Below are 144179 nucleotides of genomic sequence, written 5' to 3' on the forward strand. Positions count from 1 at the left end.
GCCCAGGAAAAAATCTTGAAGCTCTGACCACCTTTACATACCGTATCGTAAACTCCAGGTACATTATCTTCATCCTTGCTAGGATAATTCCCCCTCACTGTCTCCTGCCCTAGACCTTCTTATCTTAACCCCTATCTTGTCAGGATTAAATATGATCCTTTCCTGAAATTATGGCTTGTCTATCCTCCCAGTGTCCTTCCCTTCCCAACCTTCCCATATGTCTTTGTTTCCCCCATAAGATTGTAGGATATTCTGTTTGCAAACCCTAGTTAGCTAAAACCCTATATAAATTCCCTGCACCAAATGCTTTAGACAAGAGTCCCATTCAGGCAGCTAGCGTAAACACTCCACATTAAAATTTAAAAACCAATCTCTGTCTGCCTCAGTTTCTCTGGTATTACACTACACAGCACTTTAAGCTTGATATACATTATCTCATTGGACTAAATATGTAAAAAATGTCTTAAAAACATTATGAAAGTTTTATGAACATGCAATAGATAACTAGCTACATTTTGGGATGTTTTGGAAATTAGATTGCTGACTCAAAGACAGATTGTTTTATTTACTAAGGTCCATAGTTATCTTTCTATAGACTATTTATTTATAGAATATTCAATGTTCTCTTTCATTTATGCAATTTGCTTTTCCTGTTTCCCTACCCCTTCCCCAAAACCTTAATGGGAAAGGACTACCATCCTAATATTCTACATATATACCCTCAAAATGAATTTGGTTGAATAACTTCTATTAGACTAATTCTTAACTAAAAAGGAGTTATATTTTGGCATTGCAGACTTTTTCATACACATTCCATATAAATATGTAAAGATGGTGTTAGAGCTCATTTAAGCCTTGATACCATAATTAGGTGAGCACTTGTTTCAATAATCAATCACTTAAAGGCCTTGGACTAAGTGCTAAAAAGTCTTTGAGCTAGAATAATTTTCTACAAGAAATGAGTTTTGATCAGGTCCTTGGCCAAACTACAGGAATGTTCTCTAAATTATCAAGTGAGTTGAGAAAGGAGTGATTTCAAGAAATTAGAGGAAAAGTGCCTTGTGAGGAAGGATCCTCCCTGAGAGGACAAGGCGAGGTTTCAGGTTTTGCCATTTATAGCATCTCTTTCCTACTCCCTCCTCTCCTCCTTGGTTGGAGGTGGAGAATGTGAAGGTCCAGGGGATTTGGATTTCCCATCTTCCCATCAAGCATTCATCAGCCCAAGATATCAGTGATTTACAATAATGTTGGAGTCAGGAACCAAGGACAGTCCAAACTTAAAAAAAAAAACCATAAGGAGCCCAGGAAGGAAACTACACCAGGACTAAAGGAATTTTCCTGAGCACCCTACTAAGAGAAAAAAAAGGACTTCCAACCAAGAATTGGGAATTACCACTTTGTCACAAGTATTTTCTAAGCTGGAGTCCACTTTGCCCTGGACTCTGTGTGAACTTGCAGGATAGTCCAGTATTAGATGTTTGAGGTTAGGGAGAGGGATGTTTTTAACAAGTTTAATAATACTTAGTAAATATTTCTCTTAAAATAATTACTTAGGGGTTAGTGACCAAATTGCTCTACAACTGATAATTTTGGAAGGGAAGTATACTAGTGGGAATCAAAACAGAAGAATTTGAGAATTATCCCCTAAACCCTTAGGGATATTCTATAATCCTGAGAGGGAGATGTAATTAAGCTCTGATCCAATGGAACTTATATAAGCTAACCATATACATTCATACCACACAAATGCAGGTTGGCTTCTGAGTAATGTGCTAATCTTTGGAAATAACAATATACAGACCGCACCAACTTTTTTTATGTAGGCTATTACCTATCTATACACACATACATATATATATACACAAAAGTATATATACAAAAGCATACATATATATATACACAAAAGTATATAGAAATATGTATATATACATCTTTAACCATATATGTGTATATGTACATTTTCTATTTATAAAACTAATATATGTACGCATTATATAACTGGTGTAATTTGTGTGTGTGCATTGTGTATTTATGTACAGTTTGTTCTTCATTTTTGAAGAGGACCAGTGACATGAAGGCCTGACGTTTTAACTTTCACGTGAATTGAATTTAAGTGAAGCAGATCGTACAAAGTCATCAGCTTCACTGTCTCTTCCGGAGTCATCAAAATCGAGGGGCAAGACAAGTCTAGACAAATGGCTTTGGCCTGGGATGCACTGGACGACCCTGGTAAACTCAGTGTCTAACCAAGCTCTAAGCTCTCCACAGCTCTGCTTCAGCTACTTTCATGAGGTTGGAACAAATTGTTCCCATCTGCCCATTCTACTGAGAGAAATCTTACATGTTTGGGGTAGACACCCCTAAACTCACTAGTTATTATCAATCTGCTTTATCCATCTGCCCAAATGGTTTATTATGTCCTCTGTGAATTCTATAGCTTCTTGGAGCCTCAGGTAAAAGTTAAGTGCCAGGAAGACACCAAATGTGGATAAGCCGCGTTAAAAGGGTTTGGCAAAACCTTACACAAGAGGCAGTAATTCTCCCAAATTCCCCATACTTCACACACACACACACACACACACACACAGTAACTATTACACTTGCCTTTTAATTCCTAGCAAAATTAGAAGTCAATTAGAGGCTAAAGGCTGTAATAATGATTGTTTTGTTTGGATTTTAGATATATATTAAATCATTCATTTGATTGGATTTTCTGTAAATCTGTTTCTTTGTAGGTTGTTTTTCAACAGTGACACAACAAGGCTCAGAAAACAGAAGACTGCCCTATTTCCATGGATTATAGACACTAATTAAAAAAAAAAAAATCAGACTGATTTAGCAAAACAAGATTATTTAATCTTTTTTCCCCTGTCCAGACACTGTTGCTCTTAGTTCATTTACAATTTTATCTCCTTATGCCATGTGATATGTAATCAGAGCCTAGAGCCTCAACAGGAAGTCCATAGTGTTTTTTTCAAACAAACTTGAACAAATGTTTAATAACATTATCTAACAGCATGTTAAATTGTTTTGATGTCATCTTTGTGGAACTCAGCTCCAGTTCCACATTTTTAAATGCCACATGAGTTTTCACAAATCATATAATGTCTAATATATTGGACTCCATTTTAAAAATTGCATTATATTTGGGATAAATCAAGTTACACCAAATTGTGTTATTTAGAATAAAATAGTGTCTTGCAACAGGGCTTTGATAACAAAATAATCCAAAAAGTCACAAATTATACATAATTTAAATCTGCTTTTGAAACAATCTCCACTAACTTCACTACTTAGGATTATATATGGCTTTGAAATGTCCTTGTCATTTTCACATTTTATCATTGAGTGAGCCTAATACTCTACTATCTTCTCTTGATATCACATGTATAGTAACAGACCATACCATTTAGTCCTCAAATTTTCTAAAATATATTTGGAAAGTTCTGGACTATGAGCTTCATGAAATTAAAGATCATTTTTTATTAAACTTCTGAATTTTCCACAGTACCTAGCATAGTGCCAGTGATGTAGGAGGCTGTAATAAATGTTATAATAGCACAGAGATCTCACTGATGAGCTATAATAATGATAGCTACAGCCCTCTTCCATACCCTTTTCCTAATACTACTAGGGGTCTGCTTTCTTGAATTCTATTTACATTATATGGACATCAATAGAAATGCAGGCTTTCTATCAGCTAACCCTCATTCTTGCTTAATGAGAAATCCATCTTTTTTTGCCCTATTCACACATTTCTTATATGACATATTTTATTGAAGTGATTCTCAAAATGTGGTCTAGATAAACCTAGGGGTCTCGGAAATCCTTTCAGAGGTTGACTAATTCAAAATTAGTTTTTATTTCTAATATGACAAATATCTAAAAATATAGCCCACATAAAAACTCTTTGGACAGATCCTCAATAATTTTTAATAATATAAAGATACTAAGAATAAAAGCTTGAAATTCATGGCTTTATAGTTATCAGTCACTCAGACAAAAATTTAGTAAACATTCACTGTGTGTATCAGGAATCACACTAACCTCCAGGGATTTGGCATTATGTACAAATAAAATATATATAAGGTATAATGGTTATCAATTTAGAGGGAAGATGCTAGCATGAAGGGGAATTGGGAAAGGCTTCTTGTAGAAGGTAGAATTTTAGCTAGGATTTGAAGGAAGCTAGGGAAGCTATGAGAATGAAAAAAATACATGCATGAGAGATGGCAACTAAGAATGAGAATTAGGAGCTGGAATGTAGTGTATGAAGGACAGTCAGGAAGCTAGTGTCATTACATCAAAGGATATGTGGAGGGGAGGAAGGTATAAGCAGACTGAAAAAGTAGAAGAGGCCATATTAAGTATTTTAATAGTTTGGGTATGAAACAATGAAGGTTTGTATGTCAAAGAAGAGAATGGGGAGTTCATGGGAAAATCAACAGGATTTGGCAGCAGATTGGATATGGAGGTGAGAAAGAGAATGAGAGCTGCAAACCTGGGTGACCAGGAGGATGATGGTGCACACAATGACAATAGGGAAGATAACGAGATGAGAATATGGGAGGAAAGAAATGCAGATTCATTTGGAAGGGTTGGGGAAAAGATGTTGAGGTCAGTTTGGGATGTGTTATCAACAGAATATCCAGTTTGAGATGTCCAGGAGCCACCTGATTATATGTAATTACTTTTTTTTTTTTTTTTTGGAATAGGAATAGTTTGCTCCCACCCATTCTGTGCCTTTTGAGTATCAACTGCAATTCTTCAAAGATTGTGCTGTTCCATAACTCACAACCATACCTTATCATCAGATTATTGGTGTTTAAAAAGAAGGACTTTTGCTTCAGAGAAGCTTGCGGTCATTAAAAAAAAAAAAAAAAAAAAAGCTTAGAAATTTTCTCAAAGGCAATCCAGACCAATCTCTCTGTTAAATTTTGAGTTGAGTTCATTTCTAATCCAATAATTATTATTAAGCACCTTCTATGGGCCAGGCACAGTACTTAACACTGAGGATACAATAATAAAAAGAAAGACAGATTCTGCTCTCAAGAAGCTAACAATCTAATGGATGGTAGCCTTTGAACAATACAAGCTATTAGAATGTAAGTTCCTTGAGAACAGGGCCTATCTTTCCGAATATATATGAGTGTGTGAATATACATATACATATATGTATATACATATACACCCAGTACATACATGTGCGTATCTGTATATGTACATGTGTCTGCTCACATATACACATTTATATACATATCTGCATGAAACACTGAAAAGCACTATGCATCATAATCTGAATAATGGGTTTTCTTAATCTACTTATTTTTCCTGTGTGGGTAGTTAAGTCAAACTCTTGCCTCAGTCAAGAGACTCTTGGATGCTTACTCACTCCTCACTGAATAAAGATCTCACTTTCACAACAACAAAAGCTGAATTGTTTATAGACCAACTAAAAATTGTAATTTTTTTTTATCACAGGAGCAATCAATGCTATTTGATTTATTTATAGTAGTGGAAAGGAAAAGAGAGGAAGAGGAAAAATATTTATCAAGTGACTATTATGTGCCAAGCAACATGCCTAAATGCTTTACAAACATTATCTCACTTAATCTTTATAGTAATTCTATGAAGGAGGTACTTTTTTTATTCCCATTTTAGAGATGAGGACATTAAGGCAGGCAGAATTTAAGAGACTTGCCCAGTATCCAATAGTAGGGAACTGAGGTCTGACCTGAGATCTTTCTCACTCTAGTCCAGTGCTCCATCCATTGCCCCATAATATCTGGAAGTCACCTTAAATATCCTCCAAGTGCAACCAATTGGTTACAGACTTGCCAAAAAGAGCAGCTAATATGGAATTCATTTACTAATGTCAAAGATAAGCTACCAAGTAGCAATAAGAAATATATTAAAGGAGAAAAAATGGACTTTCCAGAAGGACATTTGACTCCAAGTGCTGACTATATTGCTCACTAGGGATGTGACATTGGATAAATCAGAGGACTTCAGTTCAAATCCCACTGCTGATTTGTATTTTTTGTGCCATTGCTTTAGCTTCCCAAATCTCAGTATATGGAATCAGATGGTCTCTGAAGTCTCTTGCAACTCAAAAGCTCTATATTATATATGTATATATACACACACACACACACACATATATATATATACACACACACACACACACACACACACACACACACACACGTATATATATATACACACAGAGAGAGAGAGAGATGGATAGATAGATATAAAATTCCCTGGTCCTGTTTCCTTGTGTGAAAATTGAAGAATCATTTCAGATGATCTCTAAGCTTCCTTTCAAGTCTTTAAAACAACAACAACAATTATATTCTAAGAAGCAGGTATTTTAATGCATAAATATAAAGAATTGGATGTTTTGTTTCAGAAATTGAGATTTCCAGTAAATTATCTGGAATAATACTTAGGGTAATTTTTATCTCCTTTCACTTCAGGAATACACTAATGAGCATTTGGGAATTCATTTCTTAGAATATAGATGCATTTTCAACTTTCAAATAAGAGCGCAAAGTATTTTGCTTATTGGAACATGAGATAATGGTAGATGGAACAAATTTAGAATATAATATTCAATCTTTAAGCCAGTCTGAAAAAAAAGTTTAACAGTTTTATTTTGGAAATGTTTATAGGTATAATCTAAAGACCAAAATGGGATAATGAAGTCCTACTCATAAATGTTTATGGAAAGAATCACTTCAGATTCTGGTGACAAAAGTAGCTACATTCCAGCAATATTGTTTCATAACAACAACAACAAACCCTTTAAAATCAAAAAAGAACCATAAAATATTAGGGAATTAATTATTATGATAATATAACATGGATTATTTGAAATAGGAAAAAAAGAGTCAGAATTCAAATAAAGGGAGAAAATTATGATTTGGAATATTAAAATAATTTAAAAGCTGAAAGTATATCCAAAGAGTCATAGAAGACATTCTACTATTATCCATAAACCATTCAGCTATGCTTTTTCTGATTTAAAAGCATTTCTATGTCAGCATCTCTTCTAGATTACTACAAAATGAACTGGAAATCTGCAAGTGGGCCAGGAAAGCTAACAGAGCCAATGTCAATGACATTTCCAAAATAGATCATTTTTGTGGTTAGTTTCAGAAAAGGATTCTCTTTTGAAGTTTCTTATTCTGGCCAGTGGTGCCTATTTCAGGCTCTAAAGAGGAAATTTTGAATGCCTTCATTGCATTCAATTAAATTAAAAACATCTATTGGGTAACTACTATGTCTCTGACCTACAGCTACTTATGCCATAAATAGAATGCTTATACAAAGCAACAGCTGTGAATAAATTACCTATCTCAAAAACTTACTTTATTTTGAGGCATGCATATTAAAATGTAGATAAGTAACTCAGATTTACAAGACTGATGTCAAGTGGGCATATGAAGTATTCTAGCAATACCAAATCATAAGAACCTAAGACAGTTTTGAATTATAATACTAGATGAAAAAGAGTGGTTTAATAAAAAATGTAAAGTTAATCATTTTATCCACATCTGCTTCTTTTTACTTCTCTCTTTGAATGAATTTTAGGCCACTACAAAGCTAGTCCTACCGCTGAATAATATTGGCTGTTTGATCTTAAACAAATCTCCTGACTTTTCAGTTTTTCTAGGCAACTCGAGGACTTGCAGAGATAATACTGACTTGCTTTGGTGTTGGGATTTTTTGCCTCCAGGAGATCCCTTTAATAAATGAAGTCACAGGTCCAGTCTCTATCCCTATCTTGCAAAGCAGATACTTATATTACCATATAAATATAGTGGAGATAAGAAAAAGATAGTGGAGATCATTGGCTCTTGAAATAGCTCAACATACAAATCCACCAAATAACACTTGATTAGTACATAGCTATAGACTAGGAATGCTTAATCTTTTTGGTGTCATGGACCCCTATGGAAATCTGATGGAGCCTATGAACCATTTCTCAAAATGTTTCTGAATGCATAAAATAAAGTACATGGGATTACAAAGAAAACCAATTATACTGAAATGAAGTTGTTAAAATATTTTTTAAAATGTCACAGACCCAAAGTTAGAATCCCTACTTTAGATACACTTTATTTAAAAAAATTAGGTTCCATGTGTGAATTATTTATGGAACAATCTTAGTTATGGTTTTAAATAATGTTGTACATGGTCTTAGAGAAAAAGTTGCAAAACAAAAGATATTTCCAGCTGCCATAAATGGTGATGTTGGTGCACACAGCTGTCTTCACATAGGATAATAAAAAAGTTGAAGCTGTTCTTATAACAACATGCCTAGATTTTCAGAGAAAAACATTCCAACTATCCAAAAAGCTTCTTGCCAATGGAAAAAAAAAAAAAGACGATTATGAGAAAAAGTAGTTACTTAGAAATAAAATAAATATGAGTTGCAAATGACTCCAATAGTCTCATATTTAGGCTTTCAAACATAGACATTTTAAAAGTACTTTATTTAAAGTATATTTCTTAATTTAATGGCTTTTAATGGAATATAATTATGGCAAAATAATTTTTGATATTTTAAATATAAATTCAATCATTTCAATTATTTCCCTTTGTGACCCCATTTAGGGTTTCCTTGACAAAGACACTAGGTTGTCATTTTCTTTTCCAGCTCATTTTTTTTAAATAGATGAGGAAACTGAGGCAAACAGGGTTAAGTGACCTGACTAGTATCACACAGCTAGTAAGTAGCTGAGGCCAGATTTGAATTCAGGAAGATGAGCTTTCCTTACTTAAATCTACTTTGTCACCTAGCTGCCCTATTAAATAATTGAGAATACCAATTAAGGATTAATGCTGACACTAGAGTTTCTATTAGGAAATCACCTTCCCTATGAGAAGAGTGGGAAATAGTACTGGATTTGGGAACTCAAGTTTGAGTCCAGACTCTTCACCATTACTCATGAGATTTTGAACAAATCACTTCCCTAATTTTAGTTTCCTCATCTCTTAAAATGGAGATTGAAATGGATGGTTTCAGGATCTTCTGCAGTTGTAAACTCTGTAAATCTATACTCCCTTTCTTAAAAGTGGCCACTATGCCACCCTAAAACTTAAGAAAATAGAATTTAAAAGAATTTATTTTGAGGTGAAGTCAAATAATAGGGTTAAATGTGTTCAGAAAGATTAAAAATGAACATTATTAACAAGAATATAAACTGGTTGTTGAATTTATTTTGTAGAATAACTCTTCTTGGATCAATTAACGTTAAGCACAATGACTCCATTTCCATTTATAAGCAAAAGTCCATCTTTTCAATACTAATATGTTAAATTATATCAGTTTTGCCATATAATAGCATGATATAGAATGAGTCTCTGCAGAATTAAAAATGAATACCATAGAGGCAGTAATAGAGAGACACATTGTGGATGTGAATTGGCTGTTAACATATAAACAAAGAGAAACATCGAAGGAAATGGATAAAAGATATAGTAAGGAATTATAGAGCAGGAAGAGTAAATGGGCTGATCATGTGGCAAAAGATGACAACTGGACAAAGTAATTCACTGGCATTTTTCTGTCAGGAGAAATCGAGAAAGACCTTCAATATGGTGGGTAGACTACCTATAGTGACACAGGATGACAACAAATGAGACTTCCACAAGACAGGTAGGTATGGATGGGTTGAGATCTGTATCATCAGAAAGAACTTCAAATTACAATCATGGAAATGAGTGAATCTAAACACTTTATTTGTCTAACATCTTAAATCAAGTTCAGTTCAATTCAGGAAAACAAATAACGCTTCTTTAAATAGTCTCATACTACAGCAAACAGAATGAGAATACTTGGGTTTTCATGTAAAAATCAGGAGTCAATCAAATTCTATTTAAATTCCTTTATTTGGCAGCAAATGTATCTCTAGTGATTATGTGGTAACCCCTAGCCCACTCTAGGGAGAGGAAAGGAAATCTACACATAAAACATATATGCCCGAGGGAGAGTTCTTAAAAAGTATTCTTTACACTTAGTTGGAGATGGGAGTCGTTTACTTTGGGCCTCCAGATGAGGTCCAGATTAGGGAGTTACCACAATTCCCCAAGTTGGGTGGTGGGGAAGAGGCAGGTTAACAGCTGCAAAGCTAGCTTCTCAGCTTTTCTTTTTGTGTAAGAAAAATTTCCTTTTCTGGCCTGTGTTAGAAACGCTCCTTCCTTTTGTGGAACTTCTAGGATGACACCTGGTGTAACAAAGTATGATTTTCTGTCTGCTATGCTTCGGGATCTTCAAGTGCAGTAATTGATTGAGAGACACAAAAGTATGGTACTAAAATGTTTCCTGGTAACAAGTATGTATGTGTGGAAAGCATATAGTCATTGTGGCCCAGATGGACAATTATCTATGAAGCAACTGAAGAAAAAAAAAGTGGAAATGTTTTTAGAGGTAAAAACAAAGATCAAGGCAATCGGATATTGTGATATATAATTCCAGGTACCAGGGAGGTGTAGGCTGGGGCAGTTCTGAACTGCAGTGGACTACCTAGATCATATGTTCACACCTAGCTGAAAGGTAAGGAGATACTAGATCACTTAGAGAGGGGAAAAATAAGGCCAGGTTGTTAATGAAGTAGGTCAAAACTCCTATGCTGAATAGAGGGTTCAGGCTTATACAACATGTGGAGATTCAGCATTCTAAAAGAAAAAAAAAAAATCAAAGAATAATTAACTTTCAGGATTCATGCCAATTATCTACAAAGTGTCAGAATGACATTGAGTTGTTCTTTCAAGTGAGGAATCAAAGGCCTCTCTGAGGTGTTGACAATTCTTTGGATTTTTTTTTTCCAGGACTCTATATATGAAATTCTAATTCAGATCCTATAAGGAAAGGAGAACTTCTATACATGAAGATCCCTCTTATCAATAAAGCAATGAATAAATATGCACATGTATGTATATATTTGATAGCAAGTAATATTCATTCACTTACACTCCTCAAAATAAGGAAGATTAGCACTTAAAATGACAACGTTCTAAAAAGTAAAACTATAATCTTATGTATATAAGGGATATTAAACTACCACAAGCAGACATTATATAAAACATCGAAGAATTCAAAATTTTGTTAGACTGATACTATTCTATATTTTACTTTTTATTGTGTGACATGTAGAAAAAGCCTAGTCTAAAAACTATTTTCATAAAGCAAAAAAGAAAATCACCAACTTTAATCACCAAAGGCCCATCCCCCAAGAACAACAACAAACACCTTAGCTCATTTTATTTATTTTAAAAATATATAAAATGCTATAAAAGTTCCATCTTGTAAAAAATGGAATGAATTTCATCATGAGATTCATTACTACATATAATAACTAATTTATAATACTTTCAGCCTGGTGTACATTTTGTTGTACCCCATTTTTGTTGCATATGGCCTAAATCACTCCCAGAAAGTTATTTGGAAATGAAGACAACTATATATTCATCTATACAAGCCAGACAGAATCCTAAGGAAGAGAAGGTAAAAAAAGAAGAGAAGGTACTTGAAAAATGCTCAATAGTCTGTTCTTGCTGTTTTCTCACAGGATACAGGCAACAGAATTTAAGAAAACTTTAGAGTGGAAAAACATTTTCACTCTCATTGAAGATTCAGTGGCAGCCAGTCAGCATACTGTGTATTTTATTGCAAATGTAAATTATGAGAAAATAAACCTCATATCAAAAAATTATGGATATTTATGTGGTTTTTAAATAAAGTGCATGTATATTCATGGGGGAGACAACTTAGATGCTAAAAGGAAAAAAAAAAATCCACATGTGGGGTTGGATAATTTAAGGTCATTTTTCAGTCTTTTAATCAATAGCCAGCTTCATGCTTCCATTCATTAAAATATTTCTTCATCGTATTCCTGAATTTCCAGGAACCAACATTTACTGTAGATATGATTTTTTGTGGCTTTAGCCACTGGACAAAGCGTTTCATTTCCAGATAACTGCTGTGTTCACTGTAAGGAATTCCTGCAATACAAAAAAAGATAATGGTCCTTGCTTTACTAAAGTCACAATAACCACAAATAAATTTTGCATGAAAGAAACTTTTTAAAATATCAAAATCTTTTGCCAACCATAATGATTTATATTTCCTATTATAAGTAAAGAAGATAAATTTACTAACAAACTAGAACTAATGTATATCTTTGCTAGATAAGTATACATGATATTCACTTTTATTTGCATTTTCTTAACTGGGTCCTTTTTTCCTCATTCTAAGATACTCATTGGATAGCTTTTTCTTCAGAGCTCTATTTCTGGTCTATAGATTCTAAGTTTTTGAGACAAACTATGGAAGACAAGAAGGATAAAGGGCTTGAAAATTTTGATTTTTGCCAAGTTAAAAGAAGAGGAAAAAAGAAAAGAATAAAAAGTTGCTCTTTACTATCACTAGCAGGCCAATGATTGTGTAGAGGAGTGTAGAGGAATCACTTTGGAAAACTGGAGTCTAAAATTAGAAATTAAGTTCTTAGAAGCCAACAGGACCCTTCTCAAATGAGCCCACTGATATACAAAAGAAACTTTTGCTTAAGCTTACTTTTTACTGAAGAATTACTTTGGAGGTAAAAACAAAAACAAAAACTGGGAAATTAAGACTAAAAATAACCCTAATGACAAAGGTCTGTTATTGACACTTTCCTGCTTTTCATATCCCTCCCTACCCCATCTCCTCCATCCTCCATCCCCCAACACATTCTACCCAACTTCTGGACTGTATGATTGCCCATTAAGAGTTTTTACATTTCCCTTAAAGTGTATTATCAGTGGCAAAAATCAAGATTGAAGTATTATTTCTAATATTTAATTCTATAATAGATAAGAGATTCTTTCACATCATCAAGTAATTTTATAAAATTATAGTTTATGTAGTATACTCATTGAACAGAAAAAACCCTGAAATACTAGCAAATAATGTATTACTTTTTCATAAATCTTGTTTTCTACCTCTGGTAAATTGTAAAATCAGCATGGATATGAAAAGTGGAAGTTTAAACATATACCATATATTGAAATATTTCCTTTGGTTTGGGGAACAATATCTGCTAAAGAGGCAAACTTCTCAGAATGTGTCCACCCTGTAGGTCGGAAAGCCAAAATGTTTTCATATTTCCCACCACATTTGTTCAAATGGTTCTGCAAACCCTGTCAAATAAAAACAACATAATGATCCAATGGTATAGGTTGATGATGAAATATGAAAGTATTATAAAAATTAAAAAGTTATACTACATTAAAACAAAAAATCAATAGGAAATTTTCATTTTTTCACATGTTAAATGTCAAGTAGCAACAATTAAGTAACACTTCTAACAACGTATCAAAATATTCTTTGCTATTTAGCTGAATCTAAACATTAAGTCTGAGAATAGACTTGAAAAGATGGAAAGATATTACAAATAAACTCAGAAGACATAGTTAGAATTAGAAAAATCCTTATTGTTCATCTAGTTCAACACCTAAGGACCAGATAAAGACAATAACAATCAATCTATTTACCAAGTGTCATGCCTCTGTAGTAGGAATAAAAAGAAACTTGCTTTCAAAGAGCCCATATTCTAACTGGAGGAGACAACATAACATTGAAGAGTTCCACTGAAGGAAAATCTAGTAGTTTTTAGGGGACATGAGCATGACTAACATCAAGGCCTGAGTGTTGAAGTAGAACAATTTTAGGAAAGGAGAGTCTGATGGGATCTGGATAGGACTAAAGGGGTAAGAAACATAATGCACATTAGGCAAATGTAACAAAATTACATAATGAAAAAAACCGAGTAAGAACAAATCACAAAAGAAAAGACAAAAGAATTATCAGAATTTCATACACATAATAATGATAAACATACGTTTAAAAGAGATCAAGCACACTCAAAAATATATATCCAAATTAATAGAAAATAAAATGAGATCTTAACTCAGTTTCAAAAAATAAAAATGAACGAAGCAAAAAACAAAAATCTCCCACATATGAAGTAGTATTTATTCTAAGTTTTAAAGGAAGCCAAGGATTTCAAGAGGCAAAAGAGAGGGAGAAAATGGAAAAAAAGCCAGAAAAAAAAAGAAAGAAAAATGGGAAATGAAGAGAGAAAGCAATAAGAAGAGAAGTCTATCTGGAACAAAGTGCATATCGAAGGAAGTCGTAGAAAATTGGAAAGAGGTCAGGTTATAAAGGAAATGCTAGGTATTTTACATTTGGTTTTGGAAGTTATAAGGAGCCACTAAAAGTTTTGGGAGAGAATGGAAGGGGACAGTCTGGCATTTTGGTTTATGACTCTGCAAGCTACATATTTTCTCTCTCTAGAGGTCTTCAAAGAAAGACTAAATTACTGCTTTTATCACATGTGTAGTAGGAGAGACTCTTTTCTAGTTATAGGTTGGACCCGGTGGCCACTAAAGCCCCTTTTGATTCTAAAATCCTGTGATTCTGATTCCATAGTATCTTAGTTTATGGATATATGAATGCCAGTGTACACACATACACACATACACACACACACCCCAGAATATCTTTTTATACTTATATGTGCATTTTCAGCTTTTATTTCAGCATTGTTTTATAGCACTTCTTATTATAAGTCATCAAATTCCAGAGTCCATAGACCAAAGCCCAACTATCACCTCAGCCACTTAACCAGTCCCTTACTGCTTGCTGCTACTAAAAAATTCACCAGAAAATTCACTCAGAGGTCACGTGTGTCTCTATTACCCCTTAGGTAATTCTCATTTTTAATTGTTTAGAGTATGAAGTATTACAATAATACACCAACACTAGAATACTGGCACTAAAAAGATGGGTCTCCATTTCAGGGAGGCAGTTTGGGGTTGTGGAGAAGTTTTATAATTTCTCCAAGATAATCCAGACTGCTCTCTCTCTTGCTTAATTCTGGGCTCACCTTAGGTCATCTGGTCACAGTGTCTGTCCAAGATACACACAAACACAATTTCTAAAGGTTTTCTATCTACCTGCATGACCTATTCTGTATGACAGGTATTTTTCATCCATTTGTTTGTTTTTTCCTAAATGGATGGTTAGGGGAAACTCATGAATGATTAAAGGTCTCATTCATGAAGCTTAATGATGTTCTGGGGCTTAAAAGCAGAATGTCTAGAAACATTGGAAAACTTCATAAATTAAAAGAAGCCATACTATATATGGAAAATGATTAGGTTTCCACTCCAACAGGGCAAGAATACTGTGTTTAGCATTTATCTTTTTGCTTTATGCCTTGTATCAATAATCAGATGATTGAAAAAGTTTATCTTCCTTATTAAATCTTTCAAGGAATCCTACATACTTTTGATGTATTTAAGACAGACACTTTGTTGAAAAATAATTTCTATGCTAGTATTTTGTCCTAACTAATCAAATGTTCTTGGAGAATAGTCAACAAATGATACATATAGTATGATTTTGCATCATCTCATTTTTTAGTCTACTGTAAAATGGTAAAGAAAGGGATCAGGGCAGTTAAATGGTGCAGTGGATATCATGATGAGCTTGGAGTCAGGAAGACATCTTCCTGAATTGAAATCTAGTCTCAGATACTTTCCTTGGTGACTCTGGGTGAGTCACTTAACCCTGTTTGCCTCAGCTTCTCCATCTATAAAATGAGTTGAAGAAGGAAATGGCCAACCACTCTAGTATCTTTGCCAAGAAAACTTCAAATAGAATCAAAAGAAATCAAACATGACTGAAAAATGATGACAAAAAGATGTGGTCTATTATGTCTACCTGTTCCCTGCTACCATTCCCTCATTAAACTCTTGATGCATGTACAGATCTAGGCTCATAACATTTTATATAGAGGAGGAAGCTGACAAATAGGTTGCTGATACTCTCTTAGGTTGCTATTTTATCTATTATAGTCTCTGTTATTAAAAGGTTTGGCACATGTCAATAGGCATATTTCTCAGTTTCCAAAGACTTGTGTAAAAATACAAGTTAATATTTTACCACATTCATTTAGTACTAGGCTTGTAGTCAAGAGGTATGGTAAACTACAGAATATATATTTGAATTTCAAGAGGTTTGACCTAGATAACATGCACAGAAGGTATTTGCACTGTTTAAAAGATATGCTTACCCTCTGAATACAAGCTTGCCTTTTTAAAATACCACCATTTTTAATGCAATGGAACAAACTGGATAAAATGTAGTAATTATCATGAAAAGGTATAAAATACCTTTTCATTATTATTTTGTAGAGTCATCATAAAATTACTAAATTGGAAGTAATATAAGAAGTCACTAAATCCAATCCATACTTGAAGAAGACATTCTCCCTTACATCCTACATGCCTGATGAGTGGCCACGCAGTCTTTTCCTTGAAAAAAGTAAATGAGAGGGAATCCATTATTTCACTCTGGATAGATTGATCTATTAAATTAAGTAGTTTCCTCTTAAATCAAGCCTAAAATTGCCTTTTTAAAGCTACCAACTTATGCTTATAATTCTGCCCTGTAGGGGAAGCAGAACAGCTCAAATCTACCCTCTACATGAAAGCCCTTTAAATACTGGGAAACAGTTATCATATCATCTCCAATTTTTACATCTTCAGGCCAAACATCATCAATGGCAGAAAGCGTCATCCAAATCTAATGAACTTGTCAGAACTGATATATAACAACAAAAACTAATCATGTGGTGCCATGAAGAATGCATAGGTAAATGCAAGAGGCTACACATAAAACTATTTGTAGACAATGCCCAGTAAATACTGGTGAATATGGAAAATATGAAGAAAAGATTTAAATTTAACTGCAGATTAAGTAACATAATAACAATACTAAATAGGTCAAAGAATAAATCAGATTCAATAAATAAAGTAAAGCAATACTTTTTTAAAAATTAGATCTCAAGTCTAATACAATGACTAACTTTGATCCCAGAAATTTTATAAATGACATGTATCACCTTTTTCTCAGAAAGACAGTGAACTACAAATACAGAAGCAGCTATGTATTTGTCAGGCATGATCAATGTGTCAATATGCTTCACATAACTATTTCTTTGTTACAAGTAAAAGTTCTACTATGTGAAGGATATCATTAGAAAGTAACAGTAATTTTTTTTTAAAAGTTCTCTAAAAGAGAACTTAAAAATAAGATGACAAGAGAGCCTGGAGTTAATATTCTTGTGTCTTTATTAGCCTATCATGGAAGCCAACTTGGAATGGGACTTTTAAGAAGTATCAATTTCAAGATATGACCCACAGAATAAAATACTTCTCAAAACCAATGGGCCTTCCTAAAATTAGAATAAGTAGAAAAAGGGTTATGTCTTTTTGAAGGCAACTTTGATTAATGAGCCCCAGATTTCAAAAATATGTTTATAAATTTGGTTTAAACATTATTTGTTAATGCATTGAAATTTTTATTTGTTTAGATTAATGAAAATCAGCTATAAAAGTATTACCATCTATAGTAACAGAAAAGTTGAATAACTAGGTCAAAAAGCCTCGTTTTCCTCTTACAAAGACACACCAAAAATACTTACTCCCTTTTCATGATAAAATGACAGTGCTATAAATATAGTAGCATATATCATGATAAGTATTAGTTATGGTACTTACTATAACCACAATAAAAATCGCTTTCTAAAATTCCTTTTGAAAACCTATTACTTTGGCTTAGGATAATTAGAAAGTCAAAATCAATTTTATCTTGTTTTGATTAGGTCTTTAAAATATATATATATGAATTTCATTTATTCTTGTTTTGATTAGGTCTTTAAAAATATATATGAATTTCATTTGATCTTAAATATCAAAACACTAGATATGAATAAAGTTTGGCAAGTGAAAAGCTCTCAAGATACATTAGTACATAACAAGTATATATTTGAAGAATTACCTTAAAATTAATTTGCATCATGGGAAGAAGGTGTACTAATGCACTACTCCAGTCTGTAGTAATGAGAGAATTAACTTCTTGAAGCTCTAAGCACTGTAGTGTTTTGTACTTTTCCTGGGACATGCTTACTTTGGAACCTAAAACATCAGCAATTGCTACAAGAAAAAGGGAAGATGAGAAATAATGAAATTTTATTATTTGATTAAAATAATTAACTTGAAATTAAAACAATTTTTAAAAACTCAGCAATGCATAATTTTTGTAATATCATCTCAGGGGAAAAAACTAAAGAAATTTGTTAGATAAATTATATGAAGTAAATTGTTGGAAAGGCAAAAAAGACTTTGTTAAAGGGTTGAAATGTGATTAGGAATGCAGATAACACAAAACCTAAGAGGTTAATTGAATAAGAAGTTCTTCTTTAATATTAATGACAAATAGTTATTCAAACTTTTCCTAAAGATCTTCAATGAGGGGGAAATTTTTATCATCTTGAAGGCATCCTGTTTTATTTCTAAATAACTTTAATTCTTAAGGAAGTTTTTCCTTACCTCAAATCTGTCTCTTCATAATTCCTGCTAGATGACCTTTTAAAATTCGAGGTCATTCAGGCTAATTATTTCACCCCTCAATTTTGTTAACTAAAAATTATGCCTTGGGCATTTTAGAAGGACTAACAGATAAAAGAATTCATTTTATAAAATACTAAAAGTAATATAATAATTATCAAAAGATTGTACCGACTGCAAAAATGATTGAAGAAGCAAAAAAAGTTGTAACTTCATTAACTAAAATACTTACTTTTAATTATCTAGCACGGAGGAAAAGAGTTAAATAACAATCATCTTAAGAAATACGAAGACATTTCATATCTTTCAGGAAAATTAAATGCTAATGGAGTATGAGTGTTTTCAAAGAAGCTAAATATTTAATAATATTAAGAATGCCAAAACATGCATCTTTAAATATGTCCACTATGCTAAATATTTTAAAGTTCAAATATAGTTCATATAAATTTCATCTTTAGCTAAAAAAGTTTAAAATGCAAGTATTTTGGGTAGGGGATATTTAAAAGAGAAAAGTACTACACAAAAAGAATCAGACCCTTATATAATAAGGCAAATAGATGTAGATACATGCTACCACATACCTAGGAATATTTTTTCTTTTCCAATAGAATAAGTACCACAGACAACAAGAGTGCGTGGGGATAGGGTTACTGTCTCAAAGGCAATGTTGATAGCGAACTGGATAACTTCTTGCTGGGAAGGAAAAGTATATTCTGGGCTGCAATATCTGAAATATAGAAATGGGATACATATATTAATAGAATAACCGTGTCATTAAGCAGTATGCTGTTTTAGCAAATGAACACCCAAAATTACATATAAGCAGTTATATAGTATACTAACATCACTGCAGTTTTCTTAATTATCTGCTGCTTTTCCATTTGTACTTAGCTATAGAAATTTAGTTCAATTCAGACATTATAAAGCACTATATAAAAGGTACTGGTATAAATGCTAGGTAATTTCTGGCCAAATTCTAAACTTTTAATACTTTTTTCTTCATAAATTTCTTGCTGATATGCTATTAACCATTCAGAAATTCTTTGAGGAATATTTTTATTTAGCAAATTGTTATATAGATTTCAATTTTTAAAAATCAGTCATAAAAGAAAATGCTATTTATTTTTCATTTTTTAAATTACTTTTGGATTAAAAACTCAAACTATTTTGGATATAGTTCAAGAATCAATGAACTTTAATAAATAAAAAAAGTAAATGAATTATAGAATGACTTTGATGCCTTATTATGTCATGGAGCTTACTAACATTTATGCCAGTACAATACCAGGTATGGTAGCTCTACTAAATAAAAAAGGTATACGTATGAACCTGACTCCTGACCTCCTAAGCCTAAGTTCCTTAAGGACATGTTTTCATTCACTTCTGCTCTCAGGCAATTCTCCTCTTCTTGTATCCTTGTATCCCACCACTTGTTTTTTTTTTTTTTTTTTTTTTTTGCTAGAGGCCTCTGGTCTGCCATATTACTTCAAACTGGCTCCTCACCAGTACGATGAATGTTCCCTTCCCCCAGTTTCCAACACCTTTTTATGTGTTATCTTTCAGCTTTAGAATGTAAGCTCTTTACAGGCAAGAACTATCTTGCTTGCTCATATTTGTAACTTCAGTGCTCAGCACAGATCCTCTCACAAAGTAAGTGTTTAACAAATGCTCTATTTCCAGCACTTAGCACCGTGTCTTACCCATAGCACATCAAGATAAAAACTTGTTAGATTAGGCTAGATTTTAATCAAGTCATGAAAACATCTAGACAACATCCCATTAGTCCAGATAAATATAATATTATGTTTATATAGTTTATGGAGTACATGGGTGGCTAGGTGGCCTGGAGCCAGAAAAACTCATCTTCTTAAGTTCAAGTTTGGCCTCAGACACTAACTGTGTGACTCTGGACAAATCACTTAATCCTGTTTGCCTCAGTTTCCTCATCTGTAAAATGAGCTGGAGAAACAGCAAACCATTCCAGTATCTTTGCCAAGAAAACCCCAAATGGATTCACAAAGAGTCAAACACAACTGAAAACATATGAAAAAACAATGGACAATAAACCATTTACTATGCATTCAAACTAATGATATACTTGGGGATTTTATTTTACCAAGTACTCAAACATCTGAATTTCAATAGTTTCACATACTCTTTAAAAAAAAATAGTGTTTTATTTTTCCAAATATATGCAAAGATAGTTTGCAATATTCACCTTTGCAAAACCTGGTGTTCAAAGTTTTTCTCCCTTTCTTCTCTCCTACCTTATAATGATAGTCAGCAATCTGATATAGGTTAAACGAGTTTCACATATTCTTATAGTTTCCCAAAACAAATGTTTTTGGAATGTTTGGTTATGTTTAGTTACGAAAAAAATACATTTTACAACCAATGGAGCACTCTTCAATGAAGGAGCAAAGTATTCCCACAGAATTATATTATCACTGGAGAAAAAGAGCAATACACATATAAAACTCTCTTACGTTGTGTCTAAGTAAAGTGTATGGACTTTCTGGCTGGCAAGAAGAGAATAGCGTTCCATGGAAGGATCTGCTCTGAAGTCTCCAGTGTGCAATGTAACAGTCCCATTTGGAAGATAAAAAAGGATCATAACAGCACCTGGACAACTAAATATCAAGACATTATAAATATGTACCCATTTCAGTAACAATGAATTAACACTTCATTAACCTATCAGGATGCAAAATTATGGTGCAGAGTAAAAAATTCTAACTCTAAGTACACTTAAAGATTATCAGCAGAAGATTTTAAAATATTCAAAATTCTGGGAAGCAAGGAACTTGTGGGTAAAGTAAATCACAAAGGAGGAAAGTCATTATTTTTGGTCAAAAGTAGACTCCTCTTAAAGATCCTAACAAAAAAAAATGATTGTAGTAGAGGTAGCAGGAAAGTGAAATGAACTCTTGGCTTACAATCAGAGAATTTGTATTCAAATGCCAGCTCTGCTACTTGCATCTATGTGTTCCTGAATAAGACACATAGCACCTCCCGGTCTAAATTTCTTTATCTTTAAAATGAAAATACTGGATCAGATGTCTTTAAAGATCCCTGCCAGCTCTAAATTTATGTTGCTAGAAACAGAGTTAGAAGATTTAGCCAAGTCATTTTACTTCATGGAGGATTATTTTCATTTTCTGAAAAATGTAAAATTTACATGCATTACACACATGTACTTACACTTGGAGGGTTACTAACATGATTAAATGTAAAAAAGTATGCAAAATGGTATATATTGTAAAACTCAAAAACATTTATTAACTGCCAACCATGTGCAAGATAATGTGTAAAGGGCTGGGGATATAAGGAAAGCAACCTTCCAAATTGGTGAATGCTAAAAACTAGTCAATTACTCTTTTCTTAACATTTGAAAAATAAGCTTATTTTGAAGTAACTTGCATACTTACTGATTAGCATCAAGCAAGACAACTTTGATACCATTTACTGTACACACAGTGTCCATTGGCAGAGGATGAAGGTATTGTTCTTGCACACAAAGCTTGCTCTTCACCAAATTGCTAGTTATCTGTAAAATAGGAAGAATTTGTTATAGCTATAAGAAAAAATATTAATGTTATTCCTCAAAGTTGTATCCAAATTCTTTAGAAGATATAAGAAGTAAATGCTCAAAAGTACTGAATTGCTAATTAAGAGGTTCAGAGCCCAGCACCAATTATTATACTAATAGCCTGTACTACAACTAGTGATTGCTTTAAAGAGTTCAGAGGTCAAAAAGTAGGAAGTTTTTAGCCATTTCTTTTCAGAAATGTGTAAAAGTTCAATTATCTCTTCATTCAAGTTGTTATAGACATTTTACAAATTCTTTCATGTTACTCTTAGGTAATAGTTTTTCATCTTCTTACCTTACTACAATAAACTGGAAATGTAAACTTTTTTGACAAGCCAGCATAATGGTCCGAATGAAAATGTGTGAGGAAATAGGCCGTACAGCCCTCTATTGCTCCATACTGAAAGGCATCAACAGTAAAGGTAGTTCCTAAAAGTAAAAAAAAAAAACAAATTGCAAGTAGAAAATATCTTACTCTCAGTTCTTCAGCCTATTTCTAATCAGTTGTCCTGATTCACCAAAAGCCCCAAGTACTGTAGAAATACAAGGAATGATGACATTCTTGGGCAAAATACACACAACTATAAAAAACACACAACTATAAACATTGTTCCCTATGTAAACAAAAAGGAAACATACAATAAAAGATTGAAAAGTCTGGACATTTCCTTCCCAACAGATATTAAAGCAATGTCTTTCATCTAAGACTATCTTATTTTTAAAGACAAGATCACTGTCTCCACAGGTTTTTCAAAAAATTTAAAAACCTATATAGTTGTGTTAATCAAAGTGCTTTTGTACAATGATGATGATCTTGTATTTCTTTTAAAAAAATTACATTACTTAGAATGCAAAGTATGCTGTAAAGCTTTCTTTGTAAATAACTGCATAAAATAAGGCAAAGTGTTAAGATTCTAGTGAATTTTAAATATAATAATTATATTAATATTTATACTTATGAAAATCTTTTGCTTCTAGGATAATTGGCAAAAGAATATTAAGTTCTTATATCTAATGAGCATTGACACTCTGAAAATTGACACTCAGGCAAACATCCTCACAAAATGTGCTTACTGCTTCAATATTAATGGGTAGTATTAAAATTTAGGGCTGCTTCTACCATTAACTTTGTTCTAAAATAAAATGGCGCTATGATGTACACAAATCATACACATATACACACTCAAGGATAAAATATAAACATAGAATAGCATAGTGACAAAAATCTAATGCTAGGAAAAACCTTAGTAGCTATATAGTACAATGTTGTCACTTTAGGATAAATAATCTGAGCTCCAGAGAGAGTGACTTATATAAGATCACACAGTAACTTAGAGCTATGTTAGGAATTAAGGATCTCTTCACTGTCAAAGCTTTTTCCATTGTATCATGCTGCCTTCATTAGACATTATTTTTTGATGGGGGTGGGTAGCTGATGCTTATTATGATTGGCTTTATATTTCATTTGGATCATGAAATTATTTACTTCAATTATGTAATTCATCTGACATTTTCCTATTAAATAACCTATAATTTCTTCCCCTTTATATGAAAAAGCAGAGAAACCTAACCATACTCTGATTTAAGAAACTATGCAATATTATGTATAACATGTAGCAAAAAGATGGGAAATGTCAGGAGATATAAAGCACATAACATTATACATTTCGGAAAAAATAGGCAAAGAACCTAATGAAGCTCAAGAAAGGTGCTTATGACTTACTTTAAATGTCTTACAATGTCAATTTACCTGGTATTTTCTTGTAGAAGGGACATTTCTTTTCCTTCAGTCCTCCTTCAGAATAACCTTTATCTTGAAACCTTTTTCTCCACCTCTGTGATCCACCTTTACCTATTTTATTTGTCAATTGTTCACGTTTATTCATGAGCTCATCAGTTTCTCTTAATTGTGTATTTTCTTCTATTATAGCTGACTTTCTAAATCTTTTTCTTCTTTGTGACCCTTCCCAAGATGATTTCACAGAGGTTTCAGTTCTATTTAAGTTGTGTATGTCAAGTTCCAAATCATCCAAAGAGCCTTCTCTTTTTCTCTTGCTCTGCCCTGACTGTTTTTCATTAGGACTTGCCTTTTTTGTTCTTTTCAAAGAATTTTTCTCTGGTGTTTTCTCTTCCTTTGCTTTTGGTGGTAGCCCAAAAAACACACCTATATCCATTTGTTTTAATACTTTAGTAGATGGTCTTGTGTTTGAGTTGGGAGTACATGGCAGTAATATCTCTGTAGACATATGTGCAGTTGTTTTATTATGAAAAGCTTCCATATCTAAAACTGAAGCCTTATTACCTAGGTTACTATCCAATGCTTCCCTGCAGAAATTTATGTGATTATTCGTTTTACCATGAAAGGATGAATTTGATTCTTTTATCATTTCACTTTGAGTTGACTCAGGAGAAGTGTTTTCTTCCTTGCTTTCCAAGGACTTTGACATTTCACTGTTAAATTGTTGAGAAGCCCAACTGCAAACATCTGATTCTTCAGGAGACATATTCTCTCTACTTGATTGGGATGACAACAGTCTTGGCTCATCAGAGGCCTCTTTATTGACTTGATATTTAGTAGAATTCAGCTCCCCAACTAAAGAAGTTGAAAAGCATTCGAAATGATTAGTACATGCTGTCTCAGAAGCCTTGGTCCTCTCATTTTGGGAAACAGATTTAGAAAAATCATTTAAAGAGTGGTCTATATTCAATTCTTCATCATATCTATTCTGGTTTATGTAACTTTTCATTTTCCTGAAGTCAGGCTTATAGTCTTCCTGTAAGGTTCGACAGAGTTTTCTAAACAGGATACAGCTGTCATCCTCCTCTTCAATGCTGCAATTTTCAGAGTTTTCAGCAATAAATAGTTCCTTTTGTGAATTCTCTAGTTGCTCCTCTATATTATAAGTTTCTTCATCACTTTGGAGAGGAGAATAGGATATTTCACAGTCGCTGAGATCAGCTTCTGGCAATGGAAGGTTCAAATATTCTGAGCTGTTCTGTCTCTCTAATTCTTCATCAGGAAGAGGCAAACCAGAGCTCTCAAGTTTGTCATTATCAACAAATTCTGTGAACTGCATAGTCTGTTGGGATTTTGAGATGTTTGTGGAAAATGAAATCTTTTTATTAGTTTCATTTGGAGATTGAAGTTTTCTTGGACTCAATGTTATCAACAAGGGATCATTTGAAACATTTTTTGCATTCTCTGTTTGTTTCTGACACTGAGTCCATCTTTCCTCAAGGCTACAGAGAAAGCCTGATTTAGTATCATTGGAACTAAGAAACTTGCTGCTTGACATAGAAGTTGGAGAGCTAAAATAATCATTCCCTGCTCTACTTTGAGCAAGCAGAAAATGAGCATAGCGTGTGTAATGAGAAGGAATTGTAGAAGTACAGAGTAGACCATCAGGACACTCTAAAAAAATTTTTTTGAGAGAGAAAAAAAATTAGGATTGTTAGAGTAACATTTCATTATATTTGCATGTTAAAGCCAGTAAGAAAAATTTCAGTATCAAGAGCTAATAATAAACTGGCATATTGAAACAAGTGATAGATTTAGTCAGAAAATCTGGATTCAAATACAGATGTTCTGCTACTTACTATGCACGTGACCTTGGGCATGTCATTTTCTCCTCTTGGTCTCAGTCTCAATTGTAAAATGAAGAGGGCTCAACTAGACAATCTTTAAGTTTCCTTATAACTCTAAATCTTACAAATCTACTTTCAGATGTAATTAATATTGTAAAATATTAAAAGACTCCAACTATCTTTCTCATTATACATTTGACTTTATACATTTGGCAATCCAAACAAATTGGCTCCCTCTATTCCTCAAAGACAGCACATCATTTCTCATCTCTGCATCTTCTCATTGGCCATCTTCCACTCCCTCCTCACCTCTGTTCAAGAGTGCTTTTTACTCAATCCACAAGTATTTATTAAGCATCTATATGCCAGACATTGTGCTGGGAGGTGGTGTGTGTGGTGGTGATGGTGGTGGTGGTGGTAGTGAAGGGCGAGGGGTTGCAAATACAAAATACATACACTTTTTTTTTAAGCACAAATATAAAGTTAATACACACATGGTAGTTAAATACAAGATAATATGGGAAGTTACTAATATTGGTAAAGAGATGGAGAAAGCCCTCTTGCAGAAACTGGCACATGAGCTATTTTTTAAAAGGAAAAAGAAGGACTCAAGTTGGGGGAAATAAGGAGATAATGTATTTTAGGAATGCAGGACACTGATACTGGTGTGAAGAAATCAAGTATCATGAGTGAGAAAAGAAAAAAGGCCAATTTGGCAGGATCCCAGAGAGTGGGAAGTCATGTTCAATAATGGTGAAAAAAAATGCATTGGGGGCAAGTTGTAAAGGGCTTTAAAAGTTAAACAGGTGAGTTTACATTTTATCTTGAAGAAATAGAAACTGAAATTAACGGAAGGTCACAAAAATTAAATCTGTGCTTAAGTAAAATGATTTTGGCAACAGCATGTAGGATGGGCTTGAGGCAGGGAGACTAGTTAGAAGTGGTTGCAATAATATATATGACAGATGATGAGGTCCTAAATGGATTTTCAGTTGTGCTTCCTTTAAGATGAAACTTCCACCATCTTCTGCTTGAAGCCTTTCTGGGTTCCTCTCTCCCTTCCAATAGGAATATCAGTGCACTCTCTCTCAAACTTCTCTACGTATGTATACATGAAAAACTTTATACATATCTGTACGTATTCATTTTATAATTGTGTGTCTATAAGTATTGTTTCCCTCATTAAATTGGGGGGAGAGGTGTTGGGACTGTCCTATTCTTTGAACTTTTATCATTGGTGTGCTAATAAATGTTAAACAATTCTCAAAAAAATCCCCCCTCCCCAAAAAAGACACACAAATGTAATTTGCAGTATTAACATTTTCTTCATCACTTAAGTCCAGAAAATCCACAAAACAATCAGTCAATCCCTGATTTTTAGCTGTTCCTAATTTCTAATGTATCAATGTTCACAATGATAATTTACTAACAATTCCCAAGAGCTAGTTCCAGTACGATCTCTTGTATTCCTGTTATCTATCACAGTCCCTGGCACATAGTAGGGCCTTAAAAATACGCCTTGATTGCATCCAATTTCCATAGTCAAAACAACAGGAATCCTTCCATTTGTGCTATTCAACTCTAATTAGAAAAGATAGACTCCAGAATTCTAAACAAAAAAAAGATAGTAAAATCAAGCTTTGACAATATGTGATTTTAAAATATAGTTAACAATTCATTCTTCTTATAAAAGAGAACATCGGGAAATTTAATGATTTTCTTCTCCTAGAAATTCTAGCTATAAAGATTCTTCAAAAATATAATATTTCACTTTATATTCCTTCAAGAAGCAGCAGCATGGAATAAAGAATAGAGGACGAGAATATAGTCAGAAGATCTAGTTTCAAGTCCTTCCTGAAATAAATAATAGCTAAATCACAGACAAAAAAAGTCACTAGTCTCCTGTGTCCAAAGCAATTCTATAAAACAGTAAATTACATTGAGTTTCCAATTTGTATTTGTGGAAGGAATTTTCACATTTGAGAATTCTCCAGATTGCTGCAATCACAAGTCCTGGCCAAAAAAAAAAAAAAATCCTCCAAGGAGAACAACAAACAGATGCTAGCTAAATTCTCATTAATTTCACTATTGAGCTGTTGAACAGGAAGCAAAGAAGAAAGTGAACAAGTATAACTGTCTTCTAGAATTGCAGAATATAAAATCAAGTTTAAGAAATTGCCAGTTTTCAATTTAGAGACCAAAAGCTCCAAGAATACAGCCTAACAGCCCTAGTATTTTAATTAGTTTAAACAAAGTTTAAGACAACAGTAATTTTACTGGGATATTGCATTACTACATAACATCCAGCTATGTTCAGAAATTATCCTGTATAAATCTCTGTCTACATATAGAACTAAATTAGAAATGAGGAATAAGTTTGGAATAAAATTTAACTGTTAACATTTAGGTCTTCACATTCTAGATATAATAATAGGTTTATGAAATACATGTCAAAACTACATGTAAACTATTCTGGCGTATCCCAAAATTATTATAATCAGGTTCAGATTAAGATTACCATAGGAAACTTCTCAAAGGTTGCAAGAGAAGGCATTACTCATCATAGATCAGAAAAATAAAAATAAAAACCTTCAGTCTGAATTCCACTTTAATACTAGTCTTCAATTTTATTAAGTCACTTGAATACTAAAAGTACCCAAATATAAAGGTAATTTCATCTAAGTGGCAGCCCTATTATGGGGACTCCTAAGATAGATAGATAGATAGATAGATATAAAAAATCTCTTAAACACACACACACACATTGAGGAAATCAGAGCCAAGTAACTTGCCCCGGATCACACAATTAATGTCAAGTTTCTGGGGCCAAATTTGAATCTGGTTCCTCTTCTCTCTATCCACCTAGCTGCCCCTAAGACTTCCTTATATTAAGACTTTTCTATATCATGATAAATTCAAACTTCTTAGAAATGAAGCAATTGGTAAGTTAAAAAATCAAAGGTTTCAGAAGTTTTTGTTAATTTTTTATCCTGCTTCTTTGAGAGGAAAAAAAAAAAAGACATGTAAACAGCTGATTCAGATGTTTACTATAAACAATTAGATTACGGTCCAGCAATAATGACAATTGGCAATAACAAGATCTTGTAAGATTCTAAAGTGTCTTCTGAATCAAAGAATGATTATTTAATCATGGAACTCATGTTGTATCTAAATTATTAAATTCACAAGCAGGTCTGCTGATTACATGTTACAGGCCTTTAAGTAAATTAATTAACCTCTAAGGTTTTATCAGGAAGATCATATGAAATATGATGTATGTAAAATAAATTGCAAAAATTTTAGTGCTATGTAAACACTATCTGTTACCTTACATCTTATTTAGGTTCAGATTTTTTTGGTCTATGTACCCCTTGGGTAGAATGGTAAAATCCACTGACCAGAATATTTTTAAATGCATAAAATAAAATACATTGGATTACAAATGAAAACAATGCTATTGAAATTACTTTACCAATTATTTAAACTGTTCATAGACTAGAGTCTGTTAAAAAAATTATTATTATTAAAAATTCACCTAAATTTAAACAAGCCTCAGAGGTCATTCCTTATATTTTATAGATAAGGAAACAAGTTACTTGCCCAAGTTCACATAAGTATGAGAGTTAAAATTTGACAGTGAAATTGCTAATGTTTTGTTGCCTCTGCAGCTGAAACCTTATTAGAATTTTCCTTCTACATATTTTATCATGGTGCATACACCATACACATTTACTGATTTCAAAGCCAAAATACACTTTCTTTAAATATTTTTATGAAATCATATGGTAGATGTAAGCAATTAAAAAAAAAAAAAAACCTTTAAAAGCTTCCTTACAAAATTATTCCTGTTTATACCTTTCTTCACAGGAGAAAAAAAATCACTTTATTCACCTTTCTTAAATCTTTTAAACTGTATCTTTAACAAGCCTCAAGGAAAAAAAAAATTCCTGAGTCTCATCTTCCTTCTTCACTATAATCCATTTGTAGTATCTTTCATATCTATCCTGGAATCCCAAAACCTCATTTAATTTTCGTTCAATTGATGTATATTTAGCACATCTCATCATTTTGGTCATTTACAAATCATTTTCCTTCACTGTAAAAGCTTACCTCTTTTTGAGGATTGTGGAGCATCCAAACATTCAGAAACATGCCACCGAGGTGTCTGACCCAGCAGTAAGGAAAAAGGCATTTGGCAGCTAGGACAGTATCCACTGTAAACTGGATGCTGTTTTGTTGGGGTTAATTTTTTATTTGTCTTTCCAACTTTTGCTTTTTTAGTTACTTTACCCAGGGACTGCTGAATATTATTGGCACTATTTAGATTAGGTTCAGACACAAGTGTCTGAGAATCTCTTTCTCCTAAATACAATTCATTATTCTTAGGTTTTTCCTTAATTTTCACAGCCCTTTTGATTTTACTTTCACATCCTTTTAATTTGCAGTTACCATCAGTTGCTTTTTGAACAGAATTAGAAACATCTGAATTCCCCAATTTTGGTTTTCTTATGGATTTATATTCCCAGATATCTTCTTCCAATAAGTTTTCTTCTGACATGATAAAGCAGCAGTATCATCAAAACAAGACCAAACTTGGATGAAATGGGAGTTCAAATTTTGATACAAAATTACTATATTTTCAATTTTTGTCTTTTTTTTTTTTAAAAAAAGGACAAAAATTAAATTCAAAAGCTTCAAGTTTTAAAAATGATTACAGTGTGTTAAATTTGCTGAGCTTCAGGCTTCAAAGAAAAACTGCAGTAGTTTTCTGCTTCAAAAAAAACAAAACAAAAGAAAAAACTGCAGGAATATTTATGCTACAATAAAATTTTAAAGGTTTCGCATATATAATGACTAATTATTTGTGGTGGCTGGTTCATTCTGATAGTTAACCAGGGTTGTTGTAAATGTAATAAATTAGAACTATTTCCAAATTCAAGCACTTAATAATATTTCAGAATTCCTAGGCATTAAATTATGCCAAAATTCAATATTTCAACATACAAATAGTGTTGTAAAAGGGATGTCAACTCTGTCCCAAGTGAATATAGGTCTGAATTACTCAACACAAAACTTAGGTTATTTTTCTTTTCCTAGTTAACTGGTGCAAGAGCTGTTCCAAAAAGGAAACGACCATATCTTCGTGTTAGGATGTGAGTAAAGAAGAGGATTCCTTGTAGCAGCACGAAATCGCATTACTATCATTCAAAGCAGCAGGCACCAAATGGATACGGCTTCCGGGAACAATCCAGCATCTTCCACTGTACAAAGACAAGGACAGGGGTCTGAAGGGTGAGGTTCCGGGGTACAGGGACCATGTCCCTAACTCTTGGTAAATGAGTGTCCTGGGGAGCTGACAGCAAGGGGGGCTTCGGGTACCTTCCTCTGGCATGGCTTGGGTTCTGACTGGAAAAGAGAACCAGGGGCCCCCTGTGTGCCCAGGGCTCAGGGCCTGGCACCATCCCCGAAGGGAGGTGAGAGAAGCGCCCCCCGATAGTGAACCAGCGCTCAGCCTTTTATCCGTCCAAGAACCCGGCCCTTTGGGATTGGTGCCTGGCAGAAACCCCAGTGGCATCCACACCTGTGCCTTCAGCACCCGCCCCCGACCCCGCAGAGATGCAGCTGCATCCTCTCCCCCACCAGCCTTCCCCCCTTCTCTGCCCTCCCGCGGGCTCCTCACTAACCTTTCGTTCGCTCCAGTACTTTCCACACCGCGGGGAGGAAAAGACAATTCTTCCCTTCCGCTTTTGCGATTTCCCCCCCACCTCTAATTCAGAACGCGGCCTCTTCCATTCTATTTACACCTCGATTTTTCGTAACTTTGAGCTTCTTTTGAGGCGGGAACATCTTCCCGCTCCTCCGGCCGTGTCGAATCGGCCGGTCTTAATTCAATACGGGAAGGGGGGGGGGGGCTTCAAAGTGAGCGCAAAGGAAATATAGTTGTTTGAATTCCACGACTTTGATTTAAATACGTATTTCCTTTTAAACCTCATGGGTCTGAAAGAATTCATCGACCTAGGGGCTTTTCGGGATTGTATTTCCCGGGCCTTTTTGCCTACGAATCTGCCATTGCGAATATTTACGTTCGGTGGCAGGGAAATGACCTAAATAAGGTAAAGTTGTGTCTGTGTGTGCCCGACAATTTCGTGTAAAGTGATTTTTAAAAATAATTAAGACTTTGGTGTTTAAGACTTTAAACATAACAAAACGCAGGTAGAGGTCAGTCCCGCCGTGGAGAGAGAAGTGAATGTGCCGCCCTGAAAGGGCTGACAAGACTTCCTTCCATTCCCTCCCCTTCCTCCTCCTCCCTCACCCCGCCTCCACCTCCTCCGGTCCCGGGGAAGGGATCCGGCTCGCGCTGCGGAGAGCAGCTGAGAACATGGCTGCCCCGGGAGTCCCGGGTGCCCGCCTCTCGGCCCTGCTGCCCGCCCAGACCTCGCTGGAGTACGCCTTGCTCGACGCCGTCACCGCGCAGGAGAAAGACACCCTGGTGTACCAGTACTTGCAGAAGGTGGACGGCTGGGAGCAGGACCTGGCGGTGCCCGAGTTCCCGGAAGGTGAGGGGGCTCCGGGCGGCCCCTCCCTGCCCGGAGGCGGTGGGGAGAGGACCGGGAGCTGGGCCTGGCATAGAGGCGGCGCCTAATAAATGCTTATCCACTGTCAGTTAAATCCTCTCCCGCGCCCCACCTCAACCCCGTAGCCTCCCGGTCTTCTGCGTTCCCAGAGGTTTCTTTGGAATCATCAGCCCCTTTTCTCCCGTAGGTCACCTCGGAGGGTATGTTCTGGGGCATTCTGCTAAAATCCAAAGCTAGCCAGCCCCTGCCCTCGGAGAGCTTAGAATCTATACTCGAGCTCAATGGGATTGTAGAGATCTGTCCTTTCGTTTCACTGATTTCCGCACCCCATTGAGGAGTGCGCCCCCTGCTCCGCCCCCTATCGAGTGCCGCCGCTGCTCTGCAACCCACTGAGGGGTGTGCTTATTGCTTTGCATCCCCTCCAGGGTGTCCCCACTGCTGTACTACCCATTGAGGACTGTGCCTACTGCTCTGCACCCCCCTCAAGGGTGCCCCCACTGCTTTGTACCCCATTGAGTGCAACCACTGCTCTGCAACCCACTGAGGGGTGTGCTTATTGCTTTGCATCCCCTCCAGGGTGTCCCCACTGCTCTACTACCCATTGAGGACTGTACCTACTGCTCTGCACCCTCTTCAGGGATACCCTTATTTCTCTGCACTCGATTGAGTGCAACCACTGCTCTGCAACCCACTGAGGGGTGTGCTTATTGCTTTGCATCCCCTCCAGGGTGTCCCCACTGCTCTACTACCCATTGAGGACTGTACCTACTGCTCTGCACCCTCTTCAGGGATACCCTTATTTCTCTGCACCCGATTGAGTGCAACCACTGCTCTGCAACCCATTGAGGACTGTGCCTACTGCTCTGCACCCCCCTCAAGGGTGCCCCCACTGCTCTGTACCCTATTGAGTGCAACCACTGCTCTGCAACCCATTGAGGACTGTGCCTACTGCTCTGCACCCTCCTCAAGGGTGCCCCCATTGCTCTGTACTCTATTGAGTGCAACCATTGCTCTGCAACCCTTTGAGGGGTGTGCCCATTGCACCTTCATTCTTGGGGAACCAGCATCCATTGCTGTTTAACGGAGCTCTTCTTTGGCTCCTGTTGCCTGGCAGAGTGGACAAAGGAGAGGCCTTTTCTAGGTTTGCTGTGATGGAGGAGAACTGAGAGCTCATGCATTGTTAATGCCCTTGAAGTAGCTAGGCTCAATTATCACCCCTTGGAAAGCTGGGACCTGGCCTTTCCCTGGCCACAGGGCCCTTTTGTTTGCCTTGCCAAAACTAGACACCCCTCAGGACTCTCGACTTACCAAGAACAGAGCCAGCTTTTCCTTGACAAAGCCCTAGTGGGTTTTCACAAAGGCATGTTAGTAAGTTCTAGAAGGTGTGTATCTAGAAGATAAGACAAGTATTTATAAAGTATTTATAAAAATTCAGCACTGAGTTAAAACCCTGGGAAGACAAAGCAAGCAGGAAAATAACTCTGCCATCAAACTTCTAGTCTGTAAGCCAGATGGAACCTGAAGAGTCCCTTCCTCTCATTTTACAGATGAAGAAACTGAGGAGAGAGAGAGACACTAAATTACTTTTTTAGTGTCACATAGCTGGTAAATTCATGAGATAAAATTTGAACCCAGATCTACCAGATTCCAATTGTAATGCCCAATCTGTTACATTAGGCTAGTTCTCAGGTTTTCTTAAAAATGGACATTAGAGAGGATACAAATTTCTTGTGTTTTATATAAATCCTACTGTAACTTATACTACTTAAAATAAGTGAATCTGGGGGATTGAAATTTTTTAATGATGATTAATTTTGTTGTAATGATATTTGACTTCTAAAATACCATACCACTAAAGGCCATTGTTTGGAGCTTTGACTTCTGAGAGTCAGGAGAAGCTGAGATTTATTACAGATTGTCCTTTTTTGTTTATATTATTCTCTGCTTCCCATTGTTTTTCTTGCTATAGATAAACATTTCAACATTGTACAATACCAAATTTTAGTAGAACATAATTTGAAATAAAGTAAGGTAGATGCCTTATCAGTTTAGATACTTATAGTTCATGTATCCAAGCTTGTCATATGCTACAAAATCAATTGATATGATCAATTGTTTAGGCAATTGGGGTTAACTGACTTACCCAGGATCACATAGCTAGGAAATGTTAAGTGTCTGAGACCAGATTTGAACTCAGGTCCTCCTGAATTCAAGGTTGGTGCTCTATCCAGTGTGCCATCTTGCTGCTCCAAAGGGAGAACATTTCAAGCATGAAAGAGCCATAAGTGCCAGGCTGAAGAATTTGTATTTCTATAGACTGTGAAGACCTCTGAATACTTTTGAGCATGGGAAGGACATAATTGAAATTGCTTTAGGATGATGATTTTGAGACACTGATTCATGACTATTGGAGAATACAAGCAAGGAGACCAATTATAAAGCTTTGCCAATAGTCCAGTTGAGAAGGTGGTAAGTGCCTGAATTTAGGTGGGAATGGAGTTGGTAGATTTGAGAAAAGTGAATACTTGGTAACTAATTGAATTGGGACAGTGAAAAGAAAAGAATGAAAGGTGACTCAAATTGTAAACTAAAATAATTGGAAAGATGATTATATCCTTTCAATCAGTTAATCAATAATCATTCATTAGGACCTATAGCTTTGCAAGCTCTGTTAGGTGTCAAGAATACAAATATATAAACAGTAAAAACAGGGGTCTTCAAACTACAGCCCGTGGGCCAAAAGCAGCAGCTGAGGATGTTTATCCCCCTCACCCAGGGCTATGAAGTTTCTTTATTTAAAGGCCCACAAAACAAAGTTTTTGTTTTTACTATAGTCCGGCCCTCCAACCGTCTGAGGGACAGTGAACTAGCCCCCTATTTAAAAAGTTTGAGGACCCCTGAGTAAAAAGATCTTGGGTCTTGAGGAGCTTTCATTTCTACCATGGAAGAGAGAGAACAAGGATTCTCTTCCTTATCTGAGAATATGTGTGTGTGTGTGTGTATGTGTATACACACACACACACACACACACACGTAGAGAGAAAGTAGTTAAATGATAGCTTGATAGGGGTCTCTAGAAAGCTCTGGAAAGAAGACTTCATGGTGCTTGAGCTATTCTCTGAGGGAAGAAAAGAATTCTGTGACAAAGAGGGAAGACATTCTGAGTGTTAAAAGATAAAATATTGTATGTAAAGAACATAGAGAAGGCTGGTTTGGCTGTAGAAAGGGTGTAGAAAAGGGAGTAATGTCTGGTGAGATTGTAAAGATAGGTTGATACCAGAAATAGGAAAGTTTGGAGAAGGAATGAATTTAGATATAATATGAAGGATTTCTATTGTAGACATACTGAATTTTGAGATGCCTTTGTGACATCCATTAGGAAGTTGGAAGTGTAAACTTTGAGATTTGAGAGTCAGAAAACCAAGGGCCAAGATAGGCTCTTGGGGAACATAGTTACCAGGAACACAACTAGAGGGCTGACCTTGACCAAAGGGCTACCTCTATCTCAGAGAATTCAGCAGGGGAGAGGTAAAGCAGGCTACCTTTGATTCTCTCATTCTCAGAGAGAAGTTCTGAGAGCCATTAGTGATGACAGAGGATTAATTCCTCTTAAAGAATAGAAAAGATAAAGAAGAGGAATAGGTTTGAAAGAACCATTTTCTGAAGTAGAGTAGAATCAAGAAAGAATAAAAGGATTTCCATGGAGCATAGACAGTCCTGTGGAAATTAGATAATGTGAATTTCTAGTACATTATTGTACAACTTCCTCCAGGAGCATTCAGTAACATGATTATTCCAGGGTTAAGGATAGGCATAGTGAATGATGGAAAGTCATAGGAGCAAAGAATTCAGGGGTAGAAGATAATACTCATTTGAAGTGGTAAACTTCAAGATTAATACTGTATAGAGAGTAGGGTCATCATGATAAGGATAAAGAATAGAGAGGTTTAGGAAGTCAACAGAAGGAGAATGGATAGGAGGTTAGGATCAAAACAAGAAATTTTAGAGTTAAAGGTTTTAGAAAGATTGCTGTTCAATTATCATATACATTCATATAAAGATCAATGATTTCATTGGTGTTGGTGTTCTATATAGATCAAAACTTTTTGACACCTTAATTGACAGTTTAATGAGTTGTTGCCAACAACTGTGGCAATGGTATTCCTATCTAAGTTGTTGGGGTCATTTAAGAAGTCTCTAAACTCAAAATTTTTTTAGAATGCTAAAAATTTTCAGTGTAGTAGGATCTGCTAGACCCTCTTTCTAGCTGGACTAACCTTTGAAAAACCAACAAGTTAGAAAGGAGTATAATTTAATGACTACCAAAAAGTTTATTCTGCTACTTTGTAATCGTCTTTATGCTCCTTATCTGTGTAGCAAAACTTTTTTTTTTTTTTTTTTTTTGGCACAGCAGTGCAATCTAAATCAAATGATCTTGAATCCAAATGAGTGGAATACAAGTTTAATGAAGTATTACTATTTTTTGAAGATTAGGGAATGAGGATATACTAGATGGAATATACAAAAAAAAAGTCTGACTTTTTCCAGGAGGCTTAGCATCTCTACTTGCCATCGCTACTTCTGATTGAGCATTCTCTCAAATTGATAGATACATTGGAACAGAAAGGAGGAATCAACAGACTACTTGACACTTCGAGCCACTGCCTTTTATAACTGCATTGTTTTCCAATGTTTTGAGGTCCAATCTACCTAGTAATATTATTTGTTTCCAGTCTTTCTTGATATTATTCATTGGCTTTCATGTAATTCGTTCACAAATAGTTTGTTATCTGATTCATAGTCTTCCTCTAAATTTGGGGACTCAATATATACCTGAATATCATATCTAATACAATGGCCTCTTAATTTCTCAGTCCTGTCTACTGCAATAAATGTTTTGTTTAACTTAGCCATCAGCAGAGGTAATTATATCTTAAGTCTCACCATTTTCTTTTTTTTTTTCCCATCATAAATGTTTGTTTTTCCACATGTATTTATTTTATTTTTAATTTATAGTATAAAGCAAGCATTTTCATAATATAATATAATTAAAAAGATGATTACACATGGAATTACAAATCTATTATGTACAACTTGCTATTTTAAATATATATTAAAGTGATCATATAATTTTCTTTTTTTCCTTGAATTTTTTTTAATGGTTTCTTTTCCTTATAGCTTTTTATTTATAAGATATATATATATATATATATATATATATATATATATATATATATATATATATATATATATATATATAGGTAATTTTTCAGCGTTGACAGTTGCAAAATCTTTCGTTCCAATTTTCCCCCTCCTTCCCTCTGCCCCCTCCCCCAGATGGCAGGTAGACCAATACATGTTAAATATGATAAAGAATATGTTAAATACAATATATGTATACATGTCCATACAGTTATTTTGCTGCACAAAAAGAATCGGACTTTGAAGTAAGGTCTCACCATTTTCTAATTCATGTTCTCCTGCCTCTTTTATCTTGAACTTTGAAACTTCCTGTCTTCATTTTTTTCTTATTGCCGTACTCTTACCCTGTTATGTTTTTTCCTCCTCCCTTTGTATGACTTCTAGTCCTTCTAAACCTCATTTTTTCCTCATTTTATTATGCTTGCTTTGATATTTATTTCCTTCACGATCTTGCTCCTGTGACCAACCAATTCAACCTTATACTGGTCTCTTTTCATGTATCTTTTATCCCTCTTTCATCATTCATACTCTCTCTCTCTACATACATACATATATGTATATATGTATATATACCATGGGTTTCTCCACCTCCAGCCTTCTCTGCTACTATCCTCCCTCACACAAGTTTTGTTATCTGTCTCAACTGGATTCTTGCTATGATATTGAACTACTTTTAAGTTTGGTGGACTCCTTTGATTGGCTCCCTTATCTTACTCTTGGAAGTGACTATTTGAAATTTTTCCTTCCCTCAAGTCCTTACCATACCACTTCCCCTTCTTTTTTCTGTAGGAAGTTACCCAGCTCTTGCTTTGCTTGAAAGAGAAGTTAACAACCTTTTATTAATCAATGTGCTGGACTCTGTGCTAGCCAAGTACTAGTGAAATGTGAACAAAAATGAAACAATCCCTGTTCCTACCAAGTTTGTATTTTCTTGTGGAATGACATATACACATTTTTATGTTTCTTGGTAGCAAAAGCTTTTTAATCAAACACATTTATTGTGTATGGTAATTATGTTTTAGGAGCTCAGGATACAAAGTCAGAAGTGAAACAGTCTTTGCTCACAGAGTCTACACCTAATATAGATATGTACAAAAATCCATACAAAACCATAAACAGATGCATCTCAGTTGAACATGCCTTAAATCAGAAATTTGAGTTGCCTCTTAAAATTTTTGGCCTGTTGTACTAAAATTATTTTAAAGACCATTTTATTTTTTCTTTACTGTTTTAGTTGAATTATCTATTTATATTACAACTAAAAATTCTTTTATATTAATTTCAGGATTAGAATGGCTGAATACAGAGGGTTCCATTTCTGTCTATAAGGATCTTTGTGGAAAAGTAGTAGTCCTGGATTTCTTTACTTACTGCTGCATCAACTGCATCCACCTGTTACCTGATCTTCATGCATTAGAACACAAATACACTGATAAAGGTATTGTATTTCAGTTAGCTACTAAGAAAATTTCCTGGCAAGTGTAAAGGAAGTATAGTTGAGTCATTTATTTGTGGATGACTAAACATTTGGCAAGACTTCAATGATTCTTGAAGTAATTTTTGATCTCTGCTAATCTAAAGAGAGCACTCCATATTCTTATTAAAACTTTTCATAAAGGGTTAAGTTTAATTACTGTGATCCGTCTAATAAGAGGAACAACCTTTTATTAATCAATGTGCTGGACTCTGTGCTAGCCAAGTACTAGTGAAATGTGAACAAAAATGAAACAATCCCTGTTCCTACCAAGTTTGTATTTTCTTGTGGAATGACATATACACATTTTTATGTTTCTTGGTAGCAAAAGCTTTTTAATCAAACACATTTATTGTGTATGGTAATTATGTTTTAGGAGCTCAGGATACAAAGTCAGAAGTGAAACAGTCTTTGCTCACAGAGTCTACACCTAATATAGATATGTACAAAAATCCATACAAAACCATAAACAGATGCATCTCAGTTGAACATGCCTTAAATCAGAAATTTGAGTTGCCTCTTAAAATTTTTGGCCTGTTGTACTAAAATTATTTTAAAGACCATTTTATTTTTTCTTTACTGTTTTAGTTGAATTATCTATTTATATTACAACTAAAAATTCTTTTATATTAATTTCAGGATTAGAATGGCTGAATACAGAGGGTTCCATTTCTGTCTATAAGGATCTTTGTGGAAAAGTAGTAGTCCTGGATTTCTTTACTTACTGCTGCATCAACTGCATCCACCTGTTACCTGATCTTCATGCATTAGAACACAAATACACTGATAAAGGTATTGTATTTCAGTTAGCTACTAAGAAAATTTCCTGGCAAGTGTAAAGGAAGTATAGTTGAGTCATTTATTTGTGGATGACTAAACATTTGGCAAGACTTCAATGATTCTTGAAGTAATTTTTGATCTCTGCTAATCTAAAGAGAGCACTCCATATTCTTATTAAAACTTTTCATAAAGGGTTAAGTTTAATTACTGTGATCCGTCTAATAAGAGGACCAACATTTTAGAGCATCATTTCATCCTACCTTATAATTGCAAATGATTCCAAGATCAGTATAGCTTTTGTTTTCCTACTATATGCTCAAACTTATTTTTAAATGTTTTTAAATTTAAAAAACCACTTATAACTTTTGTTCTTGACTACATTATGGTACAATTTTTAATTCAGTGTTATTGTTGCCTACTTAAATATAATTTGGCTCAGATTGTAAATACTATAAAATATTATAACAGTTACCTTTTCTTTGGTCACAGCCATATATAAAATGTGTTTTGTGAAACCCAGTATTTCCCAGTGTGGTGATCTTCCCTAGCATGTAAATAGATATTAAACAACATGCAAAATATTTGAGAAAACCTCACAGAATGGAGTAAAGGAAGATTATGAGGAGTAGGAAAGTTGGAGGGAATGTACCAAAAGGAAAAGTAGCAGGTACAATAAAACTTAAATTAATTGAATTAGTTAGATGATAGAGAATTGCAATTTATTATGGTTTGTAAATTAACAATAATGGAAAGAATTTTGGACCCCAATTAGAAGACTGAGTTGTACTTTTGACTATGATATTATAGATTTATGACTTTGGGATGATTCTGTCATCTATAAAATGGGGATTGGATTAAGTGATTTCTAAGGGCTCTTCCAATTCTAAAAGTCAATAATTCATTATAGAATGTAATTTTGATCTTTCTTCGGTGATTGAGAATTTTATGGTTCCTGAAGGATCATTTTTATGAATACCTATTACATAGTATTATATATATTGAATATATAAGAAATCCCTCCCCTCCTTCCCCCCCAACCCCCCAATGCCAGAATAATACCTAGGAATTGTTTATTTTAAACCTCTACTTTCAGATTTTTCTTCCGTCATTGGCTTCTTGATTGATAAAAAGATAATTTCAGAGAAAAAATTCTAATTTATTTTTAATGGGGTTCCCTATTACCTCCAGGATCAAAAACAAACTCCTCTGACATTTAAAGCTCTTTGCAACTTAGATACAACCTACCTTTCAAAATGTTTTCATTATTCTCTTTTGAATACTTGATATCCAAACTGACCTTCTTGCTATTCCTTACAATTGACAGTCCATTCCTGCCTTTGTGCATTTGCAAACAGGTTGTCCCTTTAGCCCACTGAGTGTTTTTTATTCCTGTAATTGTATAGACTGTTTCTTATGCCCAGAATGTACCCCTTTCCTACCTTAACTGTAAGTTCCTTGAGGGAAAGGATTATTTCACTTGAATTTAGTGTTTAGTGTCAGGTATATAGTAGCCTGACTAATTGATTCAAATAGTTTTTATTTAACTAAAGAGAAGAAAGAAAAAAAGGAAGTTTATAATACTTAAGAAAGCATTATCTCTGGAAAGTCCAATTTACATAAAAATGAATGACATCTTAAAAGTTTAGAGGAGAAAAGATGAGGATTGGCAGAAACAATTAGGAACTGCTTATATATTGATTTCATATCATTTTGGAATATGTAGTCATCACTATACTTTGCAAAAATAGGTGGGAAGATATGTTTCTTGAAGAATTTAAAATAAACTTTTGTTTAAAGGATAACTGATAATTAATGCTTATTCAAACCACTTCTTAGTCCTTCATGTGTTAAAATCATAATTTTATTTGGCTATTCAAGGAATTCAGTTTATACCGTAATTGTTTTTAAGCAAATATATTTGCACAATAAAAATATCAAAAAAAAATTACCTCTATTAATTATATCTTAAAACACCAACTTGCAAGTAGTCATTGGCTGTTTGCTAGATATTTTACAAATATTTTGTTCCTTAATCTGTATTTGTGGAATAGACTAGATAAGGGAGAATCAGAAATAATGAAATTCAGTTAACTCAGTATTTGATTTAGCCTAAAAGTATAAATTATTAAGTGAAGTAATTTAGATTTAGATTAGAACTAGAAAGCAGTTATTCTACCATATTCCTTAACAAATTCAAAATGTATAAGTGACCTGAATATTAAAAATGAAAAATTAGAAGAGAAGCAAATCATATTCCTAGCCAATGGAATGCATCCTTTCTTACCTCTGCCACTTAGAATCCTTGATTTTACAAGGCTTAGCTTATGCTATCTAATAGATGAGATCTTTCCTGATCTTCTCTTCCTCCCACTCTGCCCTGTGTCTCACTAGCTCCTAATGTCTCCCCATCACAATATCTTCTGTTTATTTTGTACATATTTTGTATTTATATGTGTACATGTTGCCCTAAAGTACTATAAGATAAATTCCTTGCCAAACAAGGGGAAAAAGTAATGGATAAAATAGATAATTTTGATTACATGAAAAAGAAAGTCAGTCTATAGGATTAAGGATCTACTATGTAACCAATATGTATAGCTAAGTGCATAGTGGATAGAATGCTGATCCCGGAGTCAGGAACATTCATCTTCCTGAATTCAGATCTGGATTCAGACACTTAATAGCTATGTGACTCAAGGAAATTCATTGTACCCCATTTACCTCAGTTTCCTCATTTATAAAATGAGCTCGAGAAGGAAATGATACTCTAGTGTCTTTGCCAAGAAAACCCCAAGTAGGAGAATGAAATTAGATATGACTGAAAACAACTGAACAGTAGCAATAAATGTAATCAACATTGTTATAGACAGTGGTATTATTATGAATGCCAAGAATGAAATACTTTCTGCTCATTGAGCTTACATTCTAATGGAGGAAAGAACAAATACATATAAAAATATATACTGCAAAACAATAAAGTTACTTAATAAACGCACAAAGAAGCTAAATACAAGATGGTTTGGGAGGAAGAGCATTACTAGTTTGGGGTTCAGGAAAGGCTTTGCAGAACATGATGCCACTTCTGCACCTTTAAGAAAGAGAAGAACTCAGAGAAGGTAGTAAGAAAGAAATGTGTTGAAGGCAAGGGGGACCGTTTTTGTGAACAAAAATATACAAACCACAGACACACACATACAAATTAATACATTTAAAGTAAGAAGGAAAATGCTTAATTGGAGAAAAAAAATCTTTGTATCAGATATCTCTTATAAGGGTTCAGTCATCCAAGTTATGAAGACAACTAATAGAAATATATAAGACCAAAAGCCATTGATCAGTAGAGAAGTGATCAAAGGATGTGAATAAGTTTTCAAAAGAATTACAAATTGTTTATTAACTAATCTTTGTGGTTCAGAGTCAATGAATTTCCCTTTTTATATTAGGACTACCCATTCCAACCCTATATTCTATCCTCCTCAAATTTCTAGGTTGTTTGCTCCAGACCCCCACCCCTTCCTTAACACTCTTTCCAATGTGCTCCGTTCTCATTTTAATAAACCTTCTTTCATCTCAAGCATCACATTCTTTCCATCTTGTACTTAGTTACACCATTCTATAGTATTGTGTAAAACTTCTCTCATATATCTTGACATGTGGGTCCAGGAAGGATGAGCAGCTTTTATTCTTTGCTGCTACTTTTGAACCATTTTTCTTTTAACATTCACTTCAACTCTATCCCAGCTTCTTAAAACTGTGGTTTGTGACCCTGTATGGAATCTTGTAACTGAATATAGGGGTTGTGAAATTGTGGTTTGTTATCAATAGATATTTGGTTTGTATACCTATTTTATATATCTGTTTAACCACGGTCATATAAAAATTTCTCAGACAAAAAAGAAGTGAGAGTAGAAAAAGTTTAAGAAGCTCTGAACAATATCACTTTCTCTATATCTGGCCCTAATTATCTCCTAGCTCTCAGATTTTTCTTTTTTGAGTTCAATACCTGGATCACAGTATTCCTCTTTGTTCCAATACCTACTCTTATATTTGAAGCATTAAATATATATAGGCTCACTTCCTCTCAGTATTTCAGTAAGATGGCACAGAAACTAAAATGCCTCTAGCAGGAAAGTATAATAGTTCTATTTCTAATGATGAGAAGATTATAAATTTATATTAAGAGAAGCAGTTACACCTAAAGTTTATCATATGTAACTTCTTTGGGTTTTTACTAAATAAATTCTGTTTTCTTTGGATCAAAATGCCTTTTCACATCATTATCTGATATGACTGTTCTTATCTGCAGTGGTACTATTTCTGTTCTTGAAGTGGCATTCCGTAGACTATTTAAAATTCCGGTGGATATTCAGTCCATGTTATCAGTAAGCCAAAAATGGTCAGCTGTGTGAGAAAGTACTTATTAATTCAAAAATAGCCTGAACAAGCATTAATTTTATAACTAACCTTCCTTCTCTAAAAAATAAAGCTTTAAAACCATGTACATACTCTTACAGGAATTAATCACAATCATCTTTACTGTGAGGATAAAAGGAAATTTATAAATTTTAAGAGACCTAGCTAGCTACCAAATTATAGTATTGGATGGTTCTAATGTTGAAAGATTTTTTTAAGTTGCTTGTGTTAACTGCTCTAATTTATAATAATTCAACAAGTATTTGTAGCAAACTGACCTGTACCTACTTTTTTATGCTATCCAGTCACCCTCAAACAATGTTTTTTGTAAGGATATAATGATTCTATATAATTTCCTAATTCCCACAATTAACTTGTCAACCATTGATAGAGCAAAAAATAGTTTACTAAATGCAGTTTATTCCTGTTTTTATAAAAGCAAATCTCTTTTTGGCAAATAAATTAAGAGCCTCCTTTTTAAAAGGGTTTTGCAAAGCATTTATATCTGTGAGTTTAAATTAGCTAGATTTAACAAAATGTAACTAAAGCAACTTGCATTTTGGTTGGGAAAAATGATTAATTGCCAAATGAATGATTTTTTTTTAAATGCTATGGAATAAAAGTTTGAATGCTAATATGGAATAAATACTTTTACTACTACTGAGTGAATATAGGTATCTATATATAGTAAAACAACATGACAAACATTTTTGTTAAATATATAAAACAAGGTATAGATATTTTAATATAATATATTTCTAAAATATAGAGAGGTTTTGTAGGGAGGAGGCAAAGATTTGAGTAATGCAAGTCCTTTCCTAGAGTACAGTTGTGAAAAAATGCCATGGTACCAGTGCCTTTTCTTGTAAGTCCTGTTCTGAATTGGTTAAAAGAGGCCTCGATCAGTCCCATTAACCCAGAATATTGGATGCATTGCCATATCTTTCTCCTCTCACTTACTGTTCTTCTTTCTCACTAATCTGTTTCTCTTTTCCGCTTTGCCTTTAATAGTTGGAGGAAATAAGAATTATTTTTCTAATTATTGTTTCAGCTATAGAAAAGAAGAAAGATAGGACAATGATGACATATTCTGTACTTCTCTGCCTCCCTATCACAGGAATAATCTTTTCTCTTGCTACTCCTATAACATTTTGAGTTGGTAGAAACCACTTCATAGGATGGCTCATCAGTTTCCAGACCCCACTTTTCCAAAAGCAACTTATTTGTAGTTTATGAATGAAAAGTCAGTTCATTTATATAGAAAAATAGAATAATCCTTAAAATTTGATTTTTCAGGAGCATATTTTCTTTATTTTCTTAAATAATTACATGCCGTTTCAGTTTTTTAGAACTCTAAAAACAGGTACCTAAAATAGGAAAGTTGAAATGTTATATAAAATTTAGCCAGCTTATACAATACTTTAAACTGACAATACAGTTAAAATCAAATGTATTATGGTAGCAAACGATTGGAGGAAAAAAAGTAGACGCCCATCAATCAGGAAATGGCATATTTTGTTACACAAATAATATTATGGGGCAAGAAATGATGAATGTGATGAATACAAAGAAGCATGAAAAGATTTGCATGAAATGATATAGATTAAAGTAAGCAGAGCTAACAGAACAATATACATTATGACCACAGTAATGTAGACCAAACCACAAAAAGTCAAAAGTGAATATTGAGAATTTATAAAGAGCAAACAAGGATTGAAAGAAGAAATAGAAGACATCTTACCTCATCCCCTTGCAGCGTGGGATATCCACAATTGTATATTAAAAATATTTTAATACTTTTTTCAATGTATTGAAGATACATACTGATTTTTTCCCCTTTTTTGTTTTAAAAATATTATTTATGATGGGAGGGTTCTTTGGAAGGGGGAAAATATTTATTTCACAATAACATAAAAAACAAAAGACATCAACTTATTTTTAAATAAAAAAATCTTATATAATTTTTGTCAAATTCTTGTGTTATCTCCATTACCCATATTCTTCCATAAACCCATTCTTCTTTATGCAAGTATTTTTATTGAAAATATTTGACTAGATTAATTACTAAACTTGCAAAAAATTTCTTGACCAGTGATTAGATAGTATGTCCATTTTGAGTCTTCTGGAATCATAATTGGTCATTGTGTTCATCAGAGGTGGATTCTGCCCACCTTATTCTTTACTTGTACATTTTGAAGTCTTTCCAGATTTCTCTGAAACCATCCTTTGTCATTTTTTTTTTTTTTACAGCATGCATTCATTCAAATACACAACTTGTTCTGTCATTTCTTTTGTGATGGATACCCCCTCAGTAAACTGCTATAAATATTTTTATGCATGCATCCTTAGAGTTTGTTTTGCTTAAGACCAGTCCCTCCTTTAATCTGTCTTTCATCTTACCCTTTCCTTCTGTTAAGCATTTGTCTTAATTTTTGTATCCTTATTCCTTATCTTGCATAATGCATATTGTGATGATAATTAAAATATATAAAGATTTAATTCAATAAGATTTATTTTATCACCTATATAGGTCACTAAATTAGGTACTGGGAATACAAAGACAAAAAACAATCCTTGTTGGTAGAGTGCTTCCATTCTATTAGATAATACATTATATTGATGGAAGTAATTGGAAGGTAGTTTGAGGATGGTGACAACACAAAACCCTGAAAGGATAAGGATCAGGAGCGGATGAAGGAGCCCATAGGCCTTAATTTTTAAAGTAGGGAGCCAAGTCCTAATTAGCAGCAGGAAAATGAATGCTAAAGTTTGTGATTGGAGATCATTTGGAATGGCCACTGTGATGAGTTTCAATGTCAGGAAAGAGTTAAAAGAATTTCCATGTAGTAACAAAGATCCAGTTGAGATTCAGAAACATAAGTTTTTCATGAACTTTCTGAGTTGGCAGCTGCATGTGACTTTCTCCAGTCTCATTTTAACAATTGAGTAAGAATGGAAAATTTAGATGATGGAGGTAACTCAGAATTGGGATTTGATGATATCTGAATGGTTGAAGGACATGGGGGCAAGACATACAAGGGCAGATAATGGCATACTGTATAATGGATATGGTCAACTATAAGGTGAAGTATATGAAGAGGCTAAATAAGGGTTAATGGACTGGTCAAGGAAGATTATTGGGATAGAGATTATAGTGAGGGTGAAGAACAAATTAGGAAGACAGATGGAGAAGATTATGATTAAGGAGGGGATTTTCAATTTAGGAAAGCCCATTTAGGAGTGATGGTGAAATCTAAAGTGTGGTCTCTCTAGTGGCTTAAGTGAAATTTAGATTCAGTTCATCACAGATGAGAATATTTAAGAACTGGAAGAATAGCATGACAATGGTGATAATGACACAAGTTAAAAGTAGCTTTGAGGATCCAGGAAAGTGCCTTAATTCTTCCCCTACATCATGGGTCAGGTAGTTTTCAGTATTTGAGAAAGTATCCAAGAATACAGTGTCTTAAAGAGAGAGCCATAAGTTTGAAGTTTGAAAGTAGGAGGAAGGAAGTATAAGGACAAAAAGGAGTTTGGTGTTTTGGGGGATTTTTTTTTCCTTTTAATAGAATAAATCTTCTGTGTTGTCCATCTAGTTTCATGTGATAGTGTGGACAAAAGGAATTCTTCATCCACTTGACTGGGTATTAGTAAGTTAAATTTTGAGGGTTGAAATAATTTTGAGGGCTTGACAGTTTGGGGCTCAGTGCAAACTGCTCAATTCCATCTTCAAACAGGAAAATTTAGAGGACTTTACCAATTAGAGAGGATCTATTAACAGAGGTCCTCCATGATATTTTTAACAAATTGATTCCTTCCTCTTAACCTTACTTTAGCATAGATCATAATTTCCTTACAGGAGAGGTAGGAGCTGGTTCCCTACATTATTAAGTCAGCCACAGTCCAGTGAGTAAGCAGAAAATTGGGTGATACTTTTCTGATTAGACCTTTCAGATTCTAGGAGTCTGTGTTTGTCAGTGAGGCACACTATAACTTCCTCTTCAACTTTAACCATTATTTGACCCATCACTGAGAAAATTTTATAAGAGTATCTGTTCCCAAAAGATTTGTTAATCAAAGTATCATGGTCATGGTTCAGTTTTGTTTCCTCACTTGAGGGAATTATAAGCTTGAGGAAAAGGTCAGTGTCTGATACTTTTATATTCTTCCTCCACATACCCAGTGATGAAAACAACATTTGGTAAAATGTGTGGTTGATTAATTTCTTGAAGACCTTAGGTATCAGTCAGTTTATTGGAAACTATATGTAAGTCATTCCAAATGCTGAATTTCAAATGTGCAGTATAGATTGAAGTCCTGCATCACTCAGTAGAAATCACTGTGGTCAAGGTAGATTTAATGGAAGTAGAATTTAAGAATGAAGAATCAAAGCTGGACTTTGAAGAAAAAAATAAAATTTAAATATAAGGAAAGGTATTCCAGGAAAAAAGAACTGACTGCATGACTAAAAATACAAAGTTATAGACAAGTTGAATAAATAATCTAATATAAAGTGCTCAATTGATCATGATGATGACAAGTGAATTAAAATTGTTTTTCACATGGGAATATTGATGTAATATTCCATAGATTATCTGGATCTTGTTGTCTCATATTTGGAAGATCAATTTTCTACTTATTTCTAGGCCCACCGCTCAAACATTTGCATTTCTCTTTGTACCTTTTTAAAAACTGGTGCAATTTTATTTTGTTATCTGCCTAAAAATAACTCTTGCCTCTTTCCAGGATTCCTCCATCACCTCTTACTACCCATCTTTTTACCTGTAGTGCAATTGTTACATATCTTAAGTGCCCCTTTTGTTAGAGTGGACCAAACTTTTTCCTCCCTCCTATGTCAGTGGGACATAAGTTTGGCAAATCTTCCCAAGCCAAAAAGATTTTAAGTATGGCACAGGTGATAGACTATTTTTTGTCCAAGAACTGGCCTAGCATAATTCAAGAGGCATATCACCAGAACATCCGGTACCAGTTGATGGGATTTTGTTTGTTTTGTAGCCTCTGCAGTTTATAAAGACCCTCTATTAAGTTGTAGAAAGGCAGATGACAGGTATTTGTGTAGGGAGTTTGGTCCCTGAAGTGCTGAAGTAAGTTAAATATATTCTCATTTGATCCTCAAAATGATTGAAGCATGGGGTAATATAGATTTCATTTTCCCCCTTTTTATATATGAGGAAATAAAAAAAAAAAGCAACTTATCAAGATCAAAAAATTAATGTGAGAGCTGGAGGCAAGTTCAGGTCTTCCTGGCTCAAAATCCAGGGTTCTTCCTATCATATCACATAATTAGAAGTTTAAGAGTTCCAGAGAGGACATCATTTCAGTAGGACTCCAAAGAGTAAGAGAAGGCTTCCTGAAGAAACACGCATAGTATAAATAAATTATTTTAGACACTTAGGGCAAGTGTTACTTCATGGTGTCTGCCCTCCTGATATCCATGCCCCCAGACCATGTACCACCGTCATATCTTGAAGCCATGGTACAGGATGAGAATCTTAAGCAGTCTTAGTACGGCATTTATGTCACAGGGCACTGGATTGGAGTTAAGAAGACTTGAGTTCAAATGTGGCCTTAGACCCTTATTAGCTATGTGACCCTGGGCAGTTCTTTTTTCCTCAAGTTTTCTCATCTGTAAATTGAAGATGATAATAGCACTTGCTCCCAGAAGTATGGTAAGGATCAAATGAGATGATAATTGTAGCAAAGTGGCACATATATGGGCTCTATAAATGTTAGCTGTTATTATTAAGCAAGCATTTATTAAGTACCTAGACATTAAGGGTGCCTAGTCTTATCCTCAAGGAGTTTACAGTCTATTAAAAGAGACAACAAATACATATACAAACACAAGGTAATTTTGAGGAGGGAAAGAACAGGTGAAAGAGAGAAATCATCTCACTTTAGTTTTCTCATTTATAAAATGAGGGAACTGAACTAAATGGTCTCTCAGGTCATTGATAATAACACTCACTTAAATTTATGTAACATTGTATGGTTTTCAGAGAGCTCTTGCATATGTTGTCTCATTTGAACCTCAGAATAGCCCTGTAAGGGAGTCAGGGCAGATCACCATATCCCTATTTATACTAAGAAAAGTGAGCTTTAGAGCAAGTAAATGACTGGAAAAGCAGATCTGAACTAGAACTCAGGTATTCGATTCTTATTGCGATATTGCTTTTTCTATTCAATAACTTGGAGTTACTAGGGAATGAATACTTTATTTTCTTTTTGAAGGTGAATGGGCTAAGAGCTATGCTCAAAGTCACATAGTAAGAAGGATTTGAAGCCAAAAAAAAGGCCATTTGATTGCTCCATGGTTCCATCTTCCCTCAGTCTCCTATTGCAATTCAATCTGCATCTATAATCTGACTCTGACAATGGTTTCCAGGCCAACTCAAGTGATATTCTTTAGCCACTAGTTTTCTGCTATTAAGAACATCTAAATCAGATCAATTCTTCATTCAATCTAGCATTCTGAGATAACATAGGGTAGGAGAAATTACATTTACTTAGGATTCAAATCATCTCCCTCTCATTTCTATATCTACCTACCCACCTCATGAGGACCTACCTACCTTATGAGGATCAAATGAGATAATGTATAGAAAGAACTTTGCAAATCTTAATTTTCTCACAATTGACTGAAAAGTATAGAGAATAGAAAATCCAACTATGCTTACAATTTGTTGGTTACAAAAAAGTATTTTACCCATAACAAAGTGGCTCTCCAGAAGTTGTCCAAAAACCTATCTGTTTCTGAACATATGTTAAGATTGTACAAGATCACTTGATAGTTATAACCAAAGAATTTTGCAGTCATCTTCTCATTATCAAATATCAAGGGAGGGTAAATCAAACAAAAAGACATAAATCACAAAAGTGTTCTTTCCCGTCATGCCTGGACCCAGCATTAACTAGAGAGAGAGAGAGAGAGTGGACTGGATTGCTTTAGAGAAATTGCATTATCAGCCAACTAACATTGTCTAAGCACTCACATGCATATGCGTGTTCACATCTCCCCACATATGTCAGTACTGTGCTAGAAACTGGATCTAAAAATGCAGAAGTGAGAAAATATCTCCCCTCAAAGAGTTTGCATTTTATTTAAAGTGATCTTATGTTTCTTAATTCAAAAACTCACAAATGTAGCAAAGTATCAAAAATATTGTTTATAGCAACACAAGACATGATTTGTGCAAGAAGTTGGTTGACTTCTATCAGATTAACATCAAAAAGTTAATGATGTGCTCATAAATATGTCTTTTCCTACCTTAGCTTCCTGAAAATGGCTTTCTTGTTTTACTTCCCCACCCCCATTTATTATAGTTACCCTATGCCAGTTTAGGTATTTGCATATTCTCATTGTCCTGAATTAAAAGTGGAAACAGGCTTTTGGAACAAATTCGTTATGCGGGGGTTATTATTGTGCGTTGGTTGCATGATACAAAAGAATTGTATTGAGAATTTATTATTTATGTTATTAAGGTACTTAGTCCCTTAATTTCAAGGTCAATGTTAGTTCTAAAAAATATGTCCAAAAAGTATATATTCTTATTATGAATTTCAAGTTTAGGGATAAAGTTTCTATTTAGAAAAACCAAATGATTTTCAAACCAAATGATACTTTCTATAATATAAAACAAATTAATTTCTTATTTTAACTCAGGTATTTATTATTTTAATTACTGTCAAAACTCTCTTGGAAAAAAATCTCAGTACAATTTTTTTAAAACATTAATAAATTTATGCCTACAACATTGCTAGCATAAAACTTTAGACAAGACAATATTTTCTCCTGATACTTTTATTTGTATAATATTCAGCTTTAATAATATTTTAAAATATTTTGCTTATTTTACAATTGACTTTATTTTTTTTTCTTTTGAAATTCATGACTTGCTTATGAAATGATTAGAAATATTATTAGAATGTTTTCTAAGCAAATAGAAATTTTGGCATAATAATTCATATGCTTTCATATTCTATGGTCCATTAATTAGTTGACTAGCTCTACAATATGTTCTAATTTAAGATAAAAATAAGACTTGGATGATGACTTAGGTAGTGTGCTCATCAGATTTGCAATTAACATCAGCTGAAGGAGCCAAAAGAATTTTGACAGACTCAAGCATTGGACTAAATCTTTTAAGAAATTCAAATGTATAAATAAATAAGTAAAGTCTTGCACTTCAGTACAGAAAATCAATTTCCTTAGGAATTTTTAATATTCAGCAAACAAGTACTTGAAACAAGAGAATAAACTTCTAAAGTTTTTTTAATGGTAGAAGTATAAAAGTGCATTTTAATTTTGCATTAAACTTATACAAAGACAAATGAAAATGTCACATCTACTCTGAATGTCAGATATAATAAAGTTGATGATAACTATATTTTCTGATCATTAGAATTTTCTGTAGAATCTCAGTCTTTCTCATCTGTAATGAATGAAAAGAAATAATAGAGGATTTTTTTCTTTGAAGCGTTCAATCATTATGAAGGCTTTCACTTACATTTTTAAAACTATATTTTTAAATTTTCTCTAAGTAGAATTATATTTCTAGTTTCAAAACAAAGCTTGTTCTCTGTTAGTAAAGGACACGTTATTTCTTGCTGAAATGAAAAAAAAAATTTAGAGACTTATATCCAAAGTGATATTCATTGGAAATCCTATACTGGAACAATGTGACTAAATATTTATGTATGTACTTATCTATGTTATTCTAATCATCTCAGTTAGGATGGAGAATAGAATCATTTTGAACAAAATATGAATCATTTAAGATTTTTGCTCTCACCAAAAAAAATTTATTGATTGTATATGTGAGATACATATATATATATAATTATGAATTATTTTCAAGATTTTAAGAAATTTGAAGTGTTAAGATTTTAGATTTTTTTCTTTAATTGACAAAAAACTTTCCTAAATTTAAAGAAATAACTTATTGTATTCATATGATTTGTTATTGAGATTTTAAGTAGAATTTTTTTCATTTTGGTTTTAAACTAGAGGGATAGCTGAGATAACATATATTTTAATATTTTTAAACCAGATGTTTAATGGGGTTCTATTATAACCAAAGCCTAAGTAGCATTAGCTCTGTGAATGGAAGTATTTTTTAATGGTCTTTCTTGATCTACAAAAAGCAAAGTGCTTGTGGAGCTAATTCTTTAATGATGGTTAGATTTCCAAGTACCAATTTAAAAAATGAAGTAATTTCAAATTTTAAAAAGTTTTTAAACAAGTATTTTCATACCCAAGAATTGTGTGGTTTAAAAAAAAATGTACTTCAGAATTTTTCCAATAAATATTCATTGAAAGGATAGTATTAAAACATATACAAAGATGTATTACACATTCAATGAATCCAGGCTAGTATCTCCCAACTTTTTTTTTTAATTTTCCTCTGTGCTTAGTTGACATACTATACTGATTACATAATAGGAAGCTCTATTCCTAAGGGTTTTTTTCCTCAGCTGACTTATCTAAAGAAAAGTATGTTTTAGTTATCATGATGGTCAAAACAAATTCAAAGGTTTGTTTCAAGAAACATCATGTTCAAATAAATTTTACTCATTTATAATGCTTGGAGGGTACAGAGGTTGGTGAATTGAAATTTTAAAAGAAGATAAAATGGTAATAAATTCAAAATAAGACCCTTCTAAGTTTGAGTTGTATAAAGAATGTGTTTTTCTACTAGTTTCCAAGGGAGTTAAAAATTTCTTAAATAGAGAAGAAATTTCAAAACCCTTCTGAAAAATAAAAAGGATATTTTAATCATTTTTGGAACAAGATATATTTACATAATCCAAAATTATTCTTGACTTTTCAGAGAATTATGGCATTTCCAATGCCATATAAAGGGCATATTACAAATAAGATTTTAACATTGAGTGAGACTTTTTCTTGTAGTATTTCCTATAACATTTCCACATAATTAATATTAATGGCCTAAAAGAAGTAAGTCCTTTATCTGCTTAGATTGCTTTTTTCATAGAATAATAATTTTTATTATGTGTACTCATAGCATATATAAAGAGTTTTTCTACACATAAAAAAATGATGATTTGTATGTACATTTTAATTTGGTTAAAAACATTAATTCAACATCAATAGATATATCTCTCCTTTTATGTAATTTCTGATTTTAACTAATAATGTTTTTTTCACTCAGTAAAACATTGGTCCTTTTAAAAGTGTGATTGTATTCATACAATATAATATGTATAAAGTTTTTTTTTTCTTTTTACACTTTTCAGATGGACTTCTTATTATTGGTGTTCATTCAGCTAAATTTCCAAATGAAAAGGTTTTGGATAACATTAAAAGTGCCGTTCTTCGCTATAACATCACCCATCCTGTGGTTAATGATGCTGATGCTTTCCTTTGGCAAGAACTGGAAGTTTCCTGTTGGCCAACTTTGGTCATACTTGGACCCCGTGGAAACATAATTTTTTCTTTAGTTGGAGAGGGGCACAGAGAAAAATTGTTTTTATTTACTTCAATAGCTTTAAAATACTATAAAGACAGAGGACAAATTAAAGATAATAAAATTGGAATAAAGCTCTATAGAGATTCTTTGCCATCCTCTCCTTTACTTTTTCCTGGCAAAGTAGCAGTAGATGATGTGACTGACAGGTTAGTGATAGCCGACACTGGACATCACAGAATTTTGGTTGTCAGCAAGAATGGACAAATCCAGCACAGCATTGGAGGTAAAATCTGCTTAAAATATTATGTGTAACATATTTTTATGATGCAAATTGTGAAAGTGAGATGATTGAAAATGAAAATTATGAATAAAAATAATTCCAAGCTTCTCCCACATGAAATTAATCTGGTCTATCATGAGTTTAAAGGAAGATGGTGAATACTGCAGCATCAATGTGGTGAGATTGTTTGGTCATTATTAAAATCCATTTACATTTAAAATTTATTCATAATTTTATCACTGAAATATACAGTGATGACATGGTTTCCAAAAACAATTTTGTTCATTTATAGAAATACATCGGGGCAGGTACGTGGCTTAGTGAATAGAGCACTGGCCCTGCAGTTAACAGAGGACCTGAGTTCATATATGACTTTAGACGTTAGCCATGTGACTGAGACAAGTCATTTGACCCTGAAAATAAAAAACAGTGTATATATATAGAAACTATTTCACTTTTCTATTAAAATAACTTTTATCTTATTAAAACAATTATAATGGAATCTGGAATTTCATATTTAGATTATAAGTTTTAGAAGGAATTCTTACAAAGTAAAACCCATTTAATTTACATAGAATTTCATTGCTTAATAGATTGTAGGATTTTTGTGAAATGCAAGTTTAACTTATTTTCTGCCAGAAAACTATCATGGTACATTTGAAAAACCATATCAGAATATGTGGGTTCAAATCCCTTCTCTGGCCCTTAGAACCTTTGAGATCTTAAGCAAATCACTTAATCTTTCCTGGGCCTCAGTTTCCTCATATATAAAAGAAATTGAGATTGGGCTAGATGGCCTCCTCATAGAACCTTGTGTTCCAAATTTTTCTCCCTACCTTCCTTCTACATCCCCTAGAGAGCAAATAATCCATTATAGATTAAACATGTGCAATTCATCTAAACATTTCTACATTTATCATGCTACACAAGAAAAATCAGATCAAAAAGAAAAAAAATGAGAAAGAAAAAGAAAAAGCATCACTTTCTACAAGAGCGTTTTCATTATCCCTCCAGCTACAGGTGCCTTACTGTCCTCATTACCTTGTTTTTATTTGTCTATGTATATGCTTAGGTCCCTTGATAAAATGTAAAACCCCCAGAGCAGAGGCAATTTAAGTTCTATCTTGATATCCTTAGTATTCTATTGAAATAATGTTTTATCTTGTTAGAAAGTTGTAATGGAATTTGGAACTTCATATTTAGATTATAAGGTGTAGAAAATTTAAATAATTAACACTGTTTTGCACATATTAGGTACTTAATAAATGCTTGTTGATTGTTATCTTTTTTTTTCCTTTAACAAGGAATTGTTAATTCTGTCAGTCAAAGGAAACAGTTTTTTTTTCCATTGTTACTAATAATAAATTAACTAAGCATTTGCTCATTTTATACATTTGTCAGCTGACCACATAATTAAACTATTAAATAGTGTAGCAAACATTTTTATCCATTCCATGAATATTTTGTTATAATAGAACAATGTAATCGCTTTCACTTTGGTCATTCTTTCTTCAGTTTCAATTCATATAAAAACAGATAGGGCTTAATAATTCCAGTTTAGCAGTTGGTTGATATTCAGAACAATAATATCTGCTTCATAACTTGAATCAAAAAGTTTCAAAACAGTTTTCAAAATACATTACATAGTACCCCAACTCTACATATGTGAAAATTAGGGATCTATTGCTAAGTAGAAAAAATGATCCAATGTAAGCCTTGAAGCATTTATTCTATGATCCTAGAGTAGCAGTGTCATCCATAGAACATAGTAGTCAGGGCAAAAGCCCAGCTGAATTAGGAACATGAGAACAGAACCATTTGGTCTATGCTCTTAAGAGATAGTTTTTTGGGGCGGCTAGGTGGCGCAGTGGATAGAGTATCAGCCCTGAAGTCAGGAGAACCCGAGCTCAAATCTGGTCTCAGACACTTAACACTTACCAGCTGTGTGAGCCTAGGCAAGTCATCTAACCTCAATTACCTTAGCAAAAAAGAAAAAAAAGAAATAGCTTCTTTCATTATTTTTTTTCTTCCTCAAATACAAAATTTATTTTTATTATAAGGAAAGCAAAAAGTAATTGTCATCATCTGGAGATTTATTCTTTTATTTTGTAAGAAGTAGATCTGATAAGTTACCTTGAAAATGTGTATGTAATGTAAAACAATAAGATGAAAACTCGGGAATGCTTACAAAAGATTTCTTTTTAAAAGTTCCTTGTGAATGAACTTTCTATGTTTGTATCAAAGTCAGAAAAAAAGATAATTTTAATTAATTTTTTTAAAAACCTTGTTTTGAGAGGAAATAACATTAAGAAATGAGATAAAATAATTTTGATATTTCATAAGCTTAAAGAAATATAAAAATGAAGAATAATTCATAAGCAAAATCTCTTGATTTATAGCAGAACAAAAGGTAATTGAAAAATATCATTGAAGTCAGATTCCATTATATTTATTATTTATAATATTCATTGAAATGAAAAGCTTTACAATTACGTGCATTACAATTTCAATTTTTAAAAATAAGAGAAAAATAGATAAAACAGAAAATTATCTTTTTTAACTATTCATTTGGGTAAATAATTTTTACCCCAAATATAATAACTCAAATGATTGACAGTTTTGTTGATTTAAATCTCCCAACAATGAAAATTACAATTTTTCCACATCTTGAGTTTCTATGTTTATCATCTGCTCAACTTTCTGGTAATAGTTCTCTCCAAACTTAGCAAGACTAGATTCCAGGTAATGGACTATGTTTATTGTTCAGCTACTCTTTAGAGCTTCCACAGTTTAGTAAGATTTGCCAAAACTTGCACTATTTTGGTATGATCTTTTGGAATTCAGGATCACCTCCACACCAATGGAATAGGACTTTTGTGAAATAGGAAAGGAGCATTGCTTAAATTTTTAAGCACCCTATAGCAAAATCTAATAGCCTCTGAGTCTATACTGAGAAACTGACTCTCTTTCAGTATTTTAATAGATAATTAGATTTTTAAGAGAACAAGGCACAGTCAAAACCACTTAAAAATTTATCATGTTGCACTTAAGTATACATCATTATAGAGACAATTTTGAGAAATCTAGAAATAAGTTACAAGTATGTTCTAATCTCCCAAAATTAAAAAAAAAATTGAGATTATTTCCCTTTCATCTTGGTCATGTTTTGAGGAGAAAAATTTTATTAACTGACTTATTTTCTATTTTAGGTCCTAACAGTGGAAGAAAAGATGGAACATTTTTAGAGTCAACTTTCAATTCTCCTCAAGGTGTAGCCATAAAGAATAACATCATATATATAGCTGACACAGAAAATCACTTGATAAGAAAGGTAATTTTTCAGTTTTTTAATTATTACATGCCAGTTTAAATATCCTTTATAAGTCTATCTTTTGTCCTACTTGCTGTTTTATTATTTGAAATTTGAAGAAATGAATATGAATTTTAAGTGTGTCCCTGTCAGTTCCATATATGTGAGAATAATTCCACTGTGGTGTAATCTATTTAGACTTCATCTGATCGTGTTCACTTCAAGGCTTCCCATTTTTAAAAGGAACATTGACAAACCATAACAAAGGTCTGCAAGCCATGTCATGATGAATAACTGAATTAATTTGGTAATGTTAGCTTGGAAAAGAGAATATTTGTAGGGATAGGATTTGAATAAGAAATTAAAATTATTTTACATAATTTTAGAAGGCCAAATTAGAACTAATGAAGATCATTAAAGCCAGGATTATAGAATAGAGATAGAAGAAGTATGGCTTAGCTCCTGTATGCTTTCTCCAAAAAGATTCATAAATATGTTAGAAATCCTGAACAAAAAACCCAAGAAAAAATTAGAATGAGTCATTTTTCAAATTCAGGTTCACTTAAGGAGACAAAGAGATCTTATGGACACTAGAGATGGAGGTTCATCTGGGATTATGCTGTGTAGGCTATTCCTTTGCTCAGTAACTGAAAGAGGACCAGGCTATAAGGCCAGACCAGGTCCCAGGCTCGGACTGGGTTATCTCAACCCCATGTTGGAACAGGTGAAAACTGGCAACTCCATTACTGACTACTTAGTTCAAGGTCAGAGATCCAGGGCAAGCCTAAGAGTAGACCTGCATATAGCAGGTTGCATTCCAGGAAGCAAATGGTTATAGGTCCTAGGCAGGAATAAGTGTGGCTCTGACCCCAAAAACAAAGTGAGGTGTCCCTGCTTGGAAGTTTCAGAAGATAGCTGTAGGTCTGAAATTCCTACACCGGTTATTCCACGAGTAGGTGTTTAATACATGCTTGTGGTTTGCTTGATTAATTTAGAGTGAAAGTGCAAAACTGATGATTCAATTATTATAGTAAGATGTCCACTCAATGTTTCCTGGAAAGATCTCACATTTAGAGTAGCAGTAGCTAAGTTGCTATTTATTTAGAGACTAAAAACTGCAATATTTAGCATCTTCTGTTCCATTTTCTTTCTTCCGTCACTATCACAGCAGAAGTAAAAAGGGGTTATAGAAGCTTAAGGGCCTTAAGCCAAGGCCCATTTTGTCTTTTTATTTTCATTGTGTGCCATAGTTAAAGAACTCACCAATTAATAATCCTCTCCCTACTTAACTATTCTAGTCTTTGGAAAGCAAGACGTAATTTGCATAGAACTATACCCTATGCTTTTGGAGCACAACAGAGTCTACTAGGTTTTGTGCTCTGCTGCCTTAGTCTTCAAAAACTTTGTATTTCTGATTTGTTGCCATGCAGTAGTAGAGCTTAAGAGCAGGACTTTGTGGAATTTGAATTTCAGGGTCTCAGATATCTGTAATTTTTATAAGACTCTTCCCATTTCAAAGTTTCTCCATAGGCCATTTCTGCTTTAGAACTTAATAGTTGCTACAGCATTAATTATACTATGTCTGCATATACCACTTGATTTTGAAGAACAAGTTAATAGAACACTAATAACAAGTTATAGCTTTTTGATGCTTTTCCTATTCTCTGTATTGGTTTAGAAACTATAATAGGTAAAAATAAAAGGAAGAGCATTATTATTCCTTGAATCAATGTATATTAACAAGATGTTTTTATAGTTTACTTTATTATCCCCATAAGCATTTAAGAAGAGAATTTTAAAAGCTTTTTTAAAAATAGCTCGGGAAAAAAATAGGAAATAAGATTTTTTTGTAACATAGAATATTGAATTTTCATTTTATGAAATAAAATGAAATTGAAAGTTTTAATGCTTTCTGAATAGAATTAACTGTGTATATTTTAATGTGTAACAGTCTTTAACAGGAACTAAGTCTTTTGACTTAAAATAAGTTTCTAAATCTTAATTTCTTCTTAAATACTGATACTAAAGCATCCTTAACTTTTTGTATGTCATGAATTCCTTTGGTGGTCTGATGAAGCTTATGGGCCCCTTCTCAGAATAATGTTTTTAAAGTATAAAATAAAATAATATGATTACAAAGAAAGCCAATTATTCCTAAATACAGTTATTAAAATATTTTTTAAATTTGAGAACATTTGACTTTGAAGGTTTTAAGCTCCATTACCTGAGTAATGGGAGGGGGATAGAAGAGATACAGAGCATCATTGTAGTCTTAGTCAAACAATAGAAGCCTTGTAACTAATTATACTTTTTTTTTTTTTTTTTGGAAGGAGAAAAAAACAAGCATTTATTAACTGTCTACTATTTGTCAGGTACTGATGAGGGCTTTACAAATATTTCATTTGGTCATCATCACAACTCTGTGAGATAGATGCCCTTGAGATCCCCATTTTACAATCAAGGAAACTGTGCCAGACAGAAGTTAATACCCAGGGTCATATAATTTATAAATTTCTAAAAATAAATTTGAACTCAAGTCTTTCTGACTCCATTTTCATCATTCTATCTGTTATACCACCTAGATGCCTGCATATAACACTGAGAGTACCATTCTGTCTACATATTCTTTTGAGATTCTCATACCCAGAGGAAAAATGTAAAATATCTTGAACCATAAGTCACAAACTTAATTTTTTCTAGATTGACCTAGAAACTGAAATGGTGAGCACTGTGGCTGGCATTGGAATACAAGGCACAGACAAAGAGGGTGGAGCAAAAGGAGAGGAACAGCCCATCAGTTCACCTTGGGATGTAGTTTTTGGAATATCAGGTACATTTATCACATTTTGAATATTATTATCTATGAAATCCTACTTTGATACATAAAAGCATTTGCATTTTTTCTTGTAATAGTTTTTCTGATACTTTTTTTAATTCTTCTGAGTAATCTGAGGATGGACTGTCATTCATATTTGAACCGTTTAAAGTTTTAAAAGAAATTAAAAGGATATCTATTTCTAATTGACTGAGCACTTAATATGTGTGATATTATAATCAAACTTCAAGTAAAAAAATTGACTTTTTATAGATGGTGATTTTTTTTTTTTATTGCAGTGGCCATGCAGTGGCACATGATCTTTTCTCTATCTTTAAAAGTATGAAAAGCATTTCACTGAAGTCTAAAAGTATTTCCTAACTGCAAATTCCCTGTTTTATTTCATCTTTGCCAGATTTTTAAAATGTATGTTTAGTCTGCACCAAATTCAGTGTGTACAGTGGATATTAATCTGAGAGATTCATGTTCTACAAGTCAACAATCATCTTTGGATGGCTTTTACTGTTGCCTGAATTTTAACCCTATTGAATGGAGGATATGTACTCATATCCCATTAATCTTTCTTGATCCTTTAATCAGTATTGTCTTTAGAGAGATGGTTAAATGTACTTGTATGCCCTTCAATGGTTGAGATCCAACTAATTTAGTAAATTGTTCAGATAATCTATACTATGTGAAATTATCTGCTTACATAATATGCTCTTACAATTCTATCATTTTTATTAATGAACTATAAAATATTAAATGAAGTATACTTATTTTTTAAAGTTATTCAGATAATGTATATTTTCCTATGAGAATAATGTAATGATTTGAGATAAGTATATTCCATTATTTATTGAGTATAAATCATGTGAGTTTTAGCATTTCATGCTTAAACTTTAAGAAAAAACTATTATTGTTACTAAGCTATCCTTTCAAACTAGGGAAGACAAAATACTAGTAAACTAAAATAGAATTTATGTTCATTATCACATATTCAGATCCCTAGTAACAATCAAATTTTAGGTAAAACTCTTCTAAGTGATTTAGTTTGAGGTATCAATAAAAGTATATGTTGTTGCTACAGAGTAATATGATTTTTTTAATTGAGTTCATTAAAAGAGCTTTATAAATTATTAAAACCATTTCAAGTACTGCCTTAATTGAAAAAAATGTCACTTCATAAAATATATGTATTCATTCAAGATCCAGACAACCTACTTTTTTTTTTCCTTTCTAAGTTCACATAAAAATCTGTAAGAGTTAATAGCTGTCAATTCCTATAGATACAGAGATACAATATTATATTCAGACCTAGACTATGGTAGATAGCTCATTGCAGGAACCTGTCTGAGTTCCCATTGCCAGGGAGATATTATTTGTCCCAGATATACTTATCTATTTCAAAATGCATTCCAGGAAACTCTCTGTATTTGTTAGTTCTATACCAGTGCCAATCAGATGTCTTTGTGATATAAGGTAATTCTTCCACAAAGAAATGATGATAATAGTTAATTAGTATTTTATTGTTATCTAATATTTCTTAGGCCATTTCACATTTTATAGTACTATCATCATATTTTTTAAAAGCTCCTTATATGTTGAATGGAAAATTACATATGCTTGATTTACAAAAATAATAAAATGGTATATTAAAAACATAACTTTTATGTTCAAAGAGGTCAGGAAAAAAAAACAGACTGCAAGAATGAATAAAATAGTTTTCTGCTTTCTACAGTTTCTAATACTTCAAGAAAGAGTTAAAAGTAGTTCAGTGTATATTCCCAATGTGTATCAACTCCTTTGAATATGTGAGGTATATTTAATCCATTAATATATATTTTTCAAATAAGCTGTCCTATTTCATATGTAGTTTATTAGCATTTATCAATTTTAAAATGAAAAATTATGAATTATAATATTGGGTTTAAATACAAACTACTCTAGTTATATTAGATTAAAGGACTTAGAAAAATTTGCTTTTGATCAAGAACAATTTTAATCCTTATAGCATTTTTGATAATTACAATCTAGGCATTATTTGAATCTCATTAGCTTCAAATAGACAATAGTCAATAAGGTAAGGAAATAATTTTGAGTTTTTAGGGAAAGGTTACAAGTCATATTTAATAAAATTTATGGCATGTTTTATATCTTCTTTCTAAAACATGTTTTAGTTGAGAAGTTTTCATCTTTAAAAAATATTTTCAGCCATTATTATTTTCTATTTTTGATCAGGAGGCATTGAAATTTCTTCTCCCATCCATAAATTTCATCGGTAATATGTTCCATTTTTTTCTAATTTTCTTATGATCTCTCCCTAAATAAGATTATGTCTCCATTTGACCATATCTTGGTAAATAATGTAAGATATTGCTCCATACCCCATTTCTGCTAGATTGCTTTCCAATTTCCCAACAGTTTTTTGTTTTGTTTTGTTTTTTTACAAAATAGTGAATTCTTGTTCCAAAAACTTAAATCTTCACTTTTGTCAAACACAAGTTTACTATAATTATTTAGTACTTTGTATTGTATATCTGTTTTGTTCCATTGATCCACCTTTCTACTTCTTAGCCAGTACCATGCAATTTTGATAATTACTACCTTATCATATAGTTTAAGATTTGGTATTGCTAAACTTCCTTCCTTTACATTTTTTCACTAATTTCTTTGATATTCTTGATCTTTTGTTCTTCCAAATAAATTTTGTTATTTTTTTAGCTCAGTAAAATAATTTTTGATAATTTAATTGGGATGGCTTTGAATAAGTAGAGAAGTTTAAATAGAATTGACATTTTTATTATTTTGACTCTTCCCACCTATGAATTATTTATTATTTATTTATTTAAGTCTGATTTTATTTGTATAAATTATTTAAATCTGACTTTATTTGTATAAAATGTGTCTTATAATTATAGTCATGTAGTTCCTGATTTGTCTTGGTAGGTATATTCCCAAGTGTGTCAACTTTTAATTACTGAAAATTTATTTATTCTATTTATTTTCTCTGCCTTTTATTTTTCTATATATTTCTGCTTTATTTGTGTATTTATTTTTTCATTACTCAATAGTACCAATGACCTGGTGAAGAAATGAAGTTCACAATCTTATTTATCATTTAATAGTAGAAAAAAAATCCTTATTTTGAATTTTTGAAGATATTAGATATAGTCCCTGGAATCTTCAAATTGGAAAAAGTCCAAAAAAGGCTAAACTTCCAAGACCTAAGATTTTTTTTCAATATATCATAAGTACCAAATATAATCTGCTTGTTATATTAACACTGTCCTTCATATTTTAATCTAAAGAGGAAGAATTCTATATATACATTTCTCAAAATGTTTATTCAAATAAACTTGTTGGATGCATGGGAATAAGTTTAGAGACAGGTCATTTCATAGAATTTAAAGGGTGAGTGTAAAATATTTAAAAACTTTAAATATGTGTCTTTTGATACTCTGAAAAGTTAGGATTTCATGCATCCACTGACTTTGTAAAATTATTGCCAATAATAAGTGGATAATTACAATAAATAACTATATTCAACTTTTCTGTGGTAGAACTTTTTGTTATTCTGACCACATATTTCAGGAAGTTTTAGAGGTTTGCATATTGATTTCCTTTTATATAGTTTCTTAATTTCTTTAGTTTTTTTGTTTTTGTTCAGTCATTTTTTCAGTCATGTTTGACTCTTTATGATCTCATTTGAGATTTTCAAACTTCTATTTCCTTCTCCACATAATTTTCGTGGTTAGATGAGAATTTGAATAATTTAATTTTAGATGTTATTTTCAAGCATAACCAAAAATGATCATCTCCTAATTAGGTTTGATTTTGGCTAAATGAATGAGTAGAAAAAAATTATTAAACACTTACTGTGTACAAATACTTGGTACAAATACAGAAATGAAATAATCCCTACCTTTGAGGAGTTTACATTCTAGCAAGGGAGAAGCAAGTAATTATCAAAGATGGAGAGTTTTGGTTGAGAAAAGTCATAGAAGAGTGAAAGGAAACTATATAGAGGTGCTTATCATATCTTTTCCTTAACAGTGGCAGTAGTCATATGCTTATGATTCCGGGGCTAGAATGGGAATGATGAAAAAAAGGTATATTTGCACAGTGATAGAGTAGATAGAAGATAACCAGAGTGAAATTTGAATCATGATTTGCACTAGTTGTATATATTGATTCATGTAACATACTCTACAAACTGAACAGTGTAACCTCTCAGTGAAGAATTCCAGAGCATAGACCACTAGGCTCTAGTGGGCTAGAGTTTTCAGCAGCAGGGCAAATGGCAGAGTCCAGTGGTCTGGAAGGTTGGTTACTTTAGAAGGCCAGGTGGATGGCAAGAAGATGGCTGAAGTGGAATGTGAAATATGTCTGCATTAGATTAAAAAAAAAAAAAATGGGCCATGTAACATGCTCATCAACATAGGTCCAGGGTGGGTATTCCAGAGCTAACTGTTTTTCCTCATAATCCTTGGTGATATTACCCAGATAGTTGATACTATATAAGTATAATGTGAAATATATACATATAAACACATATATATTTAATGCCACAAAATTACAATGTAAAAAATTTATTATGGAATTGAAACCTTGATCTACTCATGATTATATAGTAACAAATTGGTAATTATTTCCAGTTTACTTTAGTGTGAAAATTTCCATTTAAATTACTTTTAAAAAGTATTTACTTTTACAGCTATTTTTTTTACAGCTATTACATATTTAAATACATCCGAAGTCAAGTACATTTTAGCAATAGGTTGCTTTGTTCTTTTGCATTTTAAAAAAAAATAAATTGACTTAGCTTTTATCTTAAAGAATAGATTTGGAACTGCCATTAAAAGTTAAAAAATAGAATAATAATTAACTACTTGAATGTGTCATTAATAGAAAAAAACTTTCTCATTTATATTACTAAGTTCTCTAATGTAAATGGCCTATTACAGTCTACTTAATACAACTAGTTATTAGAAACAGTTTGTTTTCAAATACATTCTTTGAATGAGTTTCTAAGCCTAAAATCTAATTGATGGGAGTACATATTGCTTGAACATTAAAACACAAAGCTTTGTCCTTGGAAATTGTTCAAAGACCAGTTGTAGAAACATAAAATTTTGGGTTTCATCTAGTGGTATTCCACTGGCAAATCTTTTTGACAGAAATTAACCTATTTACATGTGAAATAAATATTTTTAAGGCTATAATCACAAATAAGGATTGACTGAATATTCCTTAGAATAATCTATAAAAGTATCAAAGCCAGTGTGATAAATATGAAATGAAATATCTTTTAAAAGTGTATCCCACATGAACGTTATAAAGTGAATTTTCAAACAATTTATTCTCTCAATCCAAGTCACATTGGGATGCCTAAAAATTAGGTTGCTAACACTTCCTTAATTTGAAACTATCAAACAATCAATTTACTTTTGTTTATGAGAAATACATACTACCTTTTATTTATTGTTTTAAATTTTCAGAGAATTGTAAAGATGATATACTATGGATAGCTATGGCAGGGATTCATCAAATCTGGGCACTTTTGTTGGATGATGGGAGGCTGCCAAAGAAAAGGTAAGCGACAGAGTATCTCACTAAATTGTTTAAAAAAAAAAATCTCCTCTAAAACCTTATTGATAGTGTCAAAGTAAGATGTCTGGCACATAGTAGGCATTCAGAGTTTGATAAATGAATGACAGGCTGTTTAATAACCAGGAAGAGCATAAAAATAGTGATTTTTAACTATTGGAAAAAAGTTATTTAATGTACTGCTTGGTTTCCATTGCATTTTAATAGGGTGATTGCTCTTATAATATACAAAGTCTACTTAATTATTTATCAATGAAAAGGAATATAAATAATAAAAAGTATCTACTATATCCAAATACAGCCTTCATACTAAATGTTAATAAGGTTAAAACGTAAATCAGTTAATCAGAAAGCACTTATTAAGCTCTTGCTATGTGCCAGGCACTGTGCTAACTTCTGGAATACAAAGAAAGGCAAGGAAAAAAATGCAATCCTTGATCTCACAGAACATGTTTTTAATACACCCTTTCAAATGGGTGGTTGTGTTGGGGGATTCGTAAAATGTAAATAGCTAAAGAGATATACAGAATAAATGAGAATTATCTGTAAGGGGAAGCAGCAGAGGGAAGTGAAATATGAGGTATATCTTGAAGTATACCAGGGAAATAAGAAGAAGCATGGATTAGAGAACCACTGCACCAATGGAGACTGTGAGTATCAAAGATGTGATACAAATAACTTTAAGATATAACATAAAAGTAAAATAAAAACAAAAAGCTCAGACAAATGAGAAATCACAATGTCAAATATTACATATATTTAGTTTTGGAATATATTTTATAGTATTTTTGCAACTTGAGGACAGGAACTGCCTTTTTCCTCTTTTTGTATCCCCAGCCTTTAGTATAGTGCCCAGAACAAAATGGGGACTCAGTAAATGTTTACTAACAATTCCAAACATAGGAGACCAAAATAATAGCGGTTTCTTCAACAGAATTAGGAGAGATTGGAAGACAGGAAGATCTGGGGTGGGGAAGTAAAAATGGCACATTCTATTTTGGACATACTTAATTTGAAATGTCTCCAGGACATCAGGTTAGAAATATATAATAGACACATTGGTGAAGTGGGACTGAAGTGGCAGTCTCAGGGGAGAGACTGAGGCTGGACACATATATTTGAGAGTGTTCTGCATAGACATAGTAATAAAATCTGAGTGCTGAGGAGATCACAAAAAGATATTAAGAAAGATAAGTTAGGACAGAGCCTTGGAGAAGTAGGATGGAAGAGGAGCATTGACAGTTAAAATATACTAGCATTGATAGTAGGTGAGAACTGGGAAACATCACAAAAATCCAGAGAGGAAAAAATATTTTGGAAGATAAAACAGTCAGGAGTGACAAAAAGAGAAACAGGTCAAGAAAGATGAGAACTGAGAAAACACCATCACATTTAGCAATTACTGTGTCTTCGACAATTTTGTAGATAACAGTTTTACTTGTGAATATTGATGAGGGCAAGAGCCATATTGGAAAGATTTGAGGAATTGACAGAGAGGAGAGGGTGTAGAGACAAGTGCAGACAGCTGTTTCTAGGAATTTTTTTCTGGAAAAAGAATGAGAGAAGGGATAATAGCTTGAAGTAATGGGAAAAAAAGAGAGTGTGTGTACATGTCAGTGTACATGTTCTTTGCTGAACAATGGGAAGAAGATAACCTAGCATGAAAAAAATTTTTTTTAATGATTTACAGAGATGATTGTATCACATTACTTTCCAATATAGTATAATTATCCTTTTTCTGAAGTGAGAAAGTTGATGTATTCCTGGAAAATTATGTATAGAGTGATTTTTTTAATAGTATGTAGCAAATTTTTGTACACCATTTAGAGCAATATTTTATATATTGAATCAATAGTTTTGATTACAAATTATTTTATATTTAATACATTTTGAAAATGTCTTCACTTTAAAATAGCTTTTAACACTCTATTTTTCCCTACTCCAACCCCTCTTTCTCTCTCTCCCAGTTGTTAGTTCTTCCCAATCACTTTGTATTTATTTTTAACATATTGTATTTTCTTATCTTTAAATATGTTATTAGAATATCAGTTCTTATTAAAATGTCAGCTTCTTGGGACTACATGGTCTGACTCTTGTACTGTATCTCTAAGGCTTAGAATAGTGGCTGGCACATAGTATGAGCTTAATGAATGTTGATTGAATTAAAAATGCATTTATTAAGGGCTTACTATGTAAAAGCACTATGCTTAAATCCTGGGGATATAAATACAAAGGTTAGACATGTGCTTTTAAGGAATTAATTTCTGAGGGTCAGGGAAAGAAATTATACATAAAGGGGAGTAGTGTCTAGGAAAAGATATTTCACAATTTAAAGTTTCTGGAGCAAATTTTTCTGATAAAGATTTCATTTCCCTGATTTATAAGGAACCCAATAGATAAATGATCAAAGGATATGAATATACAATTTTCAAAGGAAGAAATAAAAGCTGTCAATAACCATATGAAAATAATACTTTAATGAGTAATGATTAGAGAAATGCAGATTAAAACAACTGTGAGATTTTATCTCACAACTGTTAGATTGGCAAAGATGATAAGAATAAAATGATAAATGTTGGAGGAACTGCAGGAGACATAGGCATATTGATATATTCTAGTGAAGCTATGAATTGGTCCTGCCATTCTGAAAACCAGTATTGGTACTTGCCCAAAAAGTCATTAAATTGCCCATCTTTCACCCAACAACACCATTACTAAATTTCTATCCCAAAAATGTCAAATGAAAAGAATCCATATGTGCAAAAATATTTATACCAATCTTTTTCCTAGTAGATCCAAACTGGAAATTAAGGGCATAGCTACCTCTTGAGGAATGGCTAAACAAGTGATTGCATCTGAATTTGTAATGAAATTACTACACCATAAAAAATTATGAAATGGACAGTGTCAGAGAAAACTGGGAAGTATAAACTAATGCAGAGTGAAGTGAGTAAAACTGAGTGAACAATTTATATAGCAACAATATTATAAAGAAAAACAACTTTCAAAGTGTTTAAAGCTATGATTGAATAATAAACTATAATGGCAGAAAACTGGTGAAGCTTACTTCTAAATGAAGGACTGAAAATGAAGAATGAGTTATATTTTTTTGTAAATGCTTCCTAAATATTTGTCTTCTCTCTGTTAATGCAATTGTTTCATGTTTGTTTATCAGGTGTTTTTATATACTGTGGGCCAAATAATTCTTAGATGAATGTAATAGTGATTCTTGTATATTTTGCTAATATTTGTGCTTTTGAGAGATTAAAAACTCATTAAAATTTCTATATTTTAAGAAGACTGGATATAGGTAGACCTTGCTTTAGGAACATTATAAATCAGATTTCTTTAAATAAAAATCTTGATAACTCAGAAAGTTGTTACTTGAAAAAATTTTATAGTGACTTTTTAAAAAGGCAATTCTTTTTTTATTCTGGCACTCATTAAGAATCATAGCATTTTAAACTTAAAAGAAATCATATAGGTTATTGGGATCAGGGGATGCTCGTGTATATGTTTTGTTGAGTCCAGGAAGAAAATGACTCAGGATTGAAAAATGCTTTTCATTGTACTGTCTTGCTTCCAAATGTAACATAGAGAATAAAAATCTAACAACAAATTAGTCATCTGAATATATTATTTGCCTAGAACTATGTGATGCATTTGGGAATATACATAAAAAGTATAAAAATATCTCTGCTCCTAGAAAGTTTACTGTATAAATAGATAATATATATACAAATGAATTATAATACAAAATAAAATGTGATAAATACGTAAAAAAAAAAAAAGTTTAAATTAAGTATTAAGAGTTCAGAAAAGGAAGATATCTCCTCTAGTGGGAAGGAAGAGCCATAAATCATAACCCAATTATCAAATCCTTGGGAGTTTTCTTCTCTCTTCAGATTTCCCTATTTTACTAAATTACGTACAAAGGGTTATTGATAACACCTTTCTAAAAAATAAGCAAAATTATTAATATATCATTTATTTTGTATGTCCTATGTTGAGATAGTGAATTCACTGCATGTCTTATGTTATTCAATGATTTTATTCTAGAAACAGTAACAAATCAACTTTTCAGGTATATAACCAATGTTGACAAATTTCCTATATTTTTTCCCACCAGCTTAAAATTTATTTTATACAATAGAAAGCAAAGTAGAGAAATTTGTCAATTACCCTGGCATGGATTCTGTCAATATAAAGTAATTATTAGATAAAAATTAAAAAAAAAAGAAAAAGAAAAAGAAATTTGTTGTTTTATGTACTTGTTGATCATGTTAGCTTTTTTCCTTATGACATGTCTTGGTCTACTTTCTCAAACTTCCAGAGTTCCAGATAACATAGAAATACTGATTTCAGCTATTCACTTTAAAGAAAATTTAGTGATTTGACTAAAATGAAATTTATATGTAGTTATTTTTCTTAAAATAATGACAGCTAGTTTGTCTATTTATTTTTAATTATAACAGACTTTGATTTTAATATATGTGGATAAAAGGTACTTCATTTTATTTGAAACTCCAGAATCTTCTTGTTAACTATTTTTATATTAGAATTCAAACATAATTAAAACTGAAAGCATAATCTTTAAAGTGCCAATCTTTAAAAAAACACAAGCAGTGGTATAGTGGAAAGGATATTATATTTAGAGTCATAAAACTTGGATTTGAATTTTGCCATTGCTACTTGTAACCTGCTTACCTTAGTTAAGTCACCTACTTCCCTGACTTTAAGTTTATTTATCAGTCAAATGAAGATATAGATGAGTTAACTTTGAATGCACTTTCCAGTTTCTAACATTCTTTGATGCTAAGATGCAGTCAGAATGGTTGAGGTAGAACCATTGCAACCATCCTTGGTCTTTTGAAAAAAAGACTTTCTAGTTAGTGGTTTTTAGTTAGTCATTTTGTCTTCCAATCCTGCCTCTACAACCAAAACCTTGCTTGATCTTTGAGAAATTACTTCAGTTCTTTAAGTATCAATTTTCTTTTATGAAAAGTAAAGATGATTTTTCAGAGACTATAGTCAATGGCTAAATGAAAATGTTATGGAAGAAAAATTTGAAAAATGCCCTATGTGTTTGTTTAATATGCCAAAATACAGGCCATTGTATATATTTATCATTATTATTTTTATTTGATAATCATCATTAATTTAATTATTTGAATATATTTGGTTTAGTAACTTAATTGTCTAAAATATATCCATCTTGAACCAGACCTATTGATTCATTTTTCTTTAGTGAATTGACAAAAGGAACTTGCCTTCGGTTTGCTGGAAGTGGACATGAAGAGAATCGAAACAATGCATATCCTCACAAGGCAGGTTTTGCCCAGCCTTCAGGTCTCTCTGTGGCTTCTGAAGAACCTTGGAATTGCTTGTTTGTAGCAGACAGTGAGAGCAGTACTGTTAGAACTGTTTCACTGAAAGATGGAGCAGTGAAACATCTTGTAGGAGGAGAGAGAGATCCCATGGTAAGAAAAATTCCAGTTTTCATGTGTAATTTTATTTTAACCATTCGGAGGATAGATAAGTATTTATTGAACTGTCAAGTTAACAAGAAAGAAACCCTCAGTTTAGTACAGAAGTTAGGACAGAAAGATACAAATACATCACAGAAACCCATCCAATACAACCAACTACCGCAGACAGCTCACTGTCTACAGCTGTATGTAAGTGCTGAGCATTCAAAGAAGAAAGAAGAATAACAGGTTGATTGCATGAGATATTGGAGATGAGAGATCAATAGAAAAGTCACAAGATTATAGACTCAGAGGTGGAAGGGAATAAGGAGGAAAACAAAAATTAATCAAGCAGTTGTTATGTGTCAGGCACTGTGCTAAGTTCTTTTCATATATTATCTTATTTGATCCTTGGATCAAAGGAGGCCGTTGATCCAACTCTTTGTTTTACAAATGAAGAAGCTGAAATCCAGAAAAGTTAGATAGGAGCCATTTTGTCATATAACAAAAATCAGACTGACTTCTGTGTCATTGATATGCCCACAACCAAATTAGAAAACATTAAAAAAGGTAATCAAAGTTAGAGGTTTGGTCAGCACTACTAGTCTTTCAATTTAGATATACCTAAATTGAATATAATATATTATATTGAATTGAATATAATATAAATTGATATAGCTCTAGACAAAAATCAGAGCTTTTCTTTGCCTCAAATTAGATAAATGAAGCTGTTTTCTAAATCCGCCTTATTATATTTAACCAAAATACTGTAGTAATTTAATAACAAATGCCTTTTCTTTTTTTCTAAAAAAGAATTTATTTGCTTTTGGGGATGTTGATGGAGCAGGAATCAATGCAAAGCTTCAGCACCCACTTGGAGTGGCTTGGGATAAGAAAAGAAACTTACTTTATGTGGCAGACTCCTATAACCACAAAGTAAGTATAATTATATAATGCACTATTTTTTCATATGTAGCAATTAAAATATTTAAAAAATCTGTGAAAGCCTCTTACAAATGCCATTTTAAAATATATAGTACCATTGGCCATTCTTGACAACCATATTTATGTTATTTCATTCTCTCTTAATTTCATTTCTAGAATGGGTCCCATTCTTGATAATCATATTCATGTTATTTCATTCTCGTTTTCTTGATTTCATTTTTAGAATGGATGCTATGTCAGACCTTAAAATGAGGGAAACATGTACTTATGTCCATAATCAAGCATTATGAATTACAACTAATCAAGGCTACTTACAACATATTCAATAAATGGAAAGGGTTGCATGTGAAAATGCAGGAGTGGCAGAGAGTGAATTGTAGGGAAGAAGGAAGTAAAATATGTTGAGGAAAATCATCATAGAGACATAGGAACATAAGGAGAAAAAAAAATTCTACTAGAAAGCAAAACAAATATGAATATTTACACTGAGAAACATTTTCAAGTATAATGATGTAATTTTTTTCTCTCATCCCATTACTATACAAAGCACATAATCATAGTTTATGTGATTTGTAACATCATATTGAGCCTTAATATTAAATTCTAATACTGCAATTCATAATTTGTGGATTATTCTGGGACATTTTAATCAGAATTAATGGATTTGTACTATTATAAAGTTAACAAAATTGGCAGCAGTTATTCTTTAGGAGAGGATAAAATTTCTTGCAGGCCCCAAATTTAATTGAAAGTTAAAATTTGACAGATCCTGATAGTTCTGGGTCTAAATATTCTCAAGATGCATTTTACTCTAAAAGTTTGCAAAAAGCGGACATGATTATATATGATGGAAATTAATTGGAAATTATTTTTGTTTCTTCTGCATATATGTAGTATGGTAGAACATTGATAATTCAGAGTCTAAAAACTGTTAGATTTCATTTAACATCTCCCTTGTAGTCCTTTTGAAAAGGAGACGAAATAAAAATGGGATAAATGAAATCTTGATGATACTTAAGAGTTTCTGGATTTGAGTTGCCAAGTTCCATTCATATGATAAATTTTAAAATCTTAATGCACCTTGCCAATTTATTACAGTTGTGTTGTCTTTTATTAGAAGAGAATTTTAAAGTTTTAGAGTTATTATTGTTTAAGGAAAGCTAGCTAATATAGATCACTCTCATTTTTCTTATACAGCACAAAAAACTTTCTAAAATACTAAATGCTTTCTAATATTTCCAAAATGACTTCAGGATAACTTACCTAAATTACCCCCAAATAGCCTGTTATGACAGTGTTAATCATGATAAAGCAAATAATTAAAACAATTACAGATGACTTTTTCACACTTCAGCTACTCTTTTATCATCCACAGAATTTTGATTCATTGCCTCTGAGCGTCTTAGAACATATTTCTGATTTTGTAGTTTGACATTAGTGTTTGTGATTTTTCTTTTTTTTTTTTTTAATTTCAGACATTTTTGGGAAGAATTAGAGCAAAAATGCAAATCAGTGCTAAGAAAGCATGCCTGGATTATTATTAGTAAAAAAAAAATTGACAAAAATATTCCTGTCATTTTACTTTGTTATATAAGACTTTAGTAAATATAATTCCATACTTTGTATATACCTTCCTGGTTTTCTTCCACTTCGTTAATTAAATTTCTAATTTCAGTTAAATTTTTAAAAGATGTAAGTAAATTAATGAATGTTTTTATAATGTGATTTAGGTCTAATGGTTTGGTGAAATCAGGGGATTTGTTTTTGTTTTTTGTAATCAAATATCAAATATTAGGATCTTAAGTTGACTATGCTTGTTTTACATAATTGGAAAGATTTGGTTTACTATAAAAATATTGTCTGTGAAAGCCCACAAATTTCTCTCTCCGTTTTCATCAAAAATACAAAAATGTATTTTCATCAAAATACATCTATGATGTATTTCAAGGACCATCTGATAAATATTTTGTAGCAATAAGAAAATAGATTTTTAGTAGTTGCTACCATATTTTTTATCAACTTGTCTTTAAATAAAAGTGCCTTTCATGTTATTTTCCACTCTTTTGAACTTTTCTTCATATTCTGTTATCTTGAAAATCAATCCATGAATGCGTTAAAATCCAAAAATTATCGTTGTCTATTTGTTGATTTTTTTTAAAAAAGTAGTTGGCACTTGTTAGAATAAAGTATAACCTTACAGATTTTCCTTAAACAACAGGTTATATTAAATGCAGTGCAAATGTTAAAATTGTACACATTTTTATGGCAAATGCCACAGAAATAACTTCTCAACCATTCACTGAATATCATGATAAGTCAAGGGGTCCACTGGGAGAAAACATGGGTTCAAATTATAATAGTTACTAAGTAAAATCCTAAGGACTTGGTCTAGATGGCCTCTTTAGTACCTTAGAGTTCCAGTCAATCTATGATCCCTTTTAATTTTAAATTCTATGAGTTTGAGTCTAAGCTACTTTAGGCTAAGAAATCTAACTCTGTTGTTTTATAACCCTATTATATGGCATTTACCCTATAATAGACATTCAAAAGATATCTGTCAAATAAACGAAATAAGTGATGCCTCTTTAAAAAAAAAAAATTAGAATAACTGCATAGCTATACACAAAATATTTTTATTCCCCAATACAATCTCCAAGAGAATTTAGGTTCTAGTCTTTGGAAGAAGATGGTAGAAGATGGTAGAGTTAAAGGAAATAGTATAATTCAGTTCTATCCCCACCTTAGACAATCAAATTCTTAAATGACTCAGTCATTAAACAAGTGGTAAATATGACCCATTAGGAGTGAAAGTGAAAGGCTTCAGACCTCACCCTTAAGAAACTCTCTGAGGGTCTAAAGTAAGCTGACAGACATCATTAAGACTTAAAAAAAAAAAAAAAAAAAAAAAAAAAAAAGCCTTAGTGTGAAGTAAAAAAAAAAAAAAACTATTAGCTCTTGCTGATATTTGAATGGGGGCGAGAGGGAGAGGACCAAAGAAAGGGAGATAACGCTCACAATTGAAGAAAGCTTTATTATCCATGGTGAGAGAAAAGGTATAAAGACTATCAGGGCAAAAGAAAGATCTTCAATTTGATTTGATACCTAAAGTAAAAGAGAACTAAAACTACTCCTGAGACCTCACCAACAAAAAGCCTGTAATCACAACCTCAAAGAAAAAAATCAGCTTATCTACAAAAATAACTAGAATTCTTCAAAGAAATAATAATTTTTATTCATTTAGTCATGCTATTAAGTTCTGTCTTCTCATTTTGTGGTTAAAGTATTTAAGCTTTAGCTCCAGTACTCAACTGTCCAATGTATAGTCTGAATTAATTTCTTTTGATTTGATTTCCTTGTTATCCAAAGGATTCTTAAACATCTTCTCTGGAATCAGAGTTCAAATGCATCAATTCTATGGAACTTTCATAGCCATTAAACACACACACACACACACACACACACACACACACATTATAGCTGTAAATATACACAATATAACATATAGACAAGGTGATGTCTCTGTTTTTCTCTCAATTTACTGTAGCTTTCTTTCCAAGAAGTAAGCATCTTTTAATTTCATGGCTATAGTCATTATCTGCAGTAATCTTTGAATCCAATAATATAAAATCTAACACTGCTTCCATTTCTTCTCCCTGTATTTTCTAGAAATTAATGGGACCAGTTGCCATGATCTTAGTTTTTTTTTTTTTTTTTTTTTTTTTAATTATGCTTCAAGCCAGCTTTTCCACTTTTACCTTTTACCTTAAACAAGAGGCTTCTTAATTCTTCACATTTCCCCATTAGAATGGTATCAGCTTAATATCTAAGGTTGTTGATATTTTTCCCTAGCAACCCTAATTCTGGCTTTTGATAGTCCAGCTTGGCATTTTGTATGATATACTCTGCTTATAAGTTAAATATACAAGGTATTAATAGGTGACCTTGTGATACTCCTTTCCTAATTTTAAAATAATCCATTGTTCCATGTTTAATTCTAACTATTGGTTCTTGACCCACATACAAGTTTCTCAGTACACAGGTATAATGATCAAGTACTCTCATCTCTTTGAAGAGTCGCCACATTTTGTTGGATTCACACATCCCAAAGTTTTAGTGTAGTTAGTGAAGTAGTGTCTCTTTGAAACCCGTCTGCATTTCTGGTCAGCTCACATATTGTTGAAACATAGCTTCCAAAATCTTAAGCATAAGCGTGCTGGTTTGTGAAATGAATGTAGTTGTTCAGTAATTTGAACATTCTTTGGTATTACCTTTCTTTAAGATTGGGACTTAAACTGATCTTTTCTGATCTAGTGGCCACTGCTGAGTTTTCCAAATTGTTAGCATATTGAGTGTAGTAGCACTTTAACAGCATCACATCATCTTTTGGAATTTTAAATATCTTAGCAGGAATTTTATCACCTCCAGGAGCCCTATTATTAACAAGGCTTCCTAAGACCCACTTAACTTCATTCTCCAAGATATCTGGCTCTAGATTAGTAGCCACACCATTGGGGTTATCAGGGATTTTAAGATTTTTCTTATATATTTCTTCCACAGATTCTTGCTACTACTTCTTAAACTCTTTTACTTTTGTAAATCTCTTATCATTTTTGTCTTTTATCATGACCATTTTTTGCATGATATATTCATGTAATATCTGTAATTCTCCTGAAGAGAGCTCTTATCTTTCCCTTTTTATTGTTTTCTTCTATTTCTTTGCATTGCTCATTTAAGAAAATTTTTTAATCTGTCATTGTTATTCTCTGTAATTCTGCATTCAGCTGGATATATCTTTCCCTTACTCCTTTACCTTTCTTTTTCCTTCTTTCTTCAGCTATTTTAAAATTATCATCAGACATACTCATATATACATATAGATAGATAGATAGATATATTGCTTCAATTCTAAATATTTTAAAGACGAACTAAAGGAATTGCAAGCAGAAACTGTAATAGTAGTAGAGAGGGGAATCTCAACTTAGCTCTATCAGTTCTAGATAAATATAATCTAAAATAAACAAGAAATTAAGGAGCTAAATCGAAAATTCAAAATAGTAGATATATTAGAACTTTGCTAATTATTTAATGAAAATTGACAGTATACATAAATCACAGCTCCAACTTGTACCGTTACAAAAATTATGTCCTAGGACATAAAAACTTCACAAATAAATGCAAGAAAATTGTTTTGTTTTTATTTTGTTTTTCTAATTACATGCAAAAATAATTTTAGCTTTCTTTTTTAAAAATTGTGAGTCCCTAATTTTCTCCCTCTCCTTCCTTCTTCCTGAGAAGGCAGTTTGATATAGATTATATGTGTGCAGTCATGTAAAACATTTCCATATTAGTCATATTGTGGGAAAAAATAGACCAAAAAAGATAAAAAATAAGTTTTTAAAAAGTGTGCTTTTATCTACATTCAGATTTTAACAGTTCTTTCTATAGAGATGAATGGTATTTTTTCATATTAGGTCCTTAAAAATTGTCTTGCATCATTGTACTGCTGAGAATAGCAAAATCATTAACATAGTACTGTTTCTGTATGTAGTGTTTTCCCAGTTCTGTTCATTTCACTTTGTGTCGATTCATATAAATCTTTTTAGGTTTTTCTGAGAGCATTCTTCTCATCTTTTCTTATATAGCACAGTAGTGTTCCATCATAATCATACACCACAATATGTTCAGTCATTCCCCAACTAATGGGCATCCCCTCAATTTCCAATTTTTTTGCACCGTAAAAATAACTGTAATAAATATTTTCATACATATACATCCTTTTCTTTTTTTGTTGTTGTGTTTGAGATATCTCCCTACAAGTAGTGGTATTGCTAGGTAAAAGTTCATGTGTGATGTTACAGCCCTTTGGGCATAGTCCCAAATTGCTCTTCAGGGTCAGTTCACAATTCCCCTCTATTAGCATCCAGTTTTTCCACAATCCCTCCCACATTTGTCATGTTCATTTTCTATCATATTAACCAATAGGATTGTTGTTGTTGTTGTTGTTGTTGTTTTTGTTTGTCCTTCGTTCCTGTAGAGAACATCAGATAGATGATGTCATGACATGAGCTACAGCTGAGAGTTGTGTTTAAATTTGCATTTATCTAATCAATAGTGATTTAGAGCATGTTTTTATAAGGCCCCCATACAAGTTTTTGACTATAAATATAGTCATATAGAGATAGCTTTGATTTCTTTTTTCTGCAGGATAATTATACACAAGTTTTAGTGGTGAGAATGCCATGTACATTAAATAAAGGGTCACTGAAAAAAAGTATTAAAAATCAACTACAGAGTAATCCTAAAGAATTGTTAGGTAAAAGAACAAATCATTGAAACAATGATCAATTTCATTAAAGAAAATAACAATGAAAACTTTGTTTTTGGAGTTGCAACCAAGGCAAACCTTAATAGAAATTTTGTATCTCTCCGTGCTTATCAGAAAAGAGAAAGAAAAAATCAGTGAAGGAGGAATGCTTTTAAAATATTAAAAAAACAAGATTTTTTAAGTAAGTTAATCAAAACAGGCATTCTGAAAATTAAAGAAATTAATAGAACTTGGGTGAAAATGAATTAATAAAAATAGGAAACTGGTTTTAAAAAAGTTAAACTAAACTTTTTACTAATTTGATTTTTTTAAAAAAACCAAATTACCAGTATCCAAAATTAAAAATAATTCATAAGTGAAGAAATAAAAACATTGTTTTTCCCAGAACTAAAATCAGCAAGACCTGAATTCAAAACCAACCTCAGAAACTTATTAGCTGTGTTAACCTAGATAAGCCACTTAACTTCTGTTTGCCTTAGTTTCCTCAATTGTAAAATGGGGTTCTCAATAACATCTACTTCACAAGAGTGGTGAGGATTAAATAAGATAATATTTGGAAAGCACTTAGCACAGTGTCTGATACATAGTAGACATATATTTGTTCCTGTTCTTCTCTTTCTCTCCCCCCAAGTATATGCCAATTAGACTAAATGCTTAAATGAAATAAATATTTACAAAAATATAAAATACTTAAATTAGCTAATCAACTTCAAATCAAATTTTAAACAAATCAAATTCAGAGAGAAGGAAGTTGGAGAGGTTGAATTGAAAAAAAAAATGTCAAATCCAGGTAGATTTACAAATGAATTTTTCCAGACTTTAAAAGAATAATTAATCCAATATAACTTTTTTTTTTTTTTTGCAAAAATAACAAGAGATCCTATCAAATATAGATAGGATCTTGAACCAGGGAGAATTAAAACAGAAGAAAACTATAGGCCTGTCCTTAATGAACACAACTGCAAAATTTTTAAATAAAGTTTTATCAAAGAAATCAAAGCTACACATTATCAAAGGTTTGCACTATGATCAGGTTGGATTTATACCAGGAATTTCAGATTGGTCTAATATTAGGAAAACTATCAACTGCATTAACATTCTTAATTACCAAAAAATAATGTGATTTTGTCAATAGAGCTATTAAAAATTGATGAAGAATGAAGTAAACAGAACCCAGAGAACAATTTATATAAAAATATCCTCACCCTCCCTATCAAAAAAAAAAAAAAGCAATTTTGAAAACTGTAAGAACTGTTATCACTGATCATTTACATTTCCATAAGACTGATATTGAAACATGTACATTACAGAAAGGTGATAAATTTCAGGTACAGAAGATAAATATATTTTTCTATACAGCCTGTCATGAAATTTGTTCTGCTTAACATTACAAGAAATTTTTTGTTTCTTTTTTTTTTTCCCCTAGTGGAATAAAAATGGGAGAGAAAATGGATTTCATTAATTTTTTTTTAAATTTGAGAGCTTGTGACGGGCTACAAATGTGAAATGCTGATCATATATGGTTTACTTTGTTACAGGAGATCTTTCTCAAAAAGGGGGTAATTACAGATATTTGTAATGAAAAAAAAAATGTCAATAAAACTTAAAAAAGAAAAACACATTTGACAGTTAAGTCCTTTCATTTGCGAATAGTTAAGGTTATCTGCATTATCATGTGATAAATTAAAATGAGATATTCTCCCTATGTATAGTAAAAATATCATTTCCTGTTTCTGAATCTTTAAAGTTAATTGTTTTTTCCCTTAGATTAAAGTTGTGGATCCCAAAACAAAAAGCTGCACCACAATTGCAGGTACAGGAGAAGCAAGTAATGTTATCACCTCAACTTCTACAGAGTCAACTTTTAATGAGCCTGGAGGCTTATGTATTGGAGAGGATAGTAATTTGCTATATATTGCTGATACAAATAATCATCAAATTAAAGTGATGGATTTAGAAACCAAAATTATTTATGTGGTAAGTAGAAATTTTATAATTTGTAAATTAAGCATTTTATTGGGCTACATCTGTTATCAGCTTTCTTATAGAATTTAAAGTATGAACTGAACAAAATCTCTCTGTATCAAATGATTGAAGATACTTACTTGATATGGTAAATGATTGCCCATAATATTTCTTGATAACCAGATCAATAAGATTTCTTTAAGGATATTCTGTTATTCTTAAAATAAATACTCTATCTGTGCTGAGAGTTTTCAGGTAGTCTAGTAATTCTTAGATTGTTTCTCCTGGATCTATTTTCTAGGTCAGTTGTTTTTCCATTGAGACATTTTACATTTTCTTATATTTTTTTCATTTTTTTTTTTTTTTTGGTTTTGTTTGGCTGATTCTTGATGTCTCATTGAATCATTCACTTCCATTTGCTCAATTTTAATTTTTAGTAAATTGTTTTCTTCATTTAGCTTTTTTACCTCCTTTTGCATTTGGCCATTTGTTCACTGTTGTTTTGTTCATTGTTTTTCCATTTCATCAATTCTGTTTTGTAAGAAGTTGTTCTCTTTTTCCATTTTGCCAACTCTGTTTTTCAAATTGTTTTCTTTTTTCATTTCACCAAATCTGTTTTTTAAGAAATGGTTTTCTTCAGTATACATTTTTTTCCATTTCACCAGTTGTGTTTAAAAAATACAGCAGTTGTTTTCTTCAGAGAGTTTCTGTTTTCTTTTCCAAACTCTCCTGCAAAGCTCTCATTTCATTTCCCCATTTTTCTTGTAACTTTTTAAGATCCTTTTTAAAATTCTTCCAAGAGACCCTTTTGAGTTGGATACCAGTTCATGTCTCCCTTTGAGGTTTTATTAGCAGGTGGTTTGCCTTTAGTGTCCTCAGAATTTGAAGTCTGTTCTTCCCTGTCTCCTAGCTATCTTTGGTCAGAGCTCTTTTTGCTGTTTTGCTCATTTTTAAAGGTTGAGGTCTGCTTGTAGGGCAAGGGGAAGATTGTCCCAAGATTCTCCTACAGGTGACAGGGGTTCTATGCTCACCTGGGACTGGTGCTGCTGCCAGCTTCCTCTGGGTGAGCATATCCATGTCCTGCTTATTATGCTGGGGTTCTGGGGCTCACTATTTGTTTTCTTTAATTGCTTCAATTAATCTGCTGATCCACTGACTTCTGAACCAGGACAAAATAAGTAACCAATGTTGCTGTATTTTGGCTGAGAGCCTCCCTCTCCACGCTGGATCTGTGCTAGGTTGCAGCTCCCCCATGCCCAACTGAGACAGATCTTTCCTGAAGTCTTTCCATGATATCTTGTGCTGGGAATTTATTATACTCCAAATATTTATGGGTTCTGTCACTCCAAAATCTGTACATAGTTTTGATCTGCTATTGATTCTGAAGGAAACCAGGAAAAGCTCAAAGATCTCTCTACTCTCTGCTATCTTCCAGATGAATTTTTTAAAATAGTATGTTTAAAACTACATTATACTCGATAAAATGATCATTTTTTGACATATATGCACTAAATGTCATAAAATCTACAAACTTAAAAGTTCATTGAATTATGTAGAGTAATAGAAGGCAGATAATACTTAGCAACCTCAATGAGCTCCTTCCCAATTTGTAAAAATCTTAAAAACATTAAGCAAGAAATAAATTATGATATTCAAAAGAATTTTAGAAAAGGTAAGCATAACAGATCTCTGATAATTACTGAATAGAAATAGAAAGAAATATTCATATTTCTATATTGAGGATGGCAGCTTTACAAAAATTGACCATGTTAGTAGAACATAATCTCATAAATAAATGAAAAGAAACTCTTTACAGATAACAGTACAATAAAATTATACTCAATAAAGGGCATTTTAAAAAAATTCAAACTAAATAGATTAAAATTAATAAATCAAAGAATAAGTCATAGAAAAAAGATAATTTAAATAAAGGAGATTGCAACAGTGGAGTGTCATATCAAATCTTTTGGGAAACAACCATAACAATTTTGAGAGGGAAATTTCTATCTTTAAATAGTTTAATCAACCAATGAAAAGGAGAATGGGTCATTAAATGGCCAAGCAACTAAAAGAATTTGAAAGGCAACAAATTTTAACAATTCAGTTAAAAACAGAATTATAAATTGTGAAAATCAAAGAAGAGATTTAAATTTAAAACAGTAAGGTTGAAATGGTAATTACTAGTAAGAGTCAAATTTTTAAAAGAAAAAACTAATTAAGTCAATAAGCTGGTAGTTAATCTAATGCAGAAAAAAAAAAAGAAAAACAATGTCAGTATCAAAATTGGAAAGAAAAAAAAGGAATTCACAACAAAGATGAAATAAACTTTATTTTTTTATTACAAACTATTGTATCCAATTATATGCCAGGAAAAAATGATAACTTAATTAAAGCACGTGACTTTTTTTTATTAAAGCTTTTTATTTATAAAACATATGCATGGGTAATTTTTCCAACATTGAACCTTTTAAAATCTTTTGTTCCAAATTTTCCCCTCCTTTCCCCCTACCTCCTCCCCTAGCTGGCAGGTAGTCTAATTACATGTTAAATCCAATATTTGTGTACATATTTATACAGCTATCTTGCTGCCCAAGATAAATCAGATCAAGAAAGGAAAAAAAAAGAAAAACTGAGAAAAAACAAAATGCAAGCATATAACAACAGAGAGAGTGAGAAAGCTATTTGTGTTCCATACTCTATTCCCCCAGTTCTCTCTCTGGGTATAAATGGCTCTCTTTATCACTGAACAAGTGGAACTGGTTTGAATCATGTCATTGTTGAAGAGAGCCATGTCCATCAGAATTGATCATCGTATAATCTTATTGTTGCTATGTATAATGATCTCCTGGTTCTGCTCATTTCACTTAGTATCAGTTCATGTAAGTCTCTCCAGACCTTTCTGAAATCATCCTGCTGGTCATTTTTTACAGAACAATAATATTTCATAGCATTCATATACCATAATTTATTAGCCATCCTCCAACTAATGGGCATCCATTCAGTTTCCAGTTTCTTGCCACTACTAAGAGAGCTGCCACAAACATTTTTGCACATGTACTAGTATCTCAGAGTTGTCTTAATTTGCATTTCTCTGATCAATAGTGATTTGGAACACCTTTTCATGTGACTACAAATAGTTTCAATTTTTTCATCTGAAAATTGTCTGTTCATAGCCTTTGACCATTTATCAATTCAAGAATGGTTTAAACTATTGTAAATTTGAATCAATTCTCTCTATATTTTAGAAATTAAACCTTTATCAGATCCCTTGGATGTAAAAATGTTTTCCCCTATTTATTATTTCCCTTCTAATTTTGTCTGCATTAGTTTTGTTTGTACAAAAACTTTTTAATTTAATATAATCAAAACTCTCTATTTTGTGATCAATAGTGCTCTCTAATTCTTCTTTGGTCACCAATTCCTTCCTCCTCCACAAATCTTCTAATTTGTTTATAATATTATTCTTTATGTCTAGATCACGTACTCATTTCTACTTGATCTTAGTATACAGTGTTAGGTGTGGGTCTATGCCTACTTTCTGCCATACTAGTTTCCAATTTTCCCAGCAATTTTTATCAAATAGTGAATTCTTATCCTAAAAGCTGGGATCTTTTGATTTATCGAATACTAGATTGTTATAGTCATTGGTATTTTGTCCTATAAATTTAACCTATTCCACTGATCAACTTCTCTATTTCTTAGCCAGTACCAAATAGTCTTGATGACCGCTGCTTTATAATATGATTTTAGATCTGATACAGCTAGGCCTTTATTTGCTTTTCTCTTCATTAATTCCTTTGAAATTCTTGACCTTTTGTTCTTCCAGATGAATGTTGTTGTTATTTTTTCTAGGTCAGTAAAATAGTTTTTGGGGAGTTTGGTATAGCACTAAATAAATAGATTAGTTTAGGTAATATTGTCATCTTTATTATATTCGCTCAACCTATCCTGGAGCACTTGATATTTTTCCAATTGCTTAGATCTGACTTTATTTGTATGGAAAGTGTTTTGTAGTTTTGCTTATATAGTTCCTGACTTTCCCTTGGCAGATAAGATTCCCAAATATTTTATACTATTGACAGTTATTTAAATTGAATTTCTCTTTGTATCTCTTGCTGTTGGATTTTGTTAGTTATGTATAAGAATGCTAATGATTTATGTGGATTTATTTTGTATTCTGCAACTTTGCTAAAGTTGTGGATTGCTTCTTATAGTTTTTAGTTGATTCTTTAGGGTTCTCTAAGTAATTGGAAATTAAATAATCTCATCCTAAAGAATGAATGAATGAAACAGCAAATCATAGACACAATCAATAATTTCATCCAAGAGAACGAGACAACATACCAAAATGTGTGGGATGCAGCCAAAGTGGTAATAAGTAGAAATTTTATATCTCTAGATCAGGGGTCCTCAAACTATGGCCCGTGGGCCAGATGCGGCAGCTGAGGACGATTATCCCTTTCACGCAGGACTATGAAGTTTCTTTATTTAAAGGCTCACAAAACAAAATTTTTGTTTTTATATAGTCGGCCCTATAACAGTCTGAGGGACAGTGAACTGGCCCCCTATTTAAAAAGTTTGAGGACCCCTGCTAGATCTTACTTGCATAAAATAGAGAAAGAGAAGGTCAGTGAATTGGGCTTGCAATGAAAAAAAGCTAGAAAAAGAATTAACCCCTCCCCCCCATCAAATACCAAAGTTGAAATTCTAAAATTAAAAGGAGAGATCAATAAAATTGAAAGTTAAAAAACTATTGAATTATTAAATAAAACTAAGAGTTGGTTTTATGAAAAAGCCAATAAAATAGATTAAACCTTTAGTTAATTTGATTAGAAAAAGTGATGTGTTGTATAGGAAATGACGATTTTGGTGGGTGGAGGCAGGGGAGTGGAAAAGGAAGGGGAGGAGAGCTCAGACCTCTCTCTCTGCTAGCTCTTTTGTCATTGCAACGACTTTTCTGTTTGTTTTCTCTTCTTTTTGCTTTTTTGCTTTGGCAGTGGCAGTTGGTTAAGTGACTTGCCCATGGTCACACAACCAGAAATTGTTAAGTGTCTGAGGCTGGATTTGAACTCAGGTCCTCCTGGCTTCAGGGCTGGTGCCCTACTCACTGAGCCATCTCCTCCCCTTCATTTTCCACTCCCCTGCCTCCACCCACCAAAATCGTCGTTTCCTATACAACACATCAGGACTTGCACAAAGAGTCGGTGGGGGCCATTCTTTCTCCAAGCTTATATATTAATAGAGTATGGTCCAATTACTATTTAGCCTCATGTGCTTGGGACCTCAGTGCATCAACTCAAGCCTCAGCCCATTACAAAAAAGGAAAGAGGAAAATCTAATTGTTAGTCTCAAAAAGGAAAAGGGAGAACTTTTCACCAATGAAGAGGAAATTAGAGCAATGATTAGAAATTCCTTTTCCCAACTTTCTGCTTGGGATAACCTAAGTGAAATGGAGGAATGCCTATAAAAATATCTCAGGGTTTGAAATCTGTTCTTCTCTTTTACCATAAAATCTTTCTATTGTCAGAGTTCTCTTTGATTTTTTATTCAATTTTTAAACAAAATTAAGGTCTGCTTTTAGGGCAGAGGAGGTTTTTCCAAGCTTCCTCTGAAAATTGCTGTGGCTGCCCTGGGTCAATGCTGATTCACTCCTGATACTGGGTAGGTGTGGCTAGGTCCCGTGATTTTGGTGTTTGGGAGTTCACCATTTACCTTTTATGTCTATGTTGGATATTTTATAACTTCTCTGCTGATCTACTGGCTTGCAACCAGGGCAGAGCGGCCAACACTGCTGTAGATTCCTGTAGATTCCTCCCCGTAGATTGTCCACCCCATGGAGTCTGCACTGCCCTGGGACTCTACACTGTCATCTGTGCTCAGCTGCTTAAGCTTGGCTGCCTCCCTCCCATTTCCAATTGAAACAGATCTTTTCTGGAGATCTTCGAAATTATCTTCTGCTGGTAATTTGTTGCACTCCCAATATTTGTGGATTCTGCCAGTCCAGAGCTAATTCAGAGACTGGGTTTGCTAATTAGTCTGAGGGTTGTAGGAGAAGGTCAGAAAGAAATATGTGTCCTCTCTACCATCTTGGCTCCACCCCCCAGAAGTCTCATCACATAACTCTTTAAAACAATTTAAAATACCCCAATTAGCAGAACAAAAAAAGAAAAATTTAAAGCTTAATTTGAGGGAGGAAAAATTGAACAATCCACAAACTTCCAAAGAATAAAATTGAGAATTAGATGAACATTCTTCAAGATGAATTTTCTTACAATTTGGTCTAATTCAATAAAAGGTTAGAATAAAATAAAAAGAAAAATGAACAAAGTTTCATGACTGTGGATAGGGGAAGAGTTCTTGATGAAACAAAGAATAGAGAAGTTCACAAAAGAAAATGAATAATTACATAGCATCTGTTGTAGCAATGATTTCCTTTTTGTTGGTAAGAATCAGCATCCAGGTCTTCATTGCCTCTTCCACTATTTAAAAGGTGAAGTTAACAATTTCTTGACTGTTCTAACCAAAGAGAAGATATTTCTATTTCTATGATTTCTTTCTGGTTTCTTAGCTTTTTCTTCTTAATATATGGTGCTGCTGTACTCTCTTTTGTTCCTATTTTATAAAGTATATTCTTCCTAAACTGTATTCCAATCTTGGACTTTGTTCTATTTATTAATTATTAATTTTAAATTGTCTCTTTGATTTAATTCACTTTCTTTATTGCCCACACTTTGTGTGTTGGAGTTTATCTACTTGAGACCACAGGTTTTATTTCTGCCTCCTTTTTCGAATTTTGTATCATATGAACTTGTGGGTATTTCTACTGCTCTTCTTTCTACTCCAGGTAGATATATTATAAATAAAATAACCCATCAAACAAATGTGTGCTTAGTGATTTTTAAAATATTTTTTTATAGCTCCCTATCATCAATTTCAAAACTGCTGTTGTTGATGGCCCATTTCCAGAAAAACAGAAGCTACCCAAACTTCCTAAATCTTCTCCAAATGTTAAGCTTTCACCATTGACTGTATCTCCTGGTCAGAATCTTCAGTTTATACTAAGATTAGATCTTCCTGCAGAAACAAAACTAACAGAAGGAGCACCTAGTTTCTGGTTTCTAACAGCTGAAGGTGAGTACATTATTGACATTGCCAATGACATAACATATTAATGTTTCTCCTTTTCCCTTATTACCTGATATGATACAAATGTTTACATATTCAATGGACATGGAATCAGGAAAACCTGAGTTCAGATTTTGCTTCAGACTTATTAACTGTGTGATGTTAGGCAAGTCACTCTCTCAACTTTCATTTCTTCATTGTAAAATGGGGATAATAATAGAACCTACCTTCCAGTATTGTAATGATCAAATGAGATAACAAATTAATTGCTTTGTAAACCATAAAGCACTATACAAATGCCCAGCTATTAGTTTTTGCTACAATTATTATTATTAAATTATAATAATTGACTTTTTCCTTTTATATTATTTCTTTCTCAGAATTCTGTGAAAAGCCATTACATTTTTAGTCAGAAGAGCTGGGTTTATTTCTGAACTTAATATACCTATTAATCTCTCTACCCTTAATAGCCATTTTGGCTATTCTTTGAAATTCTTCCTCTTATTTACTAAAAGGTAGTCTAATCCACCTAAAGCACATATCAATCATTGTCCATATAAATAAGAATGTAGACTTCTGAATGCTTGTTCTTGTTTTTGTTCTAGTTTTGCAAGGAAAAGAAATTTTGTGTGTGTGTATGTGTGTTTCTATATATAGTAATGTTATTAAGAGAATTCAGTGCGACTGACAGTTGAATAGGATCAACATTGTTTGTACCTCATGGACTTTATTCTGTATTAAATTTTTGCTGAAAAGAGCCATTGTGAACAGAGAAATCTAAACTAAGAAATGTCTGAAAATTGCATATCATTGGATCGAACGTCCAGAGACTTTAATTCTTGGTCCAGCCCTGTTACTTTTTAATTGTGTGACATTAAATAAGTGACAAATTCTCTGTACCTTAGTTTTCTCATCTGTAAGCTGAGATTATTATTAGATTTGTAGATTCTAAAATTCTGTCATTTTAGGATATAGCCCTCTAGTACTCATTTGGAGAAACAGGAAGAAAATTGACAAAAAGACAAAATAGAGAAAGGCACTTGGATAAGAATGTCAGGAAGCTATTACATCTATTCTAACAAACTGACTAATATGTGGAACTCTTAAAATTTCCAAAGGACTCCTCCTGTAAGCCATGCTTGCAGCTTCAAATTTAAAAGGGAATGAAATTATGTTGAGAAGTTCTTTTTAAATTGACACATCATTAAGTGTAAGAAATTGCCAGCTGAAGAAACATAATCATGTGCAGCATTTCTTGTTAAGCTTATACAATGAAATCATAATCAACAGAGATATTAAAAGAGCAATAAATGAAGGGTCAGAAAAACTGAGGTATAATTCTTAAGTGTGTGGAGGACCAATTCTCTTTCCATTGATTCATCTGAAAAATGGGAGTGATATCTCTCCTTCCTATAGTTGGGTTGAGTAAGAGAAGTTACAATAACATCATATGCTAATCTCAGGAAACTGAGACCCAGGGAGGTTAAAAAAAATCATAATTAGGGGCAGAGTTGGGACTTATATTCAGTTGTCTTGACTGTTATTGCAGCGTTCTTTCTTCTGCATTACAGTGTCTCCTTTGAAAGTTGAATTTACAACTTCACGATTCTGAAAACAAAAGTCAATGAATATGGCTTCTGACAATGCAAAATAGCTGACAAAAAACAATGGTATTAACGCTGTATGCTTTATTGCTTCAGTGTATTCCTAACTTATTTAATGACGTGCAGTTCTTAACAATCTTGGTTGCCTTGTTTCCTAGCCAACACAGCACTTTCTAAGTAATCAACAAGATTGGAAATTCATTGTCACAAAATCATGGGCATTTCCAGGCCAAGTATTTTGTCTTTTTTATGTTGACTGTTTTTTATTAAAATATATAATTTTGGAGAGTCTAACATAACTATGGAAAATTCAAGTTATTCAGCATTTTTTCAAATAATATTTAATTTTGCTAATGTAAAGGTTAGATTATAAATAATATAAGAGTATAAAATTACAGAAAATACTTAAGATAATTCTGTTTTCAGTATTTGACACATTTTAATTTCAATAGAATGAGATTTATGTTTGGTATATTTACATAAAGGAAAAATATGAAGATATTCTATAGATGCATAATAGAAAAGAACTTTATTCTCTATTTACATGTAAATATTTATGATCTTAATGATTATGTGTTTTATTTCCCAGGTAATGAATGGCTTCTTGAAGGACAGACTCCATCAGGAGAAATTAGGAATCTTTCTAAACAACCTGTGATATCACTGCAGATTCCCTATAGTTGCTTGTCATTTGAATTAGTTGTGTCCATCTGCGTGTGTCTCTATTACTGTAGTGCTGACAGCAATGCCTGTATGATGAAAGGAATTCTATTTAGTCAGCCTTTACAGATTGCAAAGACACACCACAGTAACACACCTCCAGTAGAGCTGAGATATGTGTTTTAGATAGTTAATCCTCCACAATTCAGCCAGTCACTTTAACTTATTGCTCACTATTTTTATACATAAACAGATGGCTTTCCTTCTGTCCCTTATCACCTAGTGTTTAAGACAAAATAACTTGAAATTCAATTGAATTTTAAATGTTAATTTTCTACCTATTTATTATATGGAGAAATATCCACATTGTGGGCTAGCTAAGTCCTAAGTTATTGTTTGGACTATGGCTCTGTGTGGAGTGTGGCTGTGTAATAACTATATTCTAAAAAGAAAAATCATGTTTGAGGTCCATATTAGGATTAGTAAAATTAGGTGCAATTGATAAAATAGGAAGTGTTTTATTTAATATGCCTTTTTAAAACTCTGTGGTATCTTTCAGTAAATCCACAATATTTTTCATAGGAACCAAGATTAGATCTGCAATTTTGTAAAATATCCAATTCCAAAGCATAGATTCTTTCTTTCTTTAATTAAAAATGGTTTGTCTATCACAGTAAAATCTTAAAGAGGAACTTGATGAACTTATTCATTCTTCTCTTCTCTGAATATCTGAATTAAAATATATGTTTAAAATATAAATTTACCTGTTTTATGCAAATTGAGTGCTGCTCTTAGATATCATGTTTGCCTTATATGAAGAGGATAGCCATATTACCAAAAAATGCAGAAATTGCATTTGGATGATCCTTTTTTTGAAAGCTACTCTTTGAACTTAGGCCGAAGTACTTACTATAGTCATACCAAACAATGAATGTGGTCCAGTAAATGGTCTAGTTTTGCAAGGAAAAGAAATTTTTTTGGTTACTATATATAGTAATGTTATTAAAAGAATTCAGTGTGACTGGCAGTTGAATAGGATTAACATTGTTTTTACCTCATAGACTTTATTCTGTATTAATATGAAGTGCAAATATATTTGGTTGACGTCTTTTGGTTTCTCTCTTCCAAAATTAAAATTCTATTAATTTTGCATTATTTTTTAAAAATTACTCTTTAAATATTCAAAGTGGAAACATTCCTCTACTGTCAATAGGTATTGTATTGTATTGTATTTGTATTCTACAAACTAATTCTCCATATTGTCAAAGCTGAATTTAGGTTGTTCTGATGATCTCTCTTTTCTCTTTACTAAAAAGAACAACCTTTGAGAACACTTAGAAAGGTTGCTTTTTTATTTGTAAGCCATAAAAGCTTATTCTTTTATACTGTTGAAGCAACTGTAAAATATGTACTAGGATGAGAATGACATTTTCCCCTAAATTATAATTTTAAAAATATCTTCAAGGCTTTTTCCTGACACCTTTTAGTTAATTGTTGAGCTGGTTTGTCATATCTGTTACTTTCTACAAAAACTGAACCTGCACACAATTTGATCAAATGTTTTGTCCTTAAAAACATTAAGGGAACTATATTTATTGATTTAGTTGACAAATACTTGTTGAGTATATGGAGAGGCATGCCTTTTTTCTTTCTTTCATGAGACTGAATACCAAGGGATTTGCATCTATGTAACAGTACCAAGATATAAAATATAAATAAGTATTATTGGCCTATTTTACCATGTAAATTGTCAATTTGAAATAATTAACTGCTGTTATCTCTCATGGTTGAAATTCTAGTAAGGAATTAGCTTAATTGGGAAATTGCAGTTAGATTGTTTATTTTGCTAAATCCATCCTTTAAAAAGATTTCAAAATATATAATATGTGGGAAACAATAACCTTGGATTCTCTGTCTTATTAGCTCATACATTCTTTCATAAAATGCAAGAAATGAACATTAATACCAAAAGATGGCATATTATTCCTATTGTCTTAGTATTAGAACTTGGCCAGAAAGAACAGTATTCTAAAGTCTCACTTGATTTATTGTATTTATCTTTTCTAGTTGGGACAGGATGAGAATATTCTGGCTCATTCCTTTCCTATTCCAAAAGAACATGGATCCTTTCATGTATTCTCCAAAATTACACTTAATTCAGAAGTATTTTTGATGGCAAATATATTTACAAATATTCTTAGTTATATGCTCTCAAAAAGAATACTTATTATATCAGAAATATTTTCTTATGGTAATTATTTACAAGTATATTATTTTTATATAATTAAAAGATATTCAAGATACTTTATTTTTTAGAACTTTTTTTCTTTATCTCTTTCAGACTAAGTTTATGTCTTCATATATCTTTAAAGCATACTTCTTAAAAATAATTATCACACAGGTAGATGCAACTATTTTCTCATTGATAACACATTTATCAGAGGTTAATCAAATTGGTGAATAAACCACAGAATAAGTTCTTCAAAACAAAACTAAAATTCTTAATACTGAAGAGAATAGAAGTTTAACAGATGATCAGATTGAAGCATGTTTCCTACATGAAGAAGGAAAAGTAGATGGTTGGAGTAATATTTCTTCAGTTTTGCTGTATTCGTTGCCTTTTGCACATTTGCAGTTGCTTAATTTAATTTGCCCAGTGATGGTGTTGTTAATCAGTAACTTTTGATGAAAAGGAATGTTAATAAATGCCTATGATAAGGTACTTGCACACATTTTTAACAAAATAAATTAATATTTTTAAAGAAAAGTCTATATAGAAGTAGTATTTATACAAATTCATTCTGCTGATTTTTGCCATGTTGGGTTTTTTAAAAAATCTTTTGTAATAGTAGCAGCATTGTATAGAATATATTATTATTATTATTATTGTATAGATAGAAGAAATTAGAATTTCCTCATTTTATTCACATGAACTTGGTGTTGCTGTAGTTCATGCTAAAAACAAATATTTATTTTAAATATACTGTCCTTTCTTGGTTAAGTGCTTAATCTTTTTACAAGGAAAAGGCAATGCTGATTTTAAACATAAGATTGAAAAAAAAATAGTACACAATAGGCTGCTGTGATTGCTTGGCTCATTTAACAATTTTTATTCTTAATATTTAGTAAGAAGGCAAATTGAAATTCTTGAAACTATCCTTTTTTTTTTTTTTTAAATAATGGCCTACCTACAGAGTTACTACTTTTCCTTATTTCCATTTGTTTTTGTGATAAATTCAATTCTAAGTTAATAATATTGAAATAAAGGTCAGGTTTTAATACAATAAGAAATGATATTAGAAAAAACTAAAAACCTCACTATATAATTTTTTTCTTATCTTCTGATGCAAAAAAAAAAAAAAAATACCACTAGTCTATATTAAGATTCAAGGCACTTATTTCTTATATTTAACTGGTTTAAACATATTTTTAACTGAATTGTCACTAAGTTACATGGGAAGACAGTTTTCAAGTAGATGAACATAGTAGAGTATTCTGTATCTTTTAGACATCCTCAAGATAAACTATGGCAAAGTAAACACTACTGTTTTGCAGATTTAAAAAACAAATTACATTGATGTCTTTGGAACAGCTTTCTATTTTGTGCCTTCTTATTAACCAGTTTCAGCTTTCCTAAACTGTATATTCTGAAGAAGTTTGAAAATGGGATTGATCTTGTCATTTTTGCTCTTTCATTATTAATTTAGATACTTTGAGATCTTTAAGAAAAAAATTATTTTGGACAGAATTTCTTTTTAGTAAGCTGGAACATAAAAACAGTGATATTTCATTGCATAACAGTGCCTGTGGAATCCATGTTGTGGAACTTAACTGTTGAGTCTTTCTAAAGAGAATGTCCAATAATATACCAGTCCCCTTTTGCTTAACCTAAAGTAGATAAATCTCATTCTAAATTTTATAACATGTTACAATTTTATCTAAAATATAGAGAACCAAATAAGAAATTTCTCATATATACTTTTCCCAAATATTCCCAAATATATACTTTTTCCCAAATTCATTTTCCTTTTTTAAAATTTAGACTCAAAGATAAATATTTTCTTCTTTTATATTTTATTTAAAGTTTTGATAATAATTAAAGTCATTGTTAGCTAACAGTCTATCAGTATGTCTAATTTTTAAAATTACTTAGCAATGATTTCCGTTTAAAGGCAATTAAAAATGCTGTTTTTATCATAATAATGCTGAAATTGAACATTAATATTTTAGTTACATTGTCTTCTAAGCTTTGTTGCTGTATCATTCAGAGTCTAAAAAAATTCATTTTTAATGATTCATTTCTTAGATATTTTGTATACTCTTTTTTTCCTAATTTTCATACAGGGGCCCAGAGTACCATGAGAGATTTTACATCTTGGCAGATATATCCAGTTATTATAACCTCACATTGTGGGAGTTCAATAACTTTCCAATGTTAACTGTTCTAACATTGCTATTTTAATTATCCTTAGAAATATAATTAAGACCTTGTTGAAAGACACATTTTAAAATGAATTCCTGAGCCCAGGATTGTTTGGAATTCTTAAAGAGTTTCATGAATATTCAAGTACGAAAGATTTAATAATAGCCAGAGATCTAGAAACTGTTAATTGGCCAACCTGTTAACACATATGTGGCATTGTATAAACTATTACCCAAATAAAACAGACATAGAGGGACTACTTCCACCCCTTGACAACATACTTCAACATGTAATAGTGATCCTGATTTCCCTTCATTACATTAGGCACTATTATAAAAACAAGATAGTGTTCATTAAGTTGTGATCCAAAATTGTCAAGTTTAGTATTAAAACCTTTTCAATTATCAATTCTTTGTGCCCATATGATTATGGTCTTCATCAGTTTTACCATAAAGTCCCATTCTAAAAATCAGCTTTGGTATGAGTTGGTGTTATATTTAAAGAATGATATTGTGGAGAAAATTCTGGGATTAGAAAGCAGAGAGATGAATTGCAGTTGTGATTTTGCCACTACCTGGTTGTGTGACCTCAGGAAGAATACTTTATCTTCATAGGCTTTGGTTCCTCATCTGCAAAATGAGAGCCTTTCCAGATTTAACTTGGAGTGATATTTTATAGTTACAGGCAGTTCAGGAAAAACATTCAGTTTATTAGCTACAACTGGTTAATAATAAGCAATATTCCCTTTTCCTCATTCTTACATGACTCACAATTCCTTACCTGAAATAAATGGATCCTGAGAATATGTGTAGCAATATGTTAATTTGGTTTAAAAAAAAAAAAAAAAACTTCTTTAAAAAAAATTCATTCAGTAGAGTAATATAAAAGGAAATAATTTTGAAAGTTAGAGACTTAATGTCATGTCTTAACTCAAAATCAATGTGATGAATAAACTCTGGATCTTTCTTGTGTTAAAAATTAAGGTCAGACTAGCTGTTTGTGATTTGCTGTTTTTCCTGTAAATAGTTCAAATAAAATGGAAGTCTCTGTTCAAGTCTTCACCATGCACTTCTCTCACTTCCTAACTGTTGATTTGGTTTAATTATTTTCAAAGGTCAATATCATGAAGTGAGAGCTGGAAAGTTAAAACCCCAGATACTTGTTGTGGAATGTTTGCGTAGCTGTAGTTAGCCATTGTTTGATGTGTACCTCTTCTTCATTGGCATGCTGCTTTCAAGTGTAGCAGAGGACATTTTGTTCTACTAAAAACTCCAGAATAAGATATTTCTAAATTTACTTCCCTACCTAGACTATCAATCTAATGCTTTAAAACAAAACAAAACAACAATCAGAAAACACTTTAGTAATATGCCCTTTTAACAGTTAACTGAATTCATATGAGTTAGATTTCTTTATTTTTGGATAGCATGCATTCTGTAGCTCTCATTGCGCTGGTGATCTGTCTCTGTGCAAGTTTGGACTATTTAGTTTTGTTTGCTTGTTTTACTTGTTTTACAAGTAAACTTGCCACACATTTGTGTGACAATGATATGGATAAGACTAATGCATTGTGCTTCTCTCTCTCCCCCAATAACTTAAAAGTAAGTGAAATCTCAGCATCTCGAAACTGAAGAGTAGGTATTTCATTTGCATGGTGGTTTCATTTTATTTAACTTTTCATAGCAAAGGCACAAAATAAAAGCCTGCTTACTGAAGTATTATAGGACATTCATATAACTATATGATTGTTATAGGTATTTTAACAGTCTTTGTGTGAGTGGGAGAAGCATGCAGTGGCTTTATGCACGTAATGCATACCCAGTGTTATATGGTCTGCAACACTTTGCTAAGCCCCAGATATAGATATATTTTTTTTCTCTGAAAGGATTAAAATGTCTCCCTAAATGAACGCTATTAAAATCCGTTATTCAGATATACCCATTTAAAAAAACAACCACCACCTTATTTTCTCAGCATATTCTAATCCTTAGTCTTTACATGGCATACAAAACTCATTTTACCACTATGTGCTTATATTTGAGGAGACTTACCTAGATACACAAGCATCAGAGAATAACAGGATGACTTTGTTACCGTGAATCATTATCTCCCTAAACATATATATCAGTTGACACAGCAGTAGGAAGCTAGCTTGGGATTTTAAAGTTACTGTAGTAATCTACATATAGATAATGGATAATTTAAGATTGACTCTGATTTCAACTTCTTATTTTGAATTGAACAATTTAAGACATTGCTTCAGACTGCAACCTTGAACTGGACAAATTGAGGAGACTTAGACTTTTCCTCTTGTTTGTATCATATAAAAAAGTTTCAGAATTTAGTTTCAGAGTATGTAATTGGACTGCCATGCTGTCTTTTCCATATCTGTCATTCCAAAGGTTTGAGTTGAATCTTTTGATTTCTTCTTATTATGAGTTCTCTAAAGATAAAATGCAGCAAAATTCTATTTAAATAGAACACTGTAATTCTAGATATATATGATGTTAGAATTGTTTTAAAGAAAATATTTGTAAAGTACTTTATGTGGACAGATGAATATTTTTATACTGTACTATTCATTTTAATATTTTTACATCTTCAAGCAGTATAATAATGTTAATGAAGTTGAAATCTTCTGTGAGAGAATGGTCTTTATTTCAACCAAGAGAAGTATAAAACTGACTGATCCAAAGTATATGCTTATACTGTATGCACTGAAATCTAATGTCTTTTTTTCTAAAGCTTTGTACTTTTTTCATTAAACAGATGACATATTTTCTCTCTAAGACCACGTTTCTGTATTATTTATGCCTTTTTGTTGTATTAAACTGTTTCATGAAAGAAATTTTGTTATATGGATAATCATTTAGTATAATAATTTTAAGTTATAGCTTAATATTTAAGATTTTAAGACCCTGTTTAGTAGATAGCATTGAAATTTCAAAATGCCTAAATTTGATTGCTTTCAGTCTAATATGTACAATTTCCATTATAGATAGTCTGTATTCATGGCACTTTAAAGCTTACCAGTATTTATATAAATAAGAGAATTTGATTTATGAAAATTATCAATTACTATACTTGAAATCATTACATAACAAAAATGTAAGACTAGTTAGAAGTGCTCAATATGTGTTATATGAAAGGGGCTAGGAAAACACATATTAGCTGTTTTAAAATATTGAAGGATGGTCCTGTAGAAGTATGAGAAAAAATTGTTTCATTCTGGAGAAGAGAACTAGAATCAAATCTGTGAAAATTGAAGGAAGTCCGATAATAGAATAGGCTACTCCTTAAGTTATACTTTCCCATCTCAAGATGTTAGATAATTGTTAGTAATAGAATGGTTGATTTGAATGAGAGTTTGGGCTAAACTAAGATCCCCTTTCAGATATTCTTGATTTCTATTTCCTAAGGAGAAATTTGTATATGTAGCCATAAGGCAGTCTTGAAGGTTTATAGCATCATCATAGTTATAGTTTAGAACTTGATCATAAATTTTCTTAAATAGACCCATTCATTAATTACAATTAATACAATTAACAATGCAAGTTTAGTTAATACCAAATAAAGTTTAGTTTAATAATGACAGATTCAAAAAATATTTTATCATTTATATATCTACAAAATTTATAATAATTATTTCTAATAAGAAGCAGGGTGTTGTAGTGGATAGAAACCTAACTTCATATTTGAAAAGTCTTGTTCAGCTTCTCACATGTATTGGCTGTTACCTAATTCCTCAGCTAACTATAAGGCCATAAAATAAAGAGTTGCATTGATCTCACAGGAATATCTCATTTGTTCCTTATGTCACTAAAATCAAAAGTCAGATCTCAGTCCTTTTCACTAGTAAGTATTAATAACAGAGTCCCACCCAGGATGTTAATGTTTAAAAGGGTTTTATCCATCCCAAAAATTTTTACAAATGATTTCCCAAAATCACAGCTAATAACTGTCAGAACCAAAAATTAAATATAGATCTTTTAACTCGAAGTCCAGTTATTTTCATCATAGCATTCTATTTTCAAAAAACTGTGATTTATCCAAGTAACTCCCCCTATACCTTAGCTTTATTATTTGCTGTGGATGAATTTATCTAGACTGATGATTGTTGAGTGATAGAAATCTAGTTCTTTCTAGAGTTCATACTGGAAGCTTTATTGGAACTATTAAGTAGCAAAGTTAGACTCAACTCCTGACATTATTAAGCTCAATGATCTCATTTTTAAATTTATGACTAAAATAAAATTTTAATTTACCATGTTAGGTAACCAAGTAACATCCACAGAAATGTATCATCCCTTTGGTAATTTTTCATAGCATTTCAACTGATAACCTTTGAAGCATATGGATATTGAAATTTGTATGGCATTAGGCCTGAAAGTTAAAAGGATTTTTTTAATGTACAAACTCTTACTGTTCAAAACATGTGAATCAAAATCTTGTTAGCATCAGTGAAATTGAACCTTTATTTTGTAAAAGTAGAATAAACCTAACATAAGGAAGAGAACTACAAATAAAAATATTCAAACCCATTTCTTTAATTTTTTAATTTATTTTTTCAATTGATAAACACTTATATTATCTGCCCATTTCCTGCACTTTAAAAAAATCACATAACACATTTTAATTAACCTAAAATTCATTTAAGCTAGAATCAATTTTTCACATAGTGTACTTCATGTTTTTACCCTTTTATTCACTAGCACATGTGAATAAAGCACACTTGCTTTTGATGGTTTAGGTTGATAGTTCAATTACTTAGTGGAAGATTTTGTTGTAACTTTTAAATCATACCTTGCAACTTGTTTCCTTTTAGAACCAAGCCAGCCCTAAAGAGCTATTTAGGAATTCAAGACAAGGTAAAATTTACATTTTGAATTTAAAATCATTCAGCAAATTTAATCTAAACCACTGCATTTTTTAGGTTTTCTGTTTTGGTTCCCAAGTAATTTAAATAAAATAAATTTAGTCTATAGTAACCTATAAAAGCTAATTTAAAGTTATGGGGAAAATATGTGCCTTTCTAAAAGATATATCAGTTTTTTAAACATGAGTAGTTGTAAAGTCAGTTTGCAATCATTATAAATTTTGCAGATGGAAAGACCATAAAATTCTTATATGAAGCATCTAGTTCTACATTTCTTTCAGTGTGTAAAAATTAGACATTTCACTCACCAATTCCTTATACCAAGCAATACATGCCACTTTAAGTTACACTTCATCTATATCTGGCATTTCATTTCAATGACTACAACAGAGCCCCTTAGTGGAGTTGACAGGATAAGGAGGATAAATATTTGAAGTATATTTTGTCTCCTCATCCTGGAAATTGAAAACAATAGCTTCCCTTATGTTCAGGAAACTGAGATGGCCTAAGAATCAGCATTGCAAGGGATCTCAAGGTCGTTAAGTTTGCCCCCTTTGTTAAAAACAGGCCCAAGCCAAAAAAGTCAGAGAGCCATTTTGTTCAGGCTATTAATGATATACATTAAACAAATAGGAAACAACTTTTTTTAAAAAGAATTTTTGGCTTAATTAGTTTTACTGATCTCTGCCAAGAAAGTAGGCTGATAATATAGGTGGGGAAAGAACAAGTAAATTTTTTAGCATATTGGTACCTTGTTATACCAGATCCTGTGAAAACTTTATTTTTAACCTTCAATTTTGTGATTTCATTAGGTAGGAAAATCCCAGTGTGGAAATTCACTCTACCAATGCAGATTGGCAACTTATCTGTAATTTAAGAGCCTTAGAGAAGTTGTCTGGAGCACAATGCAGTCAATGAAACAGCACATTAATAAAGCCTCATGAATATTTCCAATAATAACCCCTCTGCCAAATTCTACCAAAATCAGTTGTGTAATAATGAGGTTCCATTGTGGTCATTAGAAAGGTGACTTTTCATAGTGGGCGGTGTGGGACTTAGGATCAGGAAAAGGTGTTTATGAATTCAACCTTTTGACCGTAGGTATGTAACTATGGACAAATCAGCCTCTCTGCCTCAGTTTCCTTATCTGTACAAAGAATAATATCGTTTGTTCCTATCCCACAGGGTTATCGTGATGCCCAAATGAGATAATTTATATAAATTGCTTTGCAGTATATAAATGTTGTTGTTAATGATAACAATCTAACCCATTTTTAGAGAAAATTCAACAACCTCTTTTTTTTTCCCCCTGAGGCAATTGGGGTTAAGTGACTTGCCCAGGGTCACATAGCTAGGAAGTGTTAAGTGTCTAAGTCTGATTTGAATTCAAGTTCTCCTGACTTCAGGCCTGATGCTCTGTCAACAGCCTTTTTCAGTAGACATTCCAGCTTTTAACTAACCTATAAGAAATGCCTCCCTATATTTAATCTAAATTCCTTGTGCGAAAGATGAGCATTCCTCTTGTCCTTTGCTCAGTTGAGGCACATAGTAATCTTGCAACTTCTTGAAGACTTAAATTTTCTATGCCTTCTCTTTTTCAGATTAATTGTAGTGACTCTAAATCGTTATTTAATTCCTTTCAATGTGTGTGTGTCTATATATACACATATACACACATATTTTCATTTGTACACATACACACATACCCATGCAAATATATATCTAACAATGCTTTCTTAGCCTCTAGTTATTCTCTGTTGAAATTCTTCATGAGTTTTTCAGGCCTATTTTGTGTCCTAAAACCAAGCACTATGTAAAGTTTCTTCTCTGAAAAAACTAAACAGTTTTAAGCACAAATACGAGTACAAATTTATTCACATACTTTGTATTAGCTTTTGCAGATTATATTTCATGAGCCCTTTCAATAGTTCATAGGATAATAAGATTGTGCATTATGAACAGCTAATTCAACCTAAGAACTAAGCAGAGGTTAAGCAACTTGCCCAATGTTACACACCCAGTCAGTAAGTGTCTGAGGCAGAATTTGAGTTCTAGTTTTTCCTGACTGACTCCAAGTCTAATATTCTATCCATTTTGCCACTTAGTTCCCTGATAGTATCACACCCCATAGAGAAATCAAGGAGAATGAGATAATCTTAAAGAAAGTGGTTTCAGTCAAATGGTAAGTTGGGCTATAGATTGTAAAGACTTGAGAGACAGCTCACTCATAATGAGAAAATGGTAGCAGCAAGGACAGACAATTTTTTTTTTTTTTTTAAATTTTTATTTAATAATTACTTTATATTGACAGAATCCATGCCAGGGTAATTTTTTTACAACATTATCCCTTGCACTCGTTTCTGTTCCGATTTTTCCCCTCCCTCCCTCCACCCCCTCCCCTAGATGGCAAGCAGTTTTATATATGTTAGATATGTTGCAGTACATCCTAGATACAATATATGTTTGCAGAACCGAACAGTTCTCTTTTTGCACAGGGAGAATTGGATTCAGAAGGTAAAAATAACCCGGGAAGAAAAACAAAAATGCAGATAGTTCACATTGGTTTCCCAGTGTTCTTTCTTTGGGTGTAGTTGCTTCTGTCCGTCATTTATCAATTGAAACTCAGGTCTCTTTGTCAAAGAAATCCACTTCCATCAAAATATGGACAGACAATTCTTTTATTAAAACTCAGAAACCGACTCAGCTGGCAAACACTTGCACTCTTGGCCAAAAAGAGAGATGTGAAAGCCAAGGGCAACATAGGCTTAAAGTACATGCTCATTTGCAGAACAAGATAATGGAGAAACAAGTAGCATCACTTCCAAAACAAGGAGAAATTGTAGAAAGTGAAAAGGATCTTCACAAAGCTTGATAGGAAGTAATAATAGTTCACCTCAGGATTATCTAAAAAGGAAATAGATGAAAATAGAAAATAAACATATAGGATGGAACCAATTTTCTATTAGTCACATATCAATCTTGTCTTAATATCAGTGATAGTAAAATTACCATATTTATCAAATGTGCTTTTCAATAGAATATTGAATACAAGATCTAGCTGTGCTTATTTATTACTTTGGGAGATATTAGTGGTTTTAGGTTTTTTTTTTTTTTTTTGTATTTATGATTTCATTTAATGTAGAAAATGGCCAGAGGGGAAACTCCCTCAAACAATGTAATCTACAACTCCTTTGTAATTTAGAGAATTAATTAATTGTATAAACTATATTATAATTAATTAATTAATTCTTAGGGATTTGCCTGGAGAACTGAGATGTTAAGTAATTTGCTGATATATGTCACAAAAGACACTTGAAAACAAGTTTTCCCTATTCCAAAGTTAGTTTTCTCTGTAGTATATCTCACTGCCTTCTCTGTATTTATTGTTAATTGATTTAAAAAGGGGGTGGGGGGAGGGAGAGAAAGCATTTGACTCTACAGAGGAAAACATAATATTAAAGGCTGTTAACAAATAATCTCCCATGCATAAGATAAACTCATTCAAGATTCTTTGACAATGCAATCATCAAGATGACTGTTCAACAGTAATCTTATTTTCAACATTAAGCTAAACATAAAACAAATGGACAAATGCTAGCCAAAAATATTCACTGCTGTCATGGAGGATGGTCTGAAAAGAATCAAAATATTAGAGGAATTCCCTTGAAAATAATGTTCCGATTTGCAGATAATGTTTGCTGTTTACATGAAATTCCAGAATGCTACAGTAAGATTCATGGACACTGAAAAGAATTATGTCCCTATATACCCATTATGCCTCTTGACTACATTATGCCATGCAATTAAATGATCAGTCCATTAAGTTGATTCATTAGCAAATATAACTCAGGCATTATAGATGAACAATACAGCAATACCAGGACTGACTAAAAGAAGGAGAGGGATTTGGATTGTATTTGAGATTTTGTTCAGCTTTCTATTTGTTTTGATTGATTCTAATTTTTTAAGTGAAAGAAATTTCCCAGCGTTTTCAATGATTCCAAGACACCAAAAAGAAAAAAGAAACTCCAAACATCCATTTAATGACAATTGATCATGATTTCCTAAGGCTATGAATCATAAAATAGCATGACCTCCAAAGAATTCAAATTTTAGGTGACCCAAAGACATATGGTAGTCACAAATAGGTTACACAAATTAAATGGTTTCATGAACACTTAGCAATTCTAGATTTAAAGATTCATTCATCAAATGTTAAGTACTTACCAATGATTGGCACTAAAGAATACGAAGAAAAAAATCAGACAATCCTTTTTCTTAAAACTTTCAGTCTAGTAGAAGTCATAATCCATTCATTCAAAGATTATAATACTAAATATAATATAAATATGTAAGAGAATCTTTTTTTAATTGTTATGAGTTTCAACTAGAGAGTGAATTACTTCCATATAGGGTTCAAGGCAAGGATTCACTGAAAAAAATGATATTTGATCTAGTTCTTGAAACGTAAGTAGAATATTAGTAGATAAAGATAAGGGAAGACATTTGAGTTTATATGAATACTAGGGGAAAAATGATATAGGAGCAGAAAAATATAGGCTAAATTAATGAACCTAAGGATAATGCAATTTGTCAACAGTTAAGAGAGGAGTATAAGATAAACCTGGGAGTCTTATTTGAAATCATATCATGTCTTTATTTTAACTTAGCATGTGTTAAATGCTAAGTTAAGACTTTATCAGTAAGCATTTGCAGATTTGATTTTCAATAGTGGGATGACGTAATTGGAACTATTCTTTGGAGAAAATCACTTTGTCAAGGATAAGAAGAATGGACTAGATAAAGAGTGGTTGGTATTAAGGAAGCTGATTACAACAGCACAAATGTGAGTTAAAGGCCTGAACTAGGATAGGGCAACAAAAATGGAAACAAAGGGACAGAAATAAAAGATATTAAGAAGCAAAACTGACAAGACTTGGCCATTAATTGGATAATAGAAGTCAGAGAGAAAAATCAATCAATCAACAAGCATTTATTAAGTTTAAGTGCCTGCTATGAGCCAGGTATCTTGCTGGGTTAAATCAAAGATATCCCTGAGGTTTTAAGCATGGGTAATGGAATGATGGGAGTCTTCAATGTTGGGTGTGGTTATCAAAGGAACTGATAAAAATTAGTCCTGAGGCAGGCAGGGAAAAGGCACTGATAGTAATCAGTTTAGTTCAGTGGTCTTTGGGGAGATCATCCAGTCAGAAATCAGGATTATATCAAACTCCCGAAGTCTACTCTCTGTAGAAGTCTTGGGCAATCTCACCTTGCCATGCCCTATCAAAAATCCCAATCATGTCCCTGAGGTTAAATTTTCCTTATAAAATTTACTTATGAGCCATCCCATGGCTGCTGCCTTCCTTTGGGTCAGCTCACCATGACACTGCCTTGTCTTTCCCCTCTCCTTCCCCTATACTATATGGTATCTATCCTCACTCCACTATGGTTCAGCCCCTCTTCTCCTTACAGCTAACCAGCTCTTTCAGGCACTAAGTCCCTTTCAGGATTTAGTCTGCCAGCTAAGGACATACTCCAACCTTATGAGAGGCTCCCTTTCTACTGGATAATTGTGAGTTCCACTGAGGAACTTGTCTTTCATGTGCTGTCCCACTCTATTTCATACTTAACATTCCTGGTGTCTATGTACTCCTTCATTTCATCTGTAACCCCTTCTCCCAAATAAATCTATTTTTTGTCAAAGAGTATGGCCCTTGTGAATTCTTCACATGAAGAATTTTGGTGCTTATCATCATCTGCTGCTACATCACCCACATCAGGAGGATGATTAAAGAAAAAGGGAATTTGTGGAAGAAGAACTAGGTTAGATAGAAAACTGATTAGTATTATTATGCTGAAAGAAATGATGAGCAGGATGCTCTCAGAAAAACCTGGAAAGACTTACATAAATTAATGCAAAATGAAGTGAGAGAACATTGTCACAGTAGCAGCAATATTGTATGATGATCAATTGTGAATGATTTCAACTGTTTTCAGTAATGCAATACTCCAAAACACTTCCTAAGGATTTATGATGAAAAATACTGTCCATCTCCAGAGAAAAACCTGATGGAGTCTGAATGCTGATTGAAGTATATTTTTTTACTTTCTTTATTTTTCTCATGGGTTTTCTTTCTTTGGTCAGTGTTTTCTTAAGCAATATGACTAATATGGAAACATGTTTTACATGACTGCGCATGTATAACCTATATCAAATTGCTAGTTTTCTATATATTCTCAATAAGAGGGAAGAGGAAGAAGAAAGGGAGAAAATTTGGAAGTCAAAATTTTAAAAGTCAAATGTTAAAAATTGTTTTTACATTTAATTGGGGGAAATAAAATATTAAATAAATAAAAAATTGATGAGGATAGTTTGAAACATGGGGAATTTAAAGTGTTGGCTATATGTTCACACTGACAGTTGGAGATGCAGAGCTAGCCAAACATACATACATTTCATTATCATCTACATCTACATTCATCTATATTTGAGAGTCACAGATAAACCCATGTAAGTAGATGTAATTTTCAAGGAAAATAGTTTAAAGAAAGAAGGAATGAGACATAAGGAAGTATAGCAACTAGAAGGTTGTTGGTGGTTTTACAGTAAATTTCACTAGTTTAATAGGGACTAAATCCAAATTACAAATAGCAATAGAAGAGTAAGGTAATGAGTATAAACTACTCTTTTCAGAAATTTGACAATAAAAGGAATGAGAAAGATGGGATAGAAGTGAAAAATGATAGAACGATTAGTGGAAACATTGTTTCCTAAGTTCAGGAAATCTTTTCAGAGAAACCTGAGACTTCCAAGAATTGCTATTTGATGAAGTAAGTAGAACCAACAGAACAATTTATATTATAATAAGGATATAAAGATGAACAATTCTGAAAAGTTTAAGAACTCTAACCAACACAACAATTAAGGACAATTCCATAGGACTGGTTGTTGAAAGAGGCTACCCATTTCTTGACAGAAACAATGAACTCAAGGTAGAGGATGAGACATATATTTTTGGATGTGGCCAATATGAGAATTTGTTTTATTTGACTGTGCTTATTTGTTACAGGAGAATTTATGTTGGTGTAGTGGAAAGAAAAGGTACACAAGATGGAAAGGAAAGAAAGTAGATACTTGTTTATTGAAAAATAGAATTTTTTTTAAAGTTATAACAGGCTCATCACTCAATAACTAATAATGACATAGCGTGAAGTCTCAAAAGCTATACTAGTAGATCACAATCTCTGACAGATCTTACAAATCTTGAAAGACTTTAGATATACTTTCATTGATAAGCTATGTATCACTAGACAACACCAGCCTACTTTCAGAAGGTCTCATCACCATGGAATTACAGATTCTCAATGTTGGAAGGGACTTTAGGGTCCTCTATTCCAGAGATGTCAAACTCAGATAAAAAAGACTCCCTAAGAGGTAAATATTAATTTAGAAAAATACAAATTAACATTATAATGTGACAGTAAGTTTGACACTTCTGTTAGTCCAATCCACAGTACAGTGAATGAATGGCCTTTATTACATCCCTGACAAGCAATCACCTAGTCTCACCTAGAACACCTTCAGCTACTAAGCACTATGATACTCCTGGGTATTAGTTTTCAAATACCCACTTGAGTTCTAAAGTAGGAGAGTTCTTCTAAAGGAAAAGGTAGGGAGATACACACAAAAGGTGTATCACCTAAAATCCATTTGGTGAAAATATGTGCTATGGAGAACTATATTTATGAATTATGATAAAGCTTAGGGTGCCATGAGGTAATATAATAGAATGAGAAAATGGTGATTCCAAAATAGAGACCTGGGTTTTGGTTCCAGTTCTGAAACATATCGGTTTATTGTCTACTTGAACAAATCCAAAGGATAATGTCCAAAGAAGAGTTACCAGGATGGTGAAGGACTTCAATATCATGCCATATGAGGCTATTTATTTTGGAGAAGATTAAGTGGGACATGATAGCATCCAAGTATTTGATATATTCTTCATCACTTTTTAAAATCTAGGCAATTGAACAGTGAGCTTGTTTAAACTATTTCCAGCATACCTCTTCATGAATGGTACTATGCTTTAAGAAACAATGATTAAGAAGAATATAGGGAGATTAAGAAAATATATGAACCGATGCAGAATAATGTAGGCAGAATCAGAGGGAAACAGTAAATATGATGTAAATGGAAAGAACAACAAATGAGTCAAAACTGAGTGCTATGAAGTTATCATGACAAAACTTGGTTCTGAAGAAGAGAAATGGGAACATATTTTACTTCCCTTCTTTGTAGAAATAGGAAACCATAGATTTTGAATCTTGCATATATAGTCAGAATTGTTTTATGTGATTTTTAAAAAAAGTTTGTTTAACTGGAGAAACTAAGGATGAAGGAAGAAGACTAGGGAAGGATCCTTGAGGGGTGGGGGTGGGGAAGGGATCAAGTAATAGCAAGGCAAGTTATGGAGCAGAATTTAACTAAAGAGGCAGCAGGGATAAGAAAGGCGTGTATATGGGGGGTATATGAGTGTGTGTATCTACATATGTATATATAAATATATCTTTTCTTAACTGCAGCTTGCTTGGGAGTGAGAAGGGGAAAAAGTGGGGGCAAAGAATAAAGTAAATAAGGTTTGCCGCAGAGAACCAAAGAACAATTTACAAGGAAGTAAAGGAAAAAATGGACATTTATGAATATGATTTCTTTTACTAATATATATACCTTCTTGATCTAGTAATTTGTTATATATTTTGAATCCTCCTTGATAGTCTGCTGGGCACATGACAATGTTCTCTTGTTTTGTACTCCTTTTCTGTTTTTGTTTTTCCTTACTGGTTTGTTTGTTGTTTTCAAATAAAATAAATTTTTGAAAGTTTAACTTTTTTTTCTCTTTGTTACCAGGAATAATTTTTGGTCAAGAAGGAATATATTGGGAAATGAATTATACATGTGGAAGGCACCAATTGGGGAATATTTAACAAGTTCTGGTTTATGTAATGTATATGCAGTAATCTAGTCCAACCCAATCATTTTTAAATGAGAAGCTCAAGTCCAGAGAAGTGACATATGTAGTAAATGACAAAGGAAAGATTTGACCTAGGTCCTTAGTTCAAAACTTTTTCCTTTCTTTTCCACTCTACTACAGGACTAGCTTCATGTCTTCTTTCATTGAATGAAATGCTAGAACTGCTAAATGCTGCACATAAACATAATTATTGACTTTTTAAAATATAAGCTTCCAAGTGACAAATAGGTGGCACAGTGGATAAAGTACTAGATCTCGAGTCAGGAAGTCTTATCTTCCCAAGTTCAACTCTGGTCTCAAACACTTATTAATTGTATGACACTGCACAAATCACTTAACCTCATTTGCCTCAGTTTCCTTACTTGTAAAATGAAGTGGAGAAGAAAATGTCAAACAATTCCAATATCTTTGCCAAGAAAACCCCAAATGGAGTCATGAAGAGTCAAACATGACTGAAAAGACTGAACAAGATCCATGTGATGAATTTTTTAGGCCATAGCTCATTAAAATATGCAATTTTTTTTTCTCATTGTTACTAGGAATAATTTTTGGTCAAAAAGGAATATATTGGGAAATGAATTATACATGTGGAAGGCACCAATTGGGGGATATTTAACAAGTTCTGGTTTATGTAATGTATATGCAATAATCCTACAGATTTTATCTACTGAGTCCTAAAGAAGTTATCATTTTGGTGGGAGAGGGAGTGCCCCAATTGATTGAATCAAAGATTCATGAATCACTAAATATAAAGGTGAGATCTTATCAAAGATAAGATTTCCTATCTTTAAAAGGTTAGAGCTAACCTTTTACTTTGCAAATGCACATTGTTGTTGCTTAAACAAAAGTAGGCCTCTAGATCCTCAGGAAAGCAGAGATCTAAAGAAAGCTTAATCAACTCTTGGATCTTTTTATTGCTCCCATTTTTAAAGGTTTCATAGGGAATTATTTTGTGGAGAACTATTTTTTGCTTGAAAAAATAGTACGTTTTTGTAAAGCTTTTAAAAGTTTAAGTGCTAGTAGAAACTTTTAAAGTATATTTTCCCCCGATTATAAAAACATTTTCTGATAGCAAAACCTACCAGAATGTACTTGCTCAGTAGTAAGGAATGGGTTAAAATTCTTTTCCTCTTCACTACTGGGTGGTTGCCGATTTGTGTAGTCTAAGAGGTTTTACAATACCCTCTTATATTCTTTAAACTTTATGGTGCAGAGTAGACTTTATTTTAGTAAAATGTGGAATGAGCTGTGTAGTTACAGAAAGAAAGCAACCAGATGGAGGTATCTGGCTCAGATCCAGCCACTGAGCATCCTCTTCTGAAAGCTAATCAAGTTTCATAGGAGCATGACTTATGTGCAAGGACTTCCTTCCCCTACTCCCAGCTGCCCTCAGAAGTCCTGGTTTGTCAAGACTTCTCAAGCGTCTCCCTGTCTTAATATAGCACAGATGAGCAACACAGAGCATTGTATTAATGGTCCAAAAACCTCAGTCCTCCTTTTGTGGTAATGAACACATAATCTCTGAGATAGATAGAGCTGCAGTTGCTATTTATACCAACCCATACCTAAACAAGAACTCAGCTTTGAAAGAATTGTAACTTCAACAAGGCTTCCTCTTCTCTTCGAGCTAGAGTCCATGGGGCACTTGAACAGAGAAACGAGTGAACAGCAAGACTTATGGATGAGTTCCTATAAGACTGGTGGTCATCATGGCTGTATGCCCAGATTGCCAAAGTTCCATTTCTCTGTGGTGTGATTTCAACAGGTCTTTCTATTTAAACCAGCTATGAGATGATGAAAAGAAAACAGCTTGTGGAGAACAGATGATTGAGAGTGGGAGGAGGGGATTGAAAGAGAAATCCTATTTCATTTGAAAACTTTATTTCTCTATGCTTATTTTATAACTTTTTCTACTTATATTGCTTTTGAAACATAGAAGTATATACATATGTTATTTCAAATAATTAACAATTAAAATAATGAAATGATTATCAAGAAAAGCCCAAATGGGGAGGCAAAACCCCCCTTTAAATACCTCAGGATACCTTTAAATAAAGTCATAAAACAATTCTTGAAGTTGCAGACCCACAAATGGACAGGGAGAAATAATTTTCCAGCCAAAAAAACTTAGAAAGTCCATAAGAAAGGCCTGTTACATCTATCACAGTCTACAGGATTACAATCCACTGAAGGCTGTGCCAGTGTAGACCAGGCCCCAACAAATCAGGAACAGACCTTGAGAGCCACTAAATCAGCAGCAGCAACAGCAGTTGCTCTTATCCCCCAAACAATATAGGAGTGGAACGAATGATCAGAAAGAGATTACAGGAGTCTCTCTGCTGGCACTGGGAGCTTTGCCATATTACACCTGGGTCACAGCCCTGCATGGTAGACCCAGGAGAAGGAGAAGCACTAGCACAGCAGAACTTGTGGCTACAGTAAAACAAGTGAACTGGGGTGATTAAGGGGAAGGCAGATTGAGGGAAGCATTAGTCAGAAGCAAAAACACTTTTGAAAAGGAAAGAAGGTGAAAGGATAGAGCAAATAGAATAAATGGGTGGAGGGGAATAGGATTGAGAAAAATACATTTAGCAATCATAACTATGAAAAAAATTTTGAAGCAAATTTCTCTGACAAAGGCCTAATTTTTCAAATATATAGAGAACCATAAAAATAGGAGCCATTACCCAATTAATAAATGATCAAGAGATATGAATAATTTTCAAAGGACATAATCAAAGCTATCTATAGCCATATGAGAAGATGCTCTAAATCACTGATTGAAGGAATGCAAATTTAAACAATTATGAAGTACTATCTCATACCTATTAGATTGGTTAATAGGACAGAAAAGGAGAATTACAATTGTTAGAGGAGATGTGTGGAAATGAAACATTAATGAACTGTTGGTGGAATATGAACTGATTCAACCATTCTTTTTAAAATAATATGTTTCTAAATACATGTACAGATAGTTTTCAACATTCACTTTTGTAAAACTTTGTGCTCTAAATTTTTCTCCTCTCCCTTTTCTCTCTGCTCCTCAAGATAGCAAGCAATCTCATATAGGTTAAAGATGTATAATCCTTTTAAATATATTTCCATATTTGTCATGTTGTGCAAGAAAAATCAGGTCAAAAGGGAAAAAAAAAAAAAAAAACACAAGAAGGAAAGAAACAAAAAGGTGAAAATACTATGCTTTTATCTACATTCAGTCTCCATAGTTATCTCTCTAGATGCAATTGGCATTTTCCACCCAAGTTTATTGGAATTGCCTTGAATCACTGCATTTCAACCATTCTTTAGGACAATTTGGAATTATGTCCAAAGAGCTATAAAAACATGCATACTCTTTGACCTAGCTGTGCTATTAGCTCTGTATCCAAAAAGAGATAGAAACAAAAGGGAAAAGACCTATATGTACAGAAGCATTTATAGCAGCTCTTTTATGGTGGCAGCGAGTTGGAAATTGCAAGGATGGATATCATTTGGGGAATGGCTGAACAAATTGTGCTATGTGATTGTTATGGAATACTATTGTGCTATAAGAAATGACAAACAGGATGTTCGCAGAAAACCTGGAAAAACTTAACATGAGTTGATGCAAAGTGAAATGCATTATGTACAATGTAACAGCAAAATTGTAAGATAATCAGCTGTGAATAACTGAGCTATTCTCAGCAATACAATCATCCAAAGCAACTCAAAAAGATTTATGATGAAAAAGGCTATCCATCCCCAGACAAAGAATTGATAGTGTCTGAATACAGATTGAAGCATGCTTGTTTTTTACTTTTTAATTTTTTTTGATTATTTTTGGGTCTATGTTTTCTTTCATAAGATGACTAATATGGACTTTGCATGACTACACATGTATAACCTATATCAAATTACTTGCCTTTCCAATGAGGGGGTTGGAAGAGAGGAAGTAAAAGAATTTGGAACTCAAAATTTAAAAAAAAAAAAAAAAAAAAGAATGTTTAAATTGTTTTTACATGTAATTGGGGAAAAATTAAAAATACTAAATAATTTTTTTTTAAGAAACCCAAATGGAGTCATAAGGAATTGGGCATAATTCAATAATAATAACAAAACAATTATGCATTAAAAGCACCAGGAGCACCATCTGAATTGTCCAGTGTCAGCAAAACAGAGGTCAGTATCCTTTCCCCTTTTTCCCCATTAAAAACAATTAAATTCAAAGTCTGACCTTCAATTTCTTCTATTTAAGGCAAGAAAAGCACATTTTCAGGTAGAACAAGTTCTTTATAGTCAAGAGAACTACCTGCTCAAAAACAACAAGAGAACATCGTCCCCACTGAGAGACAGCAGGGCGGCTCCCCAAATGCAGCTTCTAAGACAACATGACATGAAGCCTAGAACTATATTTGGACAGTTCTAAAATGGTATCTGAAAAAGTTTTCCATCAAATGGCTATCATGTTGGATGAGTGACTGAAGGCCATCTGGCTAATAGCTGCAGGTTTCCTGTAAGGGCGATTCTTCACTGAACAACAAAACCCCTATTTAACCAGAGTCCACAGCCACTCCATGCTGCAGGCAGCATTCAGAGAAATCATCCCCAAAATGAATGGACAGCAGAAGCAGCTGCTAAGCAGTTTGGTGTCTGCACAGAGAGTAGCCAGGGGGATCAGGACCAGCATTTACCCTGTTGGGATACTCAGCTATGAGGAAAAATATGTTTTGTTTTATACCTTTTATCAAGGTGGTGAACTAAAGTTGATGGGCAAACTAGAGCTGTCCAAACACAGCTGCCACCCCCACCCCCATCCCCCAACATAGGGAAATAAAAAGGTGGAGGCTCCAGGCCTAAGGCAGGCTGTTTCACAGAGTGGCAGGGATAGAAGGACCTCGGAAGCCAAAAAATCCAAGTTTTGGTAACCAGAATGTAGGCTGTGGAGGTGAAGGTCAAACCCAGAAATTAGTGCCTGGAGTAGAAATGGGATCAAAATATTTAGGAATCACAAAGTCTGAGCCCCTTCCCCCCAAGAAGTGAGATCTAGGGTAAGGCTTCCTGGGGTTAGATCCTGAGGCAGACACCAGGGGACTGAGTTGGGCAATTCTTGAAGTGATAGACTCAACGTTTTGCAAATATATGCCTATTTTCCTTCCTGGGCTGCCTTGCTCTCCAGATAACTGTGAATATACCACAACTGGATGGCTCCTGTTGCCCTCAGAAGAGTCTCCCCAGCAACTTCTTTTAGAAGACTCTGTATTCTGAAACATAAATGTGTGTTTGTCTCTCTGAAAGACAATGATGTGAACAATCTTAGTTAAAAACATCTATTTGGAACAATGGTGGGGAGAGATCAATATGAATTATTGAAAAGTCTGAATAACATAATATTTATGAAAACTCATTTTTTTTTTTTTATTTCAAGTACAGACAGTAGCTAGCTTGATTAACTAGTAGCTAGGCAGTGCAGTGAATAGAGTGGCAGGTCTGGAATCAAAAAGTTTCATCTTTTTAAGTTAAATCTTTTGTCAGATACTTACTAGCTGTGTGACACTGGGCAAGTCATTTCACCTTGTTTGTCTCCAGTTTCCTCATCTGTAAAATGATCTGGAGAAAGAAAAGGCGAACCCTCTAGTATCTTTGCCAAGAAAACTGCAAAGGGGTCATGAAGAGTAGGAAATGACTGAAAACAACTGAACAACAGCTTGAAAACAACTAAACAGCAACAGCTTGATTAAGACTGAGAAACTGCCTCAAGGGAAAGAGAATGATTTCTAATTAAGCATCATTTGCTTACATGGAATTAAACTTTTAAAGTGTTTATAGTTAATTCTGGTTAAATAGCTTTTACATCAGTTGTGTGTGTGTGTGTGTCCCAAGTCCATATAATCCTAGGACATAACAGGATAGATTGAGATCTAGAAGAGAACTAAGGTCTAACAACTTAAAAAGTGAGGAATATTTGCCAGAATAAAGAGTCTTCTAAAAGAAGTTGACAATGAAGTTGACACGGAGCATGATGAATGAGGAAAATAATTCAAACTTCCAGTTGTTATTAAGGTAACCCATCGCTCTAGCACCAAGAAGTAAACACAGGAATCAAAAGAGCAAAGATTCTTTAATGTTTATTCCCAGATTTTCTTTCTATTTACTATTTCACTAATGTCTTCTTTACTGTTTTTCTTTATATGTATATATAGATACATATGTTCACATATACTATATATTAGTATATATGTATATAGTATATGTATAGTATAGAGAGATATTTGCATATATACACATATACATATGTGATTACAAATATATATATACATATATACACATCTATAATAGTCATTATTATGTATGTATGTAATAATGATTATTTACTTATAAGTACTTCCATTTATTAGAAACTTATATTTGCTTAGGTAGGACTAGAGTTCCTAATCTGGGGTCCATGAACTTTTTAAAAAAAATTTATTACTGCATTTCAATATAACTATTGGTTTCCTTTATAATATCACATATATCTTATATTATATCAATATATTATCATATCACATCACATTATCATATCATCTCATAATATATCAATGTAATATCAAAATATCTATAGATAGAATAGAGAAATAGATAGAAGACTGGGCCTGGAATTAGGGAGACTGGTCTTCCTGAGTTTAAGTCTGGCCTCAGATACATAACTAGCTATGTGACCATGGGGGGAAAGTCTACTCTACTTGCCTCAGTTTCCTCATTTGTCAAATAAGCTGGAGAAGGAAATGGCAAATCACTTCAGTGGTTCTTGGCCAAGAAAACCCCAAATAGAGTCGTGGAGAATAGGACACAACTGAACAACAGCTGCAGAGAACGGTATTGTCAGCAGCAGGATGCAAAACAGGATTCTAGACCTGAAAGTGCTCTTAGCCTGCATTTAAAAATGGATATTTGTGCCACTCTTACCTAAATTCCATCACAATCTATGTGGAGCTTATACTACAGTATTTAACAATATTAGGGAGATTAGAGGGACCTGAAATATAAAGTAGATTTTCAGCACACAGTCAGCCTTGTTGCTGAATGAATGTAATATTCTCACTGGAGCATTGGGTGAGTGAAAGGAGAGGAAACAAAAAGGAAAGGATCGGCTTAAAGGCCATGTTTCTATGACTAATTTCCATGTAATCTGAGTTATTCCGCAGTGAATTTTGTGCTGAAGGAGAGTTAACTGCCCTGGGATATTACAGAAGGGCATGATGTAAACATTATCCGGCTCTTCCTCTGCCGATTCCCCACTGAAATGCTACTCAGCGACAAAGCTTGGAGTAATCTGTGGTCCCCTTTACGCCACATTATTATTGAGAGCTGGAAAATCACTTTAGCTGGGGTGCTGGAAGCTTTCCACCAATGGTGGAGATTAGGAGAGAGTGGTGTAATCGGGCCCCATAGAGTACACTGAGAACCTCAGAGATAACCGAGGTCACCAATTGTTTATAGAGCTTGCCTTTTTCTGTGTCTCCCCACACCGAACTTTCCTGAGAAATCTGAATAACAGGAGAGATTGTCTACACTTGCCCTCAAAAACAGTTTACCTTAGCTCCTGGACAAATCACACTCATGTCAGAAGGATTTGGATGCAAATTTGGAAGCCTAAACTTCTCAAGCTAAAGGAGCTAAGCCCAAGAAGCTGTTTCAGGAGAATAAAAAATGCTTCTGCTATTCAATATGTACTCCTCAGAAGGAGCTAAAAACTTCGTTTCAGGTTAGGATTCCAAATCCAGAGCAGAATTAGAGACTTTAGGAAGTTGGGAAAAGACTTTAGAGTTTGCTTAATAAAATCCTCACCTAAAGTGTGCGTCTACTCTCTATTGAGTTTTCACTCATGGGGGAAACTGAGGCATGATATTAAATTATTTCTCCCGGGTCAGAAAACTATTTAGAGTTATTAAAGTTCCTACTAAGAATCACATCAGCATCCCAGTGGCCTGATGGTGTCCTATACCTAAATTTACCTCACTGCAAAGGATGAAATTTTTTCAATTCTATTAACTCAGGATATGTCCCAGAAGAAGCAGAAGGAACAGTCTTAAATAGAAATTTGAGTTGAAGGTTGGAGGAGAAGGGGTGGGGGAAGAGAGAGAGAGAATGTCAAATCTGATGTATCTCAGGCAGCTCAGAACTTTGCTACTATGGATGTTCTTCCTGGGGCATCTTTTATATTCTCTTAAGAAAGTAGCGGAAATTTTGCATTATCTAAAATCTCCTCTTTGGCAACATCAAGTTTAGTCTGACTTTTTCTTCTTTGTTTTTTTTAATGCCATATAATTCTTTGTTGTTTTTTTCCCTTCTCATGAAATAGATTTTTTTTTTTTTTTGCCCAGCATCCCTCACTTCAGAAGATCTGACAACCCCTCATAAGCCTACAGACTTGGTGACAGATCTATGATTATATTCAGAGTCTTGTCACAAGAAGTGAGCTTAGGCTTTGTCGCTGATTTTAAAGCATGCAGTGAACTCTGTAGCATCCTAATGAACGCTTCCCCCCCCCCCCGCTCCCCGAAGCCTAAAAAAAGATAAGAAAATTTGGTTTTGGCATGTGGGTGACAGAAGCTATCATTGATAAATAAAAAAAAAGAAAATGCATACCCAGGGCTGCGCCACACTGAGGAACAGCCCCATAGACCGAGAGAAATGATGGCACAGATGTTAATGTGAGCACGAGGTGTTGGGTGGGACATCCCTAGTTACAGGCACCACTTGGCCCTTGGACCAGCTAGTATGTGACTTATACTGGGGAGCACCAGAAGGCAGAAATAAGACTGAAAGGTAGAAATTGTCTGAGGTGGATTTCTGTAATATAATAAAAGTCTTTCTTATAATTAGAGCCTTCTAAAATTGGAACAGGCTGGATGGCCATCCAGCAGGGTTTTATGAGAGGGGCTTCGTTCCTGCTTTCAGTGGGGGATTAGGCCAGACAATGGCTTTTTCAACTCAAGATTCTGTAATTCTAAAACCTTGTACAAGTTGAAATATGCTCCTGGACTAATATACAAGGAAACCATAGTTTGAGTCCCAGCTCTTTGATTTATAGCTATCTATTATATATTTATATTATTTTATATTATATCATAATATAACATTATCTATTATATATTTATAGCTATCTATTCTGTAGGCAAGCCATTCCTCTCTCTAAGTCTCTGTTCCTTTATTTGTGAAAATATGGTTTGAATTAAATGTTACTCCTAGACTCTGAGATTCCATAATCAGCTAAAGTCAAAGTAAGTTAATAAGCTAGTAAGTTCTTTAAATGTTGCATCTCCCCAGGAAGCGAATACAGTAGGTGCCTAATAAATGTTTGTTGAATGGGATGGAATGGAATTTGTTGAACTATAAAAATTTAACTCTACTGGCACATCCTATAAAATGGAGAGCTTTACTCAAATTCTCTGACCCATAAATCTCTCCCCTTATATCCCATTGGGATATCATGGTACCAACTGGAGGACTGAATTCCTGCTAAGTGCTTTGAAAGATGTTTTATAGATAAAGGTACAAGGACCACAAATATCATTTGAATCAATATCTCCAAGCATATTCCCATCTCCATTCACTGGTCTGCTTCTTTCAGGCAATAGCAATCAACAAATGCATTTGGACACTACCTCTGAGTTTGTTGTTCTGGGATTTGACCAAACAGATGATGAAGCTTATGCTATTGACTTGGCTTAGATAGTTAATCTCCATATCCAAGCTAAAAACTCATTTATAAGAGAAACTTATCCAATCTGGACTCAGATCATGCTGTCTCACCATTTCACAAAATCTTTCTTTGAATAAGCTGACTCTTTGTCTGTCCACCCATTGGTCTTTCAGTCCCACGTTTGGTGAAGAAAATGACTGTTTAAAATAAATCTCTTTCAAATGTAGTAGTTTGTTTTTTGTTTGCTTTTTCCTTTTGAATTACCCTGAAAAGATAACCAAAGAAATGATACAAAAATACATCTGAGCCAGTTTGCTATTAGGAACAAGGCTCTCAGAGGTCCCAGGGGAAGTTCCGGGAAGTCCCAGACAACCCTGAATTCCTTTAAGTAGCTACCTAATGATTTCTGGTCCTACTAGGTGTGATGACCACATATTTTAAAATCAGCCAGAGTCAGGAATTCAGGTTAAGGGAAAATCTTCAATCTTTATTCTTTTTGAGATGAAGGGGGATTAGCAATGTGAGCAGCTGCAACAAGAGCCAGCCAGCAGCCTCTTTCCCCTTCTCTCTCCATCCCTCTGCCTCCACCCACAAAATCCTCATTTCCTATGCAACACATCAGGACTTGCACAAAGAGTGGGCGGGGCCATTCTTTCTCCAAGCTTATATATTAATAGAGTATGGTCCAATTACTATTTAGCCTCACGTGCTTGGGACCTCAGTGCATCAACTCGAGCTTCAGCCCATTACAACTAGGTTTCATTGGCTGGAGCAAGTTTAATACCTGTTAAATTAACTGATAAGAAGAGTAATACCTGGCTCCCTGTGGGCCTTTGGAACTTCAGATGATCTGGGGGAAGCCACTTCCTTATACGCTGGAAAGAATAACAATTTGTAGTAAGTCAATGAATGCAAAGCTTACTTAACGCTCTTTGAAACACTGGGAAGAGAGAGGCAAATGTCCTTACCTATAAACTAGAGATGGTGGTGAAGGGGAAGATATTGTTTCTCCTGTCTCCAGAATTTTATCTACGGGCTAATTCCCAGATCACTCCACCTGATCAGAAAGACACAGCTACATCCCCAGGAAAAGACCTGAACAATGGCAAGTGCTCCTTACTCCTTATGCTTTCCTCAATATTAATGTTGGTTGTTCAACCTGTGAGGACCAAAAAAGAACGATTGTGTTTAAAAACAACACTACAAAACTTTGGGAGTCCTAGAGCCAGTCCCAGTCCGTGGCATTGAATACAGAGAACATCCTTTTCTCCTCCCCATCCTTTGGTGCAGTTCTTCTAATTCCTCTGTGTGGACCTGCCAGCAGCCAGAGTAGCAGAACAATGTGCCCTGCGACCTCCGCCTCCTCTTTCCACCTGAAATATGACCTTTGGATTTCCCCTTGGCTCAACTCAGTTGGGAGGATTCATCAGATATAACAGAAGGTGATCCGTGCAAACACACACACACACACACACACACACACACACACACACGTCTCTGATCCACTGACTAGACGAGCATGGAAATTCATGGACGAGAGTAGAGAGGGAGTGGAGTTTAGGCAGAAGATACTGAACTAGCACATCCCAGCATTTCAGTCTTTGACCTGTCACAGACTCACAGACCTGCACAGGTGGCTATTATGGGAGTTTGCTCAAGTCGCCAAAACAAGATTTAAGCCAAATTCTTCCGGTCTAATTTCAGTGCTCTCCACCACATCATGAAAGGAGGGAAGGATCAATATTTAGTCTTCCATTAGAAATTCATTCATATTTCTCTCCCAGAAATCTTTTCACTCTCAGCATTTCCAAGGTTCAAATACTGCCTCTCCTACTTATTATGGGAAAATCTTAGGCACTTAAGTCATTTCTTGCCACTGGAACTCAGTTTCTCTTTTCTAAAATAAGGTGGGAATGAACTAGATGAGAGCTAAAGCTCCTTCCTGTTAAGTCTGCCTGGAAAAGGAGATTCTACAAGAATAAATCCTAAAGCAAATAATGAAGAGAAGGGAAGCTGTGACTGTTGTACAAAATCAACCATAAGTGTTCACTTATGCAGATCAGCGGCTACAGCAGCCTAAGTAAATAAAATGAACACTGTGCTGCCCTTTACAAAGACTGCTCTAGCAGCAAAACAGAATTGAAGAAGCTCAAAAGAAAAAAAAACCCACAAGATGCACAAATTTAGAGAATCCACCCCAAATGTTCACATGGACTATTTGTGTTCAATCTGTGGGAGAGCCTTCTGAGCTCATACTGGTCCAATCAGCCACAATCAGACACACTGTAACTTGACTCTAACACAATGATGTCATTTTGGTCCTCTTCAAAAACAAGGGAAACAACTAACCAACATAGACGACTGAAGAGATTGCTCTAATCTGCAGGAATGAGTGCCCCTAAGCCTGACCCTGACATTGGATTGTGGCAAGGAACTATGGTGTTTCTCCCTCCTCCAAGCCCTTACCATCCCTACCCTTCCTTTTATGCTCCTTTGCTGCTTTTATGCTCCTTTGTGCTCCTTATGCTCAGTTGTTTCATGCACACACTGTTTCCCACTTAGTGTTTAAGCTTCTTGAGAGCAGAGAGCCTACACTCTATACATCTTTGTATCTTCCCCCAGGGTATAACACAGGCAGAGTGGACATTCGATATTTGTTCCACAATCCAACAGACATACGTCGGATATTTCTTACATACAAATGCACTATGAAAGACAAGGAAAAACAAAAAAAAGCCATGACTTTTCTCTTCGCAGAACTCTATATACCATATGGAAGGGAAAATAGGTACAAAAGTAATTCCAATATGAGGAAGAAGGTAATGTGCAAGAAAAGGAGGGACAGATACAGCTCCTTAGGGGATTCAAGAACAGCTTCAAGAAGGAGAAAGCATTTGAGTTGGTCCCAAAAGGCAGAAAGTATTCCAAAAGAAGACAAAATTATAGAGACTGAGAGTCTCTATATAGACTCCCAGAAATCATCTGATCTGACCTTATTTTATAAATAAGAAAACTGAGGCTGAGGGAGGGGAAATGAATTAATTGACCAGGGTTATACAGTTGGCTGGTAACAAATCCAAGACTAAAACCCAACTCTCCTCCTGATGCTCCATCTGGTTTTACTTCTACTATACTATGGAGATGGAAGAAGGAACACATTACAAGTAGAAAGAATGGCACAAACAAATATAGAGAAGTATGGGGAACATTTAAGGGATAATAATTAGGATAGCTTGGCTAGAAGTTAGGGTTCATATAGAAGTAGACAGCAATAGAAGCCCTGAACAACTAAACTGTGGTTCTCTGAAAGGACTGAAAAAAGTAAATAGGACACAGATTATAAAGGGCATTAAATGCCAGACTAAGCATTTGAATTTAATTTGTTAAGGACATGGGTATGTAGTGGGCAAATTGGTCTTTAGACCAATAGACCAACACAATCAGAGCAATGCATTGGAAAGATTAAAGAGCAGTGTGTCCCAGTTAGTGGAGAGCTGCTCTTGGAGTCAAAAGACATGATTTCAAGTCATTCCACTGAAATATACTGAATGGATGAGCTTGGTCATTTTTCAGAGTTCTAGGCCACTCTAATACAATGAGCTGCAGAGAAGATCCCAACTTGAATTGAGAGAAGTTTCTTCATCTGAGACTTCCCTATACTAGTGAAATCATTGACCAAATCCTTATTACTATCCTTGTGAAAGAGCATATGGCATTGTGGATAGGACCCTGATGGAGTTAGAAAGGCCCAAGTTAAAATCCTACTTCAGATATTTGCTAGCAATGTGACTCTGGGCAACTCACTTAACCTTTCTCCATCTCAAATAAGGTGAGGAGGCTGGGCTAGGTAGCCTCCAAACTGCCTTCCAGCTCTCAATTTGTGATCTTATGTTTGGTTATAGATGCAATGATTTTGAAGTGGCACCTAAGGGAAGGTACCCAGAAAGCAAAAGAAAATGGAAGACTTGTTTAGGAGAGGGATCCAAGCTTAACGACAAGGCTTGGACTCATGTGGAGAAGAGATAACTACAGTTTTGGGATGAGATCACTCAGAGAGAATCTAGCACAAAAAACAAACAAACAAACAAAAAGGAAATGGGCCAAGGATAATATTTAGGTGGTACCTAGATTTAAAGAGTTTGAGGGGTGAGAGACAATGATAAAAAAAATTTAGCAGAAACATGGGAGGAATACCAAGAAAATGAAAAATCCCAGGGAAGAGGAAGTTTAAAGGAGTCAATGGGGGTGGTCAACAATATTAAAGGCTGCACAAATATCAAAGATCATAGAAAACAATCATTGGATTTGTTGATGTATGACTTTAGTTTCAGGAAAGTAGAAGTCAGATTGAAAGGGCTAAAGAGAGAAAGGAAGTAGAAAAGTCACTGGCTCTAATAAATAATAATAATAATGATAATCACAATAACAGTTAACATTTACAGCGTGCTTACTACCTGCCAGACACTTTACAATTGTTATCTCATTTGAATCTCATAACAACCCAGGGAGATAAATGCTATTACTATTCCCACTTTTTACAGAAAAGTAAACCAAGCAAAAAAGAGATTAGGTGCCTTGTCCAGAGTCACACAGCCAGCAAGTGGCTGAGGCCATATTTGAACTCAGGTCTTCCAGAGTCCATGCCCAACAGTCAGTTTATCCATTTCAGGGGTCCTCATAGGGAGCCCTCACTGTCCCTCAGACTGTTGGAGGGCCAGACTATAGTAAAAACAAAAACTTTGTTTTGTGGGCCTTTAAATAAAGAAACTTCATAGCCCTGGGTGAGGGGGATAAACGTCCTCAGCTGCCACCTCTGGCCCGCGGGCTGCAGTTTGAGGACCCCTGATAGTATGTCATCTAGCTGCCTTGCTACAGGCATTTGACTTGAGAATAAATCTCACCTCTTGACACTCACTACCAGCCATCTTGAGCAAGTTGTTTAGACTCTTCATTTACAAAATAAGGAGGATGGACCCCATGGCTTCTTCCTATAATAGGCTTTTTACCCATCTTACTTTAATTCTTTAATTCCCTTGGTAGACTATGATTTCCAATAGCTTTGATGGAGTGATCCAAACTCATCCTAAATAGATGGCCTGGCAACTCCCGGTTGTAATTTGTAGGGAATCTAATAGAAAGAGCTAGGTAGGTGATTGCCTGTGATATCCTTTACAATTCTAAGATCAGCATTAAAGGTAAGCATGTGTCCTAGCCAGACTTGCCTCCTCACCAAACCACTAAAAATCACAGAAATCCAGAACTGAAAAGAACCCAGGAGACCATCAATCCAACCCATGCTCACCACAGAACCCCTACTATATTATAACTGAAAAGCGGTCATCCAATTCCGTTCTAAGACCTGCGAGAAGGGGAAGTCCATTATCTCCCAATTACTACTCCACTACGGAAATTTTGGGGAAGCTCTTCTTCCCCCGTTGCATCAAGTTTTGGTTTATGATCTCAAGTAGAACAAATCTCATCCCTCCTTCACATAACAATACTCCATACACTATTCTAAAGTCTTTGCCAGGCTAAAAAACCCAATTCCTTCCAATGGCACAATGTTTACAATTGCTATTTCATTTGAATCTCACAACAACTCAGGGAAATAGGTTCTATTATTATCTTAAATTTTCCAGAAAAGTAAATCAAGTCAAAAAGAGATTAAGTACCTTGTCCTTCAACATTTGTCAAAGGCATTCCCCTACTCAATAAACTCAACTGTTACCTCCTTAATCAAAAATGAAGATCTCTTGTTTTGCATGTAAAAATCTTTATAATCTAGCCACTCCTTATATTTTTTAGTCTTTTCACACTTTACTCCCTTACAGGATATATTCTAAGATAAAGAAATATTGACCTACTTTCTATTCTTCTCACATGACATCTCAAAAGTTCTTGCAATGACTGTCTCCTATATCTAGAATACTTTCCAACCTCACCTCAGTCTTCTAATTCCCTAGTTTCATTCAAGACTCCATTAAAATCCTGCCTTCCATTGTAAACTTTTCCTGGGCTCCCCAACTACCAGTGCTTTTCTCTTTGAAATTACCTTCCATCTATTCTGTGATTATCTTGTATGTACCTAGTTATTTTCATGTTGCCTTCTCCATTATAATGATAGCTCCTTCAGAGTGCTGACAGTTTTTGCTTCTCTTTATATTGCCAGGGACTAGCTCATAGCAAGCACTTAATAAACCTCCTAGTTACCTTTTTCTGGATGCTCTCCAGCTTGCCAATGTCCTTCCTAAACTGTGGTACTCAGAAATGAACAATATACTCGGGGTGTAGTCTAAGCAGAGCACAGCGTAGTGGGCTTATCACCTCATTATTCCTGGAAACTATGCCTCTCTTAATATAGCTTAAGATTGCATTAGGGTTTTTTTGGCTGCTACATTAACCTGCTGTTTCACATGGAGCCCGCTAAAAACTCCAGGTCTTTTTCAGTGAAACTGCTTTCTAATCATGCTTCTTCCAACTAATACTTGTGAAGCTGATTTTTCTGGACTCAAATTTAAAACTTTACTTTTATTCTTTCTGAATTTCATCATATCCTATTCAGACCAGAGTTTCTGCCTTTTCAGAACTTTCTGCATGCTGATTTTGACATTCATTGTGTTAGCTGTCTCTTTCCTGTTCTACCTCATTTAATTATTTGATAGTATGTCTCTTATGCCTTTAGGAAAGTCTTGGATTTTAAAAAAAAAAAAAAAAAAAAAAAAGGTTAAACTGGGCCAAGCACAGATTCCTGGGACAATCTACTGAGATTTTTCTGCCTAACCAACATCAAATTATCAATGATTACCATAGAGTCCTACCATTCTACCCATTTTAAAATGTTATCCTCTAGTCCACATCTCTGCCTTTGGAATAAAAATAGTACCGGGTACATTATGAACTTTTTAACAATATTTAGGTTTTTTGAAAGTATAAACTATATTTATAGTATTCCTCTGATTTTCTTGTGGTTAACTATGAAATAAAAGGAAATAAGATGACTTTGACATGACCTTTCCTTGGTGAAGATCACTCTTTGTAATCACCACTTCCTTTTTAAGACATTCACTGTCTCTTTAATGCTCCATTATAGAATTTCTCCAAGAATAAAAGTCAAGCTTATTGGCTATGGTTTGCAATTTCTTTTCTTTTTTTCATTTTTTAAAGAAATTGAGACAATATTGCCTTTCTCCAGCCTCATAGCTCTTCTCCTGCTCCCTACAATTTTTCAATTATTATTGAAAGTGATTCAGCTGTTACATCTACCCATTTTATAATTACCCAAGAATGTAGTTGGTTCGTGTGGACCAAGTGACTTGAATCAACAAGGGGAATTAATTATTCTCTTTCTATTCCATTTCTTATCTTGGGTATTTACTCCATCAGTCATTTTGTGCTATCATTAAAACACAACTTTTCCCTTCTGGATCTCCTATCAGTAATGGGAAGCATTAAGGAAAACAATCTGCTGCTGTGGATTTCTGTTTTTTGCACAAGACTCTGTACTCTTCATCCATACTTTGCGGTTTCCTTCCGGCAACAGCATGTGTGAACACATGAATCCCCAGAAGTAGGTGGTTTGGAGAAGTCTTTAGAGATTCTCTGTTATGTCTTGTATATGTCTGGGAATACAACAGAGCTCTCTCTCTTTTTGTTATTAGTTTGATAAATAACTTCCTCATAGCTCCTAAGCAGGGAGTTACCAATCACTGCTACTTTTCTTTATCACTTTAACCATAACTGAATAATCTCTTGTCTGATGTTTGCAACTCTACATTATCATTTCTCAGAGGATAAGCAGTTGCTTTCTCCTCAGCTCTCTCCTCTTCAAGAACTCCCTCAAATTTATTTAACTTGAATTATATTATATCTCCTTTTTCTAAGAACCTACATATTGTTATTCAGTCATTTTTCACTCAGATTTGACTCTTTGTGACCCATATGGGATTTTCTTGTCAAAGATGCTGGAGAGGTTTGCCATCTCCTTCTCTAGCTTGTTTTACAGATGAGGAACTGAAGAAAACAAGTTTTTCACAGCTAGTAACTGAGGTCAGATTTGAATTTGGAAAGATGAGTCTTCCTGACTCTAGGCCCTGAACTCTCTCCACTGCTGACCTATATGTACAAAAATATTTATAGCAAAAAAAACTAGAAGATGATGGACTATCCAAAAATTGAGGGATGGCTGAACAAGTAATGGTATATGAAGATAATGAAATACTACTATATGGTAAGAAAGGATTGGCTTCACAAAAACTTGGGAAGATTTATATGAACTGATACAAAGTATAGTGAGCAGAACCAGGAGAAGAATTTCTTCTTTTTTTTTTTCTAAGGCAACTAGGGTTACATAACTTCCCCACACATAGTCAGGAAGTATTAAGTGTCTGAGTGTTCCTTTTCTCACTAATTTCCTGACTTCAGGGCTGGTGTTCTATCCACTACACCAACTAGCTGCCCCAGAAGAATTCATTCTTTTAAATTTTTAGTAATATTTTTTTATTTCCAAAATACATGAAAAGTTTTCAACATTCATCCTCCCAAAATGTTGTGTTCCAAATTTTTCTCCCTTCCTTCCTCCCATCCCGTCCCCTAGACAGCAAGTAATCCAATATAGATTAAACACTTGAAATTTTTCTAAACATATTTCCACATTTATCATTCTGCACAAAAAAAAAAAAAAATCAGATCAGAAAAGAAAAAAAATGAGAAAGAAAAAAAAAAGCAAGCAAATGACAACAACAAAGATGAAAGTTCTATGTTGTGATCCACATTCAATCCCCATAGTCCTCTTTCTAGATGCAGATAGCTCTCCAGAAGAAGAATTTATACAATAAAAACAATATTGCAAAGATAATCAACTTTAGAAGACCTGAGGACTCTGATGCACACGATAACCAATCACAGTTCCAAAAGACTCAGCATAAACATCTAGAAAGAGATAACTCTAGAAAGAGAGTTGATAGATTCAGAGTACAGACTGAAGCATATTCTTTTCTTCTTGCTTTTTATTATTTTTACATGGCTAATTCAGGAATTTTTTGTATAATTATGAATATTTGAAGCATATTTTCTTTTTCTTACCTTCTCAGTAGAAGAGGGAAAGGAAGAAAAAATAAGAGAATTTGAAACTGAAAACATAATGAAACTGAATTTAAAAAAAAATTTTAAAGATCTCCTTTCTCTTCCCACCCTGCTCTATCAAACATTCCTCTGTTCTTCAACATCCTAAAAGCATCAATTTTTTTTCTAAACTAATTCAGAATTTTTTTCTCCCTACTGAAGTGTTTCTTATTATTTGTTTTTAGGAACAAATTATTGCCCCTAGATAACCTGGACTTTGCAGAAGCATTCCACAAGTGCCTTCCCATCTTCTTCCAGGAGAGAGATCAACCAAGGCTTGGAACATGGGAACTAATTACTTGGCTGTGGCAAACAAAGAAGTATACTTCACAATTAAAATCACTGAAAAATTTTCCCTGCTTCCTCGTACTGAATGAAATTATTAGTCCTATTATCGGAGCTGCTGGTGGGTATCTACACTTCACCCCAAGCTACCATTAACAGTTACCTCCATAACCTTTTTAATCACTTGACTTGAAAACCACAGTAAACTTTTCTTTCTTTGTCAGCATTTCCCCATTTCCTTTTCCTTTTCTCACTAATTTTCTCTCATTAATTTTTACTTCCCCCATCCCCCTGCACTAACCTCTCTTCCTGAGCTTATGCTCTGACCACCCTGACAAACTCTGCCAACTTCTATTCTTCTTGGCATCTTAGGTCTGATTTAAATCTCTGCTTTTGATGAAATCTTCCCCATTTTAACAGCCTTTCTCTTCATTAATCAATCCCCTTTGCCCATTAAGATCTAGCCCTAAATCCAGGGCTGAAAGCAGAAATTTTGTACTAATTTGAGCATCAGAAATAATTATGAAGCACATAAAAAAATTCAGCTGAGCAGATTACTATAGCCGATCCCTTTTTCTATTGACAAGAAAATTGCTTATGTCAAATATAACATTCCCTTCTATGTCAAAAGGCTATACTGACAGAACGCCCCTCCCTCTCACAATCCCAGGAATGTCAGTGCATTCCTGATCTTGAGGTAGTTAACTCTCAACTAGACTGGCCTGAGGCCTTGTAAATATATCTAGCTTGGGCTAGCCACAACTACCAAATGCTGTTGCTTCTTTCGCTGATACTATGGTGGGTTGGATCATAAAGGATAAAACAACCAGAATGAAGTGACTTTTCTCACTCCAATTACCAAGGGTGGCTGAGGTCTCATGACCAACCTCATTCCTCATATGACTTCCTCTCTGCTTTCCCATCTCTTTTTCTTTCCTGAAAGTATAAAAACTTTTCTGTAAGTTCTTTTAGTGGGCACCCATGAGCTTGGATATATGGGTGATCCAGCATAGCAGGCTCACCACCCTATTTATCTTAATAAAGACGCTTTTTCCTTCCATTTAAAATTTGATATGTTTCTGCACAAACACTACTATTACCACTGGCTAGCCAAGCCCACCCTAATGTCTTGAATTTTATCATGCAAGTGTTGAAAGGTGTAGGAATACTGGAAGTGACTGGGTGTGTTCTCATTGGCAATTTCCCTGCATGATTAACAATAAGGAGGTCCCTCTATCTTGTGGTTGAATAAATTTTTCACTTTTTCTAAAAGATTTTGGTAAGAAAGCTCTGATCAGGGCCATCCTAATAATTTAAAGTATTGTTTATTGATGATACAGAAATTTGGGGGCAACAAAGATCACTTTCAAGTCATCAGCCTGTCTCTGATGGACGTGATAGAAGTGGTTGACATCTGTATCTGCATCAATATATTCAAATATCTACATGTTCACAGCCCAACTTGAACTGCCAAACATTCACTTATGGTCTGGACCACTCATTGATTTCACTTTGCTTTATAGTGCTAATTATTTTGTTATACATATTTATTTTTCTACATAGATTGGAAACTCCTTGATAGTATATACCTTAAATTTCATTGTATGCACAACAGTAATTAGCAAAAGGCAGGTACTCAATGAATTGATGTATATCAATAACCTCAATATAGCTCAGAGAATAAAGTAGAATAATTGGATGTAATCTACCTATTTAAGTTAATTAATGCCTAATCTTTTTCATAGAGAGAAGTTTTAATTCTGAATCAGTTTGATGGTGGAAATAATAGTGAATTAAAAGTCAAGAGACCCGGGATCTGGATCTGGCTCAGCTACGGATTAGCTATGTGACCTTGGATAACTCACTTACTTTTGTAGGTGCTCAGTTTTCCTGAATGGTGAGGGAGGGAAACTTGGTAGGGAGAAGGGCTGTAATAAATTATCTTCATTCCAGTCCTAACATTCCTTAAGAAAAATAAGGCACCAGAAAATCATACAATTCATATAGAAGGCTAAAATAAATCTTGTTTCATTTTTGTCTGCTAATTTGTATTATCCATACTGCTGCTTACCTCCATTAATATGGATATTTTAACAGTGAGCATAATTAAATACTTGTTTCCCATATCCATGTGACTCACTGTAGGTACAAATGGTTTTTCTTTGTACTCTGTAGATTTGTACGTTATTTTTCCCTCCTTTACATTTGGAATTCCTCCATGACTAGGGCTGTCTGCCCTGTTCTGTCTCAAGTCTTCAATGTGTGTGGAGGTGCTGCCTTTGTACCGGTCTGTGATGATGAGCCTGAGTTTGGCTGCCAGCACCAAACTGGACTGCTGCCTGTTCCAAGTTCAGTCAGGGCTGAACTGCCAGAATCTATAATATAAGAAGAAAACATTGTATTCAGTGTATTGATTTACTTTGTAGATGTGTTCTAGATACACGGCATCATCTGATTGAAAACTTGAAAGGAAACCAATTCTCTAATTTTATAAGAGATTAAATTTATGTCTAGAGAATTTAAGTGACTAGTCTAGAATCATAGAATTCATGGCAAAGCATCTCCTTACTCACAGTATGCTTTTCTTTCTGCCACATCATTGTGAAAGGATAAAGCATTGACATAGGATAGCCTCATCTTTACAAATCACCTCTAAGTTTTATTTTTGGATTTTATTTAGATCCCTCCTTTGCACTTCTTGTATTCTATTTGGCATTATAGTTATTTATTTAAATACAATTTTACTTACTAGGTGGTATTTTCATGAAAATACAGATTGTACCTTATTTTATCTTTGTGTGCCCTGTGTTTCATACACTAGTAGGAACTTAATAAATATTTGAATTAAATTGAAGTAAATATACTATAGGAATTCAGTAATCAGTGGAATCATCTAATATATTTTTTCATAAAATGAAATTCCCCTACATTATTGTTTTATAATTTGTTTTATTTTATCTTTTATTGATATTATATATATATATATTTTTTTTTTCACCTTCATGTCCAAAAATGCTTCCACAAAACCAATCAATAATATATGCCATACACCATACCCATGGTCATTCATGTCTGCAAAGAAGGGAAGAGGAAAGGCTCCAGACACTTAATAGCCATTTGACCCTGGGCAATGCACTTTACTTCTGTCTGCCTCAGTTGCCTCAAATGTAAAATAAGAATCATAATAGCACCTACTTCCCAGAGTTGTTAGGATCAAATGGAATAGTATTTGTTAAATGTTTAGCAGAGTTCTTAGCTTGTAGTGGGTGCATAGTCATTTGTTCCCTTTTTCCCTTCTGTAACTAATTCTTGAGATTTTGTTATTTGATGATAGGATTAGATATTTTAAGAGACTATTACTATTGTATGCTAGCTTATCATGGAAATAATTTCCTTTTAACTCACATACATACTTTAAAGTGAAATCACAGAAAAAAATCAGTGTTTTTAAGTGAAATTTATTTCTGAAGCTCTGATTTTTATCAGTGGAGCTTCACATCCTGTGGCTACCCCCTCTCTATCAGTAGTTGTAATATTCAAGAAGAAAGATTCATTGAAATTTTCTTGATTTAAAAAAATAGGGAGGGGGATAAAACTGGAATCTCCTAACTATAAATCAGAAAGCTTGACTTTTGGCTCCTTGAGAAAGCCTAAAACATACCAATGGGATGGTTAGTGAACATTTAAAGGAGGGGGAGGGCAGCAATCAAAAAGAGGTAGCATGAATTCATCAAGAATAATAGATTAATATATAATGTTGTTTTTCCATACAGCCAAGAGTAGAGCTGTAAGAGAAGTAAGTATTAATAATGATGAATCCAGAGTAGAATCTACCAAGAAGAGGAAGGAGACACAGAACAATGGCATATGCTAGGTGAGAATGCTGTCAGAGTGGAGGTAAAAATCTGAAAAGTTAGGAGCAGCACGGGGAATGTTTATCAAATTTTCAGATGACATAAAGCTTAGAGAAATAAATTAGGTTATTACTCCTCTGGTCTCATAGTTACTGAGCTTTTTTACATAGTAACTTCTGGAATTCATTTCTCAGATGCCATTGAATGAACCCTAGTTCATTGACTAGAAAATTTATTGAGAAGAGCAGACTGACAGCCTGGCACAAATCAGACTGAATGCCTCAGGCTGAAAATAAGGTTTTATTTTTGTTTTGTCATTTTTGGTACTAAATTAAGTCCACTGTCACTATTATCACTAATTTGGGATTAGATATCCCTTAAAACTCTTTAAGAAGAGTCAGTGGCCCAAAAATCAATTGTAGGGTAGGGGAAACCAAAGAAAACACAAAGGAACTATATGGAAATTAGGAAGGTAAATTCCACTTTGCTCCCTAAATCCTCTTTGGATTGGCCTGAAAAAGAATTTGGGACAGAACAAAAGGTGCAGGTCAAGGAGTGGAAGTCAAAGCAATCTACTTTTCTGGATCTGATTCCTTCCTTTCTTACCTATATCCTTTAGCAGAGTGAGGGAGAGGAAAATAAAATACTGGCTCATTGTCCTGTGGTAGAAAAAGCCCTACCATCTCTGTACATATAAAACATACAAAATTATTCTTCTACATGTTTAAAGTTCTAAAATTGAAGAGACCTTAGGGTTAATCTAGCCTAGCTTTTACATAGTGCATAAATCTTCCCCTATTCTCATTCTGCCCCCCCATCCCTGGTAATCCATCCTCTGCTTCAACAGCTGTAGTGAGAGGGAACTCCCTACCGCATCAAATGGTTCATTCCACTTTCTGGGAGTTCTAATTATTCAGTTCTTCCTTACATCGATCCAAAATTCTTCCTCCCTATAAGTTCTATCTATTGATCCTAGTTCATTCTTCTAGAGCCACATAAATCTATTATGTCTTTTATATGACAGTCTTTTAGATATTTGAAGACAACTTTCATATCTTTTCATTTTTAAGGAAAATGTGCCCCAGTCTCTTCAATTCATCATTATGTGACTTGGTTTCAAATTCCCTGACCTTTGGAAACTTAATGCCAAATGGAAATTGCAATTATTTGTTAATACTTTAAGTTATTTGGTTTTGCAAAGAAAGTTATATGTCACAAGAAAGATGAGAAATCTCCAATTCCCTGTGTATTATAATGGACTCTGCACCCAGGGATCCAGTCTCTTCTGCAAATCACATTTGGATGTCACTGCAGTGAGAAGAAAATATATTCAAAATGATGGCAGCAATGGAATAGTAACTAGAATCTTGAAGACCTAGTTTTCAAATGATGTACATATGTGTACATCCACTCTTCATTAAATATTGACCAAATCTGATGATATAATTAATTACCATTGTTTCTATTTAAGTTTACATTGATCTAAAATCCTGGCTCATGCTTGGCCCCTTTAACAATTTCCAAAACCTTGCATTAGGGATTATTCCAAAATGAATTCAGTACGTGTCCTTGTCCCTAGCTCAGGACTTTGGCTTTCTTCCAGAGCCCTGAGAAAGGTCACTCATGCAGTATAGTGGCAATACATTTATGGTGAAAAACAAAGCAAGAGCTGCTCCCAAGTTCAAGCACAGAGATCCCTTGGGATTTAGAGAATACTGAACATCAGAGCTGATTCAGCAAATTCGAAGGCAGGGCAGTGCTTGTTAAATCCAGAGTGTGCCTATGGGACACAGAGTTCCCTAAGAGCCAGAATTTCTTAGTAAGCCAACCTTTGGAGCCCCTTTTAATCTGTTGTCCCCCACTGAAGCCAATCAATCACGAGTCCTTGTATTTATATGCAGTGGATTCTCAGATTAATCTAAATAATAGGTTCATGGGATCACAGATCTAGAACTCAGAGGGGACTTCTAGTCTACCTTCATTTCATGGATGATAAAAGTGATGACCAAAGAATTTGAATTATTTGACAAATGTTGCACAAAAAACATCAAAGCTATGTTTCAAATGTAAAAACTGTAAAATATTTTTGAATTTTCAAAGTGTTTGTGCCATCTCATTTGATTCCCCCAATCCCTCAAAAAGATAAAACAAATTAGCATAACCATTTTTACAGATTAGAAAACTGAGATCTAATGAAGTTAAATCAAATCAACAAGCATTTATTAAGTATCTACCATTTTCTAGACACTGTACTAAGTCCTAGAGATACAAAGAAAGGCACACACACACACACACACACACACACACACACACACACACACAGCAACAACAAACCTAAGTTTTTACTCACAGTCTAACAGAAGTTAAATGGTTTGCCTAAGGCTACACCCCTAGCTGGTCACATAATTAATCCTAAACCTTAAATTTCATGTCTCTCTGTCTGAGTTTTATTTGAGTAATGCAAAATTATTGCCCCTGATATAGACCATGTTTCTTCACCTATTGCCAACTGGTTTGTATTCAAGGAACTGAAATTAATGGGAAAGCCAAATCTATCCATGATTAAATAGACAAATAGATGCACACTCACAGACACACACACACACACACACACACTCTCAAATAAAATTCTAAAATCAAATAAAAATTACCTTACTTTCAAATATTCATTAGCCTTTTATAATTCAGGACACTACTCTCTTTCATGATGGCAGATAATTGAGATAATTCATATTTGACATTAATTCCTTGCACAAAGCACTTTCATAGCTATTATCTAATATGTTCCCTCAATATTTCTAGGAGATGGCAAGGGAAAAGGGCAGAAATTATTATCCTCTACACCAACACTTTTGTTCCACTAAAATTGATCTATTCGCAATCTCTTTAGCATTCTCTCTCTCTGAGCAGTTTTGTTCCCTTTGACCTGGAGTTTTTACTGCTAAGCATACACACCAAGAAGGTCAGTGACATGGCAAAAAAAAAAAAAAAAAAAAAAAAGATCTACATATGCCAAAATATTTATAGTAACACTTTTTTTAATCATTAAAGAGGTAGAAACAGAGTGGATGTCCATGGACTGGGTTATAGCTAACCAAAATGTAGCTCATGAATATAGTAGATTATGACGATAAGGTAACAAAAGAAGAATACAAAGAATTCATTCAAGCACAGGAAATTGTATGTAAACTTTTGAAAGTGTGCCAGGAAAACAATACATACAGTATCAGTCAAATATGAATGCTATGAGATTATAGTCACCAAGCTAGACCCTACATAAGAAATACAAACAGGTACTTTCTGTTGCTTCCTTTGCAGAGGTGGGAACATGGGTGCAACACTGTATGTAATATCAGACTTTTCATATATGTTGGTTAATTTGCCTGAATTGTTTTAATTCTTTGTCAAAAAATACAAGGTGTCAATAAAATTTTGTTTAAAATTATTTTTCCATGTCTTTGTTTATGCTATTTTGCCCAACATCTTTTCATAACCAAGTCCTTTTCATAACCATCTTTCAAGTCCACATTCCTATATTTTCCAAAAAGCTTTCCCAGATGACTTTGGCATGGGGATTTCTCCCTTTTATGAATTCATAGCATTCATCAATCAAATTTTTGCAACTTAAGTCCAAACTTATGTATCACATTTCTTGTGACATCTTTTTTAGTTACATGATTTAGGAAAGGTATTTAACTTTCATGGCATATATATCCAAACAGATCATAAACTTTTTGAGGAAGGCTACATTTCTCTGCAGGCCCCTAATTACCTGACACAGGGCTTTGAACAGAGTAATATTTAGAATTTTTATAGCACTTTAAGATTTGCAAAGCACTTTACATACTCTCACTTTCTCTCACAATAACTCGAAAAGGTACATGCTATTACTATCCTCATTTTACCAATGAGAAAATTAAGACAGGGAGAATTTAAGTGATTTGTCAGTAGTCAGACAGCTAAGTGTCTGAGGCAGGATTACAAGTCTTTTCTCACCCCAAATCCAATTCTCTCCACTGACCTGCCTAGCTGCCTACATAGTAGGCATTCTACAAATAACTATTGGCCTTGGAGACATAACAAAATGAAGGTACCAAAACTGATTTTTCCCAAGATTAAACAATAACTCAATGGCAATCAATTCCATAAACATTTACTAAATGTCTACAGTGCAAGACATCCTACTAGGTGCTGAGGACACAAACATGAAAATGAAATATTCCCTGATCTCAAGAAACTTATAGAATAATAATTATAATGTCTGTGAAAAACAGACTCCAAAGCAATAAAAACTGCTTCTGTTAATTCATGTCTATACTGAATCTGATTCTGAATCTCCATCATAAATCTCTGTTTTAATAAACATGTGGATGATGACACCATCATATGATATTTCTTTATTGATGTACAGCTAACTGAGTTCCTGAGGATGTTGGCATGGAGGGACATTTGATTCCATTCTTAGATGTTAGCTATTTCATAGACTTCAACACTAAATAAAACCATTTTCAATTACTTTCAGTAAATCCAGTAGTGTCTATATGTTGACACTTTATTATTACTTAGAAAATCCATTTGTTTGAAAGTATTTTTGTAAGTTTTCAGACTTTTATAATAGGTATTGTTATAAGAACGTAAGCTTCCTGAGGTCCGAGTGTTTCATTTTCCTTTTTTTATCCTCAGCACCTAGTACAGTACATTGTACATGGTAGGTGCTTAATAAATATTTGTGGAATTTAAGTGAATTGAAAGGGACGTAGTCTTAGTGATCAATGCAGACTATAAAAGAAACCATTAGAGACTATCACAGCACTGCAGAAGGGAAAAATCTTATCACCTATCAAAAAATCTGGGAAGACATGATCTAGTAGCTAGAATTATACACCACAAGTTGGCTACCTTTCATGAACTAAGAGATGACAGATCAGACTTCAAAGTATTCTAGAGAACTCAACCAATCAAAAATTCTGGAACCAGATCATTATCATAGCTCAAATTGTTGCCCAGCTATGACACTGATGTATTAAAAAGCTAAGAATATTTTAATAGATATGGGCATGGTAAATATATGTGATCTCCAAGATACATGGAACAGAAAGAGAAAAAAGCTTTCAAAATATAGAGACCTGACAGGAGAAATAGAAATTCTTTGAGAAGAGGATGAGGTACACATCATCTCCATCATTCTCTCTGTTTGCATCATAATATATTTAAATTCAGCTACAAAAAAAAAAAAGCAGTCATTTTATATATCTATTAAAAAGTTGATAGGAAAAGAAGGAGGGAAGGAAGGAGGGAGGGAAAGAAGGAGGGAAGGAAGGAAAGAGGGAGGACGGGAAGGAGGGAAGGAAGAAAGGAGAGAGGGAGAGAAGGAGAGGGGAGGAAGGAAAAGAGAAACGAAGGAAGGAAGGGAGGGAGAGAGGGAGGGAGGAAAAATTAAAAAGAGAAAGGGCCTCGAATGCCCCTTCCAGATTTAAATGAATGGTGAGGAAGAGGATAATAATGGTGATGATGAATGAGACGATGATGATTGTACTAGATGAGGTACTATATATTTTATAATCCTTATTTTGCAGATGAAAAAACTGAGGTTCAGAGAATGATATTTAGAGTCAAAGAAGCAAAGAAGAGGAGCCCAGAAAGCAAGACGGAAGGAAGGAATTCCTAGCCATAGGAATCACAAAAGAACAAAGAAAAGAGAAGGGAACTTAGAGGTTGTCAGTTTAATTGCATGCTATTTCTCATAGGAGTGTCTTACAACTGGTAAGTGTCAAAGATAGACTCAAGCCCAGTTCCTGTGATTTCCCACTATAGACCATTGGAACTATAAAGAGTCTTGGAAATTATAAAATTCAATCCACTGATTTTTATAAGTAAGAAAATAAAGGAAAGTAGAGAGGAAAGAGTTGATTACTCCAATATCATACAGTGAGTTGTTGGCAAATGAGAGACTAGAAGCCTGATTTCCTAATTCACATCTCAGTAAACTTTCCCTGCTGTGCTGCCTCCCTAAAGTACATTTTAATGGAGTCTATCAATGCACTAGCATTTTTCACTACTAGGAATGATCGTGGGATTAAAGATTTAGAGCTGGAATATAGGCTTCCCACATTAACAGAGGAGGAAGTAAATTGCTTAAATAGTCCCATTTCAGAAAAAAAGAAATAGAACAAGCTATTAATCAACTCCCTAAGAAAAAATCCCCAGGACTAGATGGATTTACATGTGAATTTTACTAAACATTTAAAGAACAATTAGCCCCAATCTATATAAACTTTTTGAAAAAATAGGGAATGAAGGAGTCCTACCAAATTCCTTTTATGACACAGATATGGTACTGATACCTAAACCAGATAGGTTGAAAACAGAGAAAGAAAATTATAGACTAATCTCCATTATGAATTTGAAATAAAATATTAGCAAAAAGATTACAGAAAATCATCCCCAGGAAAATACACCATGACCAAGTAGGATTTATACCAGGAATGCAGGGCTGGTTCAATATTAGGAAAACTATTAGCATAATAGACCATATTAATAACCAAATTAACAAAAACCATATGATCATCTCAATAGATGCAAAAAAAGCATTTGATAAAATCCAACATCCATTCCTATTAAAAACACTTGAGAGTATAGGAATAAATGGACTTTTCCTTAAAATAGTCAGGAGCATATATTTAAAACCATCAGTAAGCATCATATGTAATGAGAATAAGCTGGAACCATTCCCATTAAAATCAGGAGTGAAACAAGGTTGCCCACTATCACCATTACTATTCAATATTGTATTAGAAATGCTAGCTTTGGCAATAAGAATTGAGAAAGAGATGAAAGGAATTAGAGTAGGCAATGAGGAAACCAAATTATCATTCTTTGCTGATGATATAATGGTATACTTAGAGAAAGCCAGAGTTTCTACTAAAAGCTATTAAAAATAATGCACACCTTTAGCAAAGTTGCAGGATACAAAATAAACCCGTGTAAGTCATCAGTATTCTTATATATCACTAACAAAATCCATTTAAATTCCATTTAAAGTAACTACTGATATTATAAAATTCCATTTAAAGTAACTACCGATATTATAAAATTCCATTTAAAGTAACTACCGATATTATAAAATATTTGGGAATCTATCTGCCAAGGGAAAATCAGGAACTATATGAGCAAAACTACAAAATACTTTCCACATAAATAAAGTCAGATCTAACCAATTGGAAAAATATTAAATGCTCTTAGATAGGGTGAGCAAATATAATAAAGATGACAATAGTATCTAAACTAATCTATTTATTTAGAACTATACCAATCAGACTCCCAAAAAACTATTTTTATGACCTAGAAAAAATGACAACAAAGTTAATATGGAAAAACAAAAGGTCAAGAATTTCAAGGGAACTAATGAAAAAAAAAATCAAATGAAGGTGGCCTAGCTATACCAGATTTAAATTTATATTATAAAGCAGCAGTTACCAAAATCATTTGATATTGGTTAAGAAATAGACTAGTTAATCAGTGAAATAGGTTAGGTTCAAAGGACAAAATAGTCAATAACTTTAATAATTTAGCATCTGACAAACCCAAAGACTCCAGCTTTTGGGATAAGAATTCACTGTTTGACAAAAACTTCTGGGAAAATTGGAAATTAGTATGGCAGAAACTAGGCATGGACCCACACTTAACACTGTACACCAAGATAAGGTCAAAATGGGTTCATGATTTAGGCATAAAGAACGAGATCATAAATAATTAGAAGAACATAGGATAGTTTACCTCTCAGACTTGTGGAGGAGCAAGGAATTTATGATCAAAGAAGAACTAGAGATCATTATTGATCACAAAATAGAAAAGTTTGATTATATCAAATTGAAAAGTTTTTGTACAAACAAAACTAATGCAGACAAGATTAGAAGGGAAGCAATAAACTAGGAAAACATTTTACAGTTAAAGGTTCTGATAAAGGCCTCATTTCCAAAATATATAGAGAATTGACTCTAATTTATAAGAAATCAAGCCATTCTCCAATTGATAAATGATCAAAGGAGATGAACAGACAATTCTCAGATGATGAAATTGAAACTATTTCTAGCCATATGAAAAGATGCTCCAAGTCATTATTAATCAGAGAAATGCAATTAAGACAACACTGAGATACCACTACACACCTGTCAGATTGGCTAGAATGATAGGGAACAATAATGATGAATGTTGGAGAGGATGTGGGAAAACAGGGACACTGATACATTATTGGTGGAATTGTGAACACATCCAGCTATTCTGGAGAGCAATTTGGAACTATGCTCAAAAAGTTATCAAACTGTGCATATCCTTTGACCCAGCAGTGTTACTACTGGGCTTGTATCCCAAAGAGATCTTAAAGAAGGGAAAGGGACCCACATGTGCAAGAATATTTGTGGCAGCTCTCTTTGTAGTGGCCAGAAACTGGAAACAGAGTGGATGCCCATCAGTTGCAGAATGGCCAAATAAATTATGGTATATGAATGTTATGGAATATTATTGTTCTGTAAGAAATGACCAACAGGATGATTTCAGAAAGGCCTGGAGAGATTTACACGAACTGATGTTGAGTGAAATGAGCAGGACCAGGAGATCATTATATACTTCAACAACAATATTACATGATGATCAATTCTGATGGACGTGGCCCTCTTCAACAATGAGATGAACTAAATCAGTTCCAATAGAGCAGTAATGAATTGAACCAGCTACACCCAGCAAAAGTACTCTGGGAAATGAATATGAATCACTACATAGAATTCCCAATCCCTCTATTTTTGTTTGCCTGCATTTTTGATTTCCTTCACGGGCTAATTGTATACTATTTCAAAGTCTGAGTCTTTTTGTGCGGCAAAATAACTGTATGGACATGTATGTGTGTGTGTGTGTATATATATATATATATATATATATATATATATATATAGCATTTAACATATACTTTAACATTTTTAACATGTATTGATCAACCTGCTATCTGGGGGAGGGAGTGGGGGGAAGGAGGGGAAAAATTGGAACAAAAGGTTTTGCAATTGTCAATGCTGAAAAATTACCCATGCATATATATCTTGTAAATAAAAAGCTATAATTAAAAAAAAAAAAGATTTAGAGCTGGAAGGGACTTTAGAAACTATCAAGTCCAACTGTCTTATTTTACAGGTGAGTAATAAGGCATTGGGCTATGGTCTCACAGCTAGGGAGTATGTCTAGTAGGATTTGAATTCAGGTCTTTCTGACTCCAAGTTCAGTGCTCCATCTATTTATTACATCACTTTCCTCTAGTGATTGCAAGAGGACAAAGTCACCTAAAATCCATTCTAATATAGTCAAATCCAGACCACACTCAATATTCCACCCAGCATTCTGGACCTACCTGGGCATCTCACCATATCGTCTGCCCTGACTGACCTCCTAATCCCTATTTCCATATTTTACTTCAGGTACAGTTATCAAACCATTATTTCCATTTTTAGGAAGGGCATGAATACTACATATCCTCTGGTTCAATTCACAATCCCTGCAACTCTCAAGAACAACGGTCCCTTCTCTAGCTACCATTCCCCATTATGTGCTATCCCCTCCTTTTAGAATGTTTGTATCTCCACTGTCTAGTACATGGAAATAAATGCTTTTCATTCATTCATAAATTGTTTCCTAAAAATCATAGATTTATTCATTGTCCTCCTGATGATCTGCTCACATAACTCTGTTGGAGAGCCTCAGAATTCAATTTAGATGAAATTTACACATATCAGAAAAGTGCTTAGGTTAGCAGTGTCAAACTCAAATAGAAATGGATCTTTGCAGGTGGTATATTGACTTAGAAAAACACCACGTTTGTATTTTTATTTATTTTGTTAAACATTTTCCAGTTACAGTTTGATCTGGTTCCATCCACTCTTGGGAACTCTGCCTGCTGCATATGTCCCACAGGTCATGAGTTTGACATAATAGCTTAAGCCAAGCAATGGAACTTGAGGAGATGTATAGAAAGATGAGTAGAGTTTGTATTTATGCATTTAATCAAGAAGACCACCAGATGAAGAGCCTTAACTCTTGTTGTTCAGTCTTGTTCAAATCTTCATGATCCTATTTGGGGGTTTCTTGGCAAAAATACTGAAGTGGTTTGCCATTTCCTTCTCCAGCTCATTTTTGCAGATGAAAAAACTGAGGCAATTTTTTTGCCCAGAGTCACAAAACTAGTAAGTGTCTGAGGCCATATTTGAACTCATAAAGATAAGTTTTCCTGATTCCGGCTCCAGTACTCCATCCATCACATCATCTGGCTGCCCCACTATATTGCTTTGAATTTTGTGGCTTGCTTGTTGTTAAAGTGATTTGCTCACAGTCACACAGCTAATAAGAATCAAGCATCTAAGGCTGGATTTGAACTCAGGTTCTCCTGACTCTAGGGCCTATACTCTATTCATTGTGACAATCAAGCCTTGAGTTTTAACAACTATCAAATTCACATCCAGGCTCAGCCAATTGTGTAGCCACAATCTATTTATTTCGTCTTTCTAAGCCTCAAACTGCTTAGCTCTAAAATTGTTTTGATCACATCAACACAATTTATCCTAGATGGTAATATGAGCAAAGCATTTTGAAACTCTAAAAGCATTGCTTAAATGTATTTTAAAACAATCACTTTGTAAATGTTTGTTGAAATGAATGTTTGCTTGCTCCTTGAATGCCCAGAGGAAAGCTGAAGTCTAGTTCCTATTCTGTCACTGTCACTAACTGGGCCTATGTGATCTTCAGCAATGATAATCATCCCTTCCATCTGAAAGGCCCTTTACAATTTACAAAGTGATCTCACATTCTCTCTTATCCTCAGTTTCTTTCCGGCTGGCTAGTCTGTCCTACAGCATTGTCACTAAGACCATATTTGGGCCATTCTTTTCTTTCAGAGACTTTGAAAAATAGACATTTGGAAAAGCAGTGCTTAGGAAAGCAAGCTTTGTGAGTAGATAGGGATTAAATTTTCATTGACTCAATAAATATTTATTAAATGCCTACTATCTATAGAGTGCCATGTTAGATAATGAAGGAGAAACAAAGCTTACAAAAGATCTAGTTCTTGCCCTCATGAAACCAGCAAGGGGATCTCACCCAACCATCCTTAACTAATGCATAAATGATGACATATTTGTCCACGAGGTGCAAAGAAAATGCTATGGAAGGGACCAGAGAGGAAAGATTATTACCAACTATTAGCTTTCCCTCTGCACAAAGCTAAGCACTTAACAGCATTTGGGCTTAGTGATAGTTTTATCCTTCAAAAGGTGGAAGACAAGATGTGGGGAATTTAAGGAAGGTTGCTGCAGTAGAGATGAGGGAAACTTGAGGGAAAGTGATCACCCCAATTTAGAAATTGTGATTGCACAGATGAGGAAGCTGGGTCAGATTCTGATCTATCATGCATGCTAGATTTGAGGGATGAAATTTCAAAAAGGTCAGAGAAAGGTAAGATTCCCAGGACTCAAATTCTACAGAGAAAATTAACCCATGATAAAGGGGAAGTTCTCAAGAATGAAACTTGAATTCACAAGCAGTCACAATTCTGATGAGGAAGAAGAAAGAGAGTTGTTTAAAGGGAACAATGTGTATGTACAAGGAAATTATCAAACCACCATGAAAAATAAAAGATAAAAATCACATCCATGTATATATGTGTGTGTGTGTGTGTGTGTGTGTGTGTGTGTGTGTGTCCAATCATTGGGGTAAATAGCATAATGATAAATGACTACAAATAGAAGATGTTTTCTTTGTTAAAGAGAATAATCTTTAGACTAGATAAGACAGGGGAAAAAAAGGCAAACAAGAAGGCAATATTCAAGCTTGGAAAGAAAGAAGTTAAGACCCTCCCACTTCACTTATGGAGAAGTACTCATTAGGCAGTTGAGTTGAGCATCTGAACAAACTCAACTTGTTTTGTCCATGGCACTAGACTATTTTATCTTTTTATCAATGACTAGAAAGGCATGTATTTATCAATTAACCAACAAGCATTTTTTAGTGATTTCTATGTTCCAGGAACTATGCTAGGGAAAACAAAAACAAAAATAAAATAATCCTATCATCAATTATTAAAGCTTTTTATTTTCAAAGCATATGCATGGATAATTTTCAACATTCATCCTTGCAAAACCTTGTGTTCCAAATTTTTTCCTCCCTTCACTCCTACCCCCTTTTCTAGATGGCAAGTAATTCAATATATGTTAATAACATACAATTCTCTACATATTTTCACAGTTATCATG

General features: G+C 33.4%; 2 protein-coding genes across 3 annotated transcripts; one reads left to right on the forward strand and one right to left on the reverse strand.

Moving 5' to 3' along the window:
• Positions 1 to 11261: 11261 nt before the first annotated feature.
• On the reverse strand, positions 11262 to 31440 carry DCLRE1A (DNA cross-link repair 1A). Its single transcript, XM_051981470.1, has 10 exons — positions 31324 to 31440; positions 29750 to 30900; positions 23805 to 25466; positions 22350 to 22483; positions 21894 to 22012; positions 20952 to 21095; positions 19047 to 19192; positions 17897 to 18051; positions 13047 to 13188; positions 11262 to 12012 (listed from the first exon to the last, which is right to left on the reverse strand). Exons 2-10 carry the CDS (start codon positions 30195 to 30197, stop codon positions 11852 to 11854), a joined length of 3111 nt encoding a protein of 1036 aa, XP_051837430.1. The 5' UTR covers positions 30198 to 30900; positions 31324 to 31440; the 3' UTR covers positions 11262 to 11851.
• A 102-nt stretch (positions 31441 to 31542) lies between these two features.
• NHLRC2 (NHL repeat containing 2) lies at positions 31543 to 97912 on the forward strand. 2 transcript variants are annotated; one of them, XM_051981471.1, is made up of 11 exons: positions 31543 to 32196; positions 38702 to 38854; positions 54362 to 54817; positions 58024 to 58145; positions 60825 to 60954; positions 66441 to 66534; positions 71798 to 72029; positions 72831 to 72953; positions 81055 to 81264; positions 88170 to 88383; positions 90571 to 97912. In XM_051981471.1, exons 1-11 carry the CDS (start codon positions 31887 to 31889, stop codon positions 90825 to 90827), a joined length of 2301 nt encoding a protein of 766 aa, XP_051837431.1. In that variant the 5' UTR covers positions 31543 to 31886; the 3' UTR covers positions 90828 to 97912. The 2 variants fall into 2 exon arrangements, with proteins under 2 accessions (XP_051837431.1, XP_051837432.1); XM_051981472.1 differs by lacking the exon at positions 38702 to 38854 and adding an exon at positions 39530 to 39682.
• Positions 97913 to 144179: the final 46267 nt, after the last annotated feature.

The sequence above is a fragment of the Antechinus flavipes genome, chromosome 2 (assembly GCF_016432865.1).
Source record: "Antechinus flavipes isolate AdamAnt ecotype Samford, QLD, Australia chromosome 2, AdamAnt_v2, whole genome shotgun sequence".
NCBI classification, from domain to species: Eukaryota; Metazoa; Chordata; class Mammalia; order Dasyuromorphia; family Dasyuridae; genus Antechinus; species Antechinus flavipes.

Coding starts and splice junctions, on each gene's coding strand:
- DCLRE1A (XM_051981470.1), bottom strand. CDS start 30,197: ATGTCAGAAGAAAACTTATTGGAAGAAGATATCTGGGAATATAAATCC. Junction 25,467..29,749: donor TCCACAATCCTCAAAAAGAG/GTAAGCTTTTAC, acceptor AAATTTTTTTAG/AGTGTCCTGATGGTCTACTC. Junction 13,189..17,896: donor TGATGCAAATTAATTTTAAG/GTAATTCTTCAA, acceptor TTTATTTGACAG/GGTTTGCAGAACCATTTGAA.
- NHLRC2 (XM_051981471.1), top strand. CDS start 31,887: ATGTGCCGCCCTGAAAGGGCTGACAAGACTTCCTTCCATTCCCTCCCC. Junction 38,855..54,361: donor ACACAAATACACTGATAAAG/GTATTGTATTTC, acceptor TACACTTTTCAG/ATGGACTTCTTATTATTGGT. Junction 81,265..88,169: donor AAACCAAAATTATTTATGTG/GTAAGTAGAAAT, acceptor ATTTTTTTATAG/CTCCCTATCATCAATTTCAA.